This window comes from Varanus komodoensis, unplaced genomic scaffold, assembly GCF_004798865.1.
Source record: "Varanus komodoensis strain SLA01 unplaced genomic scaffold, ASM479886v1 scaffold30, whole genome shotgun sequence".
Classification (NCBI taxonomy): Eukaryota; Metazoa; Chordata; class Lepidosauria; order Squamata; family Varanidae; genus Varanus; species Varanus komodoensis.
Genome location: NW_025335762.1, coordinates 4,463,572 through 4,607,750, shown reverse-complemented (window position 1 = coordinate 4,607,750; position 144,179 = coordinate 4,463,572). Strand labels below are relative to the sequence as shown.

The following is a 144,179-nucleotide window of genomic DNA, read 5'->3' as shown; positions in this document are numbered from 1 at the left end:
AGGTGGATCTTTTATGTAATAAATGGTGTTACATTGGCTACCCTCCAATTCTCTGTAAAGAAGTGGAATTTAATTAAAGGTTGCATCTTTCATTTGAAAGTTCAGCAATTTTACATAAACTCTTCAAGTACCCTGGTGGGTTGTTAATTAGTTTTTTTGTCAGTTACGTGCAATATTTTATTTTTGTCATATATACATGACATCATTTTTAGACAGCCTCAGATTGATACACATCAGGGTTTCCATTTTCCAGTAATGTACAGTGAAAAATACAAAATTCATCTCCATTTTCCACTCTTTTGTTGCCTAAGACCATTTTTTGTCTTATACAAAAAATAAGGTTTAACAGGTTTAACACCTTATGGCAGAGTGGCACAAGTCTATCCAAATCTATTGAAAAGTAAGTCCCATTCTGGTTGGTGGGACTTACTTTCATGTCAGGATTGTAACTTTAAATTCTTTAAACTTCCCTAGCTATTTTTATACTGTTGGCATTTATCATCCATGTACGTCTTTAGCAAATTTTTCCTCCTGTTCTTTATTTCTCTACCTTATCAACAACCTGCATTTGCTTGTCCAACCTTCATGCTCTGTTTTGATTTCCTCCTTTGGACAAGACTTTCATTTCTAATTTTTAAAGAAACTTTCCTCAGCACTGCTGTGTAACCATATTGGCATCTTTTTGGACATGCTCTCACCCTTCGTAACCCTACATGGTTTTTCTGAACTGCTATCACGGTGGTTTAAAATAGACCATAACTTTCCTGATGGGATGTAAAGCTCTCGACTATCCCCCTTGACATACTTCTTAAGAAATTCCCTGTTCCGAAATCAAATGCAACTGAGTTAGACTTTCTGGGCAATTTTCCAGTGGCATTTATAGTGAATTTGGTAGTGTTTGGGTTGATATTCCCAAATGGTTCAGCACCACTTACATCTTTTATCAGATCCTGGGCCCAATACAGTATTAAATCAAGGGTTACCCCCCTTCCTGTCAGCTCTGTGATGAACTGTTCTAAAGCATAAGCCGCTATTGTAACTAGAAAGTCTGGTCTCCTTGTCATGACCTGCATGTATATTTAACCAGCCAAAGTGGGGATAATTGAAGTCACCCATTATGACATCTTTTTCTATTAATCGCCTCCCTGATTTCTTTCTCTCTGCCAGTCTCACCATGAGCCTTATCGTCAGGTAGGCTGGGACATCACAGGAAGCTTCTTAATATAAGGCCAGGCCGTACTAACACCCTACTACTATTGCTACTACTCTTTCCCCACTCCCCCTCTCCTCCTCATACAGTTAAATCACCAAATTAAACACACAAACATACCACATATAAATAAGAAAATGAAATCAAGCCGTTCAAAAAGCAAAATAAAACTATCATTGGCAGAAGTGGAAAAGAAGGAAAGAAAATGTCAATTGTGTAGTAGAGCTGTCTGTAGAAGATGGTATTCCTGTAAATATTTTTTTAAAAATGGATCCAAGGTGAACCAGGTAACCTATATCAGGCCTGAGAGAATGAGATGAGAAAGAGTCTGGTTTTTTAAGGTTATGTCCCCTAATTTATTTCGTCCATTTGTTGCAGAACTCCATCACAATCCTCTGAGAAGTTATCCTTAATTTTGAAGGATAACTGAGCTTCAGTTTTGCTTAGTGGTTCAAAAGTGCAAGATGAGGAAAATTTACATTCAGAGCTCTCCCGGTCCCTGTGGCTGGATGCCGCGTGCAGGGCACTTTCCCCCATATTTCTCAAGTGGAAAACTAGCTAGGACACTATTGCTCATACTGAGTGGTTCTGCCTTGGACCACTCTCCCCCGTATATATTCTTGAATGCTCTGTTCTGCATACCGTGAGTCCACAGTAAAGTGCTGTCAAAGACAAAGGCAATGGTATGTGTTACTTTAAAATATTAAAAGATGTGCCAAAAGTATCAAACGCAGAGAGACTGATTGGCTAAATATGGTTTGGGAGAGACTAGGGTTAGAAAGAGCAGTCTCTTTATGAAGTCCTCTCACCCCACCAAAACCATAGAAGCATTTGAAGCACTGGCTGCAATGGAAAGATCTCCATCCCATCCACTGCATGCCACAGTTTCCTTGGGTTTTCATCACCCCATTTGGGGAACCCTTCCCACTAACCACATAGCTTTGGAGAAGTGAGGTGCAAGATTTTAAAATAAATAAATTTCAACTGTATAGATAGTGAATAGCATCCAAAGAATCACCATAGGGATATCTATGTTGTTAGTTGTGAAGTCATGTCTGACCCATCGTGACCCCATGGACAACATTCCTCCAGGCCTTTCTGTCCTCCACCATCCCCCGGAGTCCACTCAAGCTCACGCCGACTGCTTCAGTGACTCCATCTAGCCACCTCATTCTCTGCCGTCCCCTTCTTCTTTTGCCATCTATTGTTCCCAGCATTAGGTTCTTCTCCAGTGAGTCCTTCCTTCTCATTAGGTGGCCAAAGTATTTAAGTTTCATCTTCAGGATCTGGCCTTCTAAAGAGCAGTCAAGGCTGATCTCCTCTAGGACCGACTGGTTTGATCGCCTTGCGGTCCAAGGGACTCGCAGAAGTCTCCTCCAGCCCCACAATTCAAAGGCCTCAATCCTTCGGTGCTCAGCCTTCCTTATGGTCCAGCTTTCACAGCCATACATTGCAAAGGGATAACTATATCTATATAAAGAGATACGCTCAGTCATCAATTCAAAGGGAGACACAAGTCAGGAAATGTGAAGAAGACTAAGACTTGGAAAGGCAGGAATGCAGGCACTAGAAAAGGTCATCACATGTAAGGATGTTGCCCTGGAAACCAAGACCAAGATCTTTCACATTAATATACCTGATCTCTATGTATTTGTGTGAAAGCTGGACATCATGAGAAGGCAAAACTCACTGGAAAAGACAATCATGCTAGGGAAAGTAGAAGGCAGAAGACAAAGAGGAAGACCTCATTCATAGGGTCAACAGATGATTAAACCCATAACAACAATAGATATATTTTCCATCTACTCAGTCAATCAACTTCTTGAAAAAAGTGTGCGTGTGAATTGCTGGAGGTGTCATCCACCCCCCCTTGCCCAGTCACTACAAGTTTCTCACTGGTGGGGTTAGTAGCATCCAAGACATGTAATTGCATGAATATTAAGGGACCATACAGTCTGGGAAAATGTTGATACCCGTGGGATCCAGAGAGCCCACTAGGCCTAACAGAACCATTTCAGGTTTTGAAAAAAAGCAAAAGCTCCTTCCAGGTAGCTGTATAATGATCACAATCTTGACCAGAATGCCTGACACTTTCCCCTTCATCACGGGCCTGTGAACCAGAAAGAAGGTCATGGGAGGGTTAGGAGATTGTTGGGATATATTCCGAGAGCTGCCTCATAGCTCATCTCATCCCTGATGCCCATGTTCATTGATAAGCACCAGGAAACTTGTGCAAGCAGTGTTGAATTGGGAGATTGACACAATTTTCTCTCAATATTCACACATTTCTTGGAGAAGCTGATGTGGGGCAGATGCAGTCCACAGAAGAAAATTGGGTGATTAGAAAATATGCACAAACTGAGCTGGGAATTAGGAAAGAGATGACTGTGAGGTTGTTTTCAATCTTTTGGGCAAACATGCTCAGACTGTAACCATTAAGTCAGTGCAGAGTAGCAGTCAGAGGGCTGGGCTGGGCTTCATAGATCCTGATTCTAGCCCCAGTCAGCCATGAAGCTCGCTAGGTGACCTTAGGTTCTCAGTCTTTCAGCCTAGCCCACCTCATGGGGCTGTTCTGAGGATAAAATGGAGAGCAGGAGAACCTTGTGGTCCATCTTGGGTTCCTTGCAAGGGGAAGAAAGGAGGAGTACAGATGTGGTGGCGGCGGTGGCGGATCATGATCATGATCCTGTTCAGAGTTTCCAACTGGACATGCTCAGGTCTTCTGTGAACAAAAGAGAAATCCTGCCGAGTGTTTCTCATTCCTGCCTTCTCTGCCACTTGCTGGGTTTAGGGGCTGCTTCACCGGGGTGGCACTCCAGCAGCTGGGCTGGGTAGGGGCCAGATGACCTTGGATGGCTGCTACTCGGGAAGTGCCTGTGAGCAGAGCACTTCATTTTTGCCTCTTTGGTTGGCATGCAGGACTGCAAAACCTGCTTGCTTTGTGGGAAATGCTACTTAGTTTTCTTTTTCCTTGTGCATCTTCAGTCAGAAGAACAAACACTATCAGGACAATTGTGCAAAAGGTAGAACAGAGCATTTCACAGTGTGCCAGTGGAGGGTTTAGGAATAGAGGGTAGAGACAAGGATGCTCAGTATGGAAGTCAAGAGTTAGAACTATGTCTTCGTGTTCATTGTGGAATGGAGAGGTCTGCCAGACCATTTCTCTAGTATGATGTTCACACTCCTCAAGTTATAGGGAAGGATATTCCTCTGCATTCCCTCTTCCTTGGGTTTCACGTGCATTTCCATTTGGTTTGTGTATTTTCACTACGCAGCTGTTGGTTGCATTTCATGGTAGGCCACTTTGGGGGTCCTTCCTGGGTTCTGGTGAGCAGAGCATGCCCCAGTAAATAAGCCAAGCTCATGCACAAGCCCCCAGGTTCAGACCTTGCCGTGTCTAGGCTGGGCCGGGAGAGAACGCTTCCCCTTCCCCTACTGACAGGCAGAGCAAGCACAGAGCTGGGAGGGTCCCATGGTACAGTGGTTCTGCTGCTTGCAGGAAATTCCAACTTCAGTCCAAACGCATTCCAGATTCTCATGGTACCTTACAGACAAACAGATTTCTTCTGGTATAAATGTCTGTACTTAAAACCACTTCATCAGATGCGTGGAATATTAGGGAGGGCTTCAGGTTATGCGCAGTGCATGAGGTCATCCTGGGTGGGGAAAAGAATTGGCCACACTGAGGTCAGAAGGCAATGCAATGCAAAAACATTTCAGTGGACTTTCCCAGTGTGGTTGTTGCTGATAATGCAAACCCTGTGAGATTAGGTGGCCCAATGAGCATACAGTGCCCAAGGAACACCTTTTATCCTGATACATGTCCATGGAGACAAAATCAAACTGTCGGTGAATGCTAACCCCCTTCTATTTCTCTTCCAAGCTTCTTTCCTGCACATGAAGGTCTGTGGCAGGATTCCCTAGGAGGCCAAAGGGTTCTCCCACTACTTCTCCCATGCTTTAAACACACTCCCTATGCCTGCTATGTAAACCTGAGATTCTCCATAGTGAGATAGGCTGCAGTCCACAGATGTTTGTATGAGAGTAAATTTATTAGGCTTCCACAAGCCCCTTTGTTGTTTCTGCTGAAATAGACTGATTGGATGCAGTTATACAGGAACGGGTAGCACAAGATGGGGGAAAGATTGGCTTATGTCTCTAGAGGTGCTGAGTTGGATAGTTGTATGGTTCAGCCACCTCTAAAATGCTTTCCTATGTTCCTCCAGAGGCGCAGTGACACGGGGTCCTTTTTTCAAGCAAAGGCCTCAGGTTCATACTCTGGTATCTCAGTAGGTCCGTCGGTTTTTCGCTTGGATCAGGAAGCAGGCGAAAAGAAAGATTTCTGCTGGTTGTGCACTGCCAGTCTGAATAGACTACACCTTCCTAACCAGGATCCCATCCAGGAATGTGAGAGAAATCTTCAGCAGGTTCAAATTACTTCAGAGTCCTGTGACTCAGATCTGCAAATTTCATAAATCTGGCTTTTTCTGAACACTTGCAGATCCTTCAGACTTGCTGACCAGGATTTTCACTTGTGTGGGGTTTGTGCTAATTCCCAGCAGCACTAATGGGCATTAGTGCATGTGCACAGTAGTCGTAATGCCTGCCGGAGCTAAAGTGAATGAGTTCATGTGCATTAGGCCTAATTTGCAAATAGAAGGGCATGCTGGCTAAAAAGGTCCAAACCAACGGATCCCTGTTATGAGCAGAACACTGACTGAAAGACACACAGCAATCCATGAGGCAGAGATGGAAAAGACTGAGCAAACTCTGTGCAACACTATCTCCAGGTATGTTGGACTAGAACTCCCATCATGGCAGCCCTGATTATGTACCAGAATGGTTGAATCCACAGGGATTCTAACTGAAACTGTTAACAGCTAGACATTCAAACTCCTGGGCCTGGATGGATGAAACTGTTAGGTTTGGATTCTGCTCCATTCATTTGTTTAAAAAAATCTCTTTTTGTCTCAGATATGGGGAACTTGGCAAACTGAACTGAAATTCTCATCCCTAGTTCAGCACATCTCAGGGGCTAAGCTGGGGAAGGCTGGAGCTGCAGATATTGGGTTGGCTGGGCTACCTGTTTGATGTGTTTGAGACAACTTGAGTCTTACCTAAGACTCAAGACTGAGGTTAGGAGCTGGTTGATTTGATAAAGTTGCTAAGAATCTCGCCACTGAAGGGCCGTGGACTTGCTCCACTAGGACCTGGACCTGGACCTGTCTTGCCTTTTGCTCACATCAAGCAAGAACTGGAAATCCAAGTATCAGGGTCTGGAAAGAGCAGCAACCCGTCCTCTCTTCCAGAGACGCAGCTAGCTGATGAGGCCCTGGACTCAGGGGTCTTCTGGACCACTGGACCCTTAAGATAGCCTTCCGTTGTGCTTCGATATGACCTTGGTTGTGAAGTGCTCTTTTGACATTTCTCTTCCTCCCCACCTACTGCTAGTCCGTGCTTTACAACTGCTGTTGCCTACCTATATGTCAGAACAAATAAGAAAAAAGTGCAAAGACACACACACCAGTCTGCTACCCTGATAAAAAAAGAACAGCAGCAACAACAGAAGACATACCCAACTTGCACAGCCATGCAAGTTGAGCTCACTTAAATCACTGGGACTGCATGGCTACAGAAATACGACAGAATCCACTTAAATTGCTAAACAAATTTACTTGGGAATAACCATCATTATGCTGCAGAAAGGGATAATATGATTTCCAGAGTAAATGTATTCTCATAGCTTGCTGCCCTCTAGGTGGTCCTTTGTGGGGGGCTTCGGGTTGTGGGCTCATGGGCTTTGACCCTGAGACCCTGCTCTAGCTGCTACATTGGTCCCTGTTGCTAACTGCTCTCCAATGCCTCACTTTCTTGTTGAACCGGTTGGTCAGCAGACAGACTATTGTAGAGCCGAGGCAGGATAGCAAAGGAGCAGGAGAGTGGAAATGTCATCACCCCATCCATGCATTGCCATGTATATATGTGTGTGTGTGTGTGCAATGAACAGTGTGCTTTGAGATGCATATACAGATACATGCATACATACTGGCTTTGTGTATGCAGAAGGGGACATGGGTGTGCAACTCTCTCCATTTGCTCATTTGATTTCCAGTTATACATTAAAAACACCTTCCTTGTGCACCTCAACAAGAATGTAATAGGACAGTTGGCTTTCTTGTACCTTCAGCTCATGCTGCAGTTGTGGGAATGGCCTTATCTTTCAGCCTTAGCTGACCCCTTCCACAAAATGGGAGTAAAAATGTTGAGACAGCCACGTTGGGTTGTCATGCAGGTGAATGCGATAAATATACAGGAAACTGCTTTAATTCAGCAAGCGGACCAACACCACAAAGCATTAACTACCTCAACTGCTCACCCAGTTAAATCATGATTGTTTTTACAGTCAAATTTTATTCTCAGCTTGCTTGGTAAAACCAATCTCTCTGTCTCTCTGTGTGTGTTTAAAAAAAGACAAAAAATAAAAATTAAAGAGAGTTCACATCTGAGCTTCTTCCTAATCAGTCCTCTCATTTTGCTAATATTCTAACGACTGTCAATTTACTTCAGTGGTGCCATTTGCAGAATTTTCCAATTAGCTGGAAACCTGTTCCTCCTTCTTCCATAATTACAGGGGGCTCACTTCAGATCAGCTGTGGCCAGGCAGCAGAAGAGGCACTTGCCAAAATCTATGCCGTCTGTGTGTGCACACATTCTTTTTTAAAAATTAACCTCTGAATGAGTTGGCACCAGCTTAACATATCTGTTTGTCGGCAAGGAGCGACTGCTCTAGTGGCATGTGTCACAATTTCCAAATAATTTCTAATAAACATGCCACACTGAAAACACAAATATGCCCAGGCCTGCTTTTCAATAGATCTCACATGTAACAGCTCTTCTTAAATTGTTTATAGAGATTCAGTCTTATTTGTGGCATGGAGATTCATGGTTATAAGCAATGCCATCCTTGCATCATTTACAATACATTTTAAAAATAGCATTCCTTGCATTGGCCATATTCTGTCCCCTAAACAAGCTGGGTCATTCAGCAAATGTAATGCCGGCACATGTGTGTTTTCCCCCAAATGTCCCCTATTATATAGCAAATCTGCTGCCTTTTAAAATCATTTATAGCACTGACATTCCAGTCGCACCAATAACTCTGATTGTTACATGAAAAGAAAATATATTTAATAATAAGCTCATTGATTTTTAACAGCATCTCTGTGTTGCTTAATTGATGGGAAGTTGTATGTTTGTGTAGCCAACGGGGATTATGAATTAAATATGGCCGTCATTCCTTGAGGGATGCATGTCAATGGAAGAAGGATGGAAGATCTACATTTCCCCCAAGCGAAACAATCCCCTTGTAACAGAGATAGGGAAGTCTGAAACACAGGAAGGCTGGGGAAGGGGAAGGGGAAGGGAAAGGGGAAGGGGCTGGAAATAAAAAACATCCATCACTGTTTATTAAGTGCTGCTACTTGAAGGTAAAAGAGGTATTGAACTGTTTTTAAATTGGAAGGAATGTAGCTAGACAAAACATTGATGGTAATATTAGGTTGGTGACAAATTTTATTCTTTTGTCCACATTTATCAAAGTAGCAATTTGGAGTGATTTATGCCCCATGTATCCATGGATCATTTTTTTTCTTTTAAAGAACATGTTTATTAAGAAAGCTTTAGTAATGAAATCTGTTCCTTTGAAAACACCTGTCCCAAACTACTGGATAAAAATGGAAAGGAGATTTATAAACCAGCTGGATTTTTAAAACCATTATTTAATCAATGTACCCCCTACTTGCTGTGAAGCGAACAGTTTAAGAAAATGAAACAGGTTTGGAATATCTAAAGAACTGCCCTGAGTTGGGTTTCTGAAAATGGAAGGGCATGCAGACCACAAATATGTATTTTACTTAGGCTGTGCATGTTTCACGGATTTACATGAGTATGTGCAGATCTTTTGGCTGCAATTCTGCACCAGCTATTTGAGAATAAGCCTCATTCATTTCAATGCACTTCTGAATGGAAACATTTAGGGCTACTGGAGACTTCTAGGAACTGAAACGAGTTTGGGTTTCTATGAAGCTGATCTGTGGATTGTGAAACATGCCAGCTTTTTGTTGATTTATTTGATCTGAGTTGCATTCTGCCTGCCTACCAAGAAAAATGGCATGGTAGGTGTCTGCTTTCTGAGTCGTGCAGAACCCATGCGGTGCTAAATGGTTGTTAGAAGGATTGCACACCCTGATGAAGGGTGGGTCCCTCAACTACTATTGGCCATGACTTTTGAGTAGAATCTCCATAGTCAGGGACAGTGTTCCTCTGACTAGTAAGTGCCAGGTAGGAACAGCCAGAATAGCATGGTTAAGTCCATGTTTTATTTGTGAGCATCTTAAAGAGGTCTGGCTGGCCACTGCTGGCAAAAGGATATTAGACAAGATAGACTTCTGGTGTTCTCATACTCCTGTCTTCTAAGAGCTTAAGGTATTAATACCAGTTTGGTCCGGTAATGCCGCTGCCATGATAGCATCCTTAGATCTTACGATAGCAAAGATATAGCCATCCCAGTATCTCTTCCACACCTGTAGAATGCCTTCCTTAGGAGATCCACCAGGTTGATCATTTTCCTAAAGTCCTGTAAAGTGTTGGCTTTGTTAGATTTATTTGCAGAGCATGAGAATTAGTAGTATCAACTGCATAGTTTAAGTGTGCCAGGAATAATCATGAAGTCATTTTAGCTGTATGACTATAAGAGTTTCAATCTCAGAGACTCCTGGTCTGAAGCAAAGAAGAACTGTATCTCCTTGGTTCTTAAAGTGCCTACTGTGGGTGGAAAGCAGGGCAAAGATGAAATGTTAGATGGCAGTCACCTATGATTCTCTTTGGTTGAGAAACACAGAGAGCATTCTCCAGGAACGTTTGCATAGTCAGGCTTTATTCCAGGGAATGGGAAGAGATGCAGAAAGCACTGGGTTCTCTTGAGGTCCCAACCCAGAGTAGTCTTTAAGGCTCTTTCCCCCCTGCTCCTTCACTGTATGTATGTATGTATGTATGTATGTATGTATGTATTTATGTATTTATTAAAACATTTCTATGCCGCCCCTTGCCGAAGCCTCGGGGCGGCTTAGAACACAATAAAATACAAAAATAACAATATAAAATTAAAATTAACAATATAAAATAAATAAAAATTGTATTGTCTGAGCAGGGGATATGATGCTACCTGCTTCCATCTGCCTTGAAATCAGGAATTGCAACACAATTGTAGCTCAGGAGGGTAGGGTTAAAGTTCAGTGGTGGAGCACACACTTCACGAGCCGAAGGTAGGGTCCCTGGCATCTCTAGGCAGAGCTGGGGGAAGACCCTTGCATGAAACCCTGGAGGGCTGTGGCCAGCCATTACAGGCCAGGGGTTCATAACCTCAGGGCTGGGAGCCAAATCTGGCCCACTATGGCCTCCAGTCTTTCTTTGGAGTTGCTCAGATGACAATTTCACTTTCTTTGGAATTACCCCCTTTCTCCCAACAAGAGACCCTTTGGTGGTTTCTTCCCAGCTGTGCAGATTTCTTCCTATCCTAGAAGGCTGACATGTCTCTTCCAAGGCTTAATTGCTAGCAGTAAGAACGTTAAACATAGAACTTTAATCATAAAGTATGCTCATACCTGTGTCCCTGCTATGTCTGCTTTGGTCCCATCCTTTTGCCTTCGGCCCTGTGCTGACGGACCAGTAGCCTCTCTTGGGCCAAGGCTGCTCGCTGTCCACATCTTCCTTTCCATAGCGCTTCCCCTGCTGCAAGCCCACTTTCTTCCCTTGCAGTGCCAGATCAGCAGGGAATGACGTTTGTGGGAGGGAGGTGGAAATGAGACCAAGCCACGTTGCATGTGTCCATGCTTGTGGATAACGGGGTAGAGTCAGAGCAATTAAAGGATAGCAGCACCCCCAACTCTTTCTTAGCACACAAGCTGTTACTTTGGATCTGAAGCTACCTTGGAGACTCCAGCCATGCCCACAGGCAACAGGGCTGTGGAATGCTTGCTGCACTTTGGAGGCCCATGTGGACTTGAAATATCTTTTGGGCAGGACAGGGAAAGAGGAAAGGGTATAGTTTTGCCCTTTGCCAAAAGGCTTGCAGGCTTTAAAAAGGCATAGTATTGACAGAGAGCTTGGACTTACGCATATCTGTGCTCAAAATGCGAAGTCAGGTTCGTTGAGTTGTGAGGGAAAAGACTGGGAGGAAAAGGGAAAAGACTGGGAAACTTCAGAAGGTTTAGTCCTGTTGACCAAGCCAAGATTATTGAATTTACACCAGCCCAGGACAATACAGAGGCTTCATATTGTTTTCCAATCAGTGTGGGAACCTCTGTGCAGATATATTCTCTTCAATGCATTGTGGCTGCAGTCTTAAATACCTCTTGAGACTGATGACTCCAGTATCCATGGGACAATGCCTGTAATCCTCTAAGTTCACAGGGTTACAGGGTTCCCCATTGAATTAAGCCATATGTATCCACCTTGGGTTGTAATCTGAATTTTAAATAAGTTATTTATGGTGTTGAATCCACTTGGGAGAGTCAGGAATAGGGTTTAGCTCCACCTTTAAAATTCAGGCACAGGGCCAGAGTGGATAAATTGCCCTACTGATAATGGAACTGCCAACCTCCATTGCTAAATACATGCAGTAAGAAGTAAATCCTATTGAACACAGTTGCTGGGTTCATGCAACACAGTAAATAGTTCCGCATGGTTTCCACAGTTGATGCTTTTGCCAAGATCTACCCAAGGGACACTGATGTAGTTTCTCCATTATCCTGTTTTCCATCCTCCCTACTCTGTCGTCTCACTGTTGGCGCACATCACATCAGTCATAGCACCAGAAATTCGATACCAAGGTGCATCGCTCCCTGCCTGTCACCTGCTGCAATCATAGTGTTTGGAGGGCTGAAGCAGCTCCTGAAGGTGCTGCTGCTTCCAAGGGCCCGGTGAGAGCTGCATGCCAGGACGGTGAAATCCACAATCCTGGGTTCATACTGCATGACAAGCCACCGTGAAGAACCATACAACCAACTGTTGTTTCTTATCTTGGTTTCTGAAGACCAGAATTACTATGCTGGAATACCACAACTGGGTTTGGGCAACACAACAATGGTCAAGAACCAGCATGGCTGGTTTTGTTTTCTGAACTATAAGAAATTTAACCATAAGATGTCAACTTCTCTTCTGAGGCCTTGCTTTCTCTTAGGTCATTTAAGTGAAAGTTATTATAAACCAATCAGTGAGATGTACTTCTAGGTTTATGTTTCCATTTCAAAACAAACTGGTCCAAATATAGATCATTTGGCTCACTGTGAGTTCATTATGAAATTTATTTTTATTTTAGTGATTGATTTAAAACTTTTCTACCCATCTACCACTGATGTCTCAGGACAGCTTACAATAAAGAAATGAATGCTGTGGGTAGATAATTGATACAAACAAGTTCATTTTTGTTATTTAGTTCAGTCTAATTCATCATGTATATGGAGGTGGTATTACTTTTTGCTGGAAAAAGTAAAAGACTGAAAAGAAAAGGCTGAAAAACCAAAGAAAAAGACGGAAAAGACTGTGCTTTAGATACATGAATAATAAAACAAGTGAAGTTTTATAGAGGGAATAAGAAACAAACAAACAAATGCTTTAAAGGTAGAGAGACAAATTCATAGAGGCTGACACTAGCAATAGCTGCTAGTTACGTTGCTTATATGTTACCTCCTTCTTCAGAGATGTACGTGTCAGAGAGGCATGTGTCAGTTCCTGTACTGTTGCTTTCTTGCCCTGCTTGTGGACTTCCCATTGGGACCTGGTTGGCCACTGGGCCAGAGAGGCCTTAAGATGTAACTTCTTAAGTTGCTTCTCATAGCAGCCTTAGAAACCATTTGTTTCCTGATTCAAAGCTCAGGCAAACAGAGACAGGGGAAACACCAAAATATATGTTTTGTATAAAGTCCTGGTTAGATTAAATGTGCATAATTCTAGATAAATTGCAATATTTCTACATGTAAATAGTGATGGAAGAAACTCATTTGAATTCCTTTGCAGTTTCATCCCATCGTGCACTGCTAAACTCAATGATCCTTTCAAAATTTGCAGGTCTGCAATTTTTGCAATGAAATTTTCCAGTCAAAGGATGTGTGAAAAAGCACAATTGTGCATGTATTCATGAAGATAATATTAAAATGCATTATTTTAGAGAACTGGATTGTAAAAACAGGTATATTAGGCAAGACGGTGTACAAAAATATGCATGTATTAAGAGATGGAAAAGACAGACAAATGTTTGCGCAAACTCTTTTTTAAAAAATCCTTTAAAAAGTCCAGGATGAGGATGAATTAAATTTCTGCTTGCGAGAAGGACGCTCCCAGGTCACATGATACTCTAGCAGTGCCTCATTCCTTTCTCCTCCCCTGAGCACCAGCTCTGAGGTCAGTCTTGTGACTTTGAAGCTGCAGCCAGCATGGAATGAAGCAGCCCAGCTACAAGGGGTGGACAGGGCCACCCTGAATTTCCCTGCAGATGGCCAGACAGTGTCTACCAACCACAGGACTGTAGGATTGGGCGCTGGACTGTACCATGATTCTTTCTCTTGTTGCTTTGCTAGTGTGCAGCAGTTCCTAAAAATACTCTTTGTGTGTGTGTGTGTGTGTGTGAGAGAGAGAGAGACCGACCAAATTAATACAAACCAAAGCAAGACATACTGGGAATGCACCTGAGTAGTAGCCATACATAAGAATTTCACTTTAGAACTCCAAATATGTGAGCATGTCCTGTTTGAAGCCCCAACAGCATTTGTGAGCATGAGTATTTGTTTATTGAAAATGTTAGCAAATTACCGGACATGTGCTCAGTTTTGTTTTGTGCAACTTCCTAAATTCAATCCTGTGCACTTTTCCTAATTTGTGAAAATCCCCACATAGACTAAGCCAGACCCACTTTAATCCAAGTTGTGCAAATTCTTATGGAACTGCTGCCCTGTTTGCACATTTGTGCAGAATAAGCAGCTCTACCAAATGTGAACGAGGTTCAGGCACAAGGCAAATGGCAAGATGAGGCGCCTGGTATCCGAGCCGTCTCAGAATAATTTGTTCGCCCATCTCTACAGGTGGCGAGGAAGTTGAAGCAAAAGATGCACCTAGGAATCTGAGCCGAACTTTGCTTCCTTACAAGAGGTTTGCCATGGGAGGCAGAGTGATATCCATGATGGTGGGGGGGGGGGTTATATGCACATCATTTGCAACTGTATATATACACATCATTTGCAAAATCCATACACATCCATGTGAATGAATTTTTGCCCTAATAAAGCTAGGATTGTGGGATAGTGGGAGTTAGCAGTGCAGGGCAAACCGCAGAAAAGGAAAGGTGCCTAGTGCGGGGAATCATCTTCGTCCTTGCTTGGATGTCACTGGCTGGCTCTGAGTTGATGAGTAATGTGTTCCAGCAGGCCAAACATGTTCACTCCTTAACCTGCTCTGACAAAGAAAGCACTGACTCTGTAGTTTAATTTCTCATCTGACAAGTTTCTCCTAATGACAATTCTACTCCCTTGCTGGTTCCATTCATTTGCCTTGATGTCTAGTTCTTCTAGCATCTTCTCAATTATTGAAAATGCAAACATCTGGATGAAATTAACCAAAGAAACATTCAGCAAGTGCTGCATGGGAACGAAAGCTTTTCTCCAAATGCATCTTAAAAATCTTTACCTTTATGATATGGATGGAAACAGGCAGGAAGTGTTGATGTTTAGGTAGGAATAAATTCCAGCTTTGTAGGGTTCAGTAAACCTCCTAGGTGCCTTGGAATCAAACCAAAGAAAGCTAGGAGTGTTTTTCTAGCAGGCAACACAACACATTCAGAGAAAGCACATGTAGGGACTAGATCCACTTCTACAATACGGCTTTCCAAGGTTGTTATCTCAGAATCCAAATCAGTACTGGAAAAAGAGCCAGGACTGAAATTTTAGTTGAAATGCCAAGACCAGCAGGTCCAGAGATCAGCCAGGAGGTCAGTATGGGGCGGGAGGGAGGGGGTCTGTTGAATAAGTAGAGTTAGAAGGGGGAAGACTTAACATTTCTAGTCTGATGGTCCAACATTAGATTAAATGGGCTTACCAGTGGGGTGATATCAGACATGCTCGCTAGGCAACTGCCTCCTCTTGGTTGGGAATGGAAGAGAGGAATTCAGTCTGGAATCAACTGTTTATCATTAAGCTGGATTTCCCTAATGACTAGTATTCTAACTGGGTTGGTTGCTACCGTTACAGACTACTGTGATCCTCTTCTTCTGCATTGCAAAGTCAGCTTAGGTGGCCAGTTATTTTATCTGCTGTAGCATAATAAAGACTTAGAAGACTTTTGTCCTGATCTACTTGGAAGGAGTGGGGAAGAAGACTGGCTCCTGGCAGTACAGAAAAGAACAATTATTGAAACCGTCCATTTCTGGATGGATGGTTGGATGCATATTTGTAATGCATATTCTTCCAAGAGGTAAACCAAATTTGGATGCCTGTGCAGAATAGCCAGCCAATTCAGATAAACTGCAAATAGTTTCAAGGCCAAGAGAGCAAAAACAGTGATTTTTCTACACTACAGTACATTGCACTACACACACTCACATGTGTATATATCCTGGGGTAGGAGGAAAGCAGAAATCTCTGCCAATGTAAAAAGTGAGTCTCTATTGTTTATGGATCTAAACATAGGTTCGAAAGTGTGAGAAATGCCTGCTGAATTCTCAAGAGATTACAGAGTGGTTAAATAGCATTTCATGTGGTCAAGAGGTAGAACTTTGTTTCATACCCTTCCCAATGAACATAAGAAATTATTCAGCATTAACAACTCTTTGCTTAATATATAATACTGGCAGGTTTCTGAATTTGGATTACATTCTTCCTTATTCTAAAAGGTTGAAATGACTCTCTTGAGATTTCGTTATTGGCAGTAATGAACTTTAAGCTAAAATACACTGGTATTTGGGGGTCTACTGACAAGAAACCCTTGGAGTTGCCCCTTCTCTTCACCATCGTAATCCACCTATTCTCCTGCCTCCTGCTCTTGTCTTCTTGGTCCAGACAGAGGTGATGGTGTTGAGAAGAAGAAGCAGTAGAAGCTGCTGCTCACGTGCCCTTTGCCTTGCTCCTTCTCTCTCTCTCTCTCTCTCTCTCTGACAAGCAAGCAAGTGGTAGGGGTGATAAAAATGGATGAAAAGCAATAGCGGCAGGTGGCTGTGGTGGAGAGAAGTAGGCTCACTGGGAGAGGGGCGTCGGGATCGTCCTGCCCAGTGGGCATTGAGGACGCCTTGCCCAAGGGCCTTATAAAACTTGGAGACAGCACTATTCATCACAAGGTTTTTCTTATATGTGAATTTATGCAGACCAAATTAATCAATTTGTTGATTTGATTTTGCCACTCTATATGACTCTGGTGCGCCTGCAACTGGAGTATTGTGCTCAGTTCTGGGCCCCTCATTACAGAAAGGATATAGCCAGGTTGGAGTCAGTGCAGCGTAGGGCCACAAGGTTGGTGGCCGGTTTGCAGGGGATGGGGTATGAGGCGAGACTGAGGGAACTGGGTCTCTTCAGCCTGGAGAAGAGGAGACTCAGAGGGGATCTGTTGGCGACATACAGGTATGTGAGGGGATGTTACATGGAGATGGGTAGAGACCTGTTCTCCCCTGCAGAGGAAGGCAGGATGTGCTCCAGCGGAGCAAAGCTCAGGGAGCCAAGGTTCCATTTGGATGCCAGGAAGCACTTCCTGACAGTCAGGACCCCGAGGGTGTGGAATGGGCTTCCACGAGAGGTCGTTGAGGCCCCATCGGTGCGGGTGTTCAAGGACAGGCTGGACGTCCACATGGTGGGCATGTCGTGAGCGGAGCCGGCTGGTGCCGGAGGTCAGACTAGATGGCCCGGGAGGCCCCTTCTGACTTGCTCTGTTTCTCTGTTTCTATGACTATGGCTGCAATCCTAAATAAACTTATTAGTCTCCTTGTGGGACATACTTCTAAAGAACCATGAATAGGATTACATGGTTCAGTTCCTACTGCTACTGGACTAAGGTCACAACTGAAGGCATGCTTACCTGGGAGTAATCCCAAGGAGTAAGTCCTAAGCAACATAATGGGACTTAACCTTGATTAAGCAAGCATAGTGTTTTTAGAAACGTACCCATGTTATTCTGCAAGCACCATAGTAATGAGGATTTTATGGAACCTTCAAGATTGAAACAGTTATTATGGCATTCTGTTTCCTTCATATGGTGTCCTGTTATTGGGTGACAGCTCCATAATACTAATAAGAATTACCCTACTCCCCTGTAGTACGAGGTGTCCATCTCTCGTAAACCATGCCCCTCTCTGACATTTCCCTTCCTTTTATACCAGTAATTATCATTTCTAAAAGCTGAATGTGAGTTAATCATACCAGCTTACATTTTATGAATTTCTGCTGTATGTCATCTCCAGCATGGGTCAGTAGCTAGAACACAATCGGAAATAAAATGAAAGGTGGGAGATACAGGCACATCACAATGAAATAAAAGAAATGGGACAATGTGCTGTCGTCAGTGTGTGAAGACCGAGATTGAAATTAGCCTAGCACTTTGGAATGGTCAGACAGTTTCTATTACGTCGAGGAAGAATTGGCAAGTCAAAGCTTCAGGGCCAAATCCAGCCATCGGAGGAATACCAGATGGCCATGCAGCTGTCAACCCAGGCGAAGAGAGGTGTGAGAAGAGAAGGTAGCTATGGAGATTGCAGTCCAGTTTTGGGGCTGAGATTGCATCCCTTCTATCCTCTCCTCGGGGCTCTCTCCTATAGGAGGATGCAGGATATCTTGGATTTCTTCGTGGTCTGACTTTGCTTTTGGCTTTGCAAGACCTGGAAATGTTCAAGAAGATGCAGAGGAAATCTGCAGAAATCTCCACAAATGTTTCCTGACAAATCTTGGTCGAGCTTGAGATTAAATAGGAAATTTCTCCAAGGGCTTCCTATCTCGCCCTCAGAAGACACCCATCATGTCTCTGTATGATTCTCTGGGCTGGAGAATCATTTTTATCCTTTTAATCAGGGATCACGGGGGTGGGGATAATCCTGTCATCACTTACCTATTGCCCTCAAAAGAGGAGCTGCTTCATCTCGTCATCATCCCACAAAATAGAGAACAAAATGATATTCATTCACATAAGATTTGCACATCCTCGTTCTTCTGTTTGTTATGCAAATATACAGGTTCAAATTTAGAAATACTTGGTGGGATTTAAATAGAAACATAATGTGTCTTTCATGGCAGAGAAGATGCTGCCCAACTCTCACTGACAGGCAACTTTGGAGCCCTTGTTCTCCATCCTTAGGAGCTTGGTCTTGAACCCAGGTTTCAACCCTCAGACAGATGCCACCTCCAAATGGGGCAGCACTCCAGAACAGAGAACTATCCCCTGTAAAGTAGGATAACTGGCCACTCCGAAGGAAGTGAACTGACTCCAGTTTGCAGTTCCTGGAGAAGCAGAATGTAGTTATCACATTGCTCTTAATGTTGCGATCGTCTTTTGCTTAAAGCTGCACTGAAATACTTATTTCCTCCCAAACTGGATATTTCATGATTAAATTTTTATTTTTCAAAGGTATAGGCTGTAAAAATGTTTATCTCATGAGAAGTAATAGGTTCAAAATGTATGTTTTTGTGCAGTCTTTCTTTTAAAGAATGGAAATCAAGGAGGAAATTGGACCATGCTGATTTACAAATTAACATCTATAAAACTGAAAAATCCATCCTTAGACAGCACTGACTTGCGCCTTTGTTCCCTTTCTGAAGTTTAAACTACTCTGCTTTTCCATCTCTGTTTTTGCTCCCTTAATTCAGTGAGGCTGCACTATTCTGCCCTGGAACTGTTTGGGGCACACTCCAGAGAGATGTGATAGAATTTTTTCTGTCCAGAAGTCACTTTTATACATGCTAGAAATAGATGTGTGTGTGTGTGTGGTTGAGGGGACCATGCCTCTAATTTAAATTTGGCAATAAGGAGAACTTCTCTGGTCGCAGAAGTTTGGGAAAGCTCCTCTCGGTTGCATGGCCTCTCATTAAATACATCCCCGTGCTTCACTTGAAATTAGCTTCTCAGAGAAATCGGCTGATTGGTGTTGGAGAAAGAATACTGGGTTAGAGGGCTTTGGTATGACCCAGCAAAGCAATTCCTGAGTGTTCTTTATTTGGCAGTGACTAGTAGATGCCACAAACATCTTTCACCTAGAAAGTACTGCTGCCTCTCTTTTAGTCCTGCTGATCTATTTGACTACCTTAGAGGAAAAGCTGATGAAATAAAATTCATGCAGTGCTATTCGCTGTGCAAATTGTGGGTGTAAAACCCCTGATTTGGGTCAGAGACTTGGGGGTGAGTAAAGGGGGCTTTCCTGCTTTGCTCTTACTGCAGTGCAATCCACAGTCTTTTCCCCACCCTTTCTTTGTGCACCAGAAGTTTGGGGAAGACTTATCTAGGTTGCATGGACCTCATTAAATACACCTCATTGCCCTGTTTGAAATGAGATGTGTACTGATTTGCTCACAAAGTGCTCTTTCATGAATGTAACAGAATTGCAGCTTGTGATGTGTTTTTGGACTAAGTGATGCACTTGCTATTAGGCGATTAAATTACTTTTTTTTTTTTTAAGAAAGAACAAACTCAACTCTCTTCTCGTCAGCATGCGTCTTTTTTGAAGCGTAATCTCTCCAGCATTAAAGTGATCCCCTTCATTCTAATTATTACAGAATGCATCCAGTACTAATGGCACTTAATTGTTCCACTAGAACGCACTCTGTTGTTTTTGGCAGCTGAAATGAAAACAGTTCCAAATGCCATCAAAAGAGCTTATCGACACACAGCGTGTACAGGGCAAGTGCTTGATACGGAAGGGCGTGTGTTAATAGCACGTTGTTCCTTAATGCCACAGACACTCTTGTAATCCGTTGCCGTCTTGGTGCTCGTGTAAGGAAAATCCAGCCGGTGGCACATACCACGTAAGAACTTGTTGGTAGAAAAGAGAACATTTATCTGTGCCCCGGAAATAAGGTACCAGTCCCCTCCGGTTTCCTGCTATCCTTACATTGATCTTGACTTACTTCGATCTTTCCCGCTTGTTTAAATTTGTACACAGTATCAAACATTCCTTTTTCACAAACATTCTTTCCAGGGCTCTTTTCCTCTTTTCCCCTTTTTTCCTTTTTTTAACACTTACTTAGCAGTTTATAGAAGGAAGTGAATGATCTCATCAAGATGCTTACAAATTTTTTAAAAATCTGTGCTTATTAATTATGCAGGATTAGTCTAATTATAATTCAGCAAATTAATTAGCGACAGAAGGTGTTCTGAAACATTGGAGTACATTTGCATGTTAAATGGAGAGGCTAGTCTGTAATATATGTAAATTTATGCATGGCTTCATAGTTTTAATTTAAAAATTTGCAGCTGCATATGGTATGGGAGCAGGTGAAAAGTCAGTTTTAGTTTAATGATGCTAACAAACATTGGATGCTGCCCTGTCTTAGGGAACGAAAGAGGCACCCATCTCTGCCATTCTATAAATCTGTCACCAGAGTCTAATGTTACATCAGTGTTCAAGCTCAAGGTCATCGTCAGTGGCTAAGACCGACCAGTGCAAGAGGTGTAAAAACACCGACTGAACAGACCTTTCAGATGAAGGGGGAAATGTGTGTGGAACCAAGGTGGTTGATTGTAAATTGGCTCCCTTAACAAATTTATGCACATTTTCTTCCATACAACGGCAGTTTAGGGACCGGTGGAGCTCCTGGCTTGTGTAGAAATGAAAGCCCTTAGCTGAGTGTTATCTGCTCTGGCAGGTGTAAAATAGGTTCCTAACCTTGATTCTGTCTCTTGAACGTTCGAGGCACCACAGCCGCTGCCGCCGTTGCCTCCTCCTCCTCCTCTATGGGACTTACTGGAAAGTTATTTCCAAGTTTGGAATTAACTGGCAGAATTGGGAGTTTTTAACAGGTTGGCCTCTACCATCTGGCAGCTATAGTAAAAACTGTTGGACCAGTAAGGTGGGAGCCAAGCTGGGGTTGTGGGGAGAAAGGAAAAGAAATAAAAAGGCTGTTTGTGTAATTGGTGCTCAGTGCTCAGCCTAGCGTGGAGATCTGGGGGAGAAGCGAAGTGGGTTTGCTGCAAAGGCAGAGCAACGAGCGGGCTGCAGTGAAGACAAATGCGCCACGTGTTGCGTGTGTGGAGCGCAAACGGGCGTTGATTGCTTGAATCATTTCCTTGCACGAAATGGGGAGGGTCTGCAGCTCTATGCCAAGGAAGACCTGCTTTGTATGCGGAAGGGCCAAGATGCAATTCCTGGCACCTCCAGGTGCCGCTGGAAAAGTTCCTGCCTGGAACCGTGCGAGAGATCTCACAGAGTTGACCGCAAGGGGCTGGGTAGGCCCCTGCCTGAAGCAGTTTCCTCTTTTCCTAAGGAATGAACCGCAGTCTTCGAGAGGTGTCACTCAGGGATGGGGAAGAACGTCCTTCTCTCCACATTTCACAATATTCACCTATTTTATGGTTGTAATCATTGTGAGAGCTTGTGAATGCCCTGGACTGACCGAAAGATGAACAAGTGGGCCTAGATCAAATCAAAACAGGACTTTCTCTCGAAGCAAAATGCCATGCTTTGGGCACATCCTGAGAAGCCAAACTCCCTGGAGGAGACCATCATGGCAGGGAGAGTGGGAGGCAGAGGAAGACAAGGGAGGCTAAGCAAGAGATGGGTGGACTCCATCAAGGAAGCCACAGTTGATGTAGTTCAGAGATTATTTGATGGCACACAACAACTGCATCAACAACAACAATTTTGAACTTCCTGAGAGCTTTTGGTATTGGGTGATACAAGAATGCCATTGATTTATTAAATGAACACTACTAGGGGTGTGTGAGAGAGAGAAATGCATATAAAATGCATGTGCTGAAAGAAATGTACATCATCATGCTTACAAATTTTCATTCCATTATTTAAAAACAACTTCTCAAAGAATTAACTTATCTCAGCTCTCACTTCCAAACAGCTGCACAAATGAAAACTCAGTTTTCCTTTCAAATTGTGCAGCTCTCCAAATTTTGCCATACAGTTTTCCATTTTTTTCTTAAAAAGGCATACAGAGATGCATAGAGTAGGGCAAATAATGTTTAAAATGTGCTAAGTTAGGCAAATTACTTGCAAAAATGTGTGAAGCAGGCAGGGTTGCATCCCAAATAGCACATGTGATGGGAAGCGTGTACAAAATGCCAAGGTGTTTTCATGCAAACACAGACAGACAATTCTAGGCATTTGGGATGAACTGTATTTAAAACATTCTCAGTATTCAAGGTGAACTAAACTTAAGATGCGGGGCAGGGGGATTGAAAAACGGGCTTTTCCAATTTTTTCTTTTTGCTTCCTACTTCTGCCTCATACCTACTTTAAGTGAGGATGATACTGGAATGTCTAACTGAGAGCAGTGGAACAGAAGAAACTTCTTCTCAGTGGCCCATCAGCCACAGTACAGCCATCTCCTACTGAGAACACCTCTGCCAGGTCCCAGCTAAATTTCTCCCTCATCATGAGCTACCCAACTCCTAAACTGAAAATGCCCATATGCTGCGGCAGGGCCATGCATCGTTTGGGATAAACTAATTTTTCAGTTTTTCTTTCAGATCTTAGGTTTGCTTTATCCCAGCCTTTGGCAGCTCATCCAGTCTTAATTTCTGTTCACCCTGAACTTTGAATTTTTAAAAATGCAATGCTTGCATTTTGGTGTGCCTTTCTCTTAATAGATGACTTTTTAAAATCCTACTATGGATAAAGTACACATTTTCCAAGCAATTTTCCTAGCATAATGCATGTTTAACATTTCCTATAATATACACATTTTTCACACTTAGTTTCCCCTGACATATGTAATTTTGTACACAACTTTTGATCAGAGTATTGTTACAAAATTTGGAGATATGCAAATTTCATAGGATGAGTTTTGTTTCATGCTTGGTCTGGAAGTGCAAAATTAATTAGGTTTGCACTGAAATCTGACTGAACAACTTGTCCACCCATCTAAGTTCCACTGTGGTCTCTCAATGTCAAGGGAAGGAATTTTGTTAGAATTTATTTTACAAAGGGTTGTGTAAATTGCACATAAATGTGTCTGTAAAGTGTGCATGTGTGGAAGAAACTAAATAAATATGAGGTGATAATTTCGTGTTCCTGAGTGTGTGGATGTGAATTTGGGGGTTGCCAAATGTATGGTGACCACATTCCTTTATGCATTATTCCTTTAACCACATTCCTTTGTCCCTAAAGAGGAGTTGCATCACCAAAAAAGCAGGACCAAAAGGGAGAGGGGCACAGACTGGCATGAGATTTCCACATAATAATCGAGAGAGAGTAAGATGCACATTTAAGACACTGTTTTACTTTAAATAGAAATGTAAGATATCTCACCAGCAGTATGGAAGATGGGACTAAATGACTTTTGTGTCCGTTAACTGCTAATGGGAAACTTTAATGTCTCTGCTGCTCTTCCATCTTCCAGGGCTTTTTTTTAAACTGGATTTGGGCTAGATGGCCCTTCAAATATGCAACTTTGCTTTGACTAGGAATCCTGGAAAAAACTGTAATGTATTCAAATACATTAAGACTTCAGTGAATCAGAGACTCGGGTTTCTCAATGGACAGCTTTTTCCTAGTTTACAGACTCGAAGACCATTTTTGATGTCAATTTAGTAGTCTGAGGATATGAAAAATTAAATCCGCAATCATGAAAAATGTGCTTTCTTCCCTGTGAGCTAAATAATTTTGTGAAGGCTGCATCTTACCCCGAGCTGGACCTTGTGGACTGAACCATTCCGCTCCCTCCTAACTCATTCTGCAGTATGTTTAGACTTTGAATTACCAATCAGAAGTGTTGCTGTGATCTTCAGGTTCTGCAGATTCTCATCCATTGTTTGGCAAGTTGTCAGCTGTTCAGAGTTTTTTTTCTTTGAGGGGAAGGAAAGAGAGGAGACAAAAAGAGAACGAAGCCCCCCTAGGAGAAAGGCAAACTGCTCGTATTGCAAAGAGCTCTCCAAAGACTTTTTGCAAGAACAACCGCAATTACAAGCATGCTGTTAGTGTAGTGTTTCATTTTCGATAATAAAAATTATTATTTTTATTAATGGTGTCGGATTTTCATTGGAGTGCAGAAACAAGGCGATGTTCCTTAGAGATCCTTTTGCTCCCAGCAAGTGTTAGAGCAGCAAATGGCTGTCTTTGGAGCACACGTGTGCCTGGACGCAACCACAGCTGATCTGGCACAACAGGTCTGCTAGGAAAGGAGAAGGATGCAAGGAAATAAAGGAGAAGAATGCCTTTTGAAATATTTGCTTTTTAAAAAATTCCCTAGCAAAGCAAAAATTGTTTTGATGGTGGAATGCAAGGGCTGGATCTGGTGCTGAACAGAATCACCTCTCCCAACAATAGTTTGCAGTCCCCCTTTCACCACTGGCAAGCTCTGCGTGTGGTGATGGCTCCTTTCCCTTGCAGTGCCCTGAGCTGGTCCTGTATTGAAGGCATTGCAGGTCACGCATTACATCGTAGGTGTTCAAGGCATTCTGTAGGCTCATTCACCGAAAAAGTAGGTGTCACATTTGCAGTACGAGTGTGTGTGTGAAAGGGGGATGTTAGCAAGGAGGATGCTGGTGGTTCGCTCCACCCCAGAAGGTGTTGGGGTTTTCCAGTCCTCGGGGAACATGAAGTACCTAACCTTTGGGGTGGGGAGATGGCTTGCTGCTCCTTCTCCCATTCAGCTCAAACATTCCTTTTCATCAATTTTATTCTGAGAAATTTGGACTCATTTCTGCCTGATTCACATTTTTGAGGTTAATTAATTTCCCCACAGGGAAACACTTAAGGAGGACAAGGGATTCTTCACATCCCTGCATTTTAAACCTCACAAGGAAGTCCTACATACAGAGCCCCAACCTGCGTGTGGATAGGAGATATCAATGAACAGAATCTTCTGTGTGTGTGTGTGTGTCTTCATGCTTTAATGTTTAATAGAGACTGGTGCTGTTGCAGCGGGGGGCAGCAGTGCTGGAGGTGAAGGGTTGAACTCCCATGCCATTTCCATAATTCAGTTTTTATCCCAAAGCTGGTCTTTGATCTTTAGGGCAACACAGACAGACACCCAGATTCTTATTTTACAAGTTTATGTCCTACGGGACAAGGAGCAGCTTCGGGCAGGATTTGTCAATGGGAGCATGACCTAGGTGTGCATGTGTTAAAGCCACCTCTCCCAGTGCCACAGTTCTGATCAACATCCAAGTGCGAACACGGCTGTTATTGGCACTTCTCAGCACAGGATCGCTCTCCTCAAGGGTCCTAGAGATTTTCCTTTTAGAAGGCTACAATAGTGGTGTCTTTTGACTAAAAGTAAGGGAGGGTTGGGCTTGAATTAGTAGTTTAATTAAAGGCCACCCTAATTTAAGGTAGCCACTTATGTATCACTCACCACCCCACAACAGAAAGACAGAAAAGAACCTACGTTTGCATAATGTGTGGATATGCTAATTCACACATAGTGATGTATGTGATGTAGAGATCATTATTATGCTTAGATTATTATTATAATATCCGTAGAAATGCAGTTCATAGCATGGAAGGCTGTGACCAGGTGATCTCAGTGCTTTGGCCAATCCACTGTCCAGGTACCATGATGGGCAATTTCAAGACCTTTCTCTCCCTTTATCTTTCAACTTCCCTAGGACAACTCTTCACTTAGAGAACTGTCCTCTGTTGAAGAGGACATATGCTACCCTTCCAATTACTATCCCTTCCATTTGATCTCTACCTCAGGCACTGGCCAGAGACAAAAGTCTAAGATGAGTCTGGTTAGCACCAGAAGGCAAGCCAGTGGCCGGAACTGAGGAACCCAGGCAATGAAACCCAAGGGATGACTCAGGAGATACTCTTGAGCAGCACAGAAGAAGCAAGGACAGAGATGCATCACAGAGGCCAAGAAGGCCTTCTCCTCCTTCCTGTCCAGGAAGATCCAGTGTTCTGGGTCCTTGGGGAACACTTCTTCACCAAGGAGGTTGTCATCTGCTCTTTGCTGGCTCCTCACAAGCACAGCAGCTCATGGATCTGCAGGTACAGAAGAGGTATTGTGATTCAGGCCAACATGATCTAGTCCAGCTTTTTATTTGCACAATGGTCAGCCTAAGAGCATGTGGTTCTCATATGTTCATTGTGCAGTGAGTGCATGCTTTTCTGGTGTCTATTTGCACAAAACAGGAAAAATACTGTGATTTGTACAAATATTGTATATTTACGCAAATTGCGGAAATAGCACAATTTGTGCAGATTCCCATAGCATTTTTTTGGCTCATCTTAGAGAGTGGGTAGGATGTTCGCTAAGTTCAGACAAGCTAGTTATCGTCAGCAGATATCTTGTTTCTGTTTTTTAAAAGAAAATTACTGTTCGATGGAAGGAAGGAAGGAAGGAAGGAAGGAAGGAAGGAAGGAAGGAAGGAAGGAATTGTTCTAACCTGACATTCCAAAATCCCAGTTCCTGACTAGAATTTTAGCAGAGCAGAACCCGTTGATGTTGGAATTCTGGGACAACTACCATATAGAAGCAATCCATTCTGTTAATCCCTAGTTGGAAATTCTAAAATTTCCTCTGAGCTTCCTGGAGTAACCATGAAATAAAAATGACAAAAACTGTACAGTATAGAAGTCTGTATCTTCTATTATCTGCTAGGGATGAGGGGGAAATTTCTATGGTTCACATTTTAACATGAATTTACACATTTTATATTTTCAGACCAAAGCAAAACTCATTGATCCTTTGAAATTCACACTGCAAATTTTGAAATGGAGTTTTGCCATCAAAAAATGTGTACATTAAGAGAAATCACACTAGAAATGCACTAAATTAGGAAAATACCTTGCTACAGATGCTCCAGGAAAAGCATGAACAATACCCATGGGTTTTAATGCAAACTTTTAAAAAAAAGATCAGAGTTCAGGACAAACTCTTATCCAGACTGGAGATATTCCCAAAGTTTGGTATGAAGGACACTTAATGCTGGAAAAAATGTGATATGCAGAGAATGTGAAATGGAGGGATTTGTCCATCCCAATTCTGCTCCATTAAGGGATTCTTAAATCCATGACCTGCTCTAAATAGATCTCCCCAGCCAGATGGGCTGTTCTGCTGGACCACTAAGGAGCAAAGCAAAATGCTTTATTCCTCACTTACTGTAGGCCGTATGAGCTGCTTGCTCACATTCCAAGGATAACCTATTTTCCTCTGCCAAGCGTTAGAGGTATGGGCAGCAGAACCTGAAAAATAGCTTTGCTCACATTGTGCCTGTGTCCCTGAAAATAATACATGCTGATGGTGAGAAGTGAAGGACAGGTTCTATAAACAACACCTACATCCTGGGAGGCAAGGGAAAGGGGGGAATTTAGCTGTCCAATTTGCTGGGAAGTTTTGCTGGCAAAGTATATTGCTTTCGAAGCACTGAAAGATATGGGAGATTTAGTCCAAAGCCTTCTAGTTTGCTCCCTTCCTCCTTTGCAATTTGGCACGGTTGGGCAACCTCTTTGGGCTAAAGCACATTTGGTAGCTTGAGAAACTGTCCTGGGCACCACCACAAAATGGCTGCCATGGGAGGCATGGCAAAAGACGAGTAACCTGCCCCAAAATGCAAGGTAGAGGTAGGGTCCGATCCCCAACAGGGTAAACAACTCTGCAGTCCCAGCTGCTGGTAGGAAAGTGTCCTACTTTGGCATTTGTGTGTGAGAGAGTGTGTGTGTGTTTGTGTGTGTATGGGGGTACAATGTTGGAACAGGCAGCAGGAAAATGCCTGACGGGTGCATTGGTACTGACATTATGGGATCAGGGATGTCTGCACATTTTGTAGATCCAAAAGTTGGCAGTGCCATCATCCGCACGAAGATTCCAAGCCACCATTTTCGGATTTTCCTTCAGGTGGTGATTTTGGGGGTTAGTCCTTCACACTACCACTTCTCTGATAATTGTTTCCAGAACAATTAATGGACCTCTGTGGAAAGGAGATGCGTCATAATGTTCTCTCTCTTCCCTCCTCCTCTCGTCCCTCTCTCCCTTGCATGCTCCCAGTGACTACTTAATAGCAATCAGGGGGCAAAAGCAGAGTGTTGTTCGGTGGCTAATCTCCAGGTCTATGGCAGCAGGATGGGTGGCAGATGTGGCAGATGTGGGCTTGCTGGATAAAATGGAGCATGTGATCTCCTGGGAGGCCGGACCCAAAATACAAGGGCCATCAAAGGACGAATGTCTGAGTGGTGCATTGGTATCCGTGACCACCTTCTACCACACTGGAGATTGTGAACGGGTGTACATCTCGCTGATCCAAAAGCCACCCATACAAATGAGCGAAGACATTATTTTTGGATTTTCCTTCCTCCCTGTGGCCAGTAATGCACTGCAGCCAACATAACGCAGGGCCTTCTCCTGTCACACAGCCTGACTTGATTATTCCTTCCTTCCTTTCCTCTTTCTCTCAAGGGTGTTTATCCCATTCCTCAACTGAAAAAGGCTGCAGGAGAGCTAACATGCAATTAAATAGGAACGAGAGCATCCCCGGCCATGGGCTTACCATCTAAATATATATGCCACAAAAGGATAAAGGTATGGGTAGGGAAGAGGCGGAAGCCAAGTTCTTTTTCAGCAGGGCTGGTAGAATGCCTGGGAAGCAGGTGGTGCAGTGGTTTAAATTGCTGTGCTGCTGGGCTGGTTGACTGAAAGGTCACCGGTTCGAGTCTGCACAACCTGTTGTGATTTGTGACTGATATGAGGGAACAGGCACAGATGCTACATGACTATTTTGCCTCTGTGTTCTCCCCAAAGCAGGACGGGGGAGATCCGCATAGGAGATTAGATGAGGCCGGGGACGTAGGGGCACAGATTAGAATCACCCCCCTTGAAGTCAAGGGACTCCTCAGGACATTGGACATTACAAAGTCACCAGGCCCGGACGGGTTACACCCGAGAGTACTTAGAGAGTTGGCAGGGGTTCTCTCATGCCCACTGGCCTCCATTTTTGAGACCTCGTGGAGAACGGGTGAAGTTCCAGAGGACTGGAGGGTGGCATCAGTGGTCCCAATTTTCAAAAAGGGTAGTAGAAAGGACATGGGGAATTATAGACCGGTTAGCCTTACGTCCATTGTAGGAAAAACAATGGAAAGGCTCATAATAGAGAGAGATCTAGTGATGCTAGATAGGGAAAGGAGGCTGACAGCCACACAACACGGCTTCTGCAAAAACAGGTCCTGCCAGACAAACCTTGTGGAATTCTATGACAAGGTTTCGAGATGGCTAGATGGAGGGGATGCAGTGGATGTGGTATACCTGGATTTCAGCAAGGCCTTTGACAAAGTGCCCCATGATATCCTGGTGGAGAAACTGAGGAGTTTTGGGATACACCAAAGCACTGTCCGGTGGATTAGGGCATGGTTGACTGACCGAAGGCAGAAGGTAATCATTAGCGGGGAATCATCGGGATGGCGGCTAATGACAAGCGGTGTCCCCCAGGGCTCTGTCCTGGGGCCGATCCTGTTTAATCTTTTCATCAATGACATGGAAGAAGGGGTGAACAGTCTGCTGATCAAATTTTCAGATGACACTAAAACTGGAGCAGTGGCCACAACTGAGGAGCAGGTACTCCAGCTCCAAAAGGATCTGGACAGACTATGGAAGTGGGCAGGAGACAACAGGATGGCGTTCAATGTGGATAAGTGCAAGGTCTTGCACTGGGGCATAGGAATAGCTGTCATAAGTACAGGTTAGGTGATAAGTGGCTGGAGAGCAGCACTTGTGAAAGGGACCTCGGGGTACTGGTTGACTGCAGGCTAAACATGAGTCAGCAGTGCGATGCGGTGGTCAAGAGGGCGAACGCCACCCTTGGTTGCATAGCCAGAAGTGTGGCTTCTAGATCAAGAGAGGTATTACTACCACTCTACATAACTCTACTGCACCCGCAACTGGAGTATTGTGCTCAGTTTTGGGCCCCTCATTACAGAAAGGCTACAGCCAGGTTGGAGTCAGTGCAATGTAGGGCCACAAGGTTGGTGGCTGGTTTGCAGGGGATGGGGTATGAGGCGAGACTGAGGGAACTGGGTCTCTTCAGCCTGGAGAAGAGGAGACTCAGAGGGGATCTGTTGGCGACATACAGGTATGTGAGGGGATGTCACATGGAGATGGGTAGAGACCTGTTCTCCCCTGCAGAGGAAGGCAGGACGTGCTCCCATAGAGCAAAGCTCAGGGAGCCAAGGTTCCATTTGGATGCCAGGAAGCACTTCCAGACAGTCAGGACCCCGAGGGTGTGGAATGGGCTTCCACGGGAGGTCATTGAGGCCCCATCGGTGCGGGTTTTCAAGGATAGGCTGGACGTCCACATGGTGGGCATCTCGTGAGCGGAGCCGGCTGGTGCCGGAGGTCAGACTAGATGGCCCGGGAGGCCCCTTCTGACTCGCTCTGTTTTCTGTGTTTCTATTCAATCTACCCTTGCCACAGCCTCCCGAAAGAAGGAGACATAGCATGGTAAGAAACTGAAGGGTGATCGATTCATTTTGACTCAAACAACACTTGACAGTGAGTGGATATTTTATTTGGGTCAAAAATCCCTTCTGCTTTTGGGGCCTCTGTTGATCTTGGGGCTTGCCACTCTTTGGAGCCAATCCTAAAGGTTAATGAGCACAAGCCTAGATGAAATCATAGTTTCATACCCTGGCTAATCTCCATAGTTTAAACAAGCCATAATTTAAACAAACCATAAGTTTGGTCATCATAGTGAACTGTGTTTACAGAAGCGTCCAATTTATTTCTCCTGGCATGAAAAATAAAAAACAGAGGAGAGAGAAATGTAGAAGCCCAGAGATGTGTTCAGGTTTTGTTCAGTCTTATTCACATAAGACTTACTCACATTTTCACAGGAAAACTCAGTTTCCTATTGCATGTGAACATGAGCAAAAAACAAGAGATTTGCAAGCAGGATGGAATGATCAATCCCAAAGAAGTAAAATAAAATGAATAATTATTTGCATATCAAAAACTAGCTTGTTAGGTGGGAGGCTAGATTGGAACCTTGCTCCAGGTATTTATTATGAATGTATATTCCTTCTTCCTGACATATCTGGTTTTCTACGGGTGGAAACCTTCTTGCAGGCAGGATCAGTTCCATGAGTTTCTTCTTGCAGCTGAAACACGGTTGCTGCCACACTGAGAGAAAGGTCTATGCCTAATAACTTCACAATTAAGTTCTTACTAACGACATTATATCTTTGTGAAGAAAGGAGCTCCCTGCAACTGATTGACTGATGAATTAATCAAGTAATAATAATAAAGAGCAGACAGCAAACCGAACAAAGCAAAAACAAAAGTGTAACCAGAATCTTGCTTACTTTCGCATTTGCCTGCCTTGAGTTGTTTAAGGTTTGAGCAGGCCTGAATCCCTGGCTGAGAAGGATGCATTTCAAATCAGCCAGGGCTACCCTGAAGCACCTAAAAACCTGCAATCCCAAAGCAAGCTGTGCCTTTCCACACATGGTGGCAACAGCCTGCATCAGGCTGAAAGAGTCTTTCAGAAGCAGTGCAGGCCAGCTCACGATTGGCACCCGTGGCAATGCCTGTGTGAATTTTGTCTACAGCAAAACGTGTGAATGCTCTTTTCTAATTGAACAAAAACAGGAAAAAGAAACCTTCCATGATTCTCCTGCTGCCCTAAATCATGCTTCTGGGGTACTAAACTGTGCCCCCTCTTTCCTTCCTCTTCCCCAAAGTCATTTTTATTATAATATCCCAATAAATATTAATGCCTTTACCAGATGCGAGCAATATATGTGTGTGTGTATATATATATACACACACACCGTATTTTTTGCTCTATAAGACGCACTCCCCCCCCCCCAAAAGTAAGGGGAAATGCCTGTGTGTCTTATAGAGCGAATATGTGTGTGCAGTAAGTCTGTCAGATGTGCAGCCCATGGGGAAGTGATGGGAAATGTGCCTGTGATTATGTGCCCATTTGATTCAGAATATTTTTTTTCTTGTTTTCCTCCTCTAAAAACTAGCTGCGTCTTATAGAGCAAAAAATACGGTGTGTGTGTATTTATGTGTGTGTGTGTGTGTGTGTGTGTGTTACAGAACTCTTTTATATGGCTGTTACTTAGTTATAGTTAAGTGACTGGCTGGAAAATATCTGAAAAGAGGGGAGAGAATGAGTTACACGGTTCAAGTAAAGGAAAGCTTTTTTAAAAACCCTTTGTACACGTGTGAGTGCTTTAAAAAGTTTAAAGGAAAAGAAAGAAAATTAGGCTTTTTAATGCTTCTACTGGGGTTTCCTGCCAGTAGAACAGCTCTAATAAGGCAAAGCGTTGGCAGCGACCCGCTGAAGCCAAAAAGCTAAGCAATCCATGTGATTTAAGGCAAGGTAGTTTGAAAGGGGGTGATGGGAAAGGATTCCTTGCAGCGATTTGAAACTTTGGAAATATCTCTGAGAGACGGACCCTAAAATGACTATGGGATAGACATCTTGGACAAAGTCAGCATGTTGTGTGTATGATAATTACCACATGAATAGCTTACACTTTGCAGTTTACTGACAACATCTATTTATTTCCAGTGTTTTTCAGCCAAACAGCATATAAAGGCTAGTACACAAGTCTAGTACACTAGTATACAATACTAGTATTGACTACTACACAAGAATACTAGTCAATACCAGTGTCCTTGCTCTCAGGTATACAATCGGAAAGTCCTAACATAAAAAGAAAAGGGTATTAGGAGGGAGATGGGGGAAAACTCTCAGGCACCTGTTCCAAGTTTCAAAATTCGAAGAGGGGTTCTTTCTGGCAGGCAAGGGAAGAAAGAATCGCCCCATCGCCACTCTTTACCTGGCCAATGTATGGGGCCAAGTGGGGCTCCCCCTTGCCATGACATTTATCTAGGGAGGCAGCTAGTACCACACCCAGGTGGTCCTCAGTGCCCTTCAGGAGTTCATTGGAAGACTTTGGATGGTCTTCCAGCTGGTCGTGAGCTTCATTAGTGCTGCATTGATTTGGGGGATGATCAAACAATGTGATAGGTCTGAATTTCTGACATAACTCACCTCCTGGACTAATGTACAGTTCATATCGTACAATATATGCTCGCCAGGTCAGTGCTGCTATCAAGGCGAAGTGTGGTAGCAGCCCTTTCTGAGAGTCAGGAAAGGGCAGCTGTTTATGACTTATGTATGTATGTATGTATGTATGTTGATTCTGGAAGGCAAGGGAAGAAGTGTGCTTGGGATTTTCTGTCTCGTGTGTCTATCTACTATGGCTGAGTTTGGCTGCCACGTGGCTTACTCTGGGCCCATTAAAACCATGCCTGGTTAATGATAAAGGCTTCCTGTAACCAAGATGCCTTCAGTAGCACAGAAAACAGAACAATGACAAATAGAAATGAAACCACCGTGCCGAAAGCTCTGTTCCTGGTAGACCCTAGTGGGCCCACAGACCCATGTGTTTCGTCTTCCAAATAGACATTGGTTTGCTGGAGATGCTGAATTTCTATTTCCTGCCATGCACTTTGAAATGGGGATAAAAATACTCCAGGGAGGAAAGGCCTGCAAACCAAAAATAGCCATGGAAAAGTCTGAACAGATTCAGAACCATGAGGGTACGAGGGAACAAGAAGAGTTTCACTCTTCCTCTCCTGCCACATTTCCAGCCAAGAGAGAGAGAGAAAGAGAAAGAGATGGAACTTAGAAGCTGCTGCTTGCGATTCAAGGGAAGCCTCTATTCGCACTGGTCTTGCAAAGCAAACAACAGATTTATAAATGGCATTTACATACAAAAACATGAATGTATCATCCTTTGTCCAGCACTTTGTATATCAGGGTGGTATACAAGGATATACACAGTGCTATAAAAACAATGAAACCAAGCCACACCCTCATAATAAAAGCAAAGAAAGCAGAAAACACAGGGCTGGGTCAACAAAAAGGTTTTGTGCTGGTGCCAAAACAATTGCAAAGTTGGCACTAGTTGCAGCCCCTTAGTGAGGCTGCCAAGTTTTCCTCCCTTCACACATTCAAGGCAACAGACTATTTCTTTGCAAAAACAAACCCAAACAAAACAAAACCCCTCATTATTCACCAAAGGTTACCCTATAAACACAATCCCCACAGAACGTATCTCTGAGCATGCACAGAGCAGTTTGTGGAAATCAATCTTAACTACTTCCACAGACCCGTCTTTTGTGTATGTCCCTGCCTGACCTCTTTTGAAGGCCTTGTTTGGAGCTGAGCCTTCCAATTTTATATATGCCTTTCCTCTGGTTGGTTGTCCCTCCTTCCCCGACACCATGTCGTGGCATCAAGAGTTGTACCAGAATTGTGGACAGAATTGTGCCAGACAATGATCATGCTTTGCTTTAACTAACGCACATTTGCACGGGTGCACAAGGGTGTATTAGCAGTAACGTGAATTCACATGAATAATATGAAATTCTGGTAAGGACAGGAGCATAACCACTGATTCCATCAATGAACATATGATGGAATAAAAGTTGTCTGACACTCTGTGAAACAGATGAAATAGTCTCTTCCATGACCCATCAAAATGTTAAAATATTTTGATGGATCATGAATAATATTGCAAGCTTGGAAATATATGAAGCTGACACATACATTGCATCTGAGTTTGCCTTTGGTCTGAAAGGTGCAAACTGGGGAAAGACTAGTACAAAACTAGAGATAGCTGAAGAAACTGATTGGAGGATGAAAAGTGGATGGATTATCTTGGCAGAACCCTACAGATGGCATTCTGTCGATGGTGCCAAACCAACTGATTTATATGAGGCCAGTCCCTGGACTTCCAACAGGGGGCTTCTGTTTTGCATATTTGCACAATGGGTGTAAATGTGTGCAAATGGCAGAGCTGAGGCCCAGGTTTTGCACAAATCTGAAAATGAGCATCAGAAAATTTAAAGTGGCAAGGTATGCAATAAGAGAAAGATGCTTTACATTCTTCTCAGATGAAATGCTACAAGAAGAACCACAGCAACTCAAATCTAATGAGTTGGGGTTTGCACAAATTGCACAAAAGACATGCAGTTCTGAGCTCCAAATTTTCACAAATATTAGCAGAGACTGAATTCCCTACCTCTGGTGAACTAGGTCGGTTGGGCTATCAGGTCAGCAATGTGTCAAAAGTGCATCAGGCTTAATTCAAACAGGTTTTCCAGTGTCTCACATATGTACTAAAGTTAAATGGAAATGAATTTCTCATACCTCCCTATTTAAAATAAATCCCCTGATTAAATTTGGATAATCAGGATTTTAGCATATATTTTCTGCATTTTTTTCCTTACTGCCGTGAGGGCAAGAGCTGCCTTACTGCTTCTGCCTGCATGCGATTCCAAGAATGCTTGCAGTATTGTGGAGCCAAGTATCCCCCATCTTGGAATGATGCATTTGGCTTCTTTTTCCTAGGTGCAGAACTTGGCGTTGGTCCCTACTGAGTTTCATTCGGTTGTTTTTGGCCCAGAGTTCCAGCCTATCAAGATCACTTTCAGTCTTGTTTCTGTCTCCCAGGGAATTAGCCATCCCACCCCCTTTTGTGTCATCAGCAAATTCGATAACCAAATCATGTACCACTTTTGACTTGCTGAAAAAGAGTGCAGTGACTTTCACCACTCTTCCAAGGGGTACTGTGTAATTATAGCTGCAAATTTTGAGAATATTTTAGAAATTTAAATAGAAACAAAGGGCATTTCAGTATTGTCTGATAGACAGCATTCCATTTGGTCAACGGCACCAAGTCAATGTGATGCAAAACATGGCAACACGGGGACTTCCATTTTTAAAACAAGGCATAACTTGAGTAATTAGAAAAGGGTGTGAGGCTGGAAAGCCAGGGAAATTTGGGCAAAATGTGGGTGTCCACTCTGAACATTTGTGTAATGTGCATGAATGTGTGCAAATTATGGAGCAGAAGCCCAACCTGGCCTGCCTGTTTTGCTTAGTCTCTTCTCCGGCTGTTATGAGTAGGCCAGTTTTTCACATCTTTGAAAGGATACTTTGGATACCCTGTGAGATGAGAACATGCTAGAAATAAATAAATTGCTACTTGAGGGCCCAGCTCTTTCTTTGGCTGGTTCTTCATCTGTTAACCTGACCTGGGCTAGGCAGCCACTTTCAAAGCACAGAGTGATTCTCTGCCGTGCCTTTGCATCGAGGGTGAGATGCAGTTGTATTTGACAAGGGCCAACATTTGCCCTTCTGGCCGAATCCTAAGCTGTGGACATCTGTGAAGTTTTTGGCACAATCTATTTGTTCACAAAGGTTGTAGTGCTTCCCTTCAAGGGTGCTTTTATCCATCTTTGTCAACTTAATTTTAACACACAACAGAATTAATGGGTAGCGGCAGTGGAGAGGCTGGATATGAATGCATTGGCATCAGGCACACAAAGAGATTTGTATATTCTGTCTTAAGCACAAAGAGAAGCTGCAACAGACATGAGATGAAGTTTGCATTTTCATAACCCCACTAAGAAACAAACTGTGGAGGAAAGATCTGCTTAAAATGGTTTTCCCTCTATATTTACCAGCAGTTTTAATTACTACCCCCCCTCTGTGTGTGTGTGTCTGTGTGAATGCAGTTAAAACACACACACACACACACACACACACACACACACACACACACACACACAGAGTTGATATTTTCAGGAAGCGTTCAGGATGAACTGAACATTTGAAATGGTCCTCCCATTTATCAGAAAGCTTATAAATGAATCAGGTACCTAAATATTTTCTTTGTGTCTGTCTGCTGGTAAAAGGGTTCATAGTTTAGGAAGTTGACAAAACTAAGGTTCCATTGGAGATGTAACAGTGTTGTGTGTGTGGGGAATATTTTGAAGGGGTGTGGGTGGATGGGGGGTTGGGCCTTATTTTTCCATTGCTTGCTTTTCTTGTTGGTAAACCTTGGGAAAAAATATACATCTTTCTCCTTTAAAGTTCTAATTCAAGGCATGAATGTGTGAGTTCTGGAGGGACTTTGGGACTGCGGTAAAAATTCGTTGTCATAGTAACAGAAAGGGAACTAGGCCTAGCTCACCTGGGACTTTAACTTACTGCAAAAGCTGATTTTTTTTTTTTTAGACAAGCACTCAGCAAGGGAAATAAATAAATAAATTGCTCATTGTGTTCCCTGCTGACTTTCAACTCCCACCCCTCCCCGCAACTATTCAACTCTTATATGAATGCATTTTATTTTGTCCTGCAGCCTTCATGAATTTTCTGTGTCCCAGTTAAATCTGCAGGTTCCCCCCGCCTCCCCTTGTAATTTAAATGTACCACTAGGACAGCAGGGCATTTGCGTGTGCGCGCCCATGCACGCCTGCATCCCAGAACAATAGTTCATGAAAATATTTCCAGCCAGAACAGAAACAGACAAATCTAAGCAGAAAGAGAGGGCAATGCACATTCTCGGTTTTGTTGCAGATTGTCTGAGCTGAATAGTTTCAAGGGGCTTTTGTGTCCCAACCAAGGATAAGTTGAGATAGTTTTAAACAATGGTGCAGTTTGCACACACATATTTAATGAAGCAAAGGACGGTAGATCAGGAAGGTGCATCATTCATGCTGCTCCATGTAGTGCTTTTCAGTAGTGCTTCTTAGCATGTGAATATTTTCCCAAGATTGAAGCTGAATGCGTTATACTCCGGTCCCAAAATGTGGGATTGTCTGACAACTTTTAAAGGCATCCATTGATACATAGATCCTATGGAAACATTGAGGAAGGAATGTCCAAATCCCCACCACTCTGTACGTTGTTTCCTTTCTCCCCACCACCCACCCTCTGTATTTTGGGGTGATATTTCCATCTGCTTGAACATATCGCCGATATATAGTGACTCATTCCTGCCAATTTTCAAACAGCATGTATTTAATGCCGGCAGGGGCACTGCTAGGGCTGAACTAGGGGGTACGTACATGGGATTCCTCGCCTGGGGGTTCCCAGTGAAAGCACGGCGGCAATAGTTCCTGCAATGTGCTTTCTAATAACCTCTGTAAAAATAAAAGAAAAAAAGGCAATATAGAGGGACCCGTTGTTTGCTTGGCCCCCGCTTACCCAATAGTCCCCTTTCTTCTTTAAACAAAAGAAGATAATGAGAGCCATTACTTCCCTCTCTGCTGCCTGTTAAGCAAAGGGAGCAGGAAAAATAAGAAGGAACCTCACTGGAAGATGTCAGAGGTAGGAATATATGACTCCTGGAAGATCCATGATGTTTGTTTAATGGCTTGCCAGATGACCTTCGCTCCATCATCTGCCCATTGGCAGAATTGGATGTTGTGAAAATGGATTCATGCTCATTGGCACAAATTTGGACTTGTGCAAATTTATACTCCAAAAATGCGCAAATCCCCCCGAATATACAAGGAAGTCCTCAAAAATGCTCATTTTGGGGGAAATAGGTAGTTTTGGGCTGGTTTTTGTTTTACATTTTGTTTTACATGTTGTTATAATGACATTTGTGTAAGACAACATATTCTTCAATAGTCTCCAAGTCTACAGAATTGAGACTTGGGAAAGGAAATCTGGTCCACTGCAGAATCCATGGGTCAGATTCTGACAAATCTATACTCACTGGGTCCATTAAGGACATCTCCAGCATTCTGGGTCACAGGGCATTTTGCCTTGGGTCTCCTCAAACTTGTCACTGCTAGTGAGTACAAGGCAAATTTTATAATATCATGCAGGTCTGGGTGATCTTGGGATAAAGTTTCCTCTTCGAGACTGAGAAGCATCATCCTCTAGTGTTGCTCATATGCTTTAGGTGATGACCTATAACAGACTGTAGATTGTGCCATTAGAAGAAGAGATTTGTCCTTGCTTACTTGTTCTTGCTACGGATGCTGCTATGGCATTTGTTCCTGCTTAAAATCACAGAAGAGCAAATCCAGAACTTACATAGTGCTGTTGCCAGGTTTGGGGGGAACTTTGACAGGGGACCTTGGTGACTCTTGGGTCAGCAGTTCTCATCCACCACTGCAGCTATTCTTTTAATCTGTATAAGAGCTATCCATGGACCTGAACTCCCTCCCCAAATCAGACCATGGAGTGCCACGAGCATTTCCTACAAGGTGGGAAAGAAAAGCTCCAGTAATCAGGAGTCTCACTGACATGGGAGTCAGTAGCTTCCTTTTGATCCTTGGGCAAGACACCATCCTTCCGTGAGCTGACCTTTCCACCCCCATTGTCACCAGCTCCTATGGCTCCTCTTCCTTTTCCTCATCATTCCCACTCTTGTCCAGGTGAAAGGCAGAAGGTCTATGAGGTAGTAAGCAGCATTCACTCCCCCTCAGCACCTCCACCATTGTCTGGTCAGAGTGAGAGAAAGATGAGAAGCAGGTTGCAGGTGTGAGGAGGAGGAGGAGCATCTCCAGAGGCCACTTAGTAGTGGGCGACAGTAGGGCTGGTCCCTTGTCAGTCACCCAAGCGCTTCTGCTCTTAACGCTGGCCCTGGGTAAATGCCCCCCAACAAGCAAAGTTCTCTGGGTAGTTTGTGGCAAAACCTAAGGGGAAAAAGAAAGAAAGAAATGAACAACATGGGATGCCTCAAACAAGCAGCATAAAGGCAGAGGCAAGGAGCCCAGTAGAAGCAACTAGCGTTTCAGTCTGAAAACAAATAAAAATGCATTTACCTAGCAGCTTTCCTTAATCAGGTGCCTCTACAGAAAATGTCCCCTTTCTCAGGGTAGCCACGCACATCACAGGGGGTGAATACAGGCAGAAAAGAGAAGAAATGGGGGTGGCAAGAGAAAGCAAGAAAATGTGTGAGTGCTTCTAGGTCACCTTCTGAGTCCACACACTAAGAGTGCAGTCCTATGCCTGTCTAGACAAAGGAAAGGTCCACAATGCACACAGTGGCAGTGGCAGGTTGGTAGTTGCCGCTCCCTTGCATCTCAACATGTATAGGATCTCGCCCTTACTCACATTTCCTGCAGCTATTAATTCCCCAATACTTTTAAGTATGGCAGGAAAAACGTGCTGTAAATACTTTCATATCCATATTAGTTGACAATATTTCCTTTCCATCATTCAACATCAGGAACTCTGGGCATGGCAGATAGTTCCCCCCATTCCCTAGCATATTTTATCCCCACAGCAACCCTGTGAGAGGGGTTAAGCTGGAGAACATGACTACACCCAAGTCCACCAGCCAGGGCCTTCCTGGACAGTGCTGAGTCCAATTCAGGTCTCTTCAGTCCCCATGTATTTAGCATGGCACCAGCAAGACCAGGCTCAGCACCACCACCAGCACCAGCACCACATGCGTGCACCTCCTCATTGGCTGCCGAACATCCATGTGCTGAGTGGCACTTGGATGGGGAGGTGCGGGTGCTATGGGCAATTCCCCTCCCTATGCCAGTGATCTGCTCAATGCCTGGATATTGGGGAGGTCCAGGCCTGACTGCAGCCGATGTCCTTCATCTCTTGCCCTGCTGGCTCCTCTCCTCCTTTCCATTGTTTTCAACATGGTGGCATGAGATTTTCCAGAATCCCCAGTGGCATCTCATCTAGGGATGGGTGGATCAGCAAAACCTGACCCCCAACTGCCATTTCAAGGCTCATTCCACAATAAACCCATATCAAAATTTGATTTTTTAAAAATGAAAATCCATGAATATTTTCATGGGTATTTTCCCAAATGCATGCACCCATCATATGCATCTTTGAAATGCCTGCCTTCCTCTCCCATTGTGTGTTCATGCACATTTTCCAAAAAGCATGCATTCTTCATGCACACCTTTCAAATGCACCCAAGCTGTTTATGCACCCTTGGACATTGGCTGCAGGTTGCCTTTCGATCTGGAAGGTGTGAACTGGAAAAACCTTGATGAATTCCTCATACTTCTCTAATATGATCCCACAATAGTCCACTCTACTAAACTTAAACTTGAAGGAATGGTTTCCACCAATGCAGCAAAGACACACTGCATGTTCTGTACACATAGTGCCCCATCCTGAGGAAGACCACCTTCCTCAGAGTGAGACATGGGTTGCTCCAGAAAGCCAGTGGCTTTGCTTCAGGGGAAAACTCTGCTTTAAATGAAGCAGTGTTTGCCCCTGCAATAACCAGGGCTCCATGGAGTGGCAGCAGCAACTGCAGGAACAGTTCCACAGTGGATGTAGCACCGAGGTGGCAGAAGGGAGGATATAATCTGGTAGCCCCTCCTGAATCTGCCACGTGACTCTGCCTAACTCCATGGATAGCCCTGTGGACCAGCAGAGCATGCAAGCTCCTATTTTTAATTCACATCTCATGGAAGTTCCAGAAATCTTGTAGACTGTTGAACCCATGCTAAACCCAAGATAGAGATGTGGCTGTCACTGTTTGGACAGGATAAAACTCTGAAACTCAAAGTGCTACATGCAGTACCATCTTGGACCTCATTAGGACCCTTTGCATTAAACCTGCATTAAATGCTTGCCATATTTCCCAGAGAAAGCCAGTGTGATGTGGCTGTTAAGAGCAGGGGTCTGGGACTCAGGCACTCCTGCTTCTAGTCCCTGCTCAGCCTTGGAGCCAAGTGAATAACTGTGGGCCAGTGACACGCCCTCAGCCCAACCCCCTCACATGGTTGTTGTTGTGAGGATAAGCCATTGAGTGCAGCAGGAGGAGGATGTAAATTGCTTTGAGTTCTATAAAAATGAAAAGGTGGGATATAAATTAAATAAGTAAGTAAATAAGCCTCCCTTAACTGTATGGAGGGGTGGATAGCATTCAAAAGGGAGGTACTGGAGGCGCAAGCCTTGACGATACTGCTAGTCAGTAAGGGGGGGAGGCGGAGGAGAGTGCCGCCATGGATGTGAAAGGAGGTGGTTCAAGGGATTAGATGAAAGAGGAACCTCCATAGGAAATGGGTACTGGGGGAATAGACAAAAGGGTATACCAGGAGGAGGAGGCCAGTTGCAGAAGGATCCTTCGCAAGGCTAAGGCTGACTACGAGCTGGGACTTGCCAAGAATATCAAGAGCAACAAAAAGGGCTTCTTTCAGCATGTAAATAGGAAGAGGAAGGGGAGACAAGTGGTGGGACCACGAAATAAGGAGGAAGGAGATCCAGTGACTGATATGAGGGAACAGGCACAGATGCTAAATGACTGTTTTGCCTCTGTGTTCTCCCCAAAGCAGGACGGGGGAGATCCGCATAGGAGATTAGATGAGGCTGGGGACTTAGGGGCACAGATTAGAATCACCCCCCTTGAAGTCAAGGTTCTCCTCAGGGTATTGGACATTACAAAGGTGCCAGGCCCTGACAGGTTACACCCGAGAGCACTTAGAGACTTGACAGGGGTTCTCTCACACCCGCTGGCCTCCATTTTTGAGACCTCGTGGAGAACGGGTGAAGTTCCAGAGGACTGGAGGGTGGCATCAGTAGTCCCAACTTTCAAAAAGGGTAGTAGAAAGGACATGGGGAATGATAGACTGGTTAGCCTTACATCCATTGTAGGAAAAACAATGGAAAGGCTCATAATACAGAGAGATCTAGTGATGCTAGATAGGGAAGGGAGGCTGGCAGCCACACAACACGGCTTCTGCAAAAACAGGTCCTGCCAGACAAACCTTGTGGAATTCTATGACAAGGTTTCGAGATGGCTAGATGGAGGGGATGCAGTGGATGTGGTATACCTGGATTCCAGCAAGGCCTTTGACAAAGTGCCCCATGAAATCCTGGTGGAGAAACTGAGGAGTTTTGGGATACACCAACGCACTGTCTGGTGGATTAGGGCATGGTTGACTGACCGAAGGCAGAAGGTAACCATTAGCGGGGAATCATCGGGATGGCAGCCAGTGACAAGCGGGGTCCCCCAGGGCTCTGTCCTGGGGCCGATCCTGTTTAATCTTTTCATTAACGACATGGAAGAAGGGGTGAACAGTCTGCTGATCAAATTAGCAGACGACACTAAAACTGGAGCAGTGGCCACAACTGAGGAGCAGGTACTCCAGCTCCAAAAGGATCTGGAAAGACTATGGAAGTGGGCAGGAGACAACAGGATGGCGTTCAATGTGGATAAGTGCAAGGTCTTGCACTTGAGGCATAGGAATAGGTGTCATAAGTAGTGACAAGTGGCTGGAGAGCAGCACTTGTGAAAGGGACCTCGGGGTACAGGTTGACTGCAGGCTTAACATGAGTCAGCAGTGTGATGCGGTGGTCAAGAGGGTGAATGCCACCATTGGTTGCATAGCCAGAAGTGTGGCTTCTAGATCAAAAGAGGTATTACTACCACTCTACACGACTCTGGTGCGCCCGCAACTGGAGTATTGTGCTCAGTTTTGGCCCCCTCATTACAGAAAGGATATATTCAGGTTAGAGTCAGTGCAGCGTAGGGCCACAAGGTTGGTGGCCGGTTTGCAGGGGATGCCGTATGAGGCGAGACTGAGGGAACTGGGTCTCTTCAGCCTGGAGAAGAGGAGACTCAGAGGGGATCTGTTGGCGACATACAGGTATGTGAGGGGATGTCACATGGAGATGAGTAGAGGCCTGTTCTCCCCTGCAGAGGAAGGCAGGACACACTCCAATGGAGCAAAGCTCAGGGAGCCAAGGTTCCATTTGGATGCCAGGAAGCACTTCCTGACAGTCAGGACCCCGAGGGTGTGGAATGGGATTCCACGAGAGGTGGTGGAGGCCCCATCGGTGCGGGTGTTCAAGGATAGGCTGGACGTCCACATGGCGGGCATGTCATGAGTGGAGCCGGTTGGTGCTGGAGGTCAGACTAGATGGCCCGGGAGGCCCCTTCTGACTCGCTCTGTTTCTATGTTTCTAAGTTGTTATGTGTATATGTGCGTAGGGAAGGCATGGTGAAGATAAGCAGCTGAACCCCTATCTCCAGAGTCCCCAGGGTATGAATGTATTTCCCACCTCTGCTTCATCATACCGTCTTCACCTGAAAGGCTGGGAATTGGGATGGCCTGGGCACATGTTCGTCCCCAGCATTTCAAGCCAAGAAGGAAAGTCGCCTATCACAGAGACTCACTTTTCATAACATCAGGGCAGGCTTCACCCCCTGCAGAGTGTGCAGTCATTGAGAAGCCCAGGTTTGCTGCCGTGCGGTGTGTGACTGCCCTTTAGCCTCGTGGAAGCATAGATTTTGCATTCATTGTGCGCTCACAAATGCTTTAAGGACACAAATGTATATGTCTCTTATTTATAGTCTTTCTTTTGGTATCCATCGCATTCTCCTCCTTGCTTGTCTTGAGGTGAAAAAGCTTGCAGGCTTGCTGGTTTCTAATCAGGTTAGGTCGTGCTTTGCTGGTCCAGAAGATGCAGCCAGAAATGTCATTTTAAACTGTTTTAATTGACAGCATCCTTCTCAGAAGCCTGTTGCTCTCCCCAGTGGATTCTGCCATGGGGCACAATCCTATCAGCACAGAGCAAGTAAATAAGAGCAGACACTAATTCTTAAAGCGAAAGATGTCATACACATTCTCTCTTTCCCCTCACCTCCCTGCAGGTTCTTCTTGAAATTTTTCCTCAAGTGCAATCAGAATTGTTTGAAAACAGCTGGGAACCCACGAGATATGCGACGGTTTCAGGTAAGCGGAATGGGATTCTTCATTTAAGTGAGTTGTCTGCCTGTTCCCAGCGTTCACTTCCTTGTTTCATCACCGACACTGCGAGTAATAAATGAAATGACAGTAAATGATAAACCCCATGATAGATGGTTAAAGTTTTTCTGCATTTGTCATGTTTATGCCTTGCCTTCCCCTGTCCCCTTTCAGAATCCCCGGAGGGGGACTGACGTACCTTACCGACTGATGACGTATATTTGATTTGACAACCCAGAGCTAGGCCTTCTCATGTACAGCTGCCCATAGGAGGGCCTGTGCCCGTGATCCTTGGCCATCTCCAGCTTTTTTTCAAAGGAGAGCTGTCTGCAAGCTGCTCAGCAGCCCCCCTCCTTCCGACAGTGTATTTTGCACTTCCAAAACCTCCCACTCAGCCTCTTTCAAAACGGCAGCTGATCCAGGCATGGTCACTTTAAGATCTTGCATGGTAAAGGCAACAAGGCCCATGGGAGAATGACCCAGCTGCTTTTCAGGAAAATCTGCCACTGGTTTCATCGTAGCTGTCGCTGATGTATTGAGAATACCAGCTAATAAAAACACAAGGAGGTGAAGTGTGTCAAGTTGGAAACAGTGGGGGAGGGTCTGGGAGACACAGGCACTAAATCTCATCTCCCTTTTCTCTCCTTTCCACACCATAATTGTTTAAGGCTGTGTACAGACGTAGCACTTTTACAGCAATTTCCCTCTTACTCTATAAGGATTCCAGTCCGACTCTTCCCCCCTCCTGCCCCACAAACCAGCATCTCTCGTTGGATGGGCGTGCAGGATCATGAAAGGATGAAGGCAGTGTGGCTACAAATGGGTTAAAGCCGCAGGGGGCCAGGCGGACTGGTTTGCTCCTTCCAAAGCAACTTTTTAAAAAAGCAAGCAACAATCCTCCAATGTTTGCATCTCTCTCTCTCTCTTATTATATAATAATTATATTATTATATAATAGCAGCAGTGACTATATCACCACTATTACTTTCCACCTTAGCAAATTAAAAACATTCCAGAAGAAATTAAGCTATGGTTGGCAGGAAGCTCAGGCCGACCAATATAATAACTGCTTATTTGTTCATTTGATCAAAAGTTTCAGATTGCTTGTTCTTTGTCTAATGGAATCATTCTTCAGCTGTCTGTGAAATGCATTTTGGAGAGGGGTTACATCCTCTATTAACTGAACTCACTGCAAAACCCCAGTAAAAAGTCACACCTCTGTGTTTTATCTGAACTATAGAAATTTCTGGACTGTTTTTGTGGGTGTGTATTATAATAATCTATGCCACAGAATAATTAAACTTTATTCATATACTTTGGGCATTCTAACTTGGTGGCATCATCATTCTCCTGCTTCTCAGCCAAAGACTAGAGATACCAATACCCAAGGAAGATGCAACATACTATACTAGTGCAATGAAATGCAGTGAACTAATTGTCAATCAAAATGACAGTATTACTGTTATGCAGTATTATTAAAATGCTCCCATATAAGACAACAAAGGGAAAGAAGACTAAATGGCAGCCTTCCAAAGAATTCCCCCAGCAATACTAATTTGGGAGCAGAAATACAACTGACAGGGTATACTAAAAATGAAAATGGAATGCTTTCTGTGCTGAGGATGCCAGCCAACTACACCTTCTAGAACATTCCATTCCCATATAACCCTCAGTCAGTTTTCATGAACATGCTCAGGGATGTGATGGGGGTATAGTCTCTCCTTTGGGTATTTTTCTAACCTTTTTCCATGTGCGTGTGTGGAGGGGTTCCTTCTTGAAACCTTGGAGTTCTCCCAAGTGGTTGGTACTTCCCTTTTGCATATGGCTAATGTCATATTGGCTACATATGAATTTGAAATAAAAGAATAAGTTCACTGTCTAACTGTGTGTGTGTGTGTGCATGCGCGCGCAGGGGAACTGAAGTATTTTACGCTGAAAATATCTGACAGGCAGTGGTAAGATTATCATGCAAGGTCAACTGTTTTGAACATGAATATCATTCAAAATATCATTAGCGCTCTTTCAGCTGAAAAATGCATGTTCTGGTATCTTTCATCCCACTTCTTACACTCGACATCAGCAAAGATAATGTGTTGGAGTTTTTGATTTGGGTTACAAAGGACACTTGTCAATCCGAGAAATTCAAGACCATCTAAGAAGTGTTAAAAGAGAGACTTTATACATACAGAAAGGTTCTATAAAAGGAAATTTTTAAATATTTTCTTTGTGTTCTTGATTTAATTAAACAGTTTGGAAAACTGAAAAAGAAGAAAAAGACAAAGTTCTTACATAAGTGCCAGATCATATAAAACGCTTGTGCATGTATACATATCACTTTGGATGCACATCCTAAGAGCTTAAGAAGCACCATGCTGGCCCGGACCAACGCGCCAGCTGCCTATGAGAAGCCCACCAGTTGGCCGCAAGCGTGATGGCACTCTCACTGCCATGTCCCTCAGCAAAAGGAGAACATAGGCATCTTGTCCTTGATACTGGAGGTACCATATCACCATCAGGACTATGCTCAAATCCCCAGCAATCAGCTTCATGGAATGACCCAGGTTTTATTGAGAGAAGAGAGGGAGACTCCGTGAGGGAGCTCAGAGGGACTTCTTGTGAAGTGCATGCCATAATGTGGGTGCAACTGGGATGAAGCATGCTTCCAGTGCCCTCACTTTGAGACAGGAAAGACACTGGGGAACCATATTACCTCATGATCCAGGTTAATGTAATGCCTAAGACTAAAGCTAGAAAATTCTGGTTGCTTATGCACTGATGCGGGACTAGTTCCCACTGACCTTCATTCTTTGTGAGCAGGTAGCTGGGAGCAGAGGGGTAGACAGGCCAGCAGGGCCGTCTGTCGTGTGGATGGCCCTGCGCATGGTTGGGCAACCACAGTGGATGAACAATTTGCCGAGCCTTTTGAATGGCTGCCGAAGCCAAGAGGCTTGTGGAAGGCCTGCCCTGTGTTACCACCATGGTTCTTTGTTTGGGAGCAGGACTATTTGAGGTGCTTCCACAATCTTTCCAGACTCTGCATTGTTATGGCAGAGGTGCATCAAAGATACAATTGTGTTCTGTGATGGAAGGACACTTTAATCAATGCTGTAGTTAATGTTCTACCACAAAAATCAATTAAAAGTAAAGTTCACCAAGGCCAATATCTGGGCCCTTTTCTGTCTTTCTTTTACCCCTAGCTCACGCTGCATGGATCTTTGTTCTTCAGTGCTCGGATCCTGCCACAGGGTCTTCAGAAGTTAAATCTCTGAGTAGTAATGGATGCAGCTTCTCTCCAGAGCACATCAGTGCAAATCATGGTGAACAACATCCATGCTGTGGAGGTTATTCATCTGGCCCTCTATGGGACATGTCCGCTCCTCTTCCCAGTGGGAGGGTGAGCAGTGCAAGAGAGAATCCCATGATATCTCCAATTATAAATGGAGATAAGGGGCTCCCGCCCAGAGGACGGGGGGCTACATGTTCAGACAGAGCATGGTCGCTCAGCTTCACCTGCCCTACCTCTTCTGGCTAGAAGGAAAGTGCTGGAGGGCCGGCTGGTGGTGACTTGTCCCTCCTTCTGTGCATTTAGGACAATCCTGCCTTTTAAATGCAGGGGGTAGTCACCACTTCATCTGCTTTGACCTGCAGAGGCAGCATCAGAAGACACATTAAATACACTCCATTTAATGAGATCTTTTCTCAGAGATCCAATAATGCTTAATTGCAGTGACTACTGTGCATTGGGATATGGTCAGAAACTGCTGAGATTAAGTGATGTACCTCAGAACATTTCCACCAAAGCATGAGATTCCTTTTTACGGAGAATTTTCTCTGCTGTGGGAGCATCTTCATTTGATTGCCTCTGCAAAATATTGTAGCTCACTGGAAACAATAAAGAAGGGAAAGACAGATTGTGTATTTAGAATAGCTCTCTGTGCCTGCTGGTGATGAAGATGGACAGATGTAAGCAATGTCTGTTGTATGCATTTGGCAAGTGGGAGGTGGCAGAAAAAACCTAGGAGGTCAGGGGGCAAATGCACATTACTTGGAGACACAGGGCTGCCACTAAAAATGGAATCCTTGTGCTTGGTTCTCTCTCATCCTCCTGTTACTATACAGTAGCGATCACAGCGAAAGATGATCAGTAATTAGAACAGAAAATGTTCTGCAGCAGAAACTCTTTCACACACCAAGCACGTGCGTGAACCATTTCCTGAACGCACTCTCCTTTTCTCTACTTTTACTTTTATTGTTATCTATTATTATTTTTAAAATTACAAACACAATGAATGGGTAAAATAGCACCACAACTGCAGTTTCAAACTTTGCCTGTTTCCATGATGCTTGTCACGGATTAGTTGTGGTAGAGCTTGCCTGTCTCTTCCTCACAATGCTCTGGACAGTACGTGCCTTCCATTTTTCCCTTCTTATTTAAATATTGTAAGAAGATAGCATGCATCTAGATTGTCAGGTGCTTCCAGAAAAATGAAGTTTGAATATATTAGTAAAACTTTGAATATATTAAAATATCGTATTTAAATCACTCCATCCCGACTCCTCCTGGCCATCTTGGAGCAGAACTCCTAGCATTCCGTATGGTTGGCCGTGCTGCGTAGGGGGGCTGAAGTCCAAAACATCTGGAGGACACCAGGGTGGAGGGCTTGTTACGCACACTTACCTGGAGTTAGTCTTCTTGAATGCAGCAGAATGTACTTTGGGGTATCCATGCATCAGCTTGCATGGTCAGGTTGAAACTGTGTTCTCACCTAAGTCCCCTTGAATTCAGTGCAGCCTGCATCTGATGAGAACATCATAGCATCACACTATAGGTGTTATTTATTCCCCTTTCCTCCCGTTATATCTATCAAATACTTTTGTTACTGGAGATGGGAGGACTTGGGACACTTATAAAGCATAAGAAATTTGACATAGGCCTTTTTAGTCACATTTCATAAATTACTATCATAGAATGGTAGAGTTGGAAGGTGCCAATAAGCCCACTGGGTCCAGTCCCCAGCTCAGTGAAAGACTCCAGCTTCTTTTGTATATATTCTGGTAGTGCAGACATGCAACTAGAATAGCATGTGTTTATCTGGTTTATATTTCCTCCATCTTCCTCCACATTCTCTTCTTGTTACTTTCAGGATTTTAATAAAAGGGAGCTGCCCTTTTATTCTTGGGAAACACCATGTACATGTTTGGTGATGGTGATAAAGAAGAAGATACATTAAACATGTTGACTCAGAGCCCACTTGTTTCAGAGCACTGTAAAACCTCCTCATGTTGATGTCATTTTCCTATATGTAGTTTCGACCTCAGTAAAGGACTCATTTGATGACCTCCCCTGGAATGGCTTGTGACAATGTGGTGCATCTTTAGAACGCGAACTCACCACCATTTGTAGACGGAGACATGGTGGAAGAGAGAACCCCCTAAATCCAGTACTATTCTATGGGATTTCTGATAGGCGTGCATGGACCTTCTATTTAGATCCAGCACATTTGAATACACTGCCCTTTGTCTTATCAGGAAGGGCTGAAACACATGGTCCAACTTGCAGAACTCAATGAACATCATCGCACACTGATGGAATCTTTGGATTGCGAGCAAATCTTGCACAAATCTTGAATCCATCCTTCCTTTCATTTTATTTTTTTTAACTTCATGGTTCTAATTTTGGGCAAGGAAGGAGCAAAATGACATTTCATGCAAGTTATTAAATCTGTGTAGTTCTGATCCTTTGAACTGCTTGGGTATATTTCAGTGGAAGCTCTGTAGAAACAGATAATTTTCTCAATGTGTTTGTCTCTTCCATAGTCAGGTTTCACAACACTGGGGCATGTAATCATAATATCACACTCTTCTGCTACAGAGGGAATAAAGTGGAATAAATACTGCAGTCTCTTTGGAGTGCCCTCAAGATCTCTTGATATGGCATGTATATTAGCATGTATATTAGCTTGTTTTCTCTCCTCTTTTGCTTCCACAAACTGGTTCAGCTGGTGGTTTCCTTCCATTTTTCCCTGCTCTAGGTTTGCTGGTATGCTCCCACAAAACTTGGCAGCTGCACTATTGTGCTAGTGTGAAATTTGTTCAGCCCTGAAAAGCTGCCTAGAAATCATTTGTTATAGCAGTTAAGTTCCCCACCCAGGCCCTGCTTGTGGCACGTATCTTCCTAGCACTCCTGCAACTATTCTCCAACCTAGCCTAAGTTCAGAAACACTGACTTCATTGAGTATGCATGAAATCAGGAGCAAAAGGCTAACAGCTTTTGTTTTTCTTATGCAATTCTTCTTGTGTTTGCCCTGCTTTTTTGCAACATAGAGTTTTAGGCAGTATTATTATTATTAATGTGTATATGCCATCTCCTGCCCTGAAAGGTGGCCAAGAAATATTTTAAATAAATAACAAAATGCACAGTTAAACCTACTAGAGTTCAGGGAGACCTTGCTGCTGAGGTGAGCTTCCACAGGTCGAGGAAGCCCTGCTCTACTTCTTCCTGTGCTCCAGGACCTACTAGCAGCCCCGAGCAGGCAGGCAGTCCTGGGCCTGAGGGTGCTTGACTGAGCAGGTGACTGCTGCAGTTCAGATGGCCTTACAAGAGGCCGTCGTGGAGAAGCCGTCCATTTCTGACTCCGTAGTATTTCTCCAGCCAGTTCAGCCTATTGGCTTTTCGCGTATTTCTTACTCATCATCCCTCCTTTCTTCTAAGATGGAGCTCAAGGCGGTGTGCATGGAGGTCCCAGGCAGCTGCCTATTGATACCCTGAGCTGTTCCAGGCCAGCTTAGCTTCAGCAGGTTTGCCGCCTCTCGTGCCTTCGGGCCATCTGCTTCGCATGCATACCTGTGAGTGAATAAGAAATTGCTGGAACTGAAGTCAATTTGTAAACACATTTTGGAAAAGCAGAAAATGTTCAGCCTTTGACCCAGGTCTTAATATGAGCCAGGACTTGCGTATGGAATCTGCCTTTAAAGCCAGATAGAAGAATGAAGATTGCCTCTTAATGTGGGCAGAGCACATTTTCTAAGACTTAATACATTCACACCCCACCTTTTCAAATGCAGCCCAGCGAATGTGGTTCTCCCTCACCCCACGTATTGTCCCTATAACAGCACTGCAAGGGGTTTGCAGTGCTTTGGCCCAATATTACCCAGTGAGTTTCAGGGAATAGCATATCGCCAGTCCCCGTCAAGACCTCTCACTCATGTCTTAAAGCATTCTCTGCTTTGCATTTTTGCCATGGTTCTGAGCAGCCCTGCTTCAAACTGCAGCTCTTTGCCACCGTGTGTTTGGAGTGAAGGACTACATAGACCCTTGGTCTGTTCCATCATGGCTCTTCTTGCAATTTGTGTGTGAGGGGTAAGGGGAAGGTAACCTCTTCAGTAGCACCTGGAAACTAGTGGCCATGTCCAGGTCCTGTGGAGAGACACTGCGTGGTGACCCCATGCTTTTGGCCATCATGACAGTGTAACTTCAATGCCTCATGAGGATTTTGGAATTTGAAGGGGAGCCAAAACTTTAGCTTGGAGCTGGCTTTCATAGGTTGAGTAGGCAGCACAGGGTGCAAGAGTTAGATGGCCATGAGGGCTGGGAGAAATGCTTTGGTAATTTTTGCATATTAGCCAAGGGTGGACGTGCCTTCTTGTTTGGCTGGTTTTGTTCTTTTGCATTCCCCTGATTTATTGTGTAGGGATATGTGCATGCAGTCTATAAGCATCACGGTTGTGGCTGGCAGAAAGGAAAGAATTAAAGCCCATAGAATTTAGAGGCCTGGGGGAAATGTGCAGGCTAAGAAGCAGATTTTATAAAAAGTACTGTAGGTACACACAAAGGTGAGGTATGATTTGCCTGGTAGTGGGAATGCTTGAGAAATCTGTGACAGATTCAAATGAGTTTGTGTTTCTAGGAATCCAGTCCATGGATTTTGCAATGAATCGGATCCCCCCACCCCCTGCCCCTTGAATCGCCTGGACTTGCGGACTTATTTTCTTTTTTGCACTAATGCAATTAGCAAAAAGCCTAAAGATCTCTTACTTGATTGTGGCTCTTGGTTCTTTCTTGAAACTTAGAAAAGTGCAGTGCTGTAACAAGTTCAGCAACCAGCAAAGCAACACTCGCTGTTGGGCTCTGGCTACATTTATAGAATTAATAACTTTGTGCTATTTCGGATAGTGAAATGCCCTCAGAAGGAAGCCAAAGGAGCTCATACATGTATTAACAGGTTGTGCTGGAGCTAAAAGTGCCTGGCCCAAGTCAAATGTGTCTGCCCCACAGACACTGAATCAATGCAGGATGCTGCTTCTCTGGGGTCGTAATACCGTTTGCCGCAAGTACAATTCCAGCCTGGCTGCATATCTCCACCATTTGCTGGTGAGCATAGGATAAAATCCCCAGCGTGTCTTGGATTGCCGTACGCACACTGGCCTTTGTAGTGACTTGGAGAAGGAATAGATCTTGGAGGAAGAGATAAAACTTGTCCTAACCACCCCCATGCTTCCCCTTTCTTTCCATGACCAGGAACCACTTCATGGCCCTCAGAGGTAGCCCACCTTGCTGCTAGAATGAACAATCATCACAGAAGGCCAACCACAGGGTATATAATCAGCTAGAATTTTCAGATGCAGAACAAGCTGTGCAGCAGACCAATGCAGAACCAAAACTGGGAGTGCAGTGCATGCAGGGCCGAGTCAAGCATTTCTTGGTATGGCAAGCCAGGAGGGCCAACTGTGACAAGAGAATCCCATATAACACAAACATAAAATAAAAATCAGGGCTTTCCTATTAGAAAAGATGGAGATGGAGACGCTAGAAGCCAGTAAGTATGAGTCCCAGAGGCCAGGTCTGCATGTATTCTCAAGGCCCAGGCACACAAAGCCCAACAGAGAGCAGTTTCATTAGGACAGAAGTCTGGGAGATGGACGGCAACAGCAACAGTTTAACTGGAACAAGTCCAGCGTTTAAGCCTGAGCTTCCAGAACTCCAACCAGGTCATAGCTGCAGGCCATCAGAGCACTGAAGGAAAGGTTTCCACATGAGGAGACCGTTCTTCAGTAGGGCTCTCGAGAGCAACTGTTTATTCCGCAGGAGACCACTTCTTTGCTTGGTGGCCAACCAAACCTACACCTTTTGGCACCAGCATTCCCTCAAACTAGGTGGCTGCCCAGCTAGAAGCAGGGAGGGTATCTTAGACATCTTGTAGGAAGGAATTGAATACCATTTCCCCCAAAAGTCCAGTATCTCCATGATCTGCTTAAAAACAGGCTGTTCCTTCAAGACACTTGGCTCAAGCAGGTCTTAGGGTGGCCATGTGTCTTCCTTTACAGAGGACTCTTCTGCACTTGATGGGCATACAAGTGGCCATTCTGTATTTTGAAGCAGTCCTCTGTTTGAAGGGCTGCTCATTTCAGGTCCAACCATCAGAAGGGAAAGTAGGGCCTTAAAACTTGCCCAGCAACAGCACCTGGGCAGGAGACTGAGCCAGTAACTCCAAGATCACCTGGACATAGTTTTCCTTCATGTGACAAGATGCACTGTATTGATTTTCAAATTACAATAATTTCTAAATTTGCCTCCATACCCATACAAGGGTATGGACAAATATTAGAAAAATCTATTTATCTATTGAATTTATATACCACACCCAATAGTCCCATGCAGGATTCCTTGGGTGGTGTACAACAACAACAAAATCTTATATAAACTCGTACAAAGAATAATATTTTTAATTCTAAAATCTATTAAAATAATGCAACCGTGACTGCTACATAATGCCTTAAAAGTTACTTGAAGTCAGGACAGTGGAATAAAATTCACTTAAAATTCCATAGTATCAATCAACTTAAAATTAATTTAGTACAGTTAGGTTCATCACTGTTAACTGGTTTTGTCTGGCACAGAACAGATGTTAATGAGAGCACTGGGCGAACAACTCTGGTACCTTCTGTGGTCTTCATCATTGGTGGCTCATGAGTGACCACCATGGGAACTCTGGTTCATTTTCCAGAAGAAGGGGCATGGCATCGGGTCCAGAAGGGCAGCGCGAGTCAATGGGCAGCGTCAACAATGAAAAGAGGAGATGGTCCTTCCAAGGACATTTTCCCCAGAGGAGGCCTGAACCTGAAGACTGCATGAGGGTGGCCCAGGAGCAAATCCCTGAAACAATCACACAACTGAGACAAGTTCAGAGTGCTCCTGGTCAGGCTTTTGAATTAAGCAGTCCATTGTTAGACGAAGCTCAAAGTGATTAGAGTGCATTAAAGATGAACTAATCCCTATTAACTAATCTGCACACATGCACAAGAACATCATTCATTTTATCTCTTCCTCCCAAAGAGAATTAATATCTCTAGGAGACGTGTCTAAATGGACCCACCGAGAAAAAGAGATAGAGAGCAGAGTGGAGTGTTGCTGTGGGTTGTTTTCCTTCTACCCATGTTGAAAACAGCAATAATGTATATATTAACATCTCGCATCACTAGAACTAGAAAAATGTGTTAGTGTCGCTGAAAACATTATAAGGGAGAGGGCATTGGGGATTTCTTATTGTTTCCAGATGTCCCATACAATAATGTCTCCCCCCACATGTCTTTGAAGGAGAGCTGTTTGCAAAATGCATTTTTAGCTCTCCCCGCCCAGATCTGGAGGGAGATTTCACCTGGTTTCTCCAAGAAGAGAAATGCTCCAAGAAGTTTATCAGGATGGGACTTGGCATTAGTCTTGTCTGCAGCATGGTTTTTCCTCCCCCACCACCAGAGCTGAAGGATGTTGTCTGTGTCCATCAGCAGCAGCAGCAACTTTGCTAGCATCACAGCCACCATTCTGGACCATCCACAAAGGACTAAGCATCCTTGCATGGCATCCCGAGGGGAAAATGGCAGTCCTCACATGCAGGAAAATGGTGGAGAATATTCGGAGAAAATTCTGCAGAGCAGTTTGCCTAATTTAGGAGAGGGAAGAAAAAAGAGAAAGAAAAAATTCAGAAATGGTTTCCATCAGAAAGGAGGAAAAATGATGTTTCTTGATTTTACTTGGAATCGTAACAGTATTCCTACACTGACCTGCATTTCATTGGGTGGGGACCAATAGGTTGCACAGACCTCCAAACAATTTTTTCTTTAAAAAAGACAGTGCCCCTATAAATCAGGTTTTGATACAAGTAAGATGGTACTGGTTCACAGAGGTACGTAAATCCATTGATCTAACTAACAGCAAATTCAGGTGCTGCAGATTCTAATGAAACAGCCCCCACAGGTGAAAGGGTTGTTCATATATGACGAATGTGTGCAGGGAAGGGGACACATAGGCATTGAGAAATCTGTGACATTGCAAGTTAAAAGAAAACAAATAGATGCGGATAAACATTCCAAAATAGCTCCAACTGCTTCTGTAATGTTCCAGGACTTAGGGTCAGCAATCAAGACTGTATTTAGGGTGCTGGGTGCTGAGGTCCTATCAGTTAAGGCTATGGGTGGGAACAGTGGGGGATGAGAGGGGTGATATGTTATGGGGCTCACTAGAAAGAAGGGAAGAGAGTAAGGAAGGGAAATGAAACATTTTATAATGAGTATATGCCAATTTATATCAGCAGACTGGAGAAAAGGGTTAGGAATATGTGGTTAAATTATCCTCACATAAGCCTACACTACGCAGGAATGTTTTAGGTGGAAGGAAAGGCAAGAAGCAATCTCTCCCCTTCCCTACTATCCAGAGTCTGCTATTCAGTAGCTATGAAATGCTCAGTTTCTGGCCTGGAAATCTTCTAGAGCTGCATGATATGCCAGGGGCTGTGGCGTGCACTGGAGAAGAAAGGTGTTCTCCTTTTCTCCTTCTGAAACTTTCCCACAGCTGAGCAACAGCAGCACAGCAAGCCCTTCTGGGAGAAGTCCTGCTCTTCAGAAGGACCCCACTTGCAAGGAGCCCTTCACCGGTGAGCTCATGTAGTGAGCTGAACCCAGACTGGAAACTTCTCTGCGGTCCTTCCCTTGGGAAGCTTCTGGCTCCATGCCCAGGGTGACTCTTGCTGCCTGAAAGCAAGACAGTGGGATGGCAAAACATTGCTCCCCTCTGGGTCAAGGCCTGGGTCTTGCACATGTTCCCATTCTTCTCTGGAAAACCCTTCCTCCCCTTCCAAAACACGTTGATTCTCACATGGCCTGAGAAGCATCGCTAGGCACAGCTGAAGGAGCTTCAAAGGCTTAGCTGCCCCCTTGCTCCTCCTCTTCAGAATCCAGCAATGACTCCCATTGAGCAGGATGTGTTGGGCAGGACTCCCGTCAGGCACTGGCCCGCTGACCAGAGCCGCCCAGGTAGGCTCTTCTTCACCACTGCAACCTGCTTGCTCATATTTTCTGACCCAAACATGGTTGGTGAGAGGAGGGGCAGGGGGTGCCATGGTCTTCTGCCCACTGGCTCTCAAGCAAGCATTGACTGCCATGAGGAGGAGAAGCAGCTGGCAAATAGGGCGTCAGTGCGGAGTAACTTAGCTAAGCAACAACTAGGACTAACTTAGTGAAATTAAGGAGTCACATAAATGTATAGTTAAATGTATAGAAATTAAAATTACCAGTTCATATTGCACCAAGGCTGATAAAAGATAGCCAGTACAAGAAAATTTGATGCCATTTCTGGAAAGTAATTTGGAAGAGGTGCTAGCTCAGGCCTGGCATGTATGCAGAAGTTTGATCCCAGGGATTTTCTGGTAAAGGGTCCTGCACAGCTGAAAACATGGGCTAGTTATATAGTCTGATCTGTTCTAAGGCAGCTGCCTCTATTCCTGCGGTGAGACTTTGACAGGCCACCAAAGGAAGAAGCCACCAAAACACCTGCCTGCTTCTTAGGCATTGATGATACAAGCAAGGAGGTGCTCTCTGCTGCTCTTAATGATCATGCAGGAGTGTGAGATATCCCTTAGGGCCAAAATGCTGGCAACTCTAAATCTTAATTTTGTAGCTAAACTGTGTTTTTGTTTTTTGTTTTTGGTGTGTGTGTGTGGAAGCTTTCATTTTTACTCTGGGGTAGGTACAGGGCATCCAGATTGAGATGCAGGCAAAGGGTAGAGGAGCAATGTTAAGAGCTGGATCGTGCCCCTGCACCTTGGTATGTGCCGTCAAGTTGTCCTTAACTTATGGTGATCCTGTGGATAAAAGACCTGCAGAATGGCCTCTCTGTGACGGCCCTGCTCAGCTCCTGCAAATCCAGGACGGTGTCTTCCTTTGTGGAATCAACTCATCTCTTATTTGGTCCTCCTTTTCTTCTTCTGGCTTTGATTTTCCCTAGCATGATTGTCTTCTCCAGGGTGTTATGTCTTCCCACAATGTACCCATAGTATGGCAACTTCAGTTTTGTCATTTGTGCTTCAGGGGAAAATCCTGGGTTGATTTGATCCCCTCGTTCTGGCAATCCCAAGTATTTACAAAGCTCTCCCACAGCACCATGTTTTGATGGCATCAATTTTCTTTCCTCTCCAGCTTTCACACCATACACAGTGACTGGGAGTTAAACAGTGTCTTGATCTTGGCCTTGGCCTCCAGTGAAATATCCTTACACTTGACGATCTTTTCTAGTTCCTTCCTTGCTGCTTTTCCAAGTGTCAGTCATCTTTGAATTTTTGGTTAAAGTCTCCATTTGACTTGATTACCGAGTCAAGGGCCTGGACCTACTGTCACGTAAAAATGAAAAGCTAGACAGATGTTTGAAGTAATATCTGTTTGAGCTTGGAGTTGTGTAGGGTCTGTGCTCCTGGGTTTTCGGTCCAAGGGAGCTCCTTGAACCATGTCCAGAAAAATAGTGGGCACACGTGTGCCACCTGATTTCCGTGACCTCTTCCTGTGATTCTCAAGGGCAGTCTTGCCAGGAGCAAGTCATCCTCAGAACCGCACTCACTTTTTGCCAAAATATCAAGCAATGCTTCAGGCAGCTCTGATGGAAGAAAGAGCCATTCCTGGAATGAATGGACCAAGAGGCTGCAGGGTATTGCCTCACTCTTGGAGGCCCTCAGATGGACATATGGCCCAGCTATTCAGGAGATCCTTGCCTATGGGGTAGCTGTTCAGCGGTTATATTAACAGACTTGGGTCTCCAGGGATGTCACTCCAACACCTTTCACCAGCCCCAAATACCCCTTAAGAAAACAAAGGCTTGTCATGTTTTATGATCCTGGGTGAACAAGTGGTATTGATGGATATGCCATCAGAAGTGCATTGGCAAAAGCTGGGAGGAGCAGAGGAAGCACCCAAATGGTTAACAAGGTAATGGTAAGAAATATTGACCTTGATTTGTTTAGCTAAGATGTAAAGATTTCTGAGGGTCAAAGGTTTCCTTGTGTAGTGTTTTGGAGTCTAACTGAGCCTGACCCTCTAACATTAGGCTGCTGTGGCCTGTGGTTTTGAAGAGTGAAGTGAACCAGGGGGAAAAGGAGAAGGGGGAGAGAACAGGAAATGGAGTGAGGTGTTTCAGGAAGTTGTCAGGAGTTGACTGATTGATTCCAGATGGAGAAGGTCACCCTCCATGACCCAGGAAATACTCACTGGGGGAAAGCCGTTGGCTGGTGAAAGGGGGAAGGCCTGGGAGCTGGAGAGCTTGGTGGAATGTCCGCTTCCTTCTTTTTTTTAAACAAAAAGCAACAACCATGGACTTTTAACTCATCGGTGTAAAACATGCTTGATGGTGGTCTGCATTTGGAAAGAGATTGAGTGGAGCTGTGTGTGCATTAAATGAAAAATTCATATCCATAAAGCTAAGCAGTCTTTCACTGTGGTATGGAGAATAAGTAGACAAAAATCTTGCAGGAAAGCCAAGAGCGAAACCCTACAAAAAATGGAATGGCCCATGGATTTGTCAGTTGGGATGGTACAGATGTTACTCATCTCACTGTTGAATTTCCTACTGAAATTTCCTACTTATATCTGCACAAGCTTGTACTACTACATATATTTTGCATAGCCCAGTTCACACCGTGCATGACCGCAAAATGCTGTATTGATCATCTCACAGTTATAACTTATCGCAACATTATCTTGATTACCGTGGATGCAAGGGAGAGAAAGCATGAAAAGAATTGATGCGTGTGTTGATTTCTTTGTGTAATTCTTTGTTCAATTCATGATTTGGCTAGATAAATTTGCCCATTAATTGGTACAATTGTTTTGGCAACATTATTTCCTTCAAATTCCTCAGTCAAGTTTCAACAAGCAAAACTGAAAACATCTAATAGGTCGTCTGTTGAATCCCTACAGCCGACCACCTGTATGTCTGCAAACATGCGCACACACAATGTGTGCAACATGGGTACAAATGGTCCTTATCCATTTATTCTATTTCCCTTTTCTATGGTAAGGGAAAAAAATAAAAGAAGTTGTGGGCAAACATGGCAGAGTTATGGCAATGCCCTGTAAATAATGGTTAACGCCATTACATCAAACTGTAGCCAGAGCTGGAGAGTTTCTTTTAGCCCAAGGGCCAGTTCTATTTAGGTGATGCTCTTGAGATCCATCCTTTGGGAAAAGACAAAAAAGGCAGGGCCAACAATAGCAGAAAATAATTTAATTTAGCATAAAACTCTTTCTCACAGTAACTATTTTAAGTAATGGATTGATTAATTAATGTCTGTGCCATCCAATAGCTGAAATAACTAAACTTTAGAAGGAGCATTTCAACCTTTTGGAATGGAGATGAAACTTGCAAAAAAGCCGGGAAGCTGCCAGATAATTGGTGGTTTTGGGAAATGGAACATGCATCTGAGAACTATGGAGGGTCAGTCTGAAACTCCAAGAGGACTGAATTTGGGCAAACCACAGAATTTGAGTTCTGTCTTAACCAATGGGATGTCTAAATCACTTGCAAATTTATTTATTTATTTATTTATTTATTTATTTATTTATTAAAACATTTTTTATGCCGCCCCATTCGCCGAAGCCTCGGGGCGGCTTACAACAAAAAATTAAAGTAACATTTTGAAATATATACAGTAAAATACAAATATATAATATAAAACATACAATATAAAACAAGCCGCCCTGGCCAAATAAAATTCAATAATTTTAACATTTAAAATACTGCTTAAATAAAAAGGTCTTTGCCTGGCGCCGAAAAAAGACTGTATAGGCAGCATACAGCAAGCAGAAAATTACAAACGCACATGAAAAACAATCACTAAAATATGAATAAGAATTAATAAATTAACAAGAATAATTCTAAAGCATGCCCAGGTGAGACAGACCACCATGCTAACTTACTAAAATCCCAATATATGTAATAAACATGTAAAATCAGTTACTAAAATCAGTTATTAAAATCATTAAACTGGGTGGAGAAATGTTTTCACCTGGCACCTAAATGAAAGCAGAGTTGGCACCAGGTGAACTTCTCTGAGGAGCCTGTTCCACTATTCCATCAGGTGGGGCAGCCACCGAAAGGGCCCTTCTTCTATTTACCATCCCTCTGACCTCCTTGAGGGATGGCACATTGAGAAGGGCCTCTTGCCCCAGTCTTCCTGGTCAGAGGGGGATGCATGGGAGAAGGTGGTCCTCCAGGTCCTATGCCATTAAGGACTTTGCATCCAAAAAGAGGTACTTTGAATTGGGCCCAGGCTTCAGCTAGTGACCAGCGTAGTTCATACAAAATGTGAATGAGCAGGAGTGACTGGGGGATGCAAGCCTTCTTTGGAAGCACCATCTTGTGCTGATGGCTAGAGGTGGAAGAGACCCCTGCAATGCATGTTGGTTCCTGCATATCTAAATGGTAGATTTTACAGCAGACAAGCTTTTCCTGAGTTGCACAGATTCTTTGGACTTGTGATTTTTTTTAACTTTCCAAGTTCTATAAAAATGTAGATGTAGAGAGGAAAGTTACCCCCAAAAGTGTATTTGCCAAACTCGCTAGAGAAGTAGCATGCACATTTAGGAACGGTTTGCACATTTTGAGAAATTCGTGGGATTTTGATAGTGCAAAATTGCAGAAGTGTGCATTACCACAAGTTTGGAAATTGAAAAGGATCTGATTCCTGAATGGGTAGATGATGCAAATGAATGGTTTCTGACATTTCATGAAATGCAAACAGAATTGATTTGAGATTTAACCCTAACTGGGTTTAAGAGAGCCAGTGTGCTTGAATGGGTCAGAGCACATGACTGGCGCTCAGGCGCTCTGGGTTCAGGCATGCAGCCAACTAGGTGACTCTGGGTTGGACACAGGCTCTCACAGCAGCCTACTTCACAGGGTTGTTGTTCAGGAAATAAGCTTAAGAGCAGCAGGAGGAGAATGACGTCAGCCACTTTGAGTTATTTGTGAGGAAAAAAGGTAGGATATAAATCTAATATATAAATAAATCAGAAAACAAAGGAATGTGCCTATCTTGTACTGAGCTGCTAAGATCCAGTCTATTTTCTCTGTTCTTAAGCAGATCCGGGGGATGACTTTCAAACTGGAAGTTTATTGGGTTAAAGCTGACCAGTTCAGCTGGCCTTGTGATGCAAAAGAAGAGCACTGAAGCAGTCAATAACCAAAGACACAGGCAGAGTTAGCATATGGGCCATTAGGGAAATGCAGCTTCGTGATATAAAGCTGGTTCCAAGCTGAATAGCTCCCCTCCCATCCAAACCACAAAGACCTGGCTTCACCTTCAAGGTGGATCATCTGCATGAGGGGCGATCTCCAGGAATATCTGACATTACTCAGTTGTTCTGCTCTCTCAGCCTGACATGGACTGATTGGATTAATGATGCTAAGTCCTCCCTCATTCAACTCAGTTTGCTCCTCAGAATCCTCCCTAAACCTGAAACTGTCTGGTTGTTGGAAACTCCCTGACTTATCTTAGTGCAAATTCCAGTCCTGTCCTAGTCTTCCACTTCTGGGTCAGAATCGGAGACAGCACACTTTGCAGGCTGCTTTATGGGAGGAGGCCCAGTCCGGACATCCTAGATACAAATGCCCCCAAACACTTCATCGGACTCAAATTCTTATAAGCATGAACAGTATCACAGATCCAGTCCGCTCTGCTGAAATCCAGGGTCAAGAACCTCAGCAGGCATGTTGTGGGGGCTAAAAATGAAGTTCTGTCTAAAGGATAGAGCTAGGTTAACCTGCTTCACTTGCTTTTTCAGCGGCAGCTTGGCACACAGGTGGCCAAAAAGCATATCCAGCCATACATGGCGATCGAACTGTCCACTCGTCATGCCCTAACTTCTAGGAACTGCGGGGAATGTGAGCATGCACCCCAACTTCTGTACGCCCTAAATACAGCTAATGTACCCCTGAAAACTGAAGACAGGAGAGCATGGATGTTGCATTAAAAGCACATTGGTCTCTGCAGGTGTGCATCTACAGGTTCCTATTTAGGCAGAACCTCGGCCGATCAGCTGATTTCTCATCAACCCTCCTGCCCTGTGGTGGCCATTGCAACAAGTATATCACTGTATACAGCCGATGCCGAGTGAGTGTGTATATCACACTCGAGTGTCCAAAGATCCCAGCCAAGTGTCGTTAAATGCAATGCATATTCCATGCTTCCATAGGCTTTGAGCACAGGGTCTATCAGCTTACATTTTACTGTGCATTTAGTTCAGTTTACATTTTACTGTACATACTGAAGTTCATACATTTCAGCACAGAGCTATCTTTCAAAATTTTCACTCTTCCCCATATTGCAATGGATTCTTCAAAGAGATAATGCACACAAGCATTAGGGGCATGTGCACCCCAAAATCCATAGTGAAAATAATATTCTAAAATACATGCTATTTGTAAATTTGCAAAACTAACAAACGTCTATATTAGGCAAGATTGCAGAAGCTGTTTTGGGAGATCTATGTACAAAAATGTGTTCACATTTTGTGCAAAGCTTAAAAGGGGGGAAAATGAGACTTTGAGAGGTCTGGTGGTAAATTCCAATGTGCAGGCATGCAACTTGATGATCATCATAGGCATGCCCCTATTTCAGTTGAGCCCAAAATTTTAGGCCATTATCTTAATCCATAGAAAACCGGTTTCCATCTGTAAGCAGCATGTCCTTTGTTTAGTAATGAGTCTTAATGGCACATTTATGAACAAATCACCCCCAAATCATTGATACAGCAAAGAACAATGTTCTGTTGCTGGGGTGAATCTCCTGGAATCATTGTGGTCCTAGCTCAGAAGAAAGAGCTACTTCTCAGGCAGGGGTGGCAGGTGGAGCCGTGTCTCAGCCAATGCTGGCACCGCAACCTTGTGAACCGCAGTTGTACTACAGACCCTGAGAAAAAATGGGCAAACTTGCCCTGTTCTAATCAGTATCCTTGAGAAAGGCTGATGCTACTACAGAAGCTAGTATGGAACGGCTTCTATAGAGGTAGGACCATGAGTGCATGGAGGTTTGCCGGGATAAGTGTGTGGCCCAGCAGGTGTGCCCTTGACCCTTCTGCACACCCTTCGTGCCATGTGTATTACTAAGGTGTGCACGGATCTTTGATGACCTGCAGCTCAGTACTGACCTTTTCAGAAGTGCTGGAGATAAGGACCTTTTTCCTGCTTTTGTAATAATATTTTTAGAGGTATTCGTTCAGATGTGACATATTAGGATCTGATGGTTCTTATTTTTTTAGATATTATGAACCACCTCGAGAGGGTTAAATACACGTATATAAATCCCATGTTTGATGGCAATCAGTGGTAGCTTGTTCAACTGAGGTCATCTCTTGTTTCTGTGCCAATTTGGAATTGGTTAATGTGGGTCAGCCCTAGTTAATTCATCAAAACAGCTAACCATTTGACTTCCAGATCTCTCTAGCTATCCACTAGATTAGGCAATGTATTATGTCTTCTTAACTGGGGGCTGGACTCAGACATGTGCTGGAACAATCCTGATGTTTCTGAGTTTGGCACATGGCATAGTAGGTAAAGTTTTGGACTTGGACTTAGGAGAGCTGGGTCAAATTATTATTATTATTATTATTATTATTATTATTATTAGAACATTTCTATGCCATACTGAGTAGCTCTGGACAGATCACTAAATCTCAGTCTAATCTACTCCATACTGTTGTTGTGAGAATAAAATGGGGAAGTAGTAGATTCTGAAAGTCATCTTGGGCTCTTTGAAGGAAGCAAGACTCAGTATAGATAGAATTAATAAGAACATCTGCACATCTGGACATAGAAAGGTTGTGGAACATAGGATGAGCGAAGGAGAGTAGGAGCTGAAGCAGCTTTGACTTCACTCAGTTATCCCAGGGGGAGCCTCCAAGAGAGTCTTGGATGGATATTCAGGAAGAATGTAATCCCGCACCCATCCACCCAAACAAACAAACAAACCTTAAAACAAAAAAAGTTTCCCTCGAGCTGCCAAAAAGACAGCGGAGAGGGAGCCCACCTTGTCACCCTTGGCAAGTTCCACAGCCTGGGAGAAGCCACGGGGAAGGCTGCCTTTTGGGAGGGTGCCAAAGGGACCTTCGAGGGCTGCCCCATGGAACAGGCATTTGCCCCTTCAGTGCTGGACAGGGGCTTGGCTGGGAAGGAAATGCGTGAAGCAACAAAGGCAGAGAAATAGGATAGTTCGGCTCAACATGGACTTTGAAAAAAAGTAGGCCCATTTCTGTATAGCACTGTCTTCTTAAGTGGAGCAGATCAAAGTGCCTGCCATGTCACATGGACTTTGGGCTCAGTCCTCCACGTCCATACATGGTTTGTATACCCTCTTTCTCTTCCTCCCCTTCTGAGGCTTGCCTTGTTTGCCAATCTATATTTCAAAATCTGGCTGTAAAATATATACATCCTGGCTGCTCTGCATCGGCTGTATATATGTTTCCATCCCAGTGGGTGCATATAATATGGTCTCTGGTTGTGTGTGGCTGGATGTGTGTGTGTGTGTGTGTGTGTATGTGTGTGCATTGTATACTTGTGCAATAATATACTTTTTTTGATTTACATTTGGTTACAATTTAAAATCTTCTCGTAAATATTTCAGACACTGGAATAATTCAGCCTTATTCCCCTTGCTGCTGTAGTGTGGTCTAGGCTGGCCAGTAAGAGATTAAAATTTATTTCCATTGTTTAAGAGAAAATAATGAAGTGCATCTGACTAGGCTCTCTTAGGTCACCGGGGAAATGTTCACTTTGGAACCGTGTCCCAGCTCCACCCGAATTGCAATGATGAAATCTATTGGCACAAGAAAGCAACGCATTTTGAGGCAGGAATGTGAGAGCAGTGCTAATGTACAGCATGACAAGCACCTTTTGGAATGAATTAAGCTCGCCTTGAGAAAGAGGGAGCATTCCTTCCATCAGCATAAAGATTCTCCCGGAGAGCATATTTCCCCTCCGCGAGCCAAGAATGGTTTGCCAGCCCAGCGCTCTCTTTCTGAGAGTGGGGCCCCTTCGGTGCACAGGGCGAGGGCCCTAGTCCTTGGTCCACCGCAGGTGTGGGGCATCCATTTCCCGTTGAGGACAGATGGGTCAAGGGTAGGCATGATCAGGGATCTGCCAAGGAGAAAGGCCCCAGTAGAGGCCCACTGGCGAAAGACGCTTGGGCTTGCTCCTCCTCCTCCTCCTCACCCTTGTCACCTGCCTGTTCAGCTGCTTTTCTGTCTGGCCAAGACGAGGTTGATGGTGAGAAGAGGAGCAACGACGCGACTGCCTCTTTGACCACGGTGTGGCAAGCCGGTCCCTTCCCTCTGGTTGCAGGACTCACAACTATCCTGTGGAGCACAGTGCTTTCCTTGAGACTCCGCAGAGGACAGAGGTGTCTAAATAGCCTTCTGCCAAAGCTGAAAAGAGAAGCCGCTGCTCTTGTGGAGTTGAATCCAAACTGGAACCTTCCCCCCCCAGTCCCCCCTTTCATGGAAGCTTCCAGGCCCATTATCAGGCTGGCTCTTGCTTCTTGAGTGGGGGGCAAGTCAGCATGAGTGGCAAAGCCCCTCCAACCGAGGGCTTGCTGGTCCCAATGCCTCCTCACTGGTTCAAGGTCTGGGCCTCACACATGAACCCCTCTTCTCCTGGAAACCCGTCCTCCCCTTCTAAAACAGGCTGATTCTCATTCTCAGCCTGAGAAACTTCACAAGGCACCATGGAAGGAGTGTCACGGGCTTTGCTCCTTCCTCCCTCCCTCCTTCCTCTCCCTCTACTCCTCTTCCTCCTCTTCAGAATCCAGCCGCTCCCACTGAGCCACCTGCACTGTGGCAAGACCGGCCCACTTTCTGCAAACCTGCTCTCTTGCCCTCTCTAACAAGCAACGCCAAGCAGCTGAGGGCAGTGCGTGAGAGTGGCTTGCTGTGGCAGGGGCCCACTGGAGGAATCTTGTCCAAAAGCCCCCAAGAATCTGAAGCTGGCACTGCATCCACTGTTTGGCTTACCATCAGCGGAGCCAAGCATAGGAAAGCCCAGAGCCAAGACTAGGTTCTTCTCTTTTATTTTCTGTGACACTTTTCTCTCTCCACCTTTGATCTCTTCACCACCTGCTTGAAATTAGACCCGAGGGGTGCAGGTGTAGGCTCCTCACCCTGGCCCAAGAAAAACAGATTCTTTCAAAATTCCTCTCATCTGATTTTTCCTTGAACTTCAGGGTTTTGGATTGGCAGCTCTTATTTCTGAAAAGGGGCTGGTGCATTTGGAATCTTTGATGGTTCCATGTGTGTGCACATGCTGTTATTTCCAAATTTTGTAGTTTGCACTGTACTTGCTCCTTTTGCCACAAGTTTGGTTTCCGTGTGTTTCTTTCCACTTCTATGAACATTGCTAAAACGCTAGGGGTGGAGAGGAGAGCACAAACATTTGCTTGAAACTCAACATCAAGAAAACTAAGATCATGGCAACTGGTTCTATCACTTCCTGGCAAATAGATGGGGAAGGAATGGAGGTAGTGACAGATTTTATTTTCCTGGGCTCCAAGATCACCACAGACGGGGACTGCAGCCAAGAAATTAAAAGACGCTTGCTCCTGGGGAGGAGAGCTATGGCAAATCTAGACAGCATACTAAAAAGCAGAGACATCACCCTGCCAACAAAAGTGCGTATAGTCAAGGCTATGGTTTTCCCGGTTGCAATGTATGGCTGTGAAAGCTTGACCATAAGGAAGACTGAGCGCCGAAGAATTGAGGCCTTTGAATTGTGGTGCTGGAGGAGACTCCTGCGAGTCCCTTGGACTGCAAGGTGATCAAACCAGTCAGTCTTGGAGGAGATCAACCCTGACTGCTCGTTAGAAGGCCAGATCCTGAAGATGAAACTCAAATACTTTGGCCACCTAATGAGAAGGAAGGACTCCCTGGAGAAGAGCCTAATGCTGGGAACAATAGATGGCAAAAGAAGGAGGGGACGGCAGAGAATGAGGTGGCTGGATGGAGTCATGGAAGCAATCGGCGTGCGCTTAAGTGGACTCCGGGGGATGGCGGAGGACAGGAAGGCCTGGACGAATGTTGTCCATGGGGTCGCGATGGGTCAGGCATGACTTCGTGACTAATAACAACAACCTTGCAGCATGTTAATGAGCACTAACGGCATGAGGATCAAGGATCAAGCCCTTCCTTGTACATATTTTGCCAGCAAGATTGGCAAGAGAGAGATTACAGGGAGCGTTTAAGCTTGACTGAATGTCGGCAGACCCAAAAGCGTTTCAGATTTCTACCCTGCCAGCAAATTCATGCATTGATGGTGGGCAAGTTGTTATCACTCTTCCCAACCTACTTCACAGGACTGGAGTGAAGATAACACAGGGAGGAACGCTATAGAATGTCTGTGGAAGGAAGAGCAAACTCATGCAGTGAAAGTGATGAAACCTTGGAAAGGATGCAAAAATATGGTCCCATTATACAAAGAGCTAGTGTGGCGCGGTGGCTAGAAAGTTGGGCTAGGGGCCTGGGAGAGACAGATTCTAGTCCTGACTCACCCATGAAGTTCACTGGAATTCTGGGCCAATCATGTTCATTCAGCCCAACCTGTTAGTGTGAGGATGAAATGGAGCAGGGTGCTAAGTCATCTTGGGTTTCTTGCCAGAAAAATAAGTGCAGTGGAAATATAATATGATTTTTTTAAAAAATACAAAGAGAATGAGGAGAGGGGAAAGGAGAAGCTACTGAAAAAAGTACTTTACTTTTCCTCTTCCCTACCCATTCCTTTTCCTTGTGTGTGTGTTTGTTCAGATTATAAGCCTCTTTGAGCAGGGAAAGTCTTATTTTGAATCTGCTCCAGGAATCTTTATAGTTGAGAAGCAGGATTAAAAAAAAATCATAATAAGGTATTAAATGCCCCCAGGAATCCAGCTTCCAAATAATGCACATACATCCAAATGCAATATTAGCAATCATGTTTAGGATGAAAATGTTAACAATCACTGAAATTCAGACATTCGTGGTAACACAAACACAAGCATACCATTCATACACGGCTCTCTTGGCATATGCTTGGTGCTTTCAATTTATTACAGATTGCAAAAATAAACGTGTGAAAAGAACTAGAGGATTGTGTTCCAATTCTCCTCTAAAACAGGCTTATCTGATCTCCTGAATGAAGTGTATTCCTTATGTAACTTGAGGACGTTGTCCTCCTGAACTGCAGGCCACGCTGCTGCCCCTTGCTCAACATTTAGCACTTTCAATTCTTTAATCAAAGCAGGAGAACCCAAATGCATTACAAAGTTAACTAAGAGCAATTATTTGTCAGCTGAATTTCTACCTAGTCAATCATCTTTTTTTTTTTTTTTTACATATCATGGCTAGGTATCAAATGCACCCAGGAATCCAACTTCCAGAGATTTGCCTCTCAACATGACAGCTAGTGTGGCTACAAACTGTTGAGAAGATCTTTCGTCATCCAGAAATTGGGATAATTAAAGGACTGGGGGCAAATTCATTCTATCTGCATTGTGATTTTCCCCCTTTGAGCTAATGTTATACTTTCAAACTAATATAAACCCCCAAACTTAGAATATCCTTAGAAATGTCTTCAAATTTTACAATGGATTTTTTTATTTAGTAGTTTAATATCCCTTCTTTCTCTTTTCTTATTTGAAAGAATTCAGAGGAAATTACATCATTCTTCTCTCACACACAATTGAAAAGAACATTGAAAATGGGCTGTATTAGGAAAAAGAATTGCCAACAATGTGTACATCCATTAAAAATACATACATATATGCCTGTATTGTAAAGAACATGCGCACAAAAGTTGTACCAATTTTCAGATGAACTTTTAAAAGGAAATCTCAGTGGTCAGGAGGAACCATATTTAAGACCAGAATAATGAGAAATGGAGAGAAACAAAACTGACAGATCTGTCCAATCCAATCCCCTTTTAGAGTTGCATTGGGGTGCTACTAGATGGAGCTCTGCTAGAAAGCACAGTAAAAATGCCTTGTGCACTTTCGTCTAAAAGGAACACAGTATTCTGGAAATTATAGTTCAGTGGACTGTGTAATATGAAACAATGTGGTATTGGGAATTATACTTTGGTAGAAGGAAGACTGAGCTCTTCTCGGTCTTACAAAATGTTACAAAAGGAAAAGAAATGGCTCTCGAACCCATCCGTGATGGAGACATGCGCTTTGCAGTGGTCGCTGCATGCTTGAGCTGCTTCGTAAGAGGTGTGATGGAAAGGACCAGCCCTACCATTAGGGAAAATGAAGCAGTTGCCTCAGTTGGGAGGCGAGGTGGCACGATGTGGTGGCCAGGGGGCAGGGGGCAGAACTGCATGTGCCCCACAGCATGTCTGGTGCCCCCTGTGTTAGCCTGCTTCCTTCAGGTGCTTCCGTCGCCAGTCCGGTTGGCTTCCCTGCATGGGATGGTGGAGAAGCACCACCTTGCTTCATACACAAAACTCGTGGGCAAGGATATAAGAGAAATTCATTTCCATTCATTTCTGATCAGGTTTTATCCCGATTGCTCCTTCTGGACTGAATGTGGACTTGGACACCGTCGGCGGCTGAAGCCCATACATTTCCAGGCTCACAGTGCGATTAGTGGACTCTGAAATACTGTGTGCATCTGCATGCATACATTGAAAACTGTGTGGAAAGAAAAAGCATTCTTGTGAAGAATGCATTCTGGTGAAAATGCACACAGATATGCTTCAATCAATGGGTGAAGAAGGGGGCACACAATTGGAAAAACATGAATGAAAATAAGGATGGGTTTTGGCTGATCACCACCGTTTGCCAACCTTGGCTGAATTCCACGTTGCTGTTTCCTTACGCCAACAAATTGGAGCAGCCCAGGTGGCATTCTGTTTCTTTGGTTAAAACAGTTGTATCCCGCCCTTCATCAAATTGGATTGCAGAGTGCTTTACAAAGCATGAAAGCAACGCACCAGCAAATGGCTCAGCCAAAAGCCAACTGCTAAAACAAAATGGTATCACTGTTGTATCACCGACTAAATAAAAAATGCTCCAAAGGACAGTAGTGCTGGCGCTTGGCGAACTTCTTTAGGAAAAACCCTTACAGCCATGGTGCCCCCAGTGACAAAGCCCTGACCGTCACTGATGTCAGCCTGCCTTCAGATGGGAAAAGCAGCTGGGGAGATGGTTTTCGTGTGCAGGAAGGCGGATCTGGGAGCAGATGAACTTTCTGCTACCTTTGCAACTGTTCTGTGAGGTGGCTTAGACTAAGAGAAGGTAGCCATCCCAGGATCAGTGGGGGAACGGCCTAGCTGATCCTGGATATCCGTCCTGGTTTCTCAGACCCAGTCGGCTCCTCTGCCCACCACCCACACCACACTTCCTTCCGGCTACCTGGCAGCTAAATTCTGCATGGGCAGTCTTCCCGTCCTGTCTTTCGTTGCTACTGTTGTCTGTGTGATGAAATGCTGGAAGTTTTCTAGTTACTAGAAGCTGGCATTTCAAAATCATCCCAAGGACTTTGGGCCAGCCTGTCCATGCTATTGATTTTTGCAGTTTGAGTGTTGTCCCGTGCTGTTTCAGTGCCTTGGGAAACAATGCACAGAGTCCTTGGCAAATCCTGTATCCCTTGATGCCCCGTCATGAATGCAGGTGCAGGACTGCTGATGTCCGAGTTACTGGTATGTGCCTCGAGAGGAATGGAGTTGTCCTGCACGTACGGTATATACGGCCTTTTCAGACCTTCCAAAACTGCCTGTCTTGAGGGGAGAGGATCAAGTGGGGTGCGCCCCGCTCCACCCCCAGTGACCACCCATGAATTGGCTCTTTGTGCAGAAGAGATGAGTGCAAACACATGAAGTTTGCCTCACACCATCTGATGCCAGACTTCTGTGGTCCAAGCCAGGAATGCTGCCTTCTTGGGGAAGCAGAGAAGCATGCAGAAGTAAAAACAAACAAAAAAAATCTTCCAAATACCCCATCAAGGGGAGAGAGAAGCATGTCACTCCACCAAAGCATGTCACTCTGCTCCCCGGAATTCACAAACATCTGGTGGGAAGGGGCAAACATATTCAGACTCAGTGTGGCCCTAGTACAGCTGCAGCTGTTTCTTTCATTGAGGTCCACCAGAATGTCTCTGTGATGGGAATCCCTCAAGAGCCAAACATGAAGAACTCCTGGCAGGTTTTTGAGCTTAGGACCAAAATAAAGCACCTTTGGCTCTGCCCTAGGAGAGGGAAGCCCAGTGGTGCAGCTTGTATTGATGGGACTCTGGGAAATATGGTCTCTTCCCTTCATTCTTGGGCTCTCCCCACTCCCACTGCCCTTCCATAATCTCTTCCTCTGGTTCTCCCATCCCCCAGCCATGCTTTCACTTGCTCCTTTTATCTTTCTGGTCTTTTATCTCTTCTTGTCCCAGTTCTGTGTTCTTTCTTCCCCGCCCCACTGCTCTTCTCTCAGTCTGCCCTACTCATTCCTTTTTCTTTCCCACCCACTTCACTCTTTGCAAGCACCATCAAGATGCAAAGGGATGCTGCAGTTGCACCCGCCATCTTGATTTCCCCAGTGTGCAGCTGTACCACCTAGAGGTCATTTGGAGAAATGCAGGTGCTGGGCATGGCTGCAGCTTTCCCGGCAGTGTGTCCAAACTCTCTTAAAAGTTTTTTGGAACAATAAAGCAAAGGAAAGGGGGGCTGGGAAAAAGAAAGGAAGGGGGAAAATTGTCAGTGCAAGAAAGAAAAGCAAGTGGGAAAAAATGCCTGTCCAAGAAAGAAAAGCCAGTGGAGCACCAGGAGAGCAGAACTGCCTATCCAAGCGGTGGTCCTGCCACTTGGGGCAACAGAAGCAACAGGAAAGAGTCACACACACCCCCAGAGCACACACAAGAAAGGCCATGACTTAAAAGGACAACAACGCTTTATAATCCAGGTAAAATTTTCACACGGAGCCCAGTTGGAGTCAGAGATTCTGCTTTGGAAAGCTTCCCAGAGGTGCATGGACCTTCCGTGTGCATGAGATGCTGCCCCCTGCCATATATTCCCAACAGGGGGTGCTCTCTGTGGAAAACTGGACAGAGCTCGTGACATTCTCTGACAGGAGGCGAGAGGTTGGCCAGCAGGAATTAATGGCCTCTGATGCTGCCCTGCCACAGCTTGTTACAGTTCTTAAGATGCAGCGCTAAGTGGAATGAATGTGAGGCAGAAAGATCTTTCCTCCTGCACTGAGCGGGGCATAAGCCCCGGGTGGCGCAACTGCATTTTGCACAATGAGAACAGGATTTTAAACTCAGCTGAGTGATTAATGCATAAAATGTGGACTGGTGCAAAGTAACTCAATGGCCATTTCTTCCCTGCCTCTTTAATATCCAGGTCGTGTTATCTACAACAGTGAACGTCGATGGACATGTACTGGCAGTGTCTGACAATATGTTTGTTCATAACAACTCAAAACATGGACGGAGGGCACGAAGACTTGATCCTTCTGAAGGTATGAACCTTTTACGGGATGCTGGTGGAGGGGACAAACCATAAGATTTGTCATAGAATCCACGGCTGCATCTTTGCCTTCATAACAAAGGGACGGATATGTGCTTGAATCTTCTCTGTTAACAGGGATGGTCCCGATTTGGGGGATATTTGTCCCACGGAGGGCTGTTTCTTCCATAGCCTTGGTGGTTGAAAAGATGTTGGGGATCTCTTTTAAAAAGTAGAATTGCAGGGATGGAGGCTACCACAGATTCTTTGCTTCAACCCTCTGTTGACATAGGAAATCTGATATTTAAAAACATACCCTGAAAGGTGACATCCCAAATCTGCTTAAAAATCTCCATTAGAAACTTTCTGTTATATGAACAGACAGTTCTTCCCAAGGTTTTTGGGTTTTGTTTTGTTTTGTTTTTTTTAAATCAGAATCCCTATTTTGTTTATAATTTGAACCTCTTGTTTTGGGCCCTAGTCCCTGGAGCAAAAGCAAATGAATTTGTTCTGTTGTCAGTTCCTCAAATGTTTGAAGATTATTATCATAGCAGTAATAGATTTTCCCCCACTCAGTTCTTTAGTCAAACAAGGCTTCTGAGCTGGCTTACCAAGATTAATATTGAGAAAGGTCCTGCCCCCAGCTAAAAGACATGACACAAAGGGGAAAAGATGGGGAGGGAGGTGGAAGAAAGCAAAATGCCGCCACTGGTTATTAGTTTCAAAAGTGTTAAAGCTGTTTTTTCGAGCAGAGAAGAGTGAAACCAATTCCCTCTAGCTGCGCATTCGCTGCTCGCACTGCACATGGCCAGGCCGTGCCCCCATTCCTAAACCAGACTGCTTTAATGCAGGTTTGTGGGCACCTAAGAGCCAACATTTGCAATTCTTTCCTGCATGAGGAAACTTCCGCAAAGCAGAAAACCAGCACCAGGGTGAAGCAGGATCTTTTCTCCCCGTCTGCAGAGGGAAGGGCCATGGACCATGCCCTTTGATGTGCAGAAATGCCCCAGGCCCAATCCCAGTCATCTCCAGGGAGACGCAGAAGGAGGCCTGTCTTGGGAGAGTTGCTGTGTGTCAGTGCAAAAAGTATTGTGATAGAGACACCAAGCTCTGACTCAGAAAAGTCCATAGGTTGGGATGAAGAGAGGTGTTGTATTCAGGCACTGTGTTTATTTTTGGATTTGATTTGATTTGATTTGATTTGATTTGCACCCCACCCCATTAGACAAAATGACTGTCTGGGCAGGTTACAGAATTACAAAATACTATAATAAAACAAATAATATTCCATTAACAAATGATATAACAACAAAATCAGGCAGTCAAGCAACCGAAAACAACACAATAAAACTTCACAATAACCTCAAACCATTACCAATAAAGACATAATAGAAACATAGAAACAGAGCGGGTCAGAAGGGACCTCCTGGGCCATCTAGTCTGACCTCCAGCACCAGTCGGCTCCGCTCACGACATGCCCAACATGTGGACGTCCAGCCTGTCCTTGAACACCCGCACCGAGGGGGCCTCAACAACCTAATGAAAGGGACAATAGCACTAAGATATAAAATGCTATACAATATTACAAAACAGTTAAAATAGAGGGTCAATAAAAAGGTCTCCTGGCGCTGACCATATTTTGAGCAGGTTACCACAGTTGCTGGTGCCTCCCTCCATACCCCTTGCTCCGAAAAGCTCCTCTCTGTGCTCACAACACAACCCTGCAGCAACAATGGACCCATTAGAAGCACCTGGCTTTACACACATCCCCAAGTGCCTGGGGTTGCAGGTTGTGTGGGAGCTTCCCCACATGAAAGTGTGCATGCACACACGGTGCCAGGGTAGGGGTCCTTGACCTCTGCAGCAACAAAGGTGGTACTACACTGCCCCCCACCCCTTGCTGAAGAAGCCTGTTCTTGACTTAAGTATGTGGCCGGCTCAGGGAAAGGTAGATTCTTAATGGTGCATCCCAGTTACGTTAATCAGTGGCGTGGTCTGTTCTGTCGCTTCTTTCTGCCGCCATCACATTCTGCGTATTGCAGGGAATCGGCCACTTCGTTCTGCAAATATCGCGCAGTGTGGCTTTCGTGGTCTGGGGCGTCTGCGGCGCTGCGGTCCATCCACGGAGGTGTTCCCTTGCTCAGGCGAGCAGAGGTCTCCTCTAAGTGAAATTAGCACTCGAGTACAAAATCCAAGGCTGGCCAGCCCTTCCGGATGATAAAATCAAGTCGTCCCCTGCCAATTTTGCCGTGGCTTTTTTGGGTCGGAGCAGCCAGGAGGCGACGGGCTAAATATTCCGCACAAGAATTTCAGCCTTCAAGCTCAGCTGGGCATGCCTTGATTCTGAGCAAATCAAGCGACATGACATCTTAGTTAAACAGAAATGTAACAGCACAAGATGTGTATGAAAAAGTGTCAGCCGTTCCCTTAAACAAACTGCACGAAACATAACAATGCGCAGAAGGAAACTGACACTAATTGATTTTCGTTTGTTTGGCTAAGCGAGGAATCACCCTCATCTGCAGGCTGTATTTTCAAGCAATTACAAATCGCTGGATCTGCTAAGCTTCAAATTGGATAATCGCCTCCACTCTCTTCAGCCCATTCTGGCACCAGTTAAAAATAACGAGAGAAGCCCCTCTTGGCCCTATACTCGCAGCAAGTGAAAGTGAGAAGACTTTGTGATGTTACAAGAAGAGACAAGTTAGTCTATTATTTCATTAGGGTGTTTTGTTGCCTCCCCTCCCCTTTTAAAATGTGCCCTGCATCCACCTAAAGGAGAATTAATGAACTGGAAGAAAATGATTGAATCAGTAAAGAATTCGGAGCAGTGTTAATTCTCCCCCAGCGGGCAGTGAAATGGTAGAAGGAAACTCCCAAGATTCCAAACCTAGGAAGGCTTCCAGTTTTTCCTTGACTGATTGAATGTGATTGACTGGCTGTTCAAAGGAGTCTTGTTTTTTTGGAGGCTTGCCAAAGCTCCCTTCCACCTCTGACCTTGTCAACATAGGGAATCGAGTGATGGATTGACTTTGGTTATGGACTGGAAAACCATATTGGGATCTTGATAGGACGTATAGTGCAGAGGCCTTGAACATACAGAAGAAAAAGAGAGAAAAAGTACCCTCTCCTCGAAAGCCAGAAACATTTAACATTTTCTTAGAGTAAGACAGGGATCCATGTGAGGGTTTTCAATTGATTCAAGCCAATGTCAGTATCTCTTTATTAGGCCTTTTTTAAAAAATCGGGTAACATTTATAGAAATATTTATTTATAATTTTTATATCCTACCCCTCATCAGGAGAGCTGATATGAACTTAGGATAGCTTACTACAGTCAAATAATAGTAAATATGTTTTAAAATGAAACAGGGGTATGCATGTATTACCATTGATCATTCACGCATTCATTTCTGTGTCACGCAAAAGCTAAAGCTGCCTGGGCAATTGAACACCCATTATTCAAAGGTTTACACCCCCTTCCTTTTCAAGGGAGACTGTTCCACAACTCAGGCACTAATGCTGATGAGTTTTAGACATGTTGGGCTTTGCATGTTAGTATTATCAGCTTGAATTGGGCCCTGTGACTGCATTCTGTAGTGCCTGCAGTCTCTGGACAGTCTTCAAGTGCAGTCCCATGCATGTGCAGTGGATTGCAGTAGTCTAACCATCCCATTTGCAGCAATCTAACATTCCATGGGACTTCACAAAGTAGAAAAATGGCATATCATTGCCCCAAGAAGCTTATAATTCATAATTCAACAAAGGGAAGGAGAAAGGGAGGCAAAGTTGAAGGATATACAGCCAAACTATTGTTAATGTATCTACTTGGTGTTGGAGACAGACTGGAGATTCTGTTGGTGTACCATGCCCAACAGACTCCCTGCCTGAGCTGATGAAGATCGTCTCGGATTTGGTGTTGAAGACTCCCAGGATGTTGGTCCTGAGGGACTTCAATCTCCATACCGAGACGGTTCTGACTGGGACAGCTCAGGACTTCATGGCCTCCATGGCGGCCATGGGGCTGTCTCAACACGTCATTGGCCCGACCCATAAACGTGGACACACTCTGGACCTGGTTTTCTCAACAGGGCAGGAAGAGGGTGATCTGAGGGTGAGGAACTTGTGCCTGACATCCCTGTCATGGTCAGATCACTTCCTCGTGAGGTTTGAGCTCAAGAATGGCCTTTCCCTCTGTAAGGGTGTGGACCTGATTGTGCTGGTCCGCCCCCGGAGCCGGTTGGATCCGGATGGATTCTGAAGTCCCTGGGGGATTTCCCGGTTGAGAAGGCTGGTGCTCCTGTCGATGCCCTGGTTGAACTATGGAATGGGGAAATGACCAGGGCTATTGACACGATCGCTCCTAAGTGTCCTCTCCCACCTGGCAGAGCCCGTTCATCCCCTTGGTATACACCTGAACTACGGGCGATGAAGTGGATTGGGAGATGTCTAGAGCGCAGGTGGAGGAAATCACAGGATGAATCTGACCGAACACACTTAAGAGCCCGTTATCAGGCCTAAGCTGTGGCGGTGAGGGCAGCGAAGAAGAAATTCTTCTCTGCTTCCATTGCCTCCTCACAATGCTGTCCGGCGGAGCTATTTCGGGTGGTACAGGGGCTAGTACACCCGGTCCCAAAGAAAGATCTCGTGCCACCCTCGAAGGCCTGCTGTGACGACTTCGCCAAGCATTTCTGGGAGAAAATTGCTCAGATTCGTCATGAGCTGGACTCTACTAGTGAATCAGATTCTGCTGGGGAGGTGCCAATGTTGCCATCTGGTCCACAATTGATGGATGAGTTTCAGTTGTTGCGGCCCGATGATGTGGACAAGATGCTTGGACAAGTACGTCCTACCACCTGCTTACTGGACCCTTGCCCATCTTGGTTACTCAAGAAAGCCAAGGACGGGATTGGGACCTGGATCCTGGAGGTTGTCAATGCTTCTCTGAGGGAGGGTCGAGTGCCTGCCCCTTTAAAGAAGGTGGTAGTCCAACCAGTCCTAAAGAAGGCATCCCTGGATCCAGAGGTGACCACCAATTATAGACCGGTGGCCAACATCCCGTTCTTGGGGATGGTGTTAGAGCGGGTGGTGGTGGGTCAACTCCAAGCACTCTTGGATAAAACTGATTATCCGGACCCATTTCAGTCCGGCTTCAGACCTGGGTATGGTACTGAATCTGCCTTGGTCGCCCTGTATGATGACCTGTGCAGGGAGAGAGACAGGGAGTGCGTCCCTGTTGGTCCTCCTGGACCTCTCAGTGGCTTTCGATACCATCGACCATGGTATTGTTCTGGATAGGCTAAGGGGGCTGGGAGTAGGAGGCACTGCTTGGCAGTGGTTCCGCTCCTACCTCGATGGCTGATTCCAGGAGGTGGTGCTGGGGGACTATGGCTCTGCGCCATGGCAGTTATGCCATGGAGTTCCGCAGGGGTCCATCTTGTCCCCCTTGCTATTTAACATCTACATGAAACCACTGGGAGAGGTCATTAGGAGGTGTGGGCTGCGGAATCATCAGTACGCTGATGATAACCAGCTCTACCTCTCATTTTCAACCAATCCAGGTGAGGCAGTGGCTGCACTGAACCGGTGCCTGGCCGAGGTAATGGGCTGGATGAGGGCCAATAAACTGAAGCTCAATCCAGACAAGATGGAGGTCCTGTTGGTTGGCGGATCGGGCTTCGGAGAGGGTGGATTTGACCTAGTCCTGAATGGGGTTGCGCTCCCTCTTAGGGACAAGGTTCGCAGCTTGGGAGTGCTCCTCGACCCAGAGCTTTCACTGGAAGCTCAGGTGACAGCGGTGGTGAGGAGCGCTTTCTTTCAGCTTCGGCTGATCCATCAGCTGCATCCCTACCTGGAGAACAACTACCTGGTGACAGTGACTCACGCATTGGTAACTTCCCGACTAGACTCCTGTAACGTGCTCTACGTGGGGCTACACTTGAAGATGGTCCAGATACTTCAATTGGTGCAAAACAGAGCTGCCATGTTGCTGACGGGGACTGGGCGTTGTTCTCATATACCCCCAGTTCTCCGTCAGCTTCACTGTCTTCCCATTGAAGTCTTGGCCCAATTCAAGGTGTTGGTTATGACCTATAAAGCCCTCAATGGCTTGGGACCTGGTTATCTAAAGGAACGCTTGCGCCCATGTATGCCCTCCCGCCCCTTGAGATCAGCGGCAGAGGCCCTTCTCCTAGAGCCCTCCATGAAAGATATTAGGAGGGTGAGTACCTGGAAGAGGGCCTTCTCTGCGGTGGCGCCCCACCTATGGAATGCGCTCCCCAGAGAGGTCCGCCTGGTGCTGTTGTTATTTGTTTTTCGACACCGGGCCAAGACCTTTTTATTTAAAAGTTATTTTAACTGTTAATTTATTGACTGCATTTATTGGGTTTTACGTACGTGCCGAGATGTGTCCGGTTTTTTAAGTCTAATTATTGTTGTTGTAAGCTGCCCTGAGGCTTTTTGCGAATGAGGCGGCATAGAAATGGCTTGAATTAAATAAATAAATACATTTCAAACAAACAAAACCAGTATTAGCTGGGGAACCTTTCTATCAGGACTGTCATGATGGCAGAAACCGTCTTTCCCATGCAGTGTGGTCCCCATCCTGCTTGGTTCCTTTGGGGATTGCCTTTTGCATGTTTCAAAGTAGGCGCATTAATTGTGACATCCTGCCTAGTTTGGTCTTCAGTTACCCATATTAATGGATGGGAAGGTAGGAATTGCATCCAAAGTTGCATTTTGGATGGGATGTGGGGAAAAAATGAGACAGGTGGCATCTAGGGATACAAGAATAATCTGAGCTGGATTAATTGAGTTTGGAGTTCTATTAATTTGACTGACAGTTTTCACAGGAGACTGACCTCTTTTGAACCATTTATTGACTTTCCTAAAATGTATGCATTTTTTTTGAAAGGTATGAATGTTACTGGGGGGAAATATACATATACACCATGCTGAAAAACAATGATGAAAAAATTTACAAATAGGTGGATCTTTTTGTTTTACCTTTAACAGCTCAATATTTTGCATTCTTTTCTGCTTCCAAAAATAGTAACAATAATAATTTGATATTGTATGTGAATGGATGATGGAATCATGAAGTCCAGCAGTCTGTAAAACACACACAGAACGGAGTCCACAAAATCTGAAAAACTATTCTGGCATCACAATAGAAAGGCAATTCTAGGTATGAGAGGGAACAAGGATGGAATCAGTAGTAAATGCACTAATTCCAGCAGCTTTCTGTCATTCTCACCCCAGATTCCCTTTTTGTTCTGCAAATTAGTACTTTAAAATATCTACATGATTACCTACATAGTTTGTTTGTATGCAAACTACAGTTGGTCTCTTAGGCTTTTGTGGCACATTTTTAAGTGTCTGTAATGAATGAGGGAGTAACTCACACCTGGAATGCAAGAAATAATGATAAATAATAACAACTTTTTGTACCAGGAGGGATGTCTGGATCTGTCAATCTTGTCTTGCCAAGATTGTCAGGTTTTTGTTCTGTACCATTTCCACATCTGTGATGTTTTTGAATATATAATCTGTACAGAAATGCATTCATATTTTGCATAATATATGAATTAATATATGCAATACATTCAAGTATGCATTTTGTACACATTTTAAAAAGCACACATTCCCTCCAAGTACTGTACATTGTGGAAATGCTGTTTTGTGTGCACTTTTCTCCAATATGCACATTTTCTTTGTGTGCATTTTCCAATATTTTCCAGTATTGGGGAATCTTACAAGAAAGGAGATTCGGGAATGCAACTGTTATGGCTCCCTGAAAGGCCCAAAAGGTGCAAATTAGATATTCCTGAGAACAATAACAACCTTGATGGAGTGTAGTTTTCACTCATCCCTAATATTAAAATGGTAATATTGTTGACAGAGGAAATTCTCTATCAAGGTGATGCATCCTCTAGAGATCATGTAGCTGTCAATGGGAGAAACTGAAGTCACTGTACATGAAGCAGCATTCTTTCTAGCCAGGCGATATAGTGATACTAAGCAGTGAATGCAGGTCTTTTCTGTGTGTGTGTGTGTGTGTGTGTGTGTAGCTTACCCATATGCTGTCCGAGCGATTCACTGTTCTTCTGGAACCATAACCAGGCATTGATTTTATAAGGTCCAACCGGCTATGCATGAAAGTATGGGCAAGTTTTCGAGATCAAACTGTTTTCAAGCAGGACCTTGTGAAAAACAGATTGGGGCTGCAGACGGAGGTGGTCAAACGAGAAAAAAAGACCAATATTGAGGCCAGTCTTATGGTCAGGGTGAAGGAAAATATTCAGAGGCGAATGGATGGGGCTCAAGGAAACATCGGGCAAGTTCAGGGTTACACCTGGCAGTGCTGCCAAGTTTCACAGTAAGTCAGCTTGTTGGTCAAAGCTTGGGCATTAATGACTCTGTTTAGCTAAATTTTCCAGAACAAAACCTTCTCCCTGGGGTGGCAGTGAAAATGAACTCATGAAGGTTGTAGCAGCACTGAAGGGGAGTTGGAGATCACCCCACCCACCCAATTGCTTTCTGTTAAACAAAAGAGCTAGACTCGATTTCTACATGGAAACAACCACTCAAGAAGGGGTGTATAATGTCGCGATGGATGATGTCATGGCCTATTTCGCAGTCCCAAACTGCAGCTCCCGAGAGGTAGTGTGCTGTTCCACCTATGCAAAAACTCATACGCATGGAGCAAGATTTTGAATTAAAGAGCTCTTACCTGAGATCACATGGATACATTTGCTACTTTTCTAGGAAACCGTTAATTCGTTTTGGGTAAGTTTGCCCATCGTTAGATGCCCCTGGAACTGTTGAGAAAACACAGAATGGTCAGTTCTCCCATTTTGAGAATTCACTTGCCATTACCCTATTGTCAAGATCTACTAAGAATTACAATCTGAGATCATTCATTTCTGGCCCTTTATTTCGATTTCATTTTATCTGAAGGTGCTCATAGGTCACCTATAGTGCCAGGAAAGAAAGACACAGTTATTCTTGGTGTGCTTCCCAGGGCCAGAGTGATACCACTTCTTCAGATGAGGAGAGGCTGGGACCAAGGCGTTGGTGGAAGAGGAAGAGCATATCTCGAGGCCATCATTCCCAGGTGTTCAGGCCGAACCTGGCAACAGGCAGGGTTCAGAAGCAGGGAATGGCTGCACCGTTAGTGAAGCTGTGTACCTCTAGGAGACCAGCTCTTCCCCTGAGGAGTGGAGCCCAGGGCTGCTGCAAAGGAGGGTTCTCGGAAATAGTTTCTAGTTTGGGATCAACTAAACACTCTGTTCATGCACAGAGGCTCTTTTTTCAGTTTGCTGGCTGTAAGTTGAAGCCAGAGAACTCATAAGCAAAAAGACTGTCTGTTGTTTGAAAGGAATTATGGAGGAAGCCCAGCTCCTGACAATAGGACTAAAACGCAGGGCAGTCTACCAAGTTCAAGAAACACCAGTCACACACATTAGTCCAACTGACAGCTGACTAACAGAAAGCAAAACAATCAGACGAATGCAGAATTAATCACGCATTGAAACCATTTCCCTCAAGTAGTCCCATAAAAGCCTTAGAAGACCACAAAAGAGCAAATGCATACTTGAGATACTGCAAAGATGAGGACTGACGTACCCAAAGGTGCGATGCCAGCAGTGGGAAACCTGTATGAGTTTGCCCGCCAAAGATGACCACTCGGGCATACCCTTGGCTGCCGATCTCACCTGTGGGCAGGTTGCCACAGGTGAAGGTTCTCCTTCTAATAACTCGGCCCCAAACCATTTCAACCTCACTTAACCATGTTGCTCGAAATTGGACTGAGAGGCTCACCAGTAACTCGCTTAGCTCATCCAGTATAGGAATTGTCACATGATCTGAGTGCCTCGTACGCACTCGCCTCATTCTCCACCTGCAGACACGTCCACCTGATCTTGAAAGACGGTCCCACAAACAGTGTGTCGCAATGGTTCATATTTTCCCCCCACCCTGTGTCTGAGCAGCCCTTTGGCGGATGCGTCACGTGGATGCCCCGGCACGGTCTGAACCCAGCCTGCAGTCCTGTACGCTATAGTGCGACTTCCAAGTAAATGCAGCAGCTAAGGAGATGGATATGGGACTTTTCTTACTGGCTTTCAAACAGGCCTGGAAGCTCCTCTCCCCCCCCCCCCAAAAAAAAACCCACTTTCTTTTTTACTCTCTTGTATTCTGTGTTTTATTTGCTGTGGTCTTTGTAATACTGGTCTGTAAACGCTTTCGTTGTAGGTTGGTTTCAGTTTTGGATAGCATTTTTATTGCGTTTTGATGAGCCATGTTTTGGTGTTTGTATGTAAGCCTCCATGGGAGGTTTTTCTCCGGAAAGGTGGGCCGTACCTCTTTCATGCTATCAAAAAAGCCAGCAAGCCTGAATAGGATTTCACTGTTCGTGCCAAAGGGCCCGAGTGTATCTGCTGCAGTGCTGTATTTCTGTCGTGTTATTTCTGCTTCGTTTGCTTTATACTGACTCACGTCTCAGGGAGGGGTTTGTCGCACTCCTACTAACACCAGAAGCTGGGAAAGAGCTTGAGATGTTGAGATGCAGAACACACGAGCTAACATGGAGTTAGCACATGCCTCATTGCGGCTGGCTTTGCATCCGAGCCGTTTCCCCCATGGCTCCAGCCAATCCGGACATTAACTTGGTTCAGCCCAACTCAGAACAACCCGATTCCCTGCTCATGGCTTACCAACATCATCAGGGTGGCTCCCAGCAGACGTGGACAAAGATTTTCTATGACCAATGTCATACACGCTCTCTAGAACAGCAGGTCCCAACCTTTTGTTCTATGCCTCACACCTTTTGTTCTATGCCTCAGAAAATGTTTGATTCATGTTCACACCCCCTGCAAAAGTAAGAGCCCATTTGAAGATGAAGTCAGATTTCTAATTGCTGAACCTCAAACCGAACCACATACAGGAGTGCGGGTGAACAAACTGAGCTCAGTCCATAAAATTCAAATATATGAGGGGTCTTCAGAAAGTTTCTGCACTTTTAAAATTATTCATTAAGAATTTCAAAAACAAATTACATCACTTTTTTACATAGTCACCTTCCTTTACAATGCATTTTTCCCAGCATCGTACCAACTGTTTGATGCCATCAGCAAAAAGTATATAAAATATATTTATAAAATGTAAAAGTGTGGAAACTTTTTGAAGACTGCTTGTAAATTGAGCAATGAGAAAAAATTGTAAAGAGTAAAATCAATCCCAGTTGTAAATCTAAAGTTCAATGACTTCTTTGTTCCTGCTTCTCATTCATGATTTAGTCAAAAAGTGGAGAGTCCTTGCTGATTGCAATCCATAACCTACCTGTGGATTCAGGTGATGCTCAGATTTTGTCTTGATCGACAAAATGAATCATAATGCAAATAAAATAATAATAAATAGGGAGGCTAACGGAGGATCCTCTATACCCTCTCCAGAATTCACCTCCCAGAATTATTTGGGAGAAGACATGATAGCTAACTGGCATAAAACTAATGGGAGATTGTAGGATAGATGCCCAACCGCATGATAGCAGGTGGACTGTTATTTTAAAAAAAGTTATAAAAGTCTAGGGATGGCGCTAACCATTCTGGGAATTGTAATTTTCACTGTGACATCTTCCGCCATGGAGAACAAAGGATCAATTTCTTCATCACAGGCATTTAGCTGCCTTGGGTGCTGGTAAGGCCTGGGTTACAGGTGCCTGTTGTGCATCAGACTTCCAGCAAGCTCTTGGAGATGCCAGGTTTCTCAGGGAAGCAGGGGCCCTGAGGCATGATAAGAGCTCTGCAGGTGACTGAAAGCTGGACAAGCTTAAGTAGAAGTGTGGTCCCTTTTTTAAGGGGCCTCAGACATGCCCCTGTTATCAGACCCTAAGGACAGAAGAGCATCTCCTCTGGACAGGTCCCTGGATTCTGTTGGGAACTTCATCTTAAGAAGGTTGGGGCTTTGGGTTACCATTCCCTATCCAAGTCACCTCCCTGAACAGTTAACTCAGGAGCCTCTTCTTCTGAGGAGAGGGATTCAGGATCCTCTAAGGAGCAGATTTCAGAATTATGAAACATGGAGAAGATCTCACCATAAAGACCCCTTGCTGCTTGAGTCCTTGCAGAAGATAAGGAGAAGATTCCACAGCAAAATCCAAGAGGCACAAAACTGCAGTCCTGGAGACCTATTGAAAGGAGTTGGCCCATACCTCATCTGTTTTGCACTCAAGAGTCCCACATGCATCACTTAGTTAACAGCTCCCATGAAGGCCCCTTGCTGCTTGAGTCCTTATAGAACCACTGCCAAATGGAGTAGACTAGGAGTGGGCAGAAAGTAGAACTCCAGATGCGTTGGACTTCAGCTTCCAGCATTCCTGATCCTTGGCCATGCTAGGAGAGACTTCTAGGAGTCGAAGTCTGGAAATCTACCTTTTGCCAACCTTTGCAGGAGACCAGCCTTCCCAACCTTGTGCCTTCCAAACACGTTTGGACTGCAACACCCAGAATTCCCAGTCAGTGGCTCTGCTGGATGGGAATTCTGGGACCTGCAATCCAAATACATCTGAAGGACACCAGGTTGGAGAAGGGTAGACAATACAGAGTTTCCTTGGGTTAAGAGAGCTTTATTCCTTAGCAGAATGGGCCTGGTCAAATTCTTCTTGTATTTATTTATTTAGAACTTTTATATCCTGTCACCACATGCCTCAGCATCTCGGGACGGCTCACAAATGTACAATTAAAACAATAACAAATTACATAAAATTATATAAAAACAAAAAAGCAACTGTTAACGATAAAATGTTGATTTTTAAAACATTCCATAATCTGGGTGCCACCACAGAGAAGGCCCTGCTCTGGGTAGCTGTTCTTTTTATCTCCTTTAAAGAGGGGCTTTGTAGAGTTATCTGTTCCATTGCTGAACTCTTGGCACAAAAAAGTTATACAGGGAAGCCTCCACACAGTCTTTAGCACGAAACTAACCCTGTCCATTCATTTTGTTTTTGCCTTGACTTTTTGTCCTTCAGCCACTCCCTGCATCAAAGCTATTAGCCCGAGTGAAGGGTGGACTACGGGAGGAGCAATGGTGATCATTATCGGAGACAACTTCTTTGATGGACTACAGGTCGTATTTGGGACCATGCTTGTATGGAGTGAGGTAGGCAAGCTTGCATTCTGGTTACCCTTTCTGCAGCTATGCCAAGTTGGTGTAGATATGGTTTATTTATCAGGTATCAGGCCGCAAGATTGAAACACAGAATCATTCATCATTCTAATTTTTGGTTCTAGGTCACTAAATGGTCACATTAAATGGGAAAGCCAGTGGGGAGCCAGTGTGGGGTAGTGGTTAAGAGCTGGAACTGGGACTCAGACGATCTGGGTTCGAGTCCCCGCTCAGCCATGGAGCCAGCTGGGTGACTTTGGGCCGGTCACAGACTCTCAGCCCAACCTACCTCACAGGGTTGTTGTTGTGGGGATGAGATGGAGGAGGAGAATGATGTAAGCTGCCTTGAGCCCTTTGCAGGATGTCAATCAATCAATCAATCAACAAAAGCAAATAGCTAAAATATCACAAACCATCGAATGTTCACTTGAATATTCAAGAAGTAATGAGGCAAGGATATACAGTATATTAATTTCTGCACCTTTCTTATTTTTGCTGATGGGTTTTTGGGATCTTGAGGTACAAGGAGTGTTTGTGTGTAGACGAAAGAGCAATCCTACCTGTTGAGGACTGAATGATGGAAGTCCCCAGTCTTGGAGGCTTCTTGGTAGCCATGGAGTGCTGACCACATGGCAGTGCCAGCATCTGGGCTGCTCTTGGACCTCACGATCCCAAAAATCCATCAGCCAATGATATCTATTTCGTTAAATGCAGCAAAGATGGTGCAGTTAGCAAAAACTGGGCAGTTCACAACATCTTAAGTCACCCATCCAGATTTCAACTAGAATCAGAGGGCAGTTTGGTCAAATACTATATCTAGATGTGTATATTGATAGGTGCTATATAGAAAACTGTTTCCTGAACTAAAGAAAACATGGGACTGGGGGAATAATTCTAAAAGCGAGTCCAGAAAATGCTGTGCCACAACTTTCACTTTTTAAAATCTGTTCAGGTTCCCCTCCCCTGCAATTGTGACTAGTTCTACATATAATTTCATCAAGTTTGCTTCTTGGACTGCATGGTACTGATATTCGCGTAAACATTTGCACTCTGGTAAAGCCTGCACATCCGGCAACATGCCTAGATATAAGTACAAAGACACAATCCCACGCTAGGAATCATTCACCCCATTCTTGGTCCATACTCAAAACTGGGCCCAGTTTCAGCTCCCGAAGCATCATCAACACAAGTCCATTAGCACTGATGCAGAGGGACTGCTTACCTGAGCAGTGTGAGTGACAGCCAAGCCTCTGAGAATCGCTTCCATTTTACGTCTGCTTTTCCACGCTGCTGGGATGTGTTGCGTGCTCCTTCTCTAGAGTGCAGTTAGGTACTTCTAGATTCTGGCTTTGGTGGTCTTGTGCACCCTTTTCAGAGAGTACTGTGCATGGACAGTCAGTGTGGTCTAGTGGTTAAAAGTGCTAAAGTCAGACTCACGTGATCTGGGTTCCCATCAGACACAGCATGACTTTGGGCCAGTCATTGCCTCTCAGCCTAACTTTGCCTCTGAGAGGAGATGCTGTGAGAATCAAATGAGGAGGAGGAGAGATTTGTAGCTGTCTTGGGTTCCTTGCAAGAAGAATAAGCGCAGAATATAATGCAGTGCAATAATAATGCCATTCCAGCTACTTCAAGATGGAAGCCACCCCACCCCAGCTTCTTATTCTGCTGAGGTGAGCCATGGACATCTTTCCAAAGACTTACCTGGGTGGTCCTACTGTCTCAGCTTCTCCCCTACCATGGTTTCTCCAGCATTTAAAATCAAAACAAAATTTAAAGTTGCTAGTGGCACCTTTAAAAACACCAGAGGGAACTTGGGGATGGGGCGGGAAAGAAACCCTTCCAACCTGCAGTAGGCATCCAAAAGTGAAAAGGAACCATCATCTCGGGCAGCCCTGCCACCCAGGGATGTGCCTCCAGCCTGCTGAACTGGCGAACAGTTCTGCAGCACCACCTCAATGGAAGAGAAAATTGGGCAGCTCTTGCACATCAAAGGGAAAGAAGAATTTCCTAACCTGGGAAAGAAGAATTTCAGTGTTATTCCAAATTGGAAACTTCCAGTTCTTATATGAAATGTGTTTTGTTTAGCTTCACTAATATTGGAGGCCTCACCCAGATAGTTTAGCAATTTTCCCCATTACTGAGATCTTTAAAAGAGAGTGTGAGTCATTTGGGCCAGGGTTATGTGTGTCATCAATAGTAAATGTATATTCTGCCAAATAATTATTGTTCTGAAATGACTAGGGGCATAAATTGAGAAGGCTGCCGGGCCTTGTAGAAAAAGAGCTGTATTCTCACTTGTTTTCTCTCTCTGAAACTTCCCAGCTGATCACTCCTCATGCCATCCGTGTCCAGACACCGCCTCGTCACATCCCCGGTGTGGTTGAAGTAACATTATCATACAAATCAAAACAATTTTGCAAAGGAGCTCCTGGTAGATTTATTTATACAGGTACGTGAAAACAAGGTCTTGCATAGGGCTAGCTCCAAGCAACCTACTTTCTTCTGAATTACAAATATTTAAAGTCGCTCAGAAACCATGCCTTCTTGTCATTTCATTTGTTTCAAACCAGATGCTGATTTTTTCCCTCTAAATTTTGTTTCCTTTCTTTTTCCTACAGGGCAGTTCTCCCCTGTTGTTGCCATGTGCCATCAAGTCATCTCTGACTTATGGTAACCCTATGAGTGACTGCCCTCCAAAATGCTCCATCCTTAACAGACCTGCTGAGCTCTTCCAAAATCAAGGCTTTGACTTCCTTTATGCAGTCAATCCATCTCAAGTTTCCCCTTACGTCCTGTAAATGTAGTAATCCTAAGATTTCCAAGGACATATTGAAATAAAAAGGGATGCATGTGGCAAGGGGGCATCAGCAGCCAGAATCTGTGGGCAGCTGCTATAGGTCCATCACTCAACTTCCCCGGGCTTGCCCAGCACTCCAAGCATTCTGGGGAATCAGAACGGTGCCTCTGTTCAGCCACATATCCTGGCTCAAAGATAGCACTGCTATTGCTGTTAGCATCCCCTACCACAAATTGGTAAGAGCACTGAGAAACTTGTCAGTAGAGAAGGAGACTCGGGAGAGGGCTTTCACAAGGGCTCCTCAAAAGCCAAACCTGGCATGAGTGCAGTTGGAACGTTTCGATGAACAGAATTGAAATGAATTAAATGCATGTCTAACCTTTGGGTCTGTTTTGGATTTTACTGTAGTGGTCAGAATTGAGGTCTGGGCTGTGTATGATTTCAGGGAGTGTGATGGAGAGGAGGTCCGTAGTCAGACCGTGCTGCATCTTGTCTGCCTCCAGTGTGAGAGAGCCCCCCATCTCCCTAGGTCATGGACTCCACTGCCATCCTGCTCTAATAGCCAGGAAGCTCTCGCTGCTATCCTGCTGGAACCTGGCTTCCTGTAATTTGAACCCTTTCTTCCACGCCCTGAACTCTGGGCCGATCAAGAAGAGAACCTGTCCTTCCTCTTTCTGCCAGCCTTTCAAGTACTTGTAGAGCACTGTTTTTCTTCTATATAATAATAATTTTAGATAGCAAGAACCTGGTTTTGCCTAGGATCTTCCAATTTTTACTTCTTTCCTTTTTGAGCTAAATTTACTTACAGGTACACAGGTACCTGCTCACAGGTACACAGTTTGGATATTTCTGTTTTTGTTTTAATTTTGAACTACCTTTTAAAATTCTTCATTGGGCTTATACTCCAATGTTCTAGGGTTTACAAGCGGGGATATTTCCTTACCCTACTGGAGATATTGGGAACTGAATCTAGGACTCAGTATGCAAAGCATGTGCTTTTCCACTGAGCTAGAACTTGGCAGATCCAAACATCTCCACTGAAAAGGAATACAGTTCCCTCTCATGAAAGTGCTCATTCTGTAGAAAAATCTTCCATCCTACAAGTCCTGATTGATTATGAAAGGATGACAGGTCTGCCAGTAGGTATCAGCAATGATGGCTAAATGGAAACGCTGCAGTCAGCGGCGATCTAACAGACTAAGAAAGGCCATCCTAGAGCAGAACAAAGTTCCATCTAGTCTAAATACCTGGTTCTGGGGGTGTGGGGTGGGGAGAGCTTAGCGTTTTGCCTGGTCTCTGGAGGAAACCAGATGCTGAACTAGAGATATCCCCTTTTCCCTGATCCAGCAGGTTACTTACATGTTTAAGAACAGAGAATATATTCAGTGATCCCTCCAACAGTATTGCCAAAGCAGATCCTGCTTGTTTGATTAAATCCCAGATGTTGTGAAGGAAACTCTGTGCAGAAGTACATGGCGCGCTCCAGGGGAGTACTTAGATTTTAATATCTTTGCAATGGTGATGGAATTGGAATCGGAGAACAGAGAAGGTATTCTAAATCTTGCTATGACAAAGTCATAAAATGGTTCCTTGTTCCAAAGCCAGCAATTTAGTCAGCTCTGTCTTATATGTACCATCTGGGGGTGGGTGGAAGCACAACAGAACTGGCCCTAGCAATACGCAGGCTTGAACGAGAGACCATTTTCGTGTCTTCGCCTCTTCCACGGGAATGGTGTGGGCACTGCAGAATGCTGCCAGTCTTTTCTGAGTTGAAGCTTTGACCTCAGAGGATGGATCAGAGCATAGAGCCCCACATGCGCATGCGCATGCACGCGTGCGCGCACACACACACCAGTTGCCACAGGAATCTCCATGGTGCTTACCTTGTCTGAAGGTGGGTGATGCAACATCAGGAAAGAGAGGGAAAGAGCGGGATGAGGTCCGTCAGGCCAACAGTCAATGAGCAGGGAGGGGAGGGGTTGAGGATCCACTTGAAGCCCGTCTAGTTGTAGAAAACGTACAGGAGATGTGGAAAGCACCTCAGTTGCCCCTTTCTCAAGTCAGAGTCAGGTGTAGGCAGCAGGAGGCAAGGCAGATGCACCAAGACTCAGCCGCAGGACCCAAGGCAAGGCAGACTCCGAGCACAGTCCAAAGTCTAATAGTGACGTCAGAGGACTAGGCAAGGAACCATCCAAAGTCTGCCAGACAAGGGCAGGTCTCAAACAGGCCAAGGGTCAGGAACCAGGAACAAAACAAGGAGCCAGTACCTGAGGTAGGTCAGCCAGGCAGGATTTGGAAGCAGCAAGGTGTGGCGAGCAAGGCTAAGTCGAATGGAGCAAGGCAGGAACTGGGAAAGGTCGGCCGGGCTGCAGGCCTTGGGACGTGCAACAGCCAGTGGAGACCTCTGTTGCTCAGGCAGTGTAGCAAGGCATGTGCAGAAAGCTGCAGGAGCTGAAGCCAGCTGCAGCTAACAGGAAGTCCTGCGCTGGTGAGGCGTGATGAGGCAAGGACTAGATGCACTGAGGGCTGGTGCTGAGCCACCTCGCAGCTAGCAGGAAGATCAACATCGCGGAGGCATGTCTGGGGTGCAGAGCTTGCCCTCGGTGCTCTTCAAGAGGCTGAGCGGTCCGGCAGGGCTTGGGCCCACTTCTGCGATGACGCCAATGGGCATTCTGGTTCTGGCCACCAGATGGAGCCCTGGAGCAGCCTGGATCCTGACACTGCCGTGTGGTCAGCGGCTCCATGGGCATTGGTCAGCCAGAAGCCTCAAAGACTGGAGACTTCGGTCCTCCAGTCTTCAACAGGTGCTCTCTTCTCTGCACACACTCTTTGCACCTGTTTGTGGCACTGGCAGTAGAATCCAGTGGTTATCAGTGGGGATAAACTTGGATGGATGAAGATCCATCCATCTAGTCACTGGATCAAGCTGGAGTAAAAATACAGACTCCCTCCCCCTCCCCACTTCTGCTATCAGGCCATAAAGAACGTCCACAATGGATTAGGTAAAGGATATTTTCAGTATCTCCTAGTTGTTTTCATGCGCTCTGCTAGGAGGCTGCTCCATAAAATTAGCAAGGGAAGAGGGAATCAAGCAATTTCTCAACTTTCTGTCTAGGTAGATCATGACAATCAGAGTGATAAACACAACTATTAAATACAGCTGCACCTGGTGTAAGCAATTCCCCCAGCTCATTTGGGCTGGTAGCAGAATTGTTTAAAGGAGAGAGAGAGAGACAGAACAATAAAATAAGAACTTCCAAGTGGCACAATTAACCTAGCGTGTTGTTTTTCTCCTGTGGTCCCTATATTAGTGATCTTCAAAACCTGTTATGATCATGGTTCGATTTTTAAAAACACACGTAATTACTGCAGATAAAATTTTTGGTGGATGGGATGAAGTCATGAACTGTTTTCCTCCATGAATAAGTACTTGAAGAACATGCGCCATGTCTGTATGAAATTGGCAAATGTACGGACAAAGCAGCTCAAATGCAGGCAGGAGTAAAGACAATTTGTAACGGGGAGGGGAACCATTTCTCAAAATCTAGTTTTTTAATTTTGAAATTATTCTTTTGGAAATGTGCAGTTAGTCCAGCATAGATCAATGTGTTTGATTCCAAGCGGGGATGTTCTGATTTGATTTAGTCCATTCCATGTGCATTCTGGAGATTGGAGGGAAATCTGTTTCATCATTTGCAAAGGCACAAAATTTGTTTTTGCCTTGCTCTGAAAATTATGGAAAAGAACTTTGCAACACATTTTTAGCTTGCCTTAAACGTTGTTTATGCGTTATTGTAACTTTTCCAAATGGTTTATATCATTGTGGTTTTGTCAATGAACTCATTTACACACACTGGGTGTGTGTGGGTAGGGGCGGGTGTGGGGGGGAGATGGGAATTCAATTCAATTCCCATCTTCACAAAATCTACCTGATGTGTGCAACATGGTCCAAAATGAAACCTGTGGATCAGATTAGCAGATTTGGGGATTTATTTCCATCCATCTCAGAATCCCAAAGAAATTCCAAAGTCTTGTGCAGTGTTGAGCTATGAAGGCAAGACTGGAAGTTCAGATTTCAAAAGGTACGCAGGCCATCAAGGATGTGGCGCACCCTTTAGACCCCCCCACGGTTTCCCTCAGAGATAGCGGGAAGGCCCTAATCCATATCAGGACTGGAGTGGAGGATGGAAGCCCTCCGGGAGGTGTTCCCAATTTGGGTGGGAGGCTGCACGTGCCAGACGCACGAGGGGAGGTGGCGCACACCCTCCTTTCACTCCCGTGGCCGGTCCCTCACTCCTCACACGCAAATTGGAGAGGGGGCGCTGTGAGCCAACGCCTGAAGCCCCCTCACTGACCCACCTAGCCCAGTGCTGGCAGTCTCTTTGAGGGCAAGCCACAAGCTTAGCTTCATGTGTGGTTGGAGTCCCTGATGGCAAACTCCTCGTATTCTGGGAAAATGTCCGCCTTTGCATATGCATCTGGGAATTCGGGATAAACATTTTCCCCCAGATCCATCCTTTCCTTGTTCTGGTCATCCTCTTTTCTCACATACCATTCAGTCATGCGAGGTGGCTACTTCAGGCATCTGATTTCAGTGTCCAAAAACACAACAAATTGTGAGCTTTTTCAAGTAGCATTCTTAAGTTTTCCCTCCCAACTTTGGGAGTTTCTGTCTCAGGTTCCAAAATGCCATGAGTTGATTTGGGGAAGGGGCAGGCGTTTGCTGTGCTATGCCAGCCTACTTTAACACTTCCTGAATTTCTCTTTCACTTGGAGAATTTCTAAAATTAATTCCAGAATTGGAATTCTTTAATTTAAAGTTATTAAACTTATTTTAATAATAAGGGTGACTTATTTTATATTGTAATTCATTTTATATTTTCAATGTATTATATTTTAATGTTTTGTGAGCTGCCCCAAGGCTTCGGCGAAGGGGGCGGCATAGAAATTTTCTAAATAAATAAAAAAATATAACATTTAATTTTATTATTTAAATCTTTTGTATACCATCCACTACCATGTGGTCCGGGGATGGTACCATGTGGTCTCATCCATTCCTTAACAGCATTAACACCTTTTCCCCTTTGAGTTATGGATGTCTCTGTGCAGGTAGATAGCCCTCTGCCCAAGCAAGAGGAGTTGCAGATGTATCGTTACAAAGGTCCAGTTCTTCTAATCCGGGTGCTTGGGAGTATGACCCCACCATGATTCTTTTTGTGTGGTGTTTTACTGAAGATGCACACACTGCTAAAAAAAACCCACACAGAAGGAATCTTCATACAGTACTCACATGCAAGTAGTTGTTCTGTGTATTTTATCACTGAACGTAAGTTCAGATGCCTGCCCGTAAAACACCAAGAAAAAAAGAATCTTGATCTCATGTCTTATGCGATTTATTTATTTATTTTTATTCGCGGTCATGTGTTTTCTCAATGCATACGCTTGTACATTTACAACAGTAAAGCAACACCAAAAGAAAGAAAAAATCTTGATATAAAAGCATGCAACAGATGTGTTTGTTTCTTTCTTTGCATTGCCTTACCAAGTCTAGAAGCACTGAGGCAAAGGAATCTTGATATAATAGTTTGCATGATCGCATCAAATTTGCATTTTACAGTCTTCTCCTTTATCAATTCTCATGTTTACATGCACACCAGTGAAACTCTACAAAAGGAAAAACATGTTGATTCACAGGTGTGCACCAGTTTAATGCCTGGGGTTGGGTTGGTTGCTCTTTGCGGTGTTTACCTGAGTGTGCAGGTAAAACACGGCAGAATAAGAGCCTTGATACAGTCTTGCATATAAGATAGTGTTTCTTTACAGTGTGCTTGTGTATTTGGTGATGTCGAATGAAAAACAGTATAGCTGAACTATATATAGCTGAGCTGAATGCTGTAGCAAACTGCGCTCTGTACAAATTTGAGGGGGTGGGGTAATGCATCAGTCCAGTTTGGAAACCAGATCCGATAAGACAGAACTCCACTATCCAAGGATCATTTCAGGAATATTGCTAGCGTGAATGGGTTAATTGTCAAATCAATGCTCACTTTGCACTCCATAAACTACTGGGGAGTTCCGTTAAATCCAGGGAAACTTACTTTTGGCTGAACATGTCAAGGAATATGGCAGACATAAATTCAAAGGTTATATTTCGCCGCTTTTAGTAACTACTTCCATTTCAGTACCTTTCTTTCTGATGAAACATACAGATCGATTAAAGCTTTTGATCTGATTTATACCTTGCCTTAATGCAATCAGCGCTGGAGTGCAAAGGAGCCAGTGTGATCTCTGGAGTCAGGATCAGGCTCCAATCAAGATCCCCCTACCCCAGGGAATCAGCTGCAAAAGCAGAGATGAAATCCAGAATTCCTATTAGCAAGCAGGTGGAGATAGCAAAGCAGGGGTTTGGAGAGCTCACTGTGCAACTGCTAAATATCTGAGAAGAATTCTTCAATATTTAATACAAAATCCAATATTCATTTCATGTTCAAGCTGATTAGGCATTAGCCGAACAAGAACAAGCGCCAAGACAGCTTGTTTGAAGAGGAGAGAGCTGTAAACTGTTAAAAAAAGACAACTATAAAAATTAAAGATAAATTCCAAGGGTAAATCTAAATGTCACACAGGGAGCTGTTATCCGTACGCATATGTTCCCTGTAATGGGTGCCTAGAATAGGTTGCAGCAAACTATTTCATCTCGCTGGCATGGCTGTACTTAAGTATCTGTTAACAGCTCTTCTCCAAGTGTGATCAGTCAAGATGTTACTGTACAGCAGTCCCCAGACTGGTCATGGTTCCAAGCCTGTGATTATTGTTTTGAGTGGTTTTACCCTCTTCAGCAAGAATTTTTAAAGGTCCCTCAGTTGCTAAATATTTCTGAACACCTGTTTATAAGTGCTTGCAATTTGCAAAACCCCTTTCAATTTCTGATTCGTTAAAATTTTTCACTATCAAATCGCTGATTAAAATATTTTGGTCTGATAACCTTAAAGTCACTTTAAAATGCCACCTAACATTAAAAGAATAACAAAGGCACAGAAAGGAAAGGAATCCACTTACCTGCATAGGGAACATAGGTACAAAATGAGTTTTTCTTCCAGCCTGTTGAAATAAAGCAGTTCTTTGCTGTTTATTGAAAGAGAAGCAGTGACAGAGCTAGGCAGGCCCCCCCAGTCAGCTTGGGCCTCATTCTGGGTGCCATAACCAAAAAGACCCTGTTTTCTTCCTACTCATCTTTCAAGTGCTCCAGTGCTAGATCACCCAGGAGGGGTTCTGCCTGGACGGGATAGGGTTAGATTCTGGATCTTTAGATTCTGGATCTTTAACTACTGACATCTTGTTGGCAATCATGAGGACTAGAATTTTAGGTTAAAATGTGTAGAACTTGAAATGCTGCATGACCAGCCCTTGTGAGCTAACATAACAAAAATAATGCTTGCTTGGGTTGATTTCTGGCAAAATTAATACTGCGTGATAGTCAGATTGTTTTCTTGAATAACAAATCTAGATATTCCCATTATATGTTATTAAATATGTACATCAATATTATTTTTAAAAAAACCTTTCTGCTCTATAATCTTTCACTTGACCCAAGTCATGTAACTTCATTTATTAATTCTACAAGCAAGGAAGAAAAATGACACTCAGTGATATATAAGATCTCGGGAGGATTCCGACAAATTCTCACGATTATTGGCATAACTTCTTTGCCCGGCTCCCAAAAGGAAAATAGATTCTGAGGCAGTTGAGATGTATATTATTAAACTCCTTAAGCAATGCAGAATAGTTCCCAGGGGCACAAAAACCCTTCTACATACAGAAAATCTAAGTTCTCAGGTTTAAGGCTCCCCTCCTCAACTCCCATTTGGTTCAGTCCCATAATATTTAACTCGTCATTATGGTCCCAGTGAAATAAATCAAAGCTTAGCATGACTTCCTGCTTCCATATCATTCTGCTAAAGACGCATAAGCAGATATATGACTCTTCATCGCTGTGGCTTCCAGTTTCACAGATTCCCTGAATCATTTCACTGAATCCACTATTCAGAGTGAATCAGTCTAATCCTCACACCCCAAAATAAGGCACTTTTCCTTGGCATTTCCCTCCTCCCTGACTTTCACAACAAGGCTTTTTGCAAAACGCCACTTAATGCCCGCACCCCTGGCAGGAACATTGCAAATGAAATGCAAGACATTCCACCATCTTAGATTTCCTGCAATAATCCAGTTTTGCATTGCTCCAGCAGAGGCTTTGTGGAAAAATTGAAATGTTGCCAGTAAAAAATCAGAAAGGAGGGTATCCTCTCAAAAAACATGTGCTCAACACAAATGTACCATTGCACATGTGGTTTTGCTCTTCCATAACTGGATAACTATACCTCACACACTGAGATTTCTGGGAGGTACCCACTGGCTGTCTGCTAAGATGATGAGCTGTGCTCCCATCTCCTAAGCACCTTTCCATGTTTCTTCTGAGTGGGGTATGTGTGGTTTCAGTATAAAAGTAAAGGTCATCCTACTTTAAAAAAACAATCAAAGCCAACAGTCAGCCCGACTGAGCAAAGAAGTGATAAGGCTAAAAACTGGTAGCATTTAAGGATAAGCTGACCTGGTTGACTCCAGTTTGGGTGTTTCCAATTGCCAGACATTTTCCTTTCCTTTGCCCCTCATTGATGGGATCTGGGCATGCCCCTCTTCAAAAAGGTAGGAAAAACCATCTGGCACAATTGATACAGTCCTCATTGGTAGACACTAGTCTACTTTTCCCCCCTTAGCCCTACATTGCGAGGGTTTTACGAGATCAGAGATGCATAAAGCATTCACATTTCTTGTTTGGAAGTGGCTTATATGTCAGCATATTTCCAGCCACTCTTGTATGATTAAATTAGTATCAAATTCAGGAAAGGGCATACAGTGCTGCACAAATGCAGGGAACTGATGACATTTGGAAGAGGATGGCCTGCTCTAGAATCCATGGATTGAATTCCTGGAAATCCAGCTATTTGACTCCATTTAGGTTTTTCTGGTACCCCTACTAGCATCTGAATTTACTGTTGAAACTTGGTGGCTTCCATGCTGGATGACTTCAGTGCTCCTGAGGCATTGCTTTTCCACAACCAGCTGGAAAGCAGAATTCAAGCAAGGTTTCACTTACCTATGTTATTCTCCAGTGTCTTTCCTGGTGGCCTCCAAAATGCTTACCCCCTGCCCAGCAATGGTCCTCTGCAATGTTGATTAGAATGTCCCTTCTTGTTCAGCAGCTTCTTGACTTGCCCGGAATTGCTTCCAAGCAGTCCACGTATCTTGCAATAGGTGCTCGTCACTATCATGAATGTGATGGTTTCCCTCCATTGTTCTTTTCTTACAGCAAAGTAGCCTTCAGTTTTTGTTTTCCCAGAATCTTTGCATCCAGTCGAATAGTTACTTACACCTGAACTTTGTTTTCTCCCACTCTCTTTTTCAGCTTTAAATGAGCCTACCATAGACTATGGTTTCCAAAGACTCCAGAAGGTTATCCCAAGACATCCTGGTGATCCAGAGCGACTAGCCAAGGTGGAGTGTTTTCCACATCTTTTCAGTACAGTCTGTACTTCCAAATTCTACTGTTGGTAGTTGCCATCTTGAAGGAACATTTCTGCATCTGACACACTGGATGGAATGCCTCTTCTAAGGCAATGTCATCTTAGAAAAGACGCCTTCTCCCTCAGAACTGGCATTCTATGCCATTCAAAACATATGGCAGTATATAGCCCAAGCTTGCATTCACACACACACACACACACACACGCACACACGTACTCGGAAAGGAAGTTGTGCTGGGATAAGAGGACTTTGCTGACCAGCAAATGGAGATAAGATTTCAGCAGTAAGCGACCAGGACAGGCCCACCCTTACGCATCAGGTGGAAGAGTGATAAGGTGTGCTGTTCTCTCTCCACCACCTTTGCCGGGAGATCCTGTTGCCGCCTCTCCGCTGCCTCCAGGAGGTACTCGGGAGAGCCCCTGGGCACTCCGCTGTTGCAGCAGGACTCCCCCTGCCAAAGGGGCTTTTTATCATTTTGGCACCAGGCCAAACCCTTTTTATTTTCCCAGTATTTTAAATATTAGTCTCATTATAAGATTGGATTTTATATATTATCATCTGGTTGCTATATCTTACGTATTTATTTTATTGTATTACTGCCCTGAGACACTGTGAAGCGTGGGATATAAAAGCCTTAAATAGATAAATCACGCATGGATCTACCCTAGTGGGTCCATGCCAAACCCTGCAGGGCCCTGCACAGAAACACTGTGCCCCCTGAAATAAGTGGTACAGTACCCTGCACGCAAGTCCCAGCATTTCTGGAATGGGATCCTCCGGCCACCGAATTGTGAGCTAGCCCCTTCTGATCATCCGTGTTTGCCCTTCTTGCCTCCTTGTAGGAAATGCTGTTGAAGCGAGCAGCTGACCTAGTGGAAGCACTGTATGGGACGCCACATAATAATCAGGTTAGAAGCTCTCCCACTCTCCTTTCTCTCTCCTGATGTTCAGTGACAATGCGAGAAATTGGCATTGCCCTTACTCTTTCTCCTCTAGATTGCCATAAGTGCATTGGAAGTTCTTATTTATTTATCTGTTTTATTTAAATCCTATCATGCCGTGTTGTTCCCTCCACCCTTCAAAACAAAACAAAAAAACCAAGACAAGAAACAAAACATAGCATTCTGGCAGCTAAATAAAAATCCAGATTAAAAACAAAATAAAAATTAAACATAGCATGAAAGCAAATACATTTATGGGCTAACAAGCAGCCGCACCAATCGAACGGGCAATGGCAACCGACCGGCTTACTTGCCGAAGGTCTGCCTCAGCAAAAACAGCCTTGCCTGCCAACAGAAGGGGGCCAACTGCTCCTCCCTCTGTAGGGAGCTGGAGATCCTGGAAGCCTCGAAGACACTGCCAGGCATGCCAAGTGGCATCCAACGTGGCCTGCCTCCTCTGGAGGCTCCTGGGCTTCTCCACCGTCCTCTTGCTGCCCTTTCTCTGCCACTCCAGACAGTTCATGGCTTCCTGCCGGGACATTTTGCAGAGGGGGCATGGGGGGTGTGGGAGGAGGAAGGGGCCCACAGGGCAGGGGCCCATGGAAGGCACCATGCCCAGGGCCCTTCCAAGACCAGGATGCGGTAACGCGGGAATTACTCCCACAACTGGGCGCATCACATGGACGCAGCCTGTGTATTCCATGCTGGCTAGCAGAGGAGAGACAGTTGTCCCTGTTCGTCCTCCTCCAGGCCTCTGAGCTCCTGAGTTGGCTGTGGGGGAAGCCATCCATACACTCGTTCCTGCTTTCACAGCCTCAGTAAGAGGCTCTGCACACACACACACATCCCTTTTAATTGCTATCTCTCTATACACACACTCACACACACAGAGGGAGAGAGTAGCATATATACTGAGTAACATGCTAAAACAAGAGTGTTTTGCATGACCATGTTGGCCAGAAAAAGGAGACTTCCTCTTCTCTGTAGCCAGCGAGTAAGCAGAGGCTAAGCCACCTCTAAGCTGATGGGTGTAAGGAAAAGAAGAAGATAAAAAGGAACAAAGGAAACAGAAGCAGGCTGGTAACTCGGGGGTTCAGCAGAGCCTGTCTGGTTCTGCCCGAGGCCACAGTCCCTTAGGAATGACCTGTCAGGGTCTTCAAGCTGCCAGAAGGCACGGTTGAGCCAGAGGTGAACTGGGCCTCTGCACGTAGCGCCATCCACTTTTCCGTCACTCTCCCTTTCTTCGTTCCCCTTCCAGTCTACCTGGAACACTGTTGCCAAGCATCGGAACTGCTTTTGAGATTAGGTGGCTCACCAACCAGCCTCAGCCCCAAGCTTGTCCACTCCTGCTTGATGGCCAGATATTATGCTCAATGTACATTAAACACCTATGGCTTCTCTTCATGTTTACTCGTAGTAGGTCCAGACACCGAGAAGTGCCTCAACTCCCATGTTAGGGTCCCAGTCCAGATCAGATGCCCTGCACCTTCCCTGGGGTAAACAGGAAGCACAGAAAAGACAAACATTTAGGGAAGAATTGTATTCATGTTTAAACAAACAAGCAAACATCCCATAGTTCCCAGCACGATGGCTGGGGAATGCTGTGAGTTGCAGGACTTCCTTCTGTTTAAGCCTTGATAGGCTTCCTCTGTTAAGTAATGCCTGTTTTAGCTCCCAGATGAATGCATGGAGATTGGAAACGGCAAGAGTTTATCAGTGTTGCTTTTTTTCCTGCCATGTACAAGCAGACACAGACACACACACTGTGCTGAATATCCACGAAGGGATTCTTCCTTTTTCCTGTACATATTTTTGTGAGTGTGCCTGGGGATCGCATGTATCCTGATCTCTCGTTTGTTGCATGTAGGACATCATTCTGAAACGAGCTGCTGATATTGCAGAAGCTCTTTATAGCGTCCCGAGGAATCCTGGTCAAATCCCTACTTTGTCCAGTTCTCCTGCTCACACCAGCATGATGGGCATCAATTCCTACGGCAGCCAATTAGGAGTCAGCATCTCCGAGTCAACACAAGGGAATAATCAAGGTAAAAGAACCAATGTTGGGCATACCTAAGATGCAGCAGTTTAGCCAATGAAAGTCACGAACGCTGGGAGTGTCTCTCTCTTGCCTAGGTCATTCAACAAGATGTGATTTCTAACTTTGTTAATTGCCAGTCATACATCAGCCAGTGATGCATTTTGATGCTGAGAATGCCACGGCCATCGCCTTGGCCCTGGTTGATCTCCACCTCGTGTCACTATTCAGTTCAGTTGACCAAGATTTACCCAGTTTTCACCACCCAGACTGAACATAAACTCTGATACCATCTGCATCAGATGTATGGTCATACAAAAGTCATACATTCCTGACCAAACAATGTGATTCACAGACAACCTGCAAAAAGAACGAAACACGATTCACAATCTGAGTCAGAACAAGCTTCCGGGTAGAATTAAGCAAACTTTGATGAGTGTAAGTTCTCCTGAACAGGTTTTGCTAAGTTTTTCATTCCATCCCAAGCCCATCAGGCCAGAGGGGGGCAAAAATGTGTGTGTGCACTCTTAGGGAAGCAATGCCTGTCAGAAATGCCTTTAAGGAAATTCCCTTCAAAGTCATCTCTGCCTCTGACCTAAGCCATCTCTCTAGCTCAGGATCATTAATGCCAGAAACATGGGTTGCATGAAGATGTTTCTCCCTTCTACACATTCCAAATGGTTAAAAAAACCCTTTGTGCAAGAGTCTCCCCTCAGTCTCTGTTGAAATCACTGAGAAGTTACAGCCTTGACCACAATTTGCAGCAAATCCCATGTTAATGTTATAAACATTAAAAACACAAGTGTGCTAATTTGTTCCAGATCTCAAAAACACCCTTTCACATTCTTTCAAACAATCAGATGTGATCAGCAAAATGTACACATGTTGTCAAACAAGGGCATGTTTGTGTCAGGCAATGGAATATGCTTACGGGGTGAGAAGGATCTGAGAGAGATCTTGTGCAGTGATCCTGTCTTTGGATGCAGCGGTCTGGTTCTGGAGTTCGTGCCAGCATTAGCACACTCTTTGGCACAGAGGCCTGAACGGGCAGGCCCTTAATTCAGAGTTACACCCCTGAAATTTCACAGCTCCCTGGAGGGGAAGACAAAGAAGGTTGCCCTCTTTCTGACCGCTTCATTCTGTAGGAGCAGGTATAGGATGTGCTGTTCACAGGGATCAACGGAAAGCACGTGAAGATTGGAGGAAGCCTTTGGGTTCACTTCGACCAAAGAGTCCTGCTGGACCAGGCCAAGGCCCAATGTCTTGAGCCCAATCCCGGGTGTTGTTAATCTATAAGCCCCCACATAACTTGGATTCCCAGCCACCAAAAGGAATATCTCTTCCCTTAGAGACCATTGCATGTATTAAGTCCAGCTGGGACACCATGTTTTCCATACTACTGCCTTCAGAAGTTCACAGGATAGCAATGTGCGAAAAGACCTTTTCCGCAATGGCCTCAAGATGCTGGAATTCTTTCCCACTGGAAATGCCTCTGGTGTCTTCATTGCGTGCATTTTGTTGGCAAGTCAAGGCAGACCTCTATATCCAGCCTTTGGAAGAGGATGAAAAATGAGGTCATGTTGTATCTCCCTGTACTGATGGTGCAGTCTGACCTTTTTAAAGACCTTAAATTATAGAAACATAGAAACAGAGCGAGTCAGAAGGGTGCTCCCAGGCCATCTAGTCTGACCCCTAGCTCCAGCCGGCTCCACTCACAACATGCCTGCCATGTGCATGTCCAGCCTGTCCTTGAACATCCTCACCAATGGGGTCTTAACCACCTCCCATGAAAGCCCAATGCATACCCTAAGGGTCCTAACTGTCAGGAAATACTTCCTGGCAACCAAATTGAGCCTTGGTTCCTTGAGCTTGGCTCTGTTGGAGCGTGTCCTGCCCTCCTCTGCAGGAGATCAGGTCTCTACCCACCTCCGTGTGACACCCCTCACATACCTATATGTCACCAACAGACTCCCTCAGAGTCTCCTCTTCTCCAGGCTGAAAAGATCCAGTTCCCTCAGTCTCACCTCATACAGCTTTCCCTGCAACCCAGCCACCATCCTTGTGGCCCTACACTGCACTGACTCTATCCTGGCTATATCCTTCCTGTAATGTGGAGCCCAGAACTGAACACAATATACCAGTTGCGGGTGCACCAGAGTCGTGTAGAGTGGCAGTAATACCTCTCTCGATCTTGAAGCCACACTTCTGGCTATGCAACCAAGGGTGGCGTTCGCCCTCTTGCTAACTCACGTTTAACCTGAAGTCAACCAGCACACAGAGATCCCTTTCACAAGGGCTGCTCTCCAGCCACTTGTCCCCTTGTTACATATGTCCTCTGACCCCAGGAGGAGTGGAATACAAATTATTACATTTAATAATGTAAATAATATTATTTACATTTATTATTAAATGTAAATAATAAATCAGCAGGTATCTAGATCCACTCCATGCCATGGGCAAACAAGTAGGACCTACGGGCAAAAGCTTTGTCCTTGTACAGGGTAGGCAATGTGGTTGACTTCCAGCAGGGCCACTGGTCAGGGATGGTGGGGTAATAGTCCAAGCCATCTGGAAGAAACCAGGTTGCCCACCCATTTATACTTGTCTCCAGCAACCGGGAATTCAGGGATGTGCCACCTTAGAACAAGGGCCTTGCTTTTGGCTGTGGTGGGCAATGATCATGATTCATCCATACATTTCTTTTCCATGCCAAACAGCATCAGGAGTGTCTTCCCAATTTTTAGTCAAAATTCTCTTATTGTTTCAACTCATCATTTGGGCTCTACCTTCTAGAGCTGCAGGAAACAATTTTCTTTCATGGTGTAATGGGAAAGACTGTGTGGTGCAGTGCTTAAAGCATTGTCCTGGGAACCCGACTCTAGTCCCCACTCAGTCATGGTGCTCCCTGGGTGACTTTGGACCAGTCAAATACTCTCAGCCTTACAGGACTGTTCTGAGGATAAAAGGGAGAGGAAAAGGAGAATTGTGTGAGCCACGTGGCCCCTTGCAGGCTCAATGTAAGTATAAGCAGAAATAGAGAGAGTGTCTTAGTCCCCTTTTATAGCCATCTCAGGGACATGCTGGTTAAGAGAGAATTCCACACAATGGGCATTGTTTGTGTCAAGGATTTCAGAGCCACTGCAGTTGCAGGTGAATCTTGGACTGGCCACTTGCTCAGCCTGAGCTTCCTGAGGGCACAATCTGCTGTGTATTTTGACTTGAAAAAAGTCATTTAACTTCCAACATTCCCTGGGCAGCATGGAGAATTCCCAGCATTACACCGCCAGGAAAACATGCTTACAACTCCCAGAATTCTCCATCTGTGTCCTAACATGCAGAAGATTATGTGCTTATAAGGTTATTGTGTGACTAAAAGAGATGGTTGAGATCCTTTGAGTTTGCTAGTCACCCTGAGATCAATTATGTATTTATTTATTTATTAGATTTATATCCTACTTTCCCCCCAATGAATTCAAAGTGGCTTACTTCATTCTCCTGCTGCTCTGAGTCACAACAACAACCCTGTGAGGTAGCTTGTGCTTAGAGTTTTTGTTTGGTTGAAATTCACCCAGGTAGCTCCATCGCTGAGTGCAGGCTAGAAACCAGACGGCCTGAGCCCCAGTCCTGTGCTCTAAACCACTCCACCACACCGGCCCTCTAGACTGAACTTATGGATGGGGCAAAAGGCTTAAGTAAATAAGTGTTTTCTTTTGTCTACCCTGAATTCATTTGCCTACTGTGATTTCTCCTCCTCCTCCTCCTCCCTAAAGTACCAACGTGCCTTCACCTGCTTTTTTTCTTTTGTTTAATTGCTCCCTGTTGCCTACTTTGGTCAAGTATAAACGGGCTTTCCCAAGCCATATGGGTGGCAAGAGCACATGATTCAAAGGACACACCCTGCTGATGAATTTGGGGCACAATCCATCAGGACGTCTTTTCTTTTCTTTTTTACAACCTGCACATAGATGAGACATTTTTATGGTTCCCAAGAGTTCACTCTGTGTTTGGTTTTCACTCCTCCTGAATCCTGGTTGGACTAGACAACCTCTAACATCACTTCCAATTCAATAATTCATTGATCTTTAATCTGAGCGATCTTTAGGATTTGGATTCTGGGGAATATCTTAAGTTATTGTATGGTTGTCCTGAGATGGCAATATTCATCTAAGCCAGCCACCTCCATTCTTCTGGGAAAGATGAACAGCCACTTCTGCCTTGCACCCATTTTTAGGCAGCTACCCGCTCTTATCCTAATCTCCATTCAGTTTTTTCATTAGTTCTCATGGAATCCGGTTTAAGAATAGGAAAGAGATTTGTTGTGCTTGTGTGTTACTATGTGCTATCCTAATTTACAGCTTCCAAGTGAATATGCAGACTAGAACCAGAATTACCTTTTGGTTCTGAATTTTGTGAGACAGCTTTGCAATAAAAAATTCTAGTTAGGGGAAGCAAAATGCAGGAAAGGCACAACTTGCTTTCAGAAAGTTATAGGAAATTATGTAGAAATATTAGTATGTATTGTCCAGTCAGGTTTAAAACACACATTTTTTAAAACGATTCTGATACACTAATGGGATGGCATGAACTTTTGCAAGGGAACATTGCAGAAAAGAAAGCAGACAGATTTAGCCATCCTTGGTCCAGGTAATTGAAGACTGCCTGACTGAGAGAGATCAGCCTGCCGTCCTCATCAGTGGGCACTCAGCAAATGCTTATTTCTTGTAGGTTACATCCGCAACACAAGCAGCATCTCCCCACGAGGTTACTCTTCTAGCTCGACCCCTCAGCAGTCTAATTACAGCACTTCCAGTAACAGCATGAACGGTTACAGCAACGTCCCCATGTCTAACCTGGGTGTTCCTGGCTCGCCTGGATTCATTAACGGCTCTCCCACAGGATCTCCCTATGGCTGTGAGTCCTCTTCCTTTCCCTTCCCTTCCTCCGCGCTGACCTTGGGTTTGATTTAAGCCAAGAGGCAATCTGCCGGAAAATTCTCGTTCCCTTCCTGGGTGGGTTGCCAGAAGGTTTCTCAGTGCCGCAGTTGGAAACTTAGTGCAGATCGGCTGCAGGGTGGACCTTCAGGCCACGCGGCCACGCTGCCGTCGCCTTGTCCCTCCCTGTGGCAAAGAGGCCTGGCAGGAGGGGCGTGCATTGGTGTAGGCTGAGGGTCAGGCCTGGAGGCCGCCTCGGGGACGTGCTCTGGATGCCCACCCTGAACTCTGGGCAGCTGGGGCCGGAAGCTCCCTTTTTTCCTCAGTAGTCCTGGCATAACACTGGTGTCTCCGCCAGACTGGCATTGCCCCCTTCCGCTGGCACTGCCTCCACCAGGGAGGGTGGAGAAATCTCAGCACCTTTGCTAGAGGGCATGCTGCCGTGGCCCTCGCTCAGACGTAGCCTGGGTCGGACTCTTTCCTCTAACCCGCAAGCATTCCATGTTCTCAGACAAGCTGCAGGTCTCCCTTGGCCTCACTCCTCACTGCTTCTTGGTGCCATTGCAAAGAAAGGTTTTTGACGTGGTCTGGATCAGGACCTTCTAAGCCCCACAACCTTCCTGGTTCCAGTCCAGATAAGGAGCCCCTACAGCTGTTTCCAACTTTAAAATCTACTGGGTCGGATCCTGAGGTGGTCTTGTTTCATGTAGACCCATGGAAATCAAGGTGACTTAGACATGGCTAACCTGTCTGATTGATTTTGGTGGGACTACTCTAAGTTTGGATCTGACCCCTTATAATAGCATCAATTCTAGTATTGTCCCCAATACTGGGAACGGGAATAGACTCAACGGGAGAAAGATGAAGGCCATTTTTAATGTTACATTTTGTTTTCAGGTTTCAATGCCCAACTCCTAAATACATAGAAACATAGAAACAGAGTGAGTCAGAAGGGCTCTCCCGGGCCATCTAGTCTGACCTCCGGCACCAGCCTTGTGCCAAAATATGCTGGTGTGTGAAATAAAGGGATATTCTGTCGTTATTGCTGTTATCATCTTTCTATATTGCCCAAATGCCTAAGCTCTCTCGGTGGCTAACATTATGGCATACAGGCAGTGTTTAAATCTTAATGTATTGTTTTATTGCTTTTATCGGTTTTATCTTTTGATTGTTCAGTGCTCTGGGATCCATCTAGATATGGAGCAGTATACAAACTGTACAGCTTAATGCATAATATAACACACGGACGTTATCACACACTCAAAGACAGGCCTGTGAATTTCATATCTGGGTGCCTGCAGCCCAGCACAACACTGGTAGTCAAAGACAAATCTTCATAAATTACAGACTGGGAGTAATTTACACACGCCCCAGCTGAAGAAGCTCAGCGCTCTGCCTGTATGACATATCATGTCTTTCTGCAGAGTTTGCCACTCGCGGTTGTGGCTGTTATTGCAGCTGCTCCCACAGGGGCATTTAAAGGGTTTCTCCCCGAGGACGCAATTCGATTTTGGCAACACTCTTGGATGCCGCATTACATGGGTGGATGGGCCAGGGGCAAGGTGGCAGGGTCAAAAGCAGAAGGGATGAGTGCAAAGCAGGGGAAGCTGGTGGCTTCAATGCGATCAAGGTGATTTATGCAGAGAACTCTCCGTGGTGCTGAACCCTATTCTCAAATGAGGTGTGCCGCCATGAATAAGGTCAGGTTGAAATCCAGAGTGGATGCCCCACCCAAACAATGTTGGAGCCACAGTCTCTTCTGGTGTAAAATACAATATAACAACCAGCATGATACTGCCAATGGCTAAGCTTCAGGGGAACCTTTCCATTGCCTCAGATAGGAAAACCCCACATACACATGCACAACTGGAAACCATCCAAAAATGAGTGGCCATTTGGCCAACCATCCAAAAAAGGGAAAGGGCTTTGGGCCAGTGGAAGGGGATGGGACGATCCAGGTAGCCTCAAAGGGCTGCTTTGGGACACCAGGTGAGCCACATTTGGCCCATGAAGCTTAGCTTGAACACTGCGTGACTGATGCATCCCACCTGTCCAGTGTTGTGACCATTTTTCCCATCTAAACATTCAAGGGATTGTGCCCAAGCTGTGACAAAATTCCTTCTGAGCTTCAAGTCAAGCAAATATTTTTCGTTTAGATCCATAAAAAGAGGATGTTAAGTGACATAACGGCCAGTATCCTTGGTAAGTGTTTTACAGAAAACACAAGATGGCGGAGGTCATTTCTTACAGTGCCCTTCTAAGAAAGAAGGTTGCATAAGGTTGGGTCTGAATTCTGTAAAAGCATTCCTACATGGGGATTGACTAATAAGGTCAAAGCACCTGGCTTTCCAATGATATATGGATACACCCTGGGAAATCCAGAAGGATAGGTGGCTGGCATGTTTGTCAGATTTTTGCAAACACAAGAAGCTTTAACTGAAATTTTGACATAGCCGTGATCTTGATTTGTGAAAAAAACCAAGACCTCTCACAAGGGTCTGTAATGCAGTTACCCTCTCATGCAAAACAAAAATTTCAGGTAGTACAGTTCTGTAGTTCCTAGACAGCATCTAAATGATCATAGGACCTTTTGGAGTCCCAGCTGTGAGGTTGGAGATGGCTCTGACCCCCTAGCTGATGACTGAGGTTGGGAACATTTTGCCCTCACCTTGCAGCTGGTAAGGAAAGAGCTATGCTGGCTGGATCTCCAAGGTCACAAGATCAACCTCAGATGTGGGGCTTGGGGGTTATTATGGAGGGGAGGCAGGGAGGGGAGAAGACTGATCAAAGTCAACCCTCTAAGTGTTTTGCAGAGCATGAGAAGCTCAGAGGAAACTTTAACTTATAGGCATCCCCATTGCATTCCACTATAAACCTCTTTTCTCTCAAACCATGCATTTCTAAATGTGTTTTATCCTAAACTATGCATATTTATACTTTTTCTTCCTTTGCAAAGTTTGGAAGCATGAAATCTAATTGATAACTGTGTCCCAGTCCTCAAGTTAGTTCAAGAATTACTTCAAAATTCTGGGTGAATGCAATCCTTAAGCATCCCTCCATCTAAAATGTTGTTTATTGATTCATTACAAGATTTTAAGACCTCCATTCATCCTTACAGTTGCCAAGGCAGTGTGCAAATGTGATTAAAATGATATGCAGTACACTTCAAATAGCAAGATCCCATTATCTTCATAAAATTATAGAAACAAGAGAAAGGACAAAATCAAGTAATGAACAGACTAGGCAGAAGGGAGGTTAGCTGGCAGTGGAACAATGGTAACATTGGACTTTGATTTCCTAACCATACATATCTGTATAGGTCTACTCAGAAGTCTGTCCCACCGAGTTCAGTGGCACTTATTTCCAGGTAAAGATCTATAGGGTTTCAGCCTGAGAATTATTTGGACATTTTCCAGCAGAGGAGACGAGAAGTAGGGTTTGCCCTGCAATGAAGTAAGGCAGAAAAGGAAGAACTGGTGACCAGGCCTTGATCCAAAGAACTGGCACAGACACGAGAGCTCTCCTGTGGTGTAATTATAAAACTATGCAAGCCACAAACATGCATCTGACAAATTTGCCCAGAACAGAAAGGCGTATATAAGCCTATCTAAATCAGTGTCCTCTCTCCCATGTTGCAGTTGAAAAGAAGCAATTCCAGGCGGATCCTTCGCTTTTCTCTCTTTCTACTCCCTTCTCTGTCTGTCTTTATGGGGATCATCTCTATGGAAAGGTATTCAGCTCCTTTTAAGCTTCTGCTGAGATTTTCAGAGAGTTTCCAAATAATCAGGTAGCACCCAACAGGCATTGTCAGGTTCTTTTTAGTTTTCTCGTCAGATTCCTTTTTGTTTCCTTCGAGAGCACAGGGATTTGTCTCCTTCGAGAGCAGTATGAGCTGTGTGGTTAGAAGAACCCACGCCTTGGGCCTTCTTTGGAAGAGAGTAGAGGAAGCTTTGCAGGGGAAGGATTCTTGTGTGAATGCCCATGGGCGTTGCATGTGCTCGAACAGGGGACCATTCTCTTTTCTTTTCCTTTCTTTCAAAGCATAGCACCTTCTGATTCTGGAGTTTATATCAAAATGGCTGTAGCAATGCATTGTTCGGAGTTAAGCATGTCTATGCAGAAAGAAATCTTACCAAAGTCAGGGGAATTACTTCCAGGAAAGTGTGCAGAGGCATCTCCTAGGACTGGAGACCTGCATCTTTCCCCTGGGGCCTCAGGTTTCCTTATGCCCCACCACCCTGCTCTCCATGGGCACTGGATGAAATAAAGGCACCAGAGCCCTGAGGATCTCCACTGAAAGCCCTTCTCCATGGTTGCTCTTACGATCATAGAGAAGCAGCGGTGTGCTTCTTTCCATGCTAACTGCAAGCAGGGAAAGATGCTCTGAGTCCCAGTTCCAAGCTCAAAGCTGGACTCTGAAAAATCCTAGGCCCCCATCAGCCCTGTCCTGGGGCCACAGACTTGCTTCTTTCAGCCCATCGCATTTAGCCTTCAACTCTGCCCTTTCCAAGCCCAATGAAAATATTGTAAAACTATCAACTAATCTGCATCACAGGCCATCACTGCAACATAACATGGTCTGCAATACGTCCATCTTTCCAATCAACATTAACAAAGTGCAGTTTGGGGTCTTTGCTTCTAGCCTCCCCTTCAATGGAAGAAATCAAGTCATATCACTGGATTCGTTTCACTACTGGAAAAGCAGCCTGCAGCCTACAGGCATGGCTCCCATGTAAATTATTCCATTTTTCATTGCCTTCTTCCAGGAAGCTGCCTGCTTGCAGCATCATAAATGGAGAAACAACTATATTCGATGTTGTCACATTCTCTTAAAAATGCAGCACATGATCGTGAAAACACACTCTAGCCATGGCAAAGTTTTCTGTTTCTGCTCTGACCACCCACATCCTAAGTGGGGGAGGTTGTTGTTATTTGTTTGGGTTTTTTTTTAAGGAAGGGTAGACCCCTGAACTGCAACTGTCCCATTACTAGGTGAGACTTACAAGTTTTTGTTGTGTCAGACTTTCCTGCATTCATGACTGGCCAGGCTGAAGGAGACAGATACTTGGGAAAACATGTAGCATTGCTGGGCTGAAATGTGAAATCCTCCAAGCTGACATTCAGTCATTTAACACTGTCATTTATTAACCACTGACAACCATTGAATTGTTTTCATACAATTTCTCCAGCCCACATTTCAGAATGAGAACATCGTGAGGTCTGTTGTTTTGTTTTGTTTTTTTGTAAAAAATAATAAGTTGCCTGTTTGAAAGAGTCACCCTCCAAGAAAGAAATTTGAAACGTCTATTGCTTTTGCACAGAGAGTTTAAAAATGGCCAAACAGATGTTTGAAGGATTTTTTTTAAACTTACAAACTCCACTTCCTGGCTGAGTTATGTGTGCCAAGTTTCAGCTCCAGGGAAAAAGAGAGAAATTTTTACAGCTGAGTTATAAACCCCTGACAATAAGGGTTTACAATGAGATGCTGACAGACCCTGAAAAAAGAAAAGAAAGGAAACGTTCAGTCTCTGAGAAGAATATGTACAGACCAAAATCCAGCTGTGATTGTGTGGGCATGTCATGAATTTGTGCAAAACAACATGAGTATTTCAGTCCAAAATGGATTCCCAGGCCTGGGTGCTTTTAATCTGACACATTTCTTACCATTTCAGAGCCCTTCCTCAAAAGCACACTGTCTACATCAGGGTAGGGGACCCATGGCCCAAGACCTCATGAAGCTCCTCTCCTGATTTCATCCCCCCCCCGCCCCCGCCCGCCAACCGTCCCATTGCCTCGCCACTGGATTTCCCCTCGGAAATTCAGCCGCAAGGCAGCCATGTGGCAATTTGTCTTTAAAACACGATGCAGGGGGCAGACACCTTGTTTTAAACCCGAATTGTCCTACTGAAAGCATCCAGAGAGTGTGATTTCAGTTTAAAACAGAGTGGATATTCCCCACATGCCCTGTTTTAAAAGGAAATCAGTAGGGTCTTTTTTCCCCTGCCAGCATGCCCTAAAGTCGCAGAAAATTGCAGAGGACATGGAAATGGAATTGCGGCCTCCCACTGGGGTCGGGGCGGTTAATTGGAGCCCGAATCCTTGGAGGTTGCCTACTGCTACTATAAAATGTACTTCTCCGACTTACACATGGGCTGGATCGCAACTCCAGTCATGTCTAGGGAAGATGGGAGTGGCAGCCCATTGAGCGGAGAGACCTTCAGCTTGCCTAGCCTACATCTTCATGATCAGTAGCAGCATTTGCATGTTTATCCCACGTTCCTTCCTCTTGCAAGGAACCCAAGGTGGTGCTTCTCCTCTCGATTTTCTCCTCCCAACAATAGCCATTGGAGGCAGGTGAGGCTGAGAGGCACCGACTGGCCCAGAGTCACCTGGTGCGCTTCATGGCCAAGCGGGACTAGAACCTGGATTTCCCAAGCCTCCAGTCCAACACACTAATCACTGTCAAGAGCTGATGTGGTGCAGTGGTTAAGAGCATGGGACTGGGACTCGGGTGATCCGGGTTCTAGTCCCCGCTCAGCCATGGAGCCAGCTGGGTGGCTTTGGGCCAGTCTCAGCCCAACCTACCTGACAGGGTTGTTGTTGTGGGGATAAGATTGAAAGCAGCAGGAGGAGAATGACAGAAGCTGCTCTGAGTTCGTTGTAAGAAAAAAAGGCAGGATACCAATTTAATAAATAAAACAGAACATAAATATACCACATATTACAGGTGGAAATCAGGGAAAAACATGTGTTATGTCAGCAATGTTGAATCTGTTGTAATCAGTGCTGTGGTAACTATACCCTGATAATGAATCAAGGAATAATGGTGGGGGAGGACTGGTGTCCTCGTGTCTCACTGGTATGGGCTTCCCCTAGGCTGGTGTAGGAAACAAAATGGCAGCCTAGACTGGCCTTTGATCTGAGCTAGCTGAGAGTCGCTCTTGTGCTTTTATGCCACAGCCTTTCAGAGGTGTTGCCCCCATGTGAAGGACAGATGCCAGCCTCCCATGAAGAAAGCAGGTCTGCATGCCATCCAGGTGTTTGAACTTAAGACTCCGTGTGCACATGACTGTCACCTGTGACTTCATGGCCAGGAGGTGCTGCCGTTTCCAACCAGAACTTGTCTGGAGATGATTCCCCCCCTCCCCAGACACACCAGCTGCCCCACCGTTTATGTATTAATTGCACCTGTGATTTGCCTTCCTTCCATGGAGTAATGGAAACATCTGTGAACATAATTCTATCTTTCCTTTCAACAACCCTATGAGGTAGGCCAGCCTGAGAAGACATCTAATAAGATTCAGGGATGACCAGGACTTTTAGCAAAAGACCCCTGTCCATATCTTGTATCCATTATACTACATAGGTTCTCATGGAAGCATTGTGACCCACGACGAGTACCCACACAACAATTCTTTAGTTCTTTGTGGTACTTGTTAATTTGTTTTATTTTCTAATACTAACTGGGGCTGTAGAGATCTTTCAGGTTCAGTTTTATGTAAAGCTCATTTTTCTACTGCTTAATTCATTCCATACTGGTTCTGCACTGAATTACCTTTTTTAAAAATCCACTCAAAAAACTGCGGGCATTTTAGTGTCTCTTCATTACTGTTTTGTGTTTTTGTACACCTTTCCCCCCAGAACATTTGCATATTTATGTGCACTTTATATTTCCCCTTCCAACCAAATCATACGTTCTCTGCACACTTGAAAATGTCTGCATTTTGTGTACATTTATGAAATACACAGATTTTTAACAAATTACGTATTCAAAACATATTTTCATACCCATTGTTTTATGAGCCATCTGACAAAGTTAAGAAGTATGTGGATTTTGCTAGGCATGGTGTCCTGGTTTGTGTTTTACATCAGTTCTCACTGGAATGTGAATGGAACAAATGTCTCACCCATCCCTAAAGTTACATGTGTCAAGCCGAGGAAATACCCAAAACCATTGTGACAGAAGCAGCGAAGAGCCGCTGCTCAAAGGGTGCAAGTCCTCCCGGGCCTCCTCGAACATGCTTTGTTGGGTTGGTGGGACGGAGAAGAGGGCAGATGTCTCCAGTCCACTTCCCTACTGAGCTTCTCTTTATCCCAACCACATCTCTGTTTCCCCTTCCTTAGTGATGTCCTCAAGTCCAACAGTTGGCTCCTCTAGCACTTCTTCCATCCTCCCGTTCTCCTCCTCGGTCTTCCCTGCCGTCAAACAAAAGAGTGCCTTTGCTCCTGTCATCAGACCCCAAGGATCCCCCTCCCCGGCTTGTTCCACTGGCAATGGAAATGGGTTTAGAGGTAAGAAAACTCTGCTTGTTCCTTTCACTGCCACAGGCACCCAGACACCCACCTCTAAGTGTACAGTATGCTTTGTACTATCAACTGACAGAAAAGCATTTGATATTTACAGAAAAGCTGGCAAGGATTCCTACTTCTTGCAGAACCACAACGCTTGTGAAGCTAATTCATAGTATTTACACATGTTGCGGGAATCTTAAAATGTGCGGTTGGCAGGGCTGTATCTACAGAATGGGCTGTAGATACTCCTTTCATAGAAGATTCCAGAGTCTTCTCTGATTTTCAGATCTGTCTAGTCCCTAACCTTTCTATTTTTGAAGATATGTGGAAAAAGAATACTGACCAATTAATCAGTAAGATAAAGAACTGTTAACAGTCCTATACAGCCATTCACCTTCACACATATGTGCTAAAACTCAGTGCATGGCAGGAATAGACTTCCAATCCTTGTCCCCTACACCCCCCAAAGTTGCAGGGTTCGCAGAAGGTCTCCGTGCATTAGGCACAGTGGTCTGGAAAGGGTTCCTAAGCATTCTCAGTGGAAGATGCATAGATGTCTTGGTGAATCAGGAATGCTGACCAGGCTGGGATCCCTGGCACATGGCGTCTTTGACATGCAGTCCGGTGAATTAACTTAGAAACCCTTTTCAGGCCTTGGTACAAGGCCATGCATCTGGGGTTGTCATGTGCTCTCCAATGAGAGTACTGGGGTAGTGAGCTGACAAATATGAAAAAATCCATCTATTATCCAGTGAAGTAATTGATAATGAGGTACAAGAAATAAGCTAATCAGTAATATCTTTATTTCTTTATTATTTATTTGTAAATTGGTGTTGTTGAAGCATGAAGTTTGGACACACTAGGCTACCTAAATCAGGTCTTTTGCTTCCCCACCCCTTCCACTGCAAAATGTTGAATTATGGCAGCCTTCTTCAACTCAACAGAGTTTCTCCATGAACAGAATTATTCAGGGATGTAAGCAAGGCAACGAGATTCTGGGAGTATAATAATACTGAATAGGTTATTTTAAAAAAAGAAAAAAAAAGAGCCCCTCCACAGGTCCAAAGTGTGTGAGAAATTGCTCCTGAGGCCATCAGAGGTTTGCCTTCACAATAATTACTGTTCAAACACACAGCATTTTAGCATAGATGGGGACACAATTTCTGTTAGTGGCTAAGTTGTGCCCAACCCATCACAACCCCATGGACAACATTCCTCCAGGCTCTCCTGTCCTCCACCGTCCCTTGGAGTCCACCAAGCTCACGCCCACAGATGGGGACACACACACACTAGTAAACGTCCACTTCTGCAAATGTTATTTACAGTCTATTTATCTCTCTTCTGGTTGGTAATTTAATGTTCAAATGTTCAGTCTGGAGTTGAAGGTAGATTTTCACCAGTGCCTGCTTAGGGCCGTGCTAATCAGCAAACAGGAGCTTGCCAAAGTTCTCCAAATTCCATCTCAAAACTCATTTTGACTGAAGTCCTTATCAGAATGAAGGCATCGTTGTTGTTGTTGTTTTCTTTCCACGTGCAAATCCTTGTGTGTACTTTTCCAGTAATTGTATCAATTGTGTGCATCTTTGAAATGTAAGCATTCTTCTCCCGTTGCTTCTCCCAAATGTCTGTGAGGGCATTTTTCAGAAGGATGTGTTTTTCTGCCTGGCAGGTAGCAGGCCGCCAAATGCAATATTTTAGTCTGCAAATCATGGACTTTGACTACAGATTGAGGCCAAGTCTGTGTTCAGTTCAGAAGGTGCAAACTGGATTCCTGACAAGAGGAAAATGTGGGATATAAAAGGAGGAGGAGGAGGAAGAGTCCTCATCAAAGCAAGATTAAATATCTTATCAACCCTAGCTCAGCTCAGGAGTAGAGAATGTTTTTTTAGCTCAAGCACCGTGGGCATGCGTAAAAGTAGGCGTGGGCACAGCAACGTTCTTACCTCTCCTCGTCCTTTCTGTCTGTCTCTCTTCTTCTCTCAATCCTGTTTCCCCTTACCTTGCTCTCCTCTCTGATCTCTCTCTCTCTCTCTCTCTCCTGTTCTCTTTCATCCACCCTCCTCCACCTTCTTTCCTTTTCTGCACAGCAATTACACTCAGACAAAAGTCCCTTTTTCTAGCAAATTGCCAGGGTCCTGAGAAGGGCCTACAATTTTGGGGAGGAGGAGCTGCAGTGTGGCAGGTGAGTGAATGCTTCCCCCACTCCTCGACTCATGACCCAACATTGGCACTTCGCCTTCAAGCGTTGCCTTCGTGTAGCGGGAAAGAGCTCCTGCGTGAAGCATCCCATCGAGTTGTTTGGAATGGTGGGTGTCCACCTGGGCACAGAAAAGATTTGTAAGGGCCTCATAAGTACACATTTTGGCTGGCTATCTTAGTGATCCCAACCTCTATTTATTTATTGCCACTTCTTGTATTAAAGAGCAATTTCCCCAGCATTTTGAAATGATACATTTATTTATTTGACTAGTAGCTGGCAGAAAAGGGCACACACCAGCCAACTTAGAGTCATAGCTATTTTTTTTTTTTAATAAACCGTGGTTCAAACAAGAATGAAATCACAACTGAAAACATGGGAATGCAGTAAAAACAACGCCGGACCCAACAGAGCAAGTGACATGCCAAAAGTGCACTTGACGAGGAATGCCATCGCTCGCTGCCAGGACAGCCGAGAGAGAACCTTGGGGGGGAGCCGGTCATGGTCAGGGGCTGCTGCTGTTTCCAGGCTAGACAGAGAGAAGGTGCTCTTTCGGGGAACCTCTTTCCAAGAAGTGTAGGGCTTTGACTTAGGGATGTGCAGGGACTCTGTTTGGGGGTGGGAAGCCACTGGCTCTGCTCCCCAGACTCTGGTCTGCTGCGCAGGCTCTTCCTGAGTGCTTCCTGAGTCCCTGGAATCAAGCTGCATGCACTGTGTGGGCAGTGCCCCTTCCCCACGTGCTGCCCAGCTGCCAGCACCCTCGAGCGGGGAAGAAGGAGGTGGGTTGCTCGGAGCGGCACCTGGTGCGCCTCTTCCCTGGATGCGTCACTGCAGGTAGCGGCAAGAGAGGAAGAAGGTTGGTCTTTGGGAGCAGCGCCTGGCACGCCTGCTGGCATTGCCTCTTCTCTGCTTCCTGCGGCTGCTCCAGATGGAACAGGCTGCCAGCTGGGCAACTGGGGTTCTCTGAGCATTTGCAGACTTCCTCCTGGCTTGCCTTGCTTTGCAGGGCCAGGCTGGGTGTGAGAGAAAGCCTGCAGGTGCTGGAGGGGTAGATTCCTCCTCTAACTAGCCCTGTGGAGATTTCACCAGCCCTTTGAATTCTGCCTGGAAAAGGACAGTAGCCAGTAAAGCTGTTGTAATGAGGAAATCGCATGCTCCCTGTAACTAAGGGACCATAAAACACAAGGCTCTTAAAAACATCAAAACAGTGACGTGGCTTCTTGTTGCTGCACACCATCAAGTCATCCCTGACTTACGGTGATCCACAATTTTAAAAGGCTAAACTTGACAGATGCTCTTTCACACCGTTTCTGGAAGCCAAGCAGGTGAGGTCCAAGTGTAATTCTGAAGGAGGCACTGGCCACCATTTGGGAGCCCAGAAAACAGACCTCTGCTCGCAGTGTTGACCTCTCCTGCAGATGTTAACAACCAAATAGGTCCGTATCAAGACAGGCAACTCCTTAGATATGCAAGATTCAGTCACTTAGGACTTGAAAGTTTCCAGCCAAGATCCTGAACTGAGCCCAATGGGCAACTGTTGTAGGTATTTCAAAACAGGCAGTCTCTGGATCCTGGTTTGCAGTCTAACATGTGTGGTCCCCAGGATCATGCGCCCCTCCCGGGGCATACAGTCTTCTAGGCAGCCCTCCCACTGCACCTCCAGGAGGCAATGCACAGTTCTGTGTGGATGGATTCTGCCCTCTCCAGACTAGAAGTGGAGTGCAGACATGCTTCCTTGGAGCCTTGGGCTGGGGAGAGGGCAGGATTCCCTCTGCCCCAAAACTCCCACGTTGAGAAGCCTGGGACCCATCACACCCACCAGAGGTGAACAGAGCACTCATCAAGGTGAGTGCTGCAAATGAATTACAAGCAAGGCTAGTTTTTCTATCCATGCCTTTTAGCTGTGCTAGCTAACTAAATTAAATTTGTCCAGAAGCTGCATGCCATTGCATGAATGCTACTTGCTGGGCATTGTCCTCTAGGCCTGCTTTTATGCTTCTCAGAGACATACTCCGTGTGGACCCCAGAGGTTTTGCTCATGTTCTAACAGTCTGCCTTCCCCGCCCCCCCCCCACAACTTGCACTCCCTTATCACCTATTCCTGATAAAGAATGCTATTGAAACCTTGCAACGTTTCCAGCAAATGGTTGCTATTCCAGTGGTTCTCATTAGACGTGCACCAAGGGAGGAAACCCACATGAATCTTGGCTTCCAGAGCAGCTCTGGGACAGGCACATGGATACCCTCAGATGACCCGCCTTGTGCCATGTGCTCCCGCTTTCCATCCCCTGCATGCCATCTGCTCTGCATTCCTGTGATGTAGCCAGACGTGGTAGGCAGGAGAAAAGCAGCAGGCCTGACAACACCCCCACTCCTTGTCTGCTCCCCCAAATTGATAGCAGGTGTCCTGATCAGAAAAGCCCGGCATTTATTTTGTGTTGTACGTCAAGACTGCTTAAAAACAGTGTGGAGGAGATGGAATGTGACGTGACGCGATGCGAAGTGATGAGTACCCCGATGTCTAATCATCTCATCGCAGAAGTAAGGCGGCAAATTGCAAACGGCTGGAGCAGCATGCAGAACGGCTGCCTACTTCTGCCTTCGCCTAGTTTGGAGCATCGGAATGGGGAAATCGTTCCTTCCCTTTCTTCCCTTGTTCAGACCGTGAAAGGCTCTGCTTCTGCAGCCAAAACAGAACCACCCAGACGCAAGAGGTGCAGGGCAGCTGGCCTGGGGTTCCCCTGGGATTTGCAGGAATACAAAAACTTCTTTCCCTAGGGAAACAGAAACAGATGACTGTGAACTCGCGTGTGCTCAGACGAGAAGGGCGAATAGAAGGGAGAACGGCGAGCAGGAATGGAGAACTGGGCCATTCCACTGGATTGGTGGCCCGTCCCACTTGCCTAGTCTAACAGCCACTCTAGAATGCAGTCATGCACGCTGCCCAGGGTTTCTCACAAGAGAAAAAGAACAGGAAGTAAACACAACGCAACCACAACAACAACTATACAATACAGCACCGACACATGCTGTAGAAGGAGACAAGATCAGGATGCCTATGGCACAGAATGGGCTGAAACACTTTAGTTTTCCAACAGAACAGTCTTGCTCTGCTTGCATGGCTCCTGGTAAGAGGAAAAATAGTTTGTAGGATTGACCTAGGACATCCACTGCTGTGTTTGCATTCTTCACACAAGCAATTTTGGTTTAGGATTAGCCCAAAAGGTAGTTAATCTGAGCTCACGCCATAAAAACAGGATTCTGCCAGCTTGTTTTGCTGCATTTGTAGATCAGGTCCTACAGAGTTCCAGTTCTGAATTAAACCCCTTCTGTCTCTATATTTATTTATTTATTTATTTGGAGAACCTATATGCCGCCCCATTCGCATAAGCCTCGGGACTGCCATATGAGGGACTGCATTTTTAATGACACCATTCCCTTCTTCCTGTGTTAGCACGTTACATAGTATCATAGAATAGTAGAGACCTTTATATTTTTAGGCAAAAGATACTTCTGTGGCCCATCAAACTTGAGACCAGAATTGTCCCACCAGTAAACCATCTCATCCCCCGCCCTGCTTCATCATCATCATACCCCCCCCCCCCCGAGTGGAATCCAGATAAATAAAGAAAATACGGTGGTAAAAAGAAGTATAAATGGGAAATTCCGTAAACAAAATGTTGTAGACGAGGTACAGCATATGGGATGGTCAATTAAGTAAGGAAATGAGTTCATAAGTAGAAGAAAGAGAAGAAAAATTGCAGGATCACACAGAGTCTAGATGAAGACGGAAGTCCTCTAATGGAAGGATTGTAGCATTCCAATGCATCCTTCCCACTGCCTGGGGCTGGGGCAACTCCTGGCATTCCTGATCATTGACCACGCTGGCTGGGGTTGACTTGAGCTACAATCCAAAGCACCCAGAGGCTGCCAGGTCACCAGCCTCTGCTCTAGAACCCTAACAAATCTGAATTAACACAGTGATCTACAAAACTTATCAGGCTTTTCAGGACATGGCACAACCCTTCCAAAGGACAGCAAGTTGGAAATTCAGATCAAATGCACCTTCTCCTTCACACTGTCTCATGCTTAGACAGGACCCATTAAAACCAGTGTGGCAAGTTAGTAATGACAAAGTTAAATCCAAGCCACTGTTAAGTTTTGCATACTGATTGTATAACACAATTGTGCCATCACCACCCTTCCCAGGCTCCTACTAACAAGTGAACACATCCAGTCAATGTTTGACTGCACAGCCATCTGCCGTGTTTTCTGCATCCATTCTTTCAGGCACAACCAGTTAGGTCTTCCTTGTCCATTGAACGGAATGGCCATTTTCTCCCCCGTGTGCCGTACCGGTGCGTGGGGAGTTGCTGAATGCAGGTCCCTGCTGCTACCACGGCATGGCAACCAGGCAGAGAAGGGACCCTGCCCTTAGCAGCAGGCACCTGGCAACTGTACAGGCAGGAAAATCACATCTGGGTACTGCAGGCTGCACACCTCAAATAAAATTGTTTTGAGCTCGACTGCTCCTACCTTCTAGCCTATCAGCAGGAGGTGAAAACTGATGAAAAACCTCCAGGCGCAACACAGAGGAGCTCTTGTCAGCTCCACTTTGGTCTAGAATCCTGGGGAGCTGAAGCTAAGAAGGGCCCTTTCACTGACTTGGATCTGATGCCTTATGAAATTGGCAGAGTCTCAAGGTATATTCTGGAGAAATCCCATGTCAGGAACTATTCAGTATTGGCTTCTGTCGATTCCCTCCCTCCCTCCCTCTCAATCTCGTTCTCTCTTTCCCACACACATGCAATTCAGGCTTCCTTTTTATTAGAACTTTGCTGTGTTCCAAGCATAGCCAGGTGCAAAAGACCGGCTTCGAGGAGCCAAGAATCAAAGGTGCCTCTGGGCACACACTCAGACCAATAATTTGTTTTCAGTCACAGAAATAAGTTGCAGTTACAGAACGACGTTTCAGTAACTGATTTTTTTTCCACACAGAAAAAGATCCACTCCTGTTTATTCCCCAAGCATCATTTGTTAGAGCATTATTTGTTAATTTCGCCATAATTTAAACCTTTTAGTTATAGCTAATGTAAAAGAATTAGGATTCAGAAACCCCTGTACTGGTAATCTTCTGAAGATGGACCAGTGGCTTCTGATTTAGACACAGCCCAGATTTTTTAAAATTATTATTCCTTAAGCAGTACAGGGCTGCTTCCTCAGTAAACCCTGATTCTCTTCTTCCTAAGTATTGCCCTCTAAAGCACCGGACAGCAACTGGCTCTGTTCAGGCGCACGGTAGCACTCCAGAAGAAGGCTTTGCTCTACGTTGTAAACATAAAACAAAGCACAAACGAATCGCCCCTCACATGCCCTGCACTGGTCCTAACGAGTTTTGAATTGAAGCTGCTTTGTTTTCTGTTTTGTTTTAACAGTTTGTAACAATATAGTTTCTCACTGATTCGGTCCACTTACATGGCGAAGGCCTCTGTATGTTCGAGGCGGTATGTTACAGCTACCTCAATCAAAAGGCAAGGCCTTTGCAAAGAGGAAACAAGCACTCAATACGTGATGGTGTTAGTAATGAGAGAAATTTGAGAGCCCCGCTCTCTGAGCAGCACATGTCCAGCACGGCTGTGTATCTTGTTACCAAACTAAAGCTGCTTTTTCAACAAGTTACTGGTGTATCCCTTAGAGGCCATCTCAGAGGAAGGTAATGGGAGCGAGGAAGCACTGCATGCCACAACATTTTCCTCCTTAAATACCTGTGCCTCATTTTGCAAAGCTTCTGAGCTCAGAGATCTCCTTTTATCATTACCGAGTTCAGCTCTTGCACAACACGATTGTTTGCAGCAGTGCCTTTCCATATACAGGCCATAGCGAACGTCTGGAACATCAAGTGGAGTTGACGGTCCTTGATGTATTTTGTGAATGCTCCAAAATGCAGAGATTATCACGTGATGCTGACAGTGACTGAAATCTGACCGTTGAGCATTCACCAGGATATGTCGGAAAGGTGTGAGAATATCAGTTTGGGGGCATTCATAAAACTGCTCTGGGAATCTCAGCATTCACACATGAAGAGTAACAGTCACCAAGTTTGGCTATTCTCTGCAACAGGGAGGACAGCTTTCCCGAAGTAATATAAGCAAGAAACAAAAAGCCCATCAAGAGATGGGGTGCAAATTTCAGCTGTAGCAACTCAACTGGTGGAAGTGGACTCTTCATCTCCTCATTCCCCCGGCAGCCCCTCCAACCCCAGAAAATGCTACTCAGAGAGTGTGGAGACCCTGCTAAATTGGAGTGAGCTGTGGGACTTGGGCTGAAAGTGGAGACTTTCCCCTTGAGGAAGACAATATCTAGATTCAACCCCCTGAGTTATTAGGAAAATGTATATAATTTCCCTCTGGGCCACTAGGGTGGCATATAAATGCAAATAGTATATAAATGCAAATAATAAATAATAAATAATATTAGGCCTGATGTGACACTATGACATAATTTCTGTATATCTGTATTTAGACTGTCTTCTGAATTGCTGGTGTTGTTCCCACGCTTAATCGCAATTCCCAGCATTCGCATACAGCTGCCAAAGACACCCCACCACACACACACACACACTCACAATTCTCCCAATACTGCTTTGGACTTGTGAAGCAGCAGACTTCTGATACATTAAAATGGCAGATGTTCCCCAACAACCCACGGCCAGTTGTGGCATCGCTTCGGCCTGCCCTGGTGGCGAGAAGGGAATCGACTGGGGCAGGGAGCAGGATGCCCGAGAGCCACCGCGAGTACTTTGCCAGAGACCCACTTATACTGGGAGCTAGCCCTCATTCGTCACGCTGTAAGTTCAGGCAGCTTCTGACCTTCCATCCAGAGTAGACGGTTCCATACTGCTGCATGGAAAAGCTGTCTCTACTCTTCCGTTCCTCCCTTTTCACTTTTTCCTTTGCAAGCAAGCAAGGCATAAAAAGGTCCCTTAACTTGCAAGGTGTTTATTAGTATGGTTAACAACACACAACTAGGTTATCCATGTCATCCTAGCATCCTGATGATTTTTTGACAAGTTTAATCAAGTGTTTCTTCCAATAATGGCTACCCTTTGAAGTTAATGCAATGCAGCACTTCTCTAATTTGGTCTTCCATTCCTCACCAATGAAATAAAAGAGAGGAAAGGCAATTCCTGAGGGAAGATCATGGCAGTTCCTCCCCTCCCCTCCACTCATCATGGAATGTCTTGTCCTGCACTCAACCACCTTTATTGAAAAGTTACATCGATTCAATATATAGTAATACAGGCAAAAATAATTACAGCTTTGCGAGCAGTGTAAGACCTTAATCCGAAGCTCACAAACATTCAATAAAAAGTGGTGCGGACTGGGAAATAGGCTTTTGACAGCACAACCCCAAAGGGGGGATCGGAATGGGGCCTCGACTAGCGTGCCTGAGCAAAAAGTAGGCTGCAGAGCATTCAAGTCACCCTCTATGCTAAGAGACAGGCCATTGGGCTTTGTTTTTTTAAGAAAGAAAAAAAAATCAATTGATATTCCTGGATGCAAGTTATTGGACTCAATGATATAATGAGAGAAGGCTTATGCCATAACCTTTCTGTTGTGGAACAAGTATCCACTTGTCCTCCTGACCCATACAGACCTTTTTCCGGGACCCACAGCCCTCTCCATCTTGGACTGTATAGTGAGAGCTGAAATCATCTTACTAGGAAGGGCTAACAAGGAGACTGGAAGGGATAACAGAGGGTGGAAGGCAGAGCTCAGAGAACCAAAGGGGATATTCTGGACAAACCAGTTTTCTCAGAGTGTGTACACACACACACACTTTTTCCTCCCTGACCATTTTTCTGGTCAAAAAGCATCAAAATAATCTGCAAAATATGTTTGATCTAAACCGAGAGGCAGATGAAAGAAATGAGTGTGCGGATTTAGCATAACACGTCTGCCTTTCAAAAAATGTGTTTTTGCTTTTAGTCTAGACTAATTACTTCGACACGAGCCTCTTCTTTTTGCTCCCTTTTGCAAAGATTCCAGACATCATGGCCAAATCATTGCTTTCTGGATATTTCTGTGTTGTCCTCCTATGTTTATGTTTTGTTTTGTTTTTCCCCTGGACCTGATTTATGGCTGTGATTTTTATTACTTTCTTCTTGCAATAAAGCACCATCCTGTCCAATGTGGGTTTCAGGGCTTCTGTGCCAAGATTCCTGTTAAAGTCCAGTCCATTTTATTGCTTATTATTCATCATGGCCTGGAGAAGTAGGGATGAATACCCTCCTGATTGCCCTTTAAATAGTATCCCTCGTTGTTTCCAATACCATTTGCTGCTCCTGTGTGGTGTGGACTTGTTAATTACTGAACTTGTCATATAAGTTTTGTTTCTATAACACTGCCTTATTATATGTTTTTAAAGGGGAAAAAACTGAGGGAAACAAATAATTACATTCCACTCCCTGGTGAAATAGCAATTATATTGGGGCAATTCAGGGGCAATTCATTATGAGGTAATTCATAACTAATACTCAAGCCTGGGCCAACAGGAAGCAGTAACATGGGATAGGCCTGCAACCACTGGTTTGGCATTAAAAAGGAAATTTGCTGAATGGGCATTCACACATTCACTGCGGCGAATAAATTTTACAGAAATCTTGGTGAACAGTGTGGAGGGCATTGGTGGATATTAATAGCACCATCTTCCCTATTATATCAAGTGTTCTCAGGATGGGAGTCTGATTTCCCAAATATCAAATGGTTAGGTCTGATCCACATGTGAATATATGCCTCTGTTTAACCTATCTCTTGATGTCTTAACACATCTTGGCATAAATTGCCTCCATGGGCAAGCATCTCGTGTAAAATGGTGTCAGATGATAGGAATATTCAGCCTGGAGAATTTACTCCACTATGACAGCCTTGCAGATGAAAATCATCACTTCAGATCATCCAAGCAATGAACATGCACGGATACTAGAAGAGCTAATTTAGACTGCTAAACTAAATTAAACTAAACTAACCCTGTTGTCTATTCTACTACCAGCAGTTTCCCCCACCCCATAATCAGGAATTGTGATATCAGTCTGCATTTTATTGTTGTTTGCTTTTTAGAGAGCTCAGTCAGGTTATTCAGTGGCCAATGTATAAATAAACAAACAAACTTCTCCAGGGGGAGTGCTAGTTTTATAGTATTATATGTGTATTAAGGAAAGTATTTTTTCAAATGAAATGTTTGTTTTTTACTGATCGTTGTGTGTGTAGAAATCATGATAGATCCATAGATCAATGAGAGATAGATAGGCTGAGTAATTTCAAAATATATTTGGAGCTAACTGTTTTGGCTTCTGCCCTCCTCAGTATAAGATATTACACAATGTTTTTTAGAAGTATTCACACACACAAACACACATGGACTTTTCCACATTACAGCCTAGAATTGTAATGGGTTTAATTGGCATTGTTACCACTTGATGTAGAGAAAATACTCAACACTGGGAAGATGCAATGTATAATTCTTGTGGCACAGAAGTTAAGTAAAGAGAAAGAAGCTGGCACTTGTTAGTTGCCTAAGTTCTCATGTTCTCTCTCTCTCTCTCGTACACGCGCACACACACCAGTATTTAATAGAAACACCTTTGGCAGCAATTACACTTCTTCAGCAAGTCTTTTTCACCTTTGCACTGCTGGACCCCACACTGTTTGCTGTTTCTTCCTGACAAAACTGCTGCACTTCCATGATACTGAATGGGGACATTTGGTGACATCAACTTTCAAGTCTTGCTACAAATTCTTGATCAGATCGAGGTCCAGACTTGGCCTGGGCCATGCTAAGGCATTCAAGTTCTTGCTTCCAAAACACTCAGTGTTACTCTGACTGGGTATTTAGGTGACTCTCCACCCTAGTTCCAGGTCCCTTGCAGAATAAAACAGGTTTTCCATTAAAATTACCCTGTACTTGGCTCCATCCATCTTGCCCATCCCTCTGGCCCTCCATCCATCTTGCCCTCTTGACCAGTTTCCCAGTCCCTGCCAAGGAAAAGTTTCCTCTTAATATAATGCGGCCCTCATCAAGCTTAGCTTGTGGGTCATGTTCTCAGGGCAATGCTCAATGTTGGCTTTGCACTGCACATAAAGTCTGACAGCAAGGTCAACAAATTCAGTTTAGGTCTCATCATACCAGAGAAACTTTTCCCACATTTGTGCTGTGTCTCCTGCATGCCATCACTGAAACTCTGAATGGGTTTTGATAGGAATTTGTTTCAGCCATGACTCCCTTCTTACCTCTCTTCTATCTTTGTGGAACATCCAGTGATTGTCCCACAGACAGTTCCTCCCATCTCAGATGCAGCACCTTCAAGGTTTCCACTGGCCTCTTGGTTGATTCCTCGACTAATGCCCTCCGTATCTGGTCTCTGAGTTTTGGTGGACAATCTTCTCTAGGCAGAATCATGGTAGAGTCATACGCTCTTGATTTTGTAATGATGCTTTTAATGGTGCTCCTGCGCAATGTTCACGCAAATGGACTCCATTCAATTATTTACCGTATGTGATTTCTGGAGGCAGTGAATTAAGCACATTACAAGAAAGGAGGAAAATGTTTACATAACCAAAAAGTGCTGATTCATTTACATACCTTTTGTGCATAGTAGTAAAATTTTGCACTTTCAACTGGTAGCAATGACAATTAAATCTATTTCAATTCCAAGTTGTAACACAAAAAATATGGAAAAATCAAAGAAGGCAAATATTTCTGCAAGGGACTGTGAATGTATCATTATTACTAGTATTATCAATAATAATATAGCAGTATAATAATGATTATTAATTATTATTTATAGTGTATAACATTGAAAAACTAGAGTTTTCTAAACCATTTCCGTTGCCAGTTCTAAGAAGAGTGAATTACAATAATCCAATGCAGAAGTGATTAGGAGATAACTGATCAATGCCTGACCCAGCCCTCAATGTATGAGAAACTTGTTCCCATTGATTTTTTAATCAGGATTTACAGTTTGTACCTCCCAGATTGAATGCAGACTTAGGGCAGAATCCAATGGTTTTGTTCTGCAAACTTAAATAACGCTAGCAGAATTCTCCTGAATCTTCCTATGGGACAAGCAAATGTCATTTCCATTTCCCCAACAAATTGTGCAAGAGTTTACACAACAGATTGCATAAGCATATGTAATATTAAATAAATTTAATAAATTAAATAAATACTGTACAATTAGATTCTCCTCTGAGGCATAGTTTGGAACTTAATTTCTGCTGGTGCAACAGTATTTGTACTAACAGAATGACACAGTTGGATATCAACTGTTTATGTAATCTGTAGTCAAACCCATACGGTTCCAAACTTGCAGTGTGATTCATGGACCAAAAAAAAGCAGTCAGCAACATTTGTACATTTGAAAAATGCCCATGCAAAATGCATACATTTCGAAAATGCACACAAATACTCTTCAGTCCATGGAAGCAGAATGCACATATTTCAAAGATGTGCACAACTGATGCACACGGAAATATACACTGATTTTCAGGTGGTAATAAAGAAGACAAACCTCCAGGTCTGATGCAAACTCTACTTGGAATAATGTTGAGATGGAATTTGATGGGACTGAAATTTCCTGGCTTACAGTCCCTAGATCCAACTTCACTTGATATGGTTCTGTACATTTCTTTCTGTTTTAAAGGACACTGCATTTTAATGTGTCTACTTTCATTTTCAGCCATGACTGGCCTTGTCGTTCCTCCAATGTAAAAGAAGAGGAAAAATCGCTGAAGCTCCCTCCCCCACTTTTTTTTTCTTTTTTACAGCACAAAACTACTTATTGATTTGGAGCACTAAAAAGGAAAAAATAGCACTCCAAGCTATTCCATGGGAATCCATGTGCAGAGAAAAAGGGAACTTTTTTAATGGATGGGACATTCTAGGAGGTTGCTCTCATCTGTTCCAGTTTTCATACACACTTACATCAACCCCTAGAACATTAAAGGAGGAATTAGCCAAGATCCAGATGTATACTGTTTATGGGGTTGAATCCAGAATACAAGGTTTTTCTTATGGACAAAAAAACCTTCATAGCATTTGTAAAATATTAAAAGGAGGAACAAATTGGCCAACTGTTCGAGCTTGCTATTTTGGATACTCTTTGTTTTACTTTGTAGGAGAAAAAATGTTGAAGTTTCTATTTTCTATGGAGCATTTCAGATACCAGTTTAGTTTATGCAGAAAAAAAATCACAAAACAGGGTACCAGCATGGAAGACTTTCTTATAAAACTGATATGAATGGTGAAATGTGGATGTATGTGTGTATTTGCTTATAGTTTAATCTCTTTTAAAATGGAAAATGTAATATGTTTTACAATTATTTAAATAAATAAACTTGTAAGTTATTGTATGTAGAGGTAGACATTGAAGACTTTGGGGGGAGTTTTTTGCCTCCTGTCGTACAATGAACAACAGCAAAAAGAATGCAAAAATGCGGCAACAAGTTCTTTATGCTACAACCTGTCTTCACTCCTCTCCTGCTCCTCATTGAACCATGTACAAGAATGTCATAAATTCTTCACGAAGGACTCATCCACAACCTTTTATACACATAATGGTATATATACATATATATATATAAATATAGGACAGTAGTTAATGTATGAATATTATACACTTTTTCATCTTTTGATTCAATCAAGGTTTCAGGTCCTGGCGTAAGCTGTCTAGTTTCAGACATCCTATCAGTAACTATGTGGCATGCATGGGGTTTTAATCAGGTTTTCGTGTGGAACTGTCATTACTTTTCAGGTTGCAGCTGAGCAAGAAAGAACAGGAAAGTTTCTCTAGTTGATTGCTTTCCGTGTAGTAAAGGCGATGTTCCGTATATGTTACAAAGAAGGTTGATGCTCACATACGAATCTTAACGATCCTAGGTGAATGTTGTGAATACGCAGATCTTGACTTGGATAACAGTCAACATTCGCCAACGTATCCTAAGACTTAGGCATTTCTAAAACTTTGTGCAGGATTGTCTGGGCTCACTTTTGAGTTCTGGAAGCCATCAGTTGTTCCGTGTAACATATACATGATAAGAAACCTGTACATTCTTATATAATTCAGAAGTAACAATAGAACAAAGCATCCAGGATTTGAATGAGAATATGCATTTGGCTCCATGGCAGAGGATTGATTTCTGTGGGGCTGACCATGGATTTCAATGAAGTTGGTACCAATCTTTCCTTTTGAGAAACAAAATGAAAGCAAAGGCCATGCTCTCCATTTATTTGGATGGAGGGCCAGGGTCTCCTCATACAAACAAGAGCACGCATGCAGAAGGTCCCTCCACTGAAATGAATGGGAAGGCATACTTGCACAAGAGACCCATATGCACATGCTTCCAGACTTACACGGATCTGTGAATCAGGGCAACTGTCTCAAGAAATTAACGAGGAATGTCGTGAACGTGCTGATCCATGGCTTCCTTGGCAACATGTTGATCACTGGTAAGAGCTGTTTTTATGAGTTGGTAGTTTCCCCAAGATCTTCTAAACCCCCTTTCTGTTGCTGTCATTGTAACCATCTCTATTGGAGTCCCGTATGTTGATAATACACCTATAAAATCTATTGATCACTTATTGGCTTTTTACAATATACTATTTATATATGTACCTGTATTTTAAGGTGAAACCCAAACTTCTGTGCACCCAATGAGGGTAAATGTGTTTTTCAGGGGAATAAAAACATGAGTGTTTTCCCATGATGATTGTTTGTGGAAGTTCATGACAAACTAGTCATAATGAAATGCTAACTTAATCCCTGTTTTCTTCCTTAGGACTAGTCCATATGTTATCTTCTCTCTCTTTCTCCAACTATGGTGCTACTCCAGCTCTTTCTTGCTCATGTCAAGCAAATGAAATTGCTAGCATGGATCAGCAATCGTGGCACATTCCTTCGCAACGTGTTGGGCATATCCACAAGCTGAACAAGAATGGTATCGGTTAAACGGTCCAGCTAAATATTGCAAAAAAGCAAAAAAATTATGCTCTTCTGGTTGACATAAATTTTGTTAAGGTGAAGGGCCTATCCAGAGGTTAACTCTGAGTCTGTCTGAGCTGCTTTCTCCCCCACCCACCATTCGCAGGTGCTATTTGCACTGTGCCAGTTGTTTTGATCCATTTATTTTTGAGTCTTCATGGTGGAAGAGGAGTGAAAATAAATTGTTCCCAGAATTGGAGGGTGGGAGTGAGACATTTCTCAGTGTACAGGCCTTCCTTCCCTATTTCCCTGTAATAAAATGGCTGGCGGATGGCGGTAGTGATCTGTGCCCTTTCTTTTGCCATTTTTTATTCTGCTCTGTCTTTGCAGGATGTCTGGATTCTGCTTCTTCCCGAGGACCTAGCTTGAGATTCCTCCCTTTCAGCTTTGCAGTGCTGCTGGCTGTAAGCTGAGCAAGTTCAACTTCCTTTTAACAAAACCAAAAATACTTTGCTCGGCTATGCTCAGGCACTCAGCAAGCAGTGACACCAGACAGCCCAAGGGAGGAAGTCCTGGTTAAGTCTTCGAGGAGTCCTTTCGGAAAGCTCAAGCAGCCAGAGGGACTGCAAGCACAGAGCACGATAGCAAAAGAAAGATCATGCCCAACTTCCCCACCACGCTGGCAGCGTTTTCCTAAATTCTCAAAATCCCTACTTGACTTCCTCTTTCACCAGGGAATGAAGAGATTATGAAAGGGCAGGTTGGGGCATTATTCACCACTACTTGTAATTCACACAAACAATTGACTACTACTTCGAGGCATAGTGGGTGGGGGAAATGCATTAAAAGGCCAGAGAATATTCAGGGAATAGGCAGTGAAATTACTCTTTTTGGTGAAACAAGGTAGGAGGAGAGATATCAGAAATACTCTTCTCAAAAATGTTTTCTGAGAAGTTCCGTCTCAGCAAAGAGCTCATGAATCTCATCGATCATGTCTTCTATAATTTCCACTTGCATAAAGTCTCTTTAGCTTACTCACATGGAGTTCTCATGGTACTGGGGGGGGGCCTGTGTGAATACAGCAGCCAAGTACTTTGCCAGTCACATAGGTTTTTCTCACCTGTTCAACTCCACAGGTGTGAATGATTCATGTGATGCATCCTCCCTTCTTCTCAGGTTTTGTGATCATGAAATACCTAGTGCTGGATTCAGACAGTCCTATATACAGCAGGGGCACTAAAATCAATGGTGTGGGTAAGATATGATTAAGATCATTCTCATTGATCCAGATGAGTCTGATGAGGGCATGACTAAGTCTGCATTTGATCCTTGATCTTCTAGCTTGAGTGGCACAGATGTGCTAGTGGTGTACAGGCTTTATGCAGATCACAGCTTATGCGCAATTTGTTCAGTCCCATCTTTATTTTTCATACATTTTCATTATTGTGTAAGATATTGGCAAAGGCAGCAAATAGATGCTATGATCAGAGAAGAAGGATAGTGTAAGTTGGTGTCCTGCAACAGTAGGAGTTGGACTAGGGGGCCTTCTTGGCCCTTTCCAACTCTACTATTCTAGGATTCTATGAGAACATGAGAGGGACCCTACTGGGTCAGTCCAAGGCCTATCCAGTCCAGTATCCTGCTTCCCATTGTGATCTGCCAGACCCTGTAGAAAGCCCCCAAGCAGTCCCCAACCTCTGTTCCAGGAGATCGCATGTCACTGCCTCATGCAATCAGCTTTTTCTGCTGTGGTTTAATCCATGTGCCTTTTCTGCTGGGTTTCATTGGTAGAAAGGAAGGAGCAAGAAGATGTGAATTGAAAACTATCAAAACACATATGTGGCAATTCCGAACCAATTTAGGGGATGCTTCTAGTTCCAGTAGAATGCTCAACACAGGTAGAAAATTCTATAAAATGGTGATAGAGCATGGCCTAGAATGGGTATGTGGTCATGTGTTTCCTTTATTATTAGTTGCATTTCTTGTGGTCCATTGATACTGGGATCCGTGTGTGATGGAATTCCTACCTATAGCTCTTGGGATCAAGAAAGCATATTTTCAAGGCATCATATTGTTTTAATAGGTAGGTGGGCACCAAATTCACTAACTGGCTAGACAACCAACCAAGCCCTGTCATGGGTGAAGAAACATCTGGCCACGCGCAACAACGGTGAGAGGAGAGGCAAGAAATCCACAGCACTCTACATGGACACAACAACAATTACCGGGAAGTAGGGGGGTTGTGCTTTTCTATGGAGGAATTCAAATAACCCAGGGGAACTTCTTTTTGTCTATGCATCACCCAACTTCAAAATAATTGAAAAGTGGTGCCATGCCAATTTTAATACAAATTCATCCAAATTTACACTTCCAAACCAGCATATGAACACATAAGTAGGTATCCTACAAAATTTTCACATTTTCAAATGTAAAAGTGGAGTTTGCTAATTAAAATGAATACATGTCAGGGCAAAGCTTACACAGAAATACAAATATGGGTGAAAATAATGCTTTCAAATATATTATCTTATAATATATGCACTAGGAAAACAGTACAACTGATGCAAGATTTAAAAGGCTTGATTAAAATTGCATGTTCACACCTTTGCTGAAAACTGAGAGCTGGAGACCAGCACCAGTTCTCGCAGAAGTGCATCATCTGCTTTTGCTGCAACCCAGAAGAACACCCATTCGTGCCTACCCCACAAAGTATTAGTTATTATTAATTTGATTTCTATTCCACCTAATGCCCAAAGCTCTCTGGGCACTTTACAGCAGCACAGAAAATAAACAAAATACAATATAATGTAAAGATAATGGTAAAATATTGCAATGACATTGCAAAGTTTATAAACCAAGTATAAAAAGTTAGAATAGCTAACGCAAATGAAATCGCAAGACCTGTAATGCAGCTAATATATTGCCCCAATATCATATTAAAGTTAATAAAATGCCCTTTTACAGAGAACAGTCTTAGCCCAGTGCTGAGAGGACAGAGTTGTGAACCTCAGTGGGGAGCTGGTTCCATACCTGGGGTGCCACCAATGAGAAAGGCCTCTGTGGGTACTGGAACATCCAAGAAGGCCTCTTCCGTAGATGTTAATACTTAGGTGAATGTTAGACTGCGGACTCAGAAGTACCAAGTTCTAGTTCCACTTGGCCCTGAACCTACTGGGTGATTTTGGGCTGGTCACAAACTGTCAGTCCAACCTATTTTGTAGGGTTGTTGCTGAGAAGATAAACCGGAGCTTTGTTCTTCACAAGAGATCAAGAGGAGGAGGAGGAGGGGGGGAGGGGGCTCTCTTGGTTCACCAAGTCCTAACCTATTTAGTGTTTCAAAGTTAAATTCAAGAGTTTGAATTGAGCCCAGGGCAATTGGCAACCAATGCAGGTCTTCAAAGACAGGTGTTTTATGGCCCGTATTCTATGCAGTGTAGCTGCAACATTTTGCTCCTACTGGAGTTCCACATGGCACACAGCTGAAGGAAACACCGAGCAAAGCCTTAAAGAGAGCTTACAAACCTGGAAGAGGCACTGCATGGAATGTTGTTTGGGTCTGTTGCCTCCTCACTCCCATGTGAGACTTGGCAACATTCCCTAAAAGTCACAGAATCCCTTCCCTGTAGACCATCTTTGGCCTCAACTTAGTTTGAGAATGCATTTGGAGGCAGACAGCAGGGATCGCTTCTAATGCAAAAATTAGCATGAAATAAATTCTGGGCTAGCACAGATGGTTCATTTTTGCTTGTGGACAAAGGGGGATGTTGCTGGAGTTTTAACGACACACACGGCATCCTGGAGTCATTCTTCAGACTTGAAAAGCCAAGATTTCTCTGCAGAGCATACCTTGGCTTGAGAAACTCTTAGATTTAGCAGAAAGAGGAGAGCAGAAGAACTGCCTTTGGGATCCATTCTAGACCTGCTTAAACCTTAGTAGCATTCTTTGAAATGCTGTCACACCCTAATCATGAGCCCCAGTTTGAACTAACACCCCATCACCACCAGGGAAGGCTATGTTGGCGGACTCTTCATCCATGGGTGCTTTTATTTTGAGCTTTATAGGCACTGTCCATGGTGCTGAACCTCTTTTGAGCAGTGTGGATGTAGCAGCATCACAGAGCTCCTATAATGCTCAAAGGAAAGCTGCAGTGGGTGTGGCAATAGATGCTGGGTGCCGGCAGCAAAATGATGCAAGAAGGAGGCATGGACCGTGAATTCTAAATTGTGCCCCCCGTGTTAGTGTGCTGCCTTCAGCGGAGAATGCTGTCCCAGCATCAATTTTAGAAGCAAATTCACCTCCCAGTCCAAACAGCTTCTGCAGGTAGAATCGGAGGGGTGGAGCACTCAGCAGCTGCCCAAACATTCCCACTTCTGGTGCCACTGCCTTGGATGGACAACCAGGTTTCAAGAGGCGCCAAAGTGCATTCATGCAGTTAAGGTCATGTGTGGACTGAACATATTCCTGGAGAGGTCCAGTCTGGCCCGGGTGCCGCATTCCTTAGGTACATTTCAGTGACAGGCTCTTCATGGGGCTGCTTTGGAGAAGAGCTCAGAAGCTTTTGCGGATCCAAGGGGGTGTGTCTAAACTGCTGACCAGAGCTGCTTACAGGGAAGACAGGATTGTCTTACGATAACTTCACTGTCTTCCAGTCTGTTTTCAGGGACAATTCCAAGTAGTGGTTATGAATGGCTAAAGCAAGCTACTGGTGAGAATGCTTTCATGGCTAGGTTGTCTGAAGCACCTAATTCTCCTTTTTCCTGGTTCCATCACCATCAGCAGCACGTTTGGAAGAAACCCAAGAGAAGGTCTTCTCAGGTGGCTGGTCCCAGGCTCTGGGACTCCCTGTTTGGCTCTCTCTCTCTTCTGCTCTCCCATTTCTGTCCTTCCACCAGCAAATAAATCCACTGTTATTCTGGCTGGCCTTCAGCATGAGACCTAATGTGCTGCAGAAGAGATAATGGGTTGGATGCTGTTATTTTCTTCAGTGCTGCATCTTTAGTAGTGCTTTTGACTTGTCCTTTCATATTTTAATTCTTGGTTTTAATCTTGACTTTATTATTGTTAGATGCCTTGAATGCTACTTGCCGTTGTTTTGGTTTCTGGTTTTTGTTCATTTGTTGCTGGAAGAGCAGGTTGCAAATCAAGTAAATAAATAAATGTTGAATGTATTATTTTGTCATAGAATTTACTAAATCCCAAATTAAGCAAAAGACACATTTGCACAGATCCTCTGGACTTTATTTTCTCCCATGATAGTGCTATTCACCCACCCTTTCGGACTTTCTTCTCTTTTCTGCTCCCTCTTATCTGTGTGCCTGTATGTTTTAGGGGGTACAGCAAAACAATATGCTCCCTTGCTCTCATATCTGACTGACCTTTATAAGTCTCCCTCAAGTCTCAGGTTCTGGCTCCCAGGGAATTTGCTAATAAAACATTTAGGTCAAAAGAAAAAAACTGAAATGCAAGGAGATAATTACTTTTCTTTACCTGGCTAGCAGAAATAATTCTTGCTTCAAGTATTCCCTGTGCTCCCCATTCAGAGCTGCTGGCTCAAAATGTGAAAGAAGAAGAAAAGGGAAAGGGGAATAGCCAACAATTCAGCAAGAATTGTGGCTAGCACAGGTGTGGTCAACACAGGTAGGTGCAAGGTAGCTACCCAAATTACCTTCTTTCCCAAGTGGGTATTAATATAGGCAGTTAACATCATGTCTAAGTTGGCTTCAAAATGCCAGCACAAGCCACCTCCTATCTATCTATTCATATCTCTTCACCCTCTTGCCTGCCTGCCTGCCGTCCATCCGTCTGTCCGTCCTCCCTCTCCTTCTCATACAGCTTCTTTTGGTCAGACTTGCATTCCACATGAGTCGGTGGTGAAACAGTAGCCTCTCTTTCGGCCACTTACAGGAAGCAGCTAGGGAATTGACAGAACAGTTAAAATATTTAACCCAGTGACAACCTGCAGCTGCTGCAAAGGAAAGGTTCAGTGGGGTCTAATCACGCTATGCTGTGGGGTGGACGTCGCTCATTAACTCTGCTCCAAGGACTAGATTAGAGCAACAGCTGCAGGGCTGGCTGGGAAGGGTGCAGGAGAGAGGGCCTTGAGCGGGGAGGATGCCGTCTCTCCGGAGCAGGAAGCGTGGCAGGGGAAATGCACAACTGCCAATTTGGCCCTGCCACAGAAAGACAACTGAAGAACATTTCCAAGGAGAACGGAATGGGGCAGACAGTGGGCAAGTGGCAGAGAGCAAACATGGCAGATGAGGAGGACCGCTCTTTGGAAAAGCTGGGCTAGCCCTCATGGCTGTGATTCCGGGGAGAGGGGGGCAGCAGGATCCCTGCAGAAGCAGCTTCAGGCAAGAGTGTCGGAGGCACCGAGGCAGCATTTGCTGTATAATGTTATGCAGGACAGAAGGAAATCTAAAGAGGAAGTCCTCCTGGCTGGATGAGAGTATTCGCTCATTTCTATTATTTTATTATCTATTTATGTATGAAAAGCTTTTCTATCCCATCCCCTACAGAACATCTCAGGACAGCTTACAATAAATAAGCAAACAGGATATAACAGCCCCACAGCATCCAATCATTAATATACTAAAACCCCAGTTAAAATCAATTAAACATTAAAATAATGGGAAAATAAAAAGGGTTTTGTCTGACCCCAAAAATAATATGTTTTATTATCTTGTGCATAGTGATGGGAAGGGGAACAGATCAGGATCCCCTCCACACACACACACACCCCGGAGACATTTATTTGCTTTCTCCAGAGGAAGAAAACTTGGAAATTTATGGAGGTGTTGTGGGAGAAGGCACTGGATGTAAAACACACAACTCTTTAATGAACTATTCCCCCTCTTTGAATAATGTGGGATTTTAAAGGTAGGGTTTGAAATGTCCCTTTATTCTCTCCAAATGGTTTCCAGTAACTAGGTAAGGCAATCAACCATATTGCCATTTCAATCCACAGTTTTTGTCTTTTAGTTATTTAAGGCAAGGCTGGCCTCCAGAGAAGAGGAGACTCAGAGGGGATCTGTTGGCGACATACAGGTATGTGAGGGGGTGTCACACGGAGGTGGGTAGAGACCTGTTCTCCCCTGCAGAGGAAGGCAGGACGCGCTCCAGTGGAGCAAAGCTCAGGGAGCCAAGGTCCCATTTGGATGCCAGGAAGCACTTCCTGCCAGTCAGGGCCCCGAGGGTGTGGAATGGGCTTCCACGAGAGGTCGTTGAGGCCCCATCGGTGTGGGTGTTCAAGGACAGGCTGGACATCCACATGGTGGGCATGTCGTGAGCAGAGCCAGCTGGAGCCAGGGGTCAGACTAGATGGCCCGGGAGACCCCTTCTGACTCGCTCTGTTTCTATGTTACTCATGGACTTCAAGTCCCATCAGGCCCAGCCAGCACTGCCAATGGTGGCAGATGATGGAAACTGTGGTCCAGCAAGATTCAGAGTGTCCCTAATTTATGACCTTTGAATCCCCAACCCAATCACATCCGTCAGTTGCACAGCTTTTGCTCAATCTATGATAATCACGGAAAGACTTGTAGCAGTGGTAGGAGAGCCACCTGTCTTTGTCAGTATGGTGTTTTCCCAAAGTCAGTTTAAAGCTTATTTCAACTCGCTCTTGTGTATGTTCCTGAGCTAGGTCCCTATTCCCGCTTTTCCTTGTTTGTTTCAGGCTTGTTCAAATGACAGAAATGTGCATTCCCTTAGGAAACTGCACATTTTTCTCCCATTGACTAAAGCATGAAAATGCCTACTTTATGAAAACTGAGCATTTCAAAGTGCATCTTGAAAAATGCATTTTCCACGTGCCCAGAAACATTCAGGAATTCACAAACGTTTCTCAATGAAGAGCTCCAGCTTGACTTTTCATTTGGGATTGCAAACTGAATGCACAAATGGAAATGAAATGCTTTTGAAATGAAATACCCAGCATTTATGACCTTGGACTTAATAGACGGATTTCTGGTTGTTCTTTACACGAATTAGGTTACAAGAAATGTGGGAACCACTGAAATTAAGGGGACGTTGCTTGTGGTGTGTCCAGTCATTCCAGCACCTTCTCCTCCAGACTTAGATCTGCTACCCATTTTCTTTATAGGGTTAGGTTTGAACTTGGTCTGGGATTATGACTGTGCTGCAGATAGTGCCCTTAAGCCCAAATTCTAAAACTTTCCCTTGCTTGGGTGCCTCCTCTAAAGTTCAGACTAAAACCTGAACAGGACACACTTCCCACACTTCCCCACTAGGAGCTAGTGAAAGAACAAGGACAAAGAGCCTCCAACCTGGGGGCCAAATCTGACCTGTCCAGGACCTTAATCTGGCCTTCTGTGGGGCACCCATGGCCTGCCCCACTGCCAGACCCAGCATCCATTCCTCCAGTCACCACTTTCTGATGACTTTCCTTCCCACCTGCCATTCCAAGAGGTGGAATTCCCTCTCTCATGGGTTACTGTAGTGGTGGGGAACCTCAGCCCAGGGACCAAATGAGGGTCCTCCCCAGGCCCCATTTATTATTCTATTTATAAAATTTTTCTCCCGCCCCATTAGCTACAGGGTCCCCTTGCAGGCTTACCCAGATGGCCACGCCCCTTCCCACACCCTCCATTTCCTTCTTCCCACCACCCAGCTTTTGTGCAGCTTGGGATCCATTTTGAAACATTGACATGCCTCTCCTATGGCTCAGTTAGTTAATAAGAGCTTTAAGCTACACTACGGCTGCCCTCAGGAGCATCCCCAAAATTCACTTTGACCCCCAGAGTGTAAGCAGGTCTTCTCCCTGACTTAGCTGGGGGCATGAAGAGCTTTAAGCCAAAAACACCGTTTGCTCGGGAATATTGTCTTGCTTCCTTGTAGCTTTAGTCCAGGCCGCCACTGGCAGCACATCCCTAAGTCTTTCTCCAGACTGGAATTTGGCCCTTGGGCTGAAGCGGGGAGATGCCCCTCTAAAAGAGCCCCCCCCCAGACTAAAGTTCATTGAGCCTTGAACCCTAAATAGGGCTACTTTCTCTGTTGGAAGGCTCCAAACAATTTAGCAACATGTTTGCTCCTAAGCGACTGGAAAGAGAAAGGGCGATGGAAGTATCAACTCTTTTATTTATTTGTATGCCTCCATGGCAAAACAAATGAATCCTTAACTAACCGACATCAAAGATAGCTTCCCTCTGAAGTTAAAGAGTCTATTCATCACAGTTTTTAAACTGCTTTTTAATAACCTTCTGATATAAATGACACACAGAGAGAAGGAAGAGGGGGGAGAGAGAAAATCAGATACTTTTTTGGAGAGCCTTTGTGTTTATTTGTGTTTCAGAGCTCCTCAGATATTCTGCATCTCAGTTTCCCTCTCCTTTGGGTATTGTTTATTATTTAACTGGGCTAAGCATTTAAAATGGTTGGGGAGGGGGAAGGGACTGATCCTGAGCAAGTTTTCACTGTAAGAAAACTCGCATGTTCATTATGCATGTTCGTAATATATGGAACACACACACACACATGTGTCTGCATTAGGGTTTCTGAACCTCATTCAGCCCAAGGGCTAAATTCCCTTCTGGAGAGGTTTTGAAGGTGCTGCGTTCCATTGGTGATCGGGGCCAAAGGCAAAGGGGTGAGGCCAAATCCCACAGCCACCAGCATCTTTTCAATTAAAGCGCCTACGCTCAGTAATTTAGGACTAAAGGAAAGATGCGTTGACGCATGCATAGTGGGGCAGTGAGCACTAGCAGTCCCGACTCTCCTACAGTCATGACATGGATCAGGACCATGGCACTGCACAAGAGGAGGACTTACGCTTCCCCGTCTACATTTGGTTATGAGGTCCATCACGGAGAGGTTAAAAAAGGCAAGCAGATGCCCCCACTTTTCTTTTTACACTGCCCCTTGGGGACAGAGAATTGTCAGGAAAGGGGGATGAGCAGAATGCTTTGCCATAGCCCTGGCCTATGTCATAATCTGCAGGGCCACATGGGGACGCCTGGTGCTTTAACAGGTATTTTGCTTGGCTATAAGCCTTTTGAAAGCATTTCCATCTTTCGAAGTGGAGGGGAGGGGGTGGAGTGTGGCCAAGTTGGAGTATGGCTCTTATTCGTGTTTGTGTTTGATTGTGCCCACTTCAGGTGATGGCTTGTGTCTGAAAACAGGATTATGGCAGGGCTAACGGTACAGCCTGAACGTCTGGGTTGTATCCCTTCACACCTGGCCAGTATGGTCAGCCTACTCATCCCACTGAGACTGCAAAACATTCTGCACAATCCCTGGTTGTGAGTCTGTAGGATCGGCTGTTGGGTCACGATGAGTCAGTCCATCTCTTCTCTGTGAGCACGTGCTTGTGTGTGGCAGAGGGAGAGTGTTTTGCTGTGCGTTTGTGTCGTCTATGTGTTGTGTGCTGCAGTTTGATTTGAGTTCTCTAGCATGCTAGCGGTAGCAGTGCTTTTCTTCCAGGAGATTATGAAACGCCATGTTGCAGAAATGGCATGTCATTGATCCTCTCTGAATGCGTGCACAGAAGATGCATGTCTGTTCAGCAGCCTGGGCAGACTAGGGGTCTCACTGTGGGTCACTAGCTCTGGGGTCTTTCATGACCTTGACCCAGCTCTGCTGGCCACAGCAAACGCATGGTGCCTTTGCATGGTCTCTGTGGGCTAACGGAGGTGCTCGCATCAGTCGTGACTGTTCAGGTTCCTTTGCTCCGTATCATTGGAATGAACGTATATAAACAGGTAGCTGGAGCTCACTCAACACAGTGCACAACCCTTTGGAAGATGCCTAGTAATATCTGTTTGGCCATAGCCTGTGTATATATGATCTGCTAGTCATGGGTGGCATCTATTTATATGAGAGCGTCTGGCTTGCGCTCATAACTCATCTCATTGCTCAGCATAGCTGCCTTCATCTGGCAGCTGCCTGACTAAGTGAAAGGAATCTCCAAACTATGTCCCAGCCTGTTACCTTTTCCTCTCTTCTTGAATGAGTTTTGTAACGCTACTGAATCTCCATAAACATTCTAATGATTCTGCAGGAATATGTTAACAGGTAGCACATTGATGATACTGCAGATGCTCGACGGGAAGAAAGAGAGGGTTGATAGAGGAAAATCTCACCCAGAGCCTCATGAGAAAAAAAAACAAAAACTGGGAGCTAAGCATCAGAAAAATCTAACTCCAATTAGTTCATCCTGTGAGTAAGCTCATGTTTTGCCCTACCAGCATTAACCTGAATGGCCATCATTCTTCTTGGTTTAAATTCGCTGTGCATATTCAAGGGGCAACAATTAACAGACTGGCTAATGTCCTGGGCTGTTGGGTTTGTCTTTGATTATATTTGCTGCTCAAATTCAGCCAGTCGCTAATGAAACAGTTGCTGTTTTGTTGACAGAACATTAATTACTTGATCTTAGGACTTGGTAATTGCACAGGCCCCCTCTGTATACATCACTAATTACATTAGCAATTATATGGCATTTTAAAGACAAAGAAATGAATGCAGCAATTGCAGTGTCAGGGGTAACTCTGCTGGTATATTTCTGTCAAGTTCCTGACGTTCTATGAACTGTCAAGAGGGGACCAGTTGGCATGAGCTCTTGCAGTGTCTCACAGAAGCTGGACTCTGTGACCAACACGATCCTCAAAGACCTTACAAAGTGTTCAAATGTCAGAATCTTTCTATTTTGAGAGGTCCAGATCATTGTTAAAATAGAGCTGGTTAGCTAATTGTTGTAAGTGCTTCTGATAAACAGCAGAATTATTTCTCTCTAGCTGCAATCAGTACGAATTTCCCAGTGCAGTGTGAGGAGCTTAGCCATTCCCCATAGGAAGCTCCTGGAGAGGAATGGTTGGGTCCCTTCTATTCAGAAGGGGACAGCCAGCCGTTGCAATACAGCATTGCCTTCGGCTCATTGGCAGCTATGGTTCAAGATGCTGATTTTGACTGATCAAACTATATTTGGGTTGCGACCAGATTGTCTGAAGAACCACTTTCATCAGGCTGACAATGTTGCCTCCATGCACAAATCATCCTTCTTTGCATGTGTGTGTGTTTAATATGTTGCAAACCACCTAGGAAGGCCTTTTGGCAGTTATAGGCAGCCTATAAATATGTGAATAAATAAATAAACTCTAAACACAACTTGCCCTGTTCGCAAGGACTCACTTTGGACAGCTGTACACTTTTTCAAGCAATGTTCACTCATTCCCAAAAGTGATTTGAATTAAAATGTATTTCTTTTTTAATATGTGCAAATTTAAATGCCCTTTAGAATATGCATTTTCTTGTTTCAGGTAATAGGAGGAAAACATGAACTTGTTAAAAATGTGTACAGTAGCACACCCCTTCCCCATTAGAATGGACCAAAACAAACCAAGTTGCAAACAGTAACAGGAGTAAGCTGAACTTCAAGGTGAAGTTAGCAAACTTCAGGAAACGTGCGCATCCTTGGTCTCATAAGAACTTGACCAGTGTTCTAATTAGCTGCATCAAAGGTCCTGATCCAGGTGCTACTGCCTTGGGAAGACGTTCATCAAACCTCCCCTCACCTTGCCCTTTGGTCCCAAACTAGATTGTCTTTGCGGTGCTTTGCGGTGTAGTGAAATAAAAGCAGGAAAAGCTGCATGCTG

At 44.5% G+C, this 144,179-nt stretch overlaps 1 protein-coding gene across 1 annotated transcript; it reads left to right on the top strand.

The window, feature by feature from the left end:
- Positions 1 to 44,798: 44,798 nt before the first annotated feature.
- LOC123027087 (transcription factor COE2) lies at positions 44,799 to 131,358 on the top strand. Its single transcript, XM_044437489.1, has 10 exons — positions 44,799 to 44,877; positions 73,547 to 73,664; positions 86,678 to 86,808; positions 89,140 to 89,266; positions 99,078 to 99,166; positions 100,039 to 100,104; positions 102,005 to 102,182; positions 106,898 to 107,083; positions 115,228 to 115,395; positions 129,330 to 131,358. The coding sequence occupies exons 1-10, from the start codon at positions 44,863 to 44,865 to the stop codon at positions 129,359 to 129,361; spliced, it is 1,110 nt and encodes a 369-aa protein (XP_044293424.1). The 5' UTR covers positions 44,799 to 44,862; the 3' UTR covers positions 129,362 to 131,358.
- The last annotated feature ends 12,821 nt before the right edge of the window (positions 131,359 to 144,179 follow it).

What these genes read in the sequence shown, in the direction of transcription:
- LOC123027087 (XM_044437489.1), top strand. An exon ending in AAGACTTGATCCTTCTGAAG is followed by an intron (nt 73,665 to 86,677) that starts GTATGAACCTTT and finishes TTTGTCCTTCAG; the next exon opens with CCACTCCCTGCATCAAAGCT. An exon ending in CACAGGATCTCCCTATGGCT is followed by an intron (nt 107,084 to 115,227) that starts GTGAGTCCTCTT and finishes CCCCTTCCTTAG; the next exon opens with TGATGTCCTCAAGTCCAACA.